Source organism: Leptinotarsa decemlineata, unplaced genomic scaffold (assembly GCF_025532065.1).
Source record: "Leptinotarsa decemlineata unplaced genomic scaffold, Ldec_3_MD MMD2_tig00078422_RagTag_RagTag, whole genome shotgun sequence".
NCBI lineage: Eukaryota > Metazoa > Arthropoda > Insecta > Coleoptera > Chrysomelidae > Leptinotarsa > Leptinotarsa decemlineata.
In genome coordinates this window covers 12,883,414-13,027,592 of record NW_027412747.1, presented here as the reverse complement: position 1 = coordinate 13,027,592, position 144,179 = coordinate 12,883,414, and the positions used below count along the sequence as shown (strand labels likewise).

General features: G+C 35.0%; 4 protein-coding genes and 2 long non-coding RNA genes across 6 annotated transcripts; 3 read left to right on the top strand and 3 right to left on the bottom strand.

Annotated features, from left to right (window-relative positions):
- Positions 1-27,483: 27,483 nt before the first annotated feature.
- Positions 27,484-79,583, top strand: Swim (Secreted Wg-interacting molecule). The gene is made up of 9 exons (XM_074186444.1): positions 27,484-27,656; positions 61,271-61,427; positions 65,337-65,547; positions 68,451-68,624; positions 71,042-71,230; positions 74,661-74,795; positions 74,919-75,118; positions 76,917-77,068; positions 78,912-79,583. The coding sequence occupies exons 1-9, from the start codon at positions 27,651-27,653 to the stop codon at positions 79,071-79,073; spliced, it is 1,386 nt and encodes a 461-aa protein (XP_074042545.1). The 5' UTR covers positions 27,484-27,650; the 3' UTR covers positions 79,074-79,583.
- LOC141487407 (uncharacterized) lies at positions 39,514-41,088 on the bottom strand. The gene is made up of 3 exons (XR_012468365.1): positions 40,972-41,088; positions 40,819-40,882; positions 39,514-39,861 (listed from the first exon to the last, which is right to left on the bottom strand). It is a non-coding gene; the product is annotated as an uncharacterized lncRNA (long non-coding RNA).
- A 3,183-nt stretch (positions 79,584-82,766) lies between the features above and the next one.
- LOC111512819 (BBSome complex member BBS2) lies at positions 82,767-123,298 on the bottom strand. Its single transcript, XM_074186443.1, has 11 exons — positions 123,132-123,298; positions 121,360-121,522; positions 118,588-118,835; positions 115,223-115,405; positions 113,514-113,736; positions 109,128-109,369; positions 103,194-103,376; positions 91,428-91,799; positions 91,129-91,292; positions 85,609-85,757; positions 82,767-82,955 (listed from the first exon to the last, which is right to left on the bottom strand). The coding sequence occupies exons 1-11, from the start codon at positions 123,255-123,257 to the stop codon at positions 82,855-82,857; spliced, it is 2,154 nt and encodes a 717-aa protein (XP_074042544.1). The 5' UTR covers positions 123,258-123,298; the 3' UTR covers positions 82,767-82,854.
- LOC141487406 (uncharacterized) lies at positions 91,799-93,393 on the top strand. The gene is made up of 3 exons (XR_012468364.1): positions 91,799-92,654; positions 92,749-92,937; positions 93,056-93,393. It is a non-coding gene; the product is annotated as an uncharacterized lncRNA (long non-coding RNA).
- LOC141487405 (uncharacterized) lies at positions 98,230-100,816 on the top strand. The gene is made up of 3 exons (XM_074186445.1): positions 98,230-99,812; positions 99,872-100,093; positions 100,151-100,816. Exons 1-3 carry the CDS (start codon positions 99,642-99,644, stop codon positions 100,628-100,630), a joined length of 873 nt encoding a protein of 290 aa, XP_074042546.1. The 5' UTR covers positions 98,230-99,641; the 3' UTR covers positions 100,631-100,816.
- Positions 123,299-138,139: 14,841 nt separating the features above from the next.
- Positions 138,140-138,883, bottom strand: LOC141487380 (uncharacterized). Its single transcript, XM_074186334.1, has one exon. It carries the CDS (start codon positions 138,881-138,883, stop codon positions 138,140-138,142), a length of 744 nt encoding a protein of 247 aa, XP_074042435.1.
- Positions 138,884-144,179: the final 5,296 nt, after the last annotated feature.

The window sequence follows — 144,179 nt, the reverse complement described above, 5'->3', positions numbered from 1 at the left end:
GAATAGAAGTTTATTCATCACTAAAGTTCACATGTACAACATAAAAAAAGTGTAAATACATGAAACTTATTGGACTAGTCACAAAGAGAGCTTAAAAGTAATTAAAATTTACAAGATTATACATATACATTTTTGATAAGTAAAATATTAAAATATACAATGAACATCAACAATTTAAAAATTCTTGAAGAGAGTAGAACACCTTGTTTTTTAAAAATTCATTCAAACAACATTTTAGTTCATTCCTACTCATTAAACTTAACTCAGGATGAATAGCCATGAGTTTGTTATAACATTTAATACCTTGATATACATGGGAGTCTTGACCAACTCCTAATCGTGAGTATGGCTGGTATAATCTTTCACTGTTTCTTGTACAGTAATTATGATATCTTTTTTTTTTCCTCAAATAATTTTCATCTTTTTTAACGTATAATATGATCTGCAGCACATAAAGTGAGGGGACTGTGAGAATTCCTAGTTGATTGAACCATTTTCTACATGATGTTTTGGAGTGCACTCCTGCCATACATCTGATAATTCTTTTTTGCATAACAAAAACTCTATTCATATGTACAGAGTTACCCCAAAACATTATTCCATAACTTATTGTCAATTGCACTATTCCAAAATAAGCCAGTTTAAGGGTTTCCAGAGATATTGTACCTTTCAATTGCCTGATAATGAAGCAACTTGTGCTTAATTTATTTGTTAGATCATTATTATGAGGATCCCATGTCATTTTTTGATCTACTTTGATACCTAGAAATTTGATGTAATTCACCTGTTCTATTGTTTGATGATTAACTCTTATTAGAGGACTGAAATCATAATTTATATTTTTTGTTGTAAACACCATAAAAAATGTCTTGGACAAATTCACTAGCAATCCGTTGAATACACACCACTCATGAAAATCATTAGCACAAATATTTGCCTTGATTACAGAATCCTGTAATTTATTCTCAGAAATCAGAATATTAGTATCATCAGCATACATAATGATTTTTTTTGGCCCAGAGCATGAATAAACCATACCATTTATAAAAATTGTGAAGAGAACTGGCCCCAATATAGACCCCTGAGGGACACCAATGTTCACAATATTTTCTTTAGATTTTTTACCGTTTATCACCACTATTTGTTGTCTGTCATGGAGATATGAAGCAATCCAATCACTTGTAACTCCTCGTATGCCAATTCGGTGTAATTTTTCCAAGAGTAGTTGGTGATCAACTGTATCAAAGGCTCTACTTAGGTCAAAATAAAGAGCAATGGGATTTTGTTTATTATTAAGGCAGCTATAGACGGTAGTATTGAGATCAGATATGGCGGTATTTGTTGATTTGTTCCTTCTAAATCCATTCTGAAAATCAAATAATAAGTTATGTTGATTCAAAAATTTATTGAGACGTTCATTATATGCCATATCAAAAATTTTGGCTAGTTGGCTCTGTAAGCAGACATTTCGGTAATTATCTACTATCTCTCTAGATCCTTTGTTTTTGAAAATTGGTATAGATTTAGAGACCTTTAGAATCAATGGGTACTGTCCTGACAAAAAAGATTCATTGATTATGTGAGCTAAAGGCAAACCTATCGTTTCCTTGACAAACCTTACAGCTTTTCCACATATATCATCTATCCCAGAAGCATGTTTACTTGTTGTTTTAGTTATATATTCTTCAACTCCTGAGGAGTGGTTGGACAAAGGAAAAAGCTATGTTCATTGAAAGGACCTAATTTCAATTTATCAGGCTCCGGCCTTGTACATTTTACATTCATAAAATGTTTACTGAAAATATTACTTATTTCTTCGTGATCTGCTATTTTTTTATCATTAACAGTAAGTTGATTCACTGAATTGAAATTTGGTTTATTTTTTGACTCGTTAATTATTTTCCAACTTCCTCTCATCAGGTTTGGTGCCCTTGAAGACTGGCTATAAATCAAATCATCTAAAGGAACAATTCGTTCAGGCCAGTCTCAACTCCCTACACTTAGGTTAATGGAAGTTTTCTTTCCTTATACGAGGATTGGGTAAATTTCGGCGGTTGGTTACCTCGTTCATAGGCAGATGTGGTGATAGCAAACCAATTGTTTGTTGTCCACTTCAGCCTAGTTCGAGGAATGATACTCTGAAGGAATTCGATTTTCAATTATTGGAAATCATCGACTTCATGTTGATGATAGACACTACCTTGCACTGACGAGGGGAGTAGTTGTTTTCTGATAGGTGTCAGTCCATTAATCTATGGTATTGGGAGTTGAGACTGGCCTAAACGAATTGTTCCTTTAGATGATTAGAGTATTTCCTAACTAGAGTATGAAACTTTAGAAGGTAATTTGTTTGGTCGTTTCGAACATATAATAATATTGATAGTTTGTATTCACCATTGGCGATACATAGCTTACATAAGGTCACAGATGAGTGAAGTAGTACATTTACATATAAATATAAAAAAATGAGATTATACAGTATGCCAGCTAATTAGATGAGAGAAAATTGAAATTATACTATTTGCATACACACTTTCGTAAGTTTACACATGCACATATAAAAAATAATAATTGAAAATGTGGCAATTTTGCGTGCCATAGTCATTGACTATTAAATAAAATAAAATTATTGTTCAGAACCCTGAAACTGAAGTAGAACACGACAAGTAAAACATGACATTGATCAAAAATGTAATTATTCTTCTGAAAAGTATCCTCTAAATATTTGTTATGGCTGTAGTAAAATTTAAGCAAATCATATAAAAGAACGAATTGTTCTTTTAGATGATTTGATTTAAGAAGAAGTAAGTTTTCAGCTATCTTACTGAACATAGTTTCAGAATTTGACCCCTTTATAGAAAGTGTCAGTCTGTTATAAAAACGGTATTTCGCAATGCAGATGCATTCTTTAACCAGAACTGCAACACTCTTCTCAACGCTCGTTTCACCAACCAAGTTGGCGTCTTCAGGAGATAAGGTTCACTAGTGAACACTTTCAGACACACATCAGTGATTTAGGGTAGAAAAATAGAGAAAGAAAGGTCAAATGATCAAATGTATCTAAAAACAGAAAGGCAAAAAGTTTCATAAACTACACCTTATGAAATTACTATGGATCTTCAAGTAACGGCCAAACCAATAAGAAAAAAAAAGGCAATAAGATTGTGATATCGAAAAAGTCAGATAACTATTAAAGATTTGATAATTTAATTGAAAACGGTTCCTATAATAAATTACCAAGGAGCCCATCGCCTAAGATGGTTTCAGAAGTGAAAAACAATTGAGAAGTATCAACATTTGATTGTACCGATTTTGAATAGAGTCTACAGGTTTTCAATACTACAGTTTCTAAAATATATGGTTTACCGTACTGAAAATTCACAAATCTGGCAAGTCGGCGCGACCAATTGCCTCCGCCGCGAGTTCTCCTTCCTATAAAATGGCTGAATTTGAAAGTATCTCATCCTCACTAGTTTTGCTAATTCACATGCATGAATAAATATAATAGTGAAAAAAAAAATAAAGTTGATGTATTCTTGTTGTTTCCAAGTGCCCCTAAACCAAAAACAATTGAATATTTGAGGGATTTTCTGAGGATTTAGATTACTTTCCATGGACTTGAATCGGATATGGCGATATATTTGCGTGTGTTGACACAAAAAATTTGAGATAGAGGACTTTGTTTCAACTCTTAACAGATCTTTGAATAGGTTCACATATGAAATTGAAAACAACGAGAAGTAACAGTGAACAGAAGTAACCAGAGTCTAGAATTCGATATCGATAGGAAAAAAACGTACCAATACTTTTAGATATATTCCAATTGGCTCATGCCATTGTCCTCAACACAAAATGGCGGGATTAAACTTTCTTGTCCCTGGGCTTGTTACGTTCTCCTTAAGTGAAGAATGATATGATGGTATCAAGAAAAGTGTTATCAGGGACATAACTGAAAGCGACGGGCATCTTTCAAATATAGAAGATAAGTTAAAATTATGAAACGTAAATTTAAGGAGAGTCTTCATAAATCTTCAACTTTTCGGAAAGACATAAATTCAAAGTTCATTTTTTCTCCGTATACCAAGATACACTAATGGATTAGATCAGTTTTCATATATGAATATTACTGGTGTTTTTTTCCAACACATAACCGTTATTTTAACAACTCAACACGTGTTTCGATCACCAAGTGATTATCTTCAAAAGGAAGATCAAGAGGTGTTAAAATAACGGTTTGGTGTTGGGAAAAAACTCCAGTAATATTTATTACTACACCAAAGGTTCCAAACTGCACCACAAATTTTCATATAGTTGTACGTAAAAGTAGCCTCCATAACCTTTTGCTCACTCCAACAAATTTTAGGTAACTATAAAGACCAGTAGTTTGAAAGTTGAAAGTCGGGGAATTATGAAATAAGCTTTGAGAGCTTATCAAAAATACATGGGCTAGACAAAGTGAGCAATCAAAACTTGTTTTGAAAAACAAGTAGCAAATATCCGATTTTGGAGATACTACATAGATTTTTGGATGCTTTCGAAATTTTGGAAATAGCAAAGTGTGGCACGAGAGCTATTAACAGTGACAAAGGGGCCATTTCAAACAGTCCCATTATTTATGGCTCTGTTGAAATTAGCGGGAAGTTTCACGATATAATTTTCCGAAAATTTTTACGCGAAATCATTGAAGTGAGACCAGTTCTAAAGTTAGGAATTAGTGTATTTAAATTTCCTAAAGACGCCAATTTGGTTGGTGTTTGGGAACAGTGCAGATTTTTGTCTCCGTTTTTATACAGTGGTATAACTTTGCCAGTTTTAAGAATGGTTAGACGGTATTGCAGAGACACATTATAATGATGTAGGTACATAAGAGGCGAAGCGTTTTAGTAGAATATTTGATATTTTGTCATAACCAGCACAGTTTGAGTTTTTTGAAGAAAGATTTAATTCGGTAACACCGCTTCTAGTAACTAGCAAGAGAAATATAGATTGGCAGTTATTCTCAACGGACTTTGTGACGAATTCATCAATAACACACATGTATGTGTATGGGTAATAGCATTTGTAGCTCAATGAAAAAGTTGCTGAAGCTTTCCACACGTCTTTGTGGTTCCAGTATACGGTTTTGAACATTGTTATTTATATAGAAATTTATTTTTTTTCTACCTAACGTGTTGTTTATTAATATCCACATTACTTTATTTTTATTGTTTGATTTGAGAAGCTCTGATAAATGGTTTTATACTTACTGAGCGTCACTATTTTCCGGGTTTGAAAGCCGTGGTTTTTTGTAACTTCTTCCCGACGTTCCTCTGGCGCGAGTGGCTAGCTTTAAACATTCTGAGTTAATATCTCCGACGACTCCGATGAGATATTAACTCAGGATGTATAAACCTCTAAGGAAGCTAGCCACTCGCGGCAGCTAAACGTTTCCAACCTGATAAAGATGACTATCGGCGGCAGCTAAACGTCAGGAAAAAATTCCAAAAATCGTCGGCCGTCAAACCCGGAAAATAGTGACACTGACAACCCCGGCCGCGAAAGCCTTAACCATTTTGTCAGCAATTTCATAACTTTTTTAAATTCTGGATAGGTTTTCTTAAGATTTGCCAAAAGAGATACATGATCCATTGTTTTTTCAACTTCAACCCTATGTATGGGATGAAAATACTTTATTTATTTTGGCCTAATTTCATTTATTGGGAAACAGTTGCAGTTGGTAGTAGCATAAATATTATCTCAATTCATTTCCTCTGAAATTTCAATGAAACCTCTAATATTATTTTAACTGAAAATGCTTTCTTCATTAGGGACTGAATTCGGTTTCAATTATTGTCATTTGTGCATAACGATCTGAATGTTTGCTATCGTTTTCAGCAATATGATGGAATTGGCCGATATTTGATGAAAATCTATAACTAACGTATTCAAAAAACACTTTATTGTGAGATTTTCACCAAACGATTTTACAAAAACGCAACACGTGTTTCGCCATAGGTTTCTTCGGGCATCTTCACTCATCCATAAACCTACGAGTGTCATAGAGACACTCGTAGGTTTATGGATGAGACCACTTATATTATATATTGATAGTGATAGACCACTTCTTAGACGGCAATCATCATTGAAATCAATGCAAAATAGCCTCCTATGATTAGCAATGAACATTATACTTAGGACTTCGCTCCAAAGTTATCACAATTATCAGTGAGCATACTTGAAGACTGGCTATAAATCAAATCACCTAAAAGAACAATTCGTTCAGGCTAGTCTCAACTCCTTACACTGTAAGTCAATGGACTGACACATATCAGAAAACAACTACTCACTTGGCTAATACCACGAAGGGCGTTGGATTATATCCGACAGGTGTCATTGCGGGATTCTTCACTGAAGTTATTCCTGCATATGCTGTTGGCGATACAACTGCTGCATATGCTGTTGGCGATTTTCAATATTGAAACACACCGGTTTCGGGATATTTGGCTACTCGTCAGTGCAAGGTAGTGTCTATCATCAACATAAAGTCAATGATTTCCGATAATTGAAAATCGAATTCCTTCAGAGTATCATTCCTCGAACTAGGCTGAAGCAGACAGGTTTGTCATCGCCCCATCTGCCTGTGAACGAGGTACCCAACCGCATATCCGAAATTTTCCCAATTCCTCGTATAAGGAAAAGAAATCAATTTTCAATGATCGGAAATCATCGACTTTACACACTGACGAGTGGCCTACCTTGCACTGACGAGTGGCCAAACATCCAGAAATCAGCCTGCAAGTGTGTTTCAATAATTGAAAATCGATTGCGGCAGTTGTATCGCCAAAAGCATATGCAGGAATAACTTCAGTGAAGAATCCTGCACTGACACCTGTCGGATTTAATCCAACGCCCTTCGTGGTATTAGGGAAGTAGTTGTTTTCTGATATGTGTCGGTTCATTAACCTACCAGTGTAGGGAGTTGAGACTGATCTGAACGAATTGTTCTTTTAGATGATTTGTATCACGATTATTGTTCAGACCCGTTTCACTATTTAGTATTTCTATGCCGCAACATTCAAAATTACTTATAGTAGGTACTGAGAGCCGCTTACAACATTTCGCACGGTTATATTTAAAAAATACTTATGATAAATTGATACACCTCCGTGCCTACGTTTTTCTCGACAAAAAGTTGAGATCAACGAGAAGTCATTAAAGTTTATCAATATCTTTTTCTACCTGTCAGTGTTCACTTAAGATAATAATATTTGTAGAAGTTTCCTCCAGAACAGTTATAAATTACACACTCACTTCTAAATACATATACCTAGTCCTGTATTTGTTCATTTTATTTATGTATTGCACATTCCGCTGTTTTTACAATGCAATATTTCGTCAGCAATAGATTTCGTTTGTATTAACTTTTTTAGATAGTTTTTCTGTTAATGAGGTCACTAATATCTCCATATTTGCTACAATAACATAATTGAATGTACTCTTATAGAGTTATTTAGACTTAGTGGGCTGATTAAAAATTTATCTATGGCTTTACTTGAGCAAAATTTTCTAGTGGAGTTGAAAGTGACTCCATCTTTATAGTAATTATATCTAATGAACACGTCATTGCCATCCAATATTTACCTCGATTCCCTTTCAGAAAAAAAAGGGGATGACACGTTACCTCAAGAGTTTGAGATTTGGTAACGATTTTTGGGTCGAACTTGTCCTGCTCACAAAAAACTTGATGTTTTTTTTGTTTTTGTGAAAATATACTATCCTGGAAGGAACGTTTCGATTGTCCACCGTGATTTTTAGTGTCAAGAGTTTACACTCCCTCCGAAAATGATATTGTTGTAAATTACGCCCTGAAAAAAATAACGCCGACCGCCACTGGTAGCTATAATCCAATTGTGGTCAAGAGTGCGCCAAGCCGGCCGACGTCAAAGACTACAGAATCGGTAAACTTTGCCGACGTTTCGCGGCTGCTCGATGTTCGCACCGTTTCGATGGAATCCCGGCGAATATTCCACCGGCTTCGATGAATTTCTGAGGAATTTTCCACCGATTTCGGATAGTTCGTTTGCCGCATATGAATATAAACGCTACCTACCAGCATAGAGATATATAGTCAAGTTTCGCGGACAGTGCGGTGACAAGCGAGCATATAAGGCGATAGACATTTGAATAATAGTTGAAGTTTTAGTTCAACTATTGAAGTTTTAGTTCCACTATTATTTAGTGTAGTCAATTATTGGTAAACCCACGGGGAAAAACGTAACATTATCTACATTCGAGTGTCCATTTTGGTAGCTATTTTAAATACATTATCTAAAAAGTAATTATACAGATATGATTTTTGGGAAAGACAGTTTTTGGCCTTCTACTTCTCCATTTTGATATAAAAAATGTGGCAATCTTAAAAAAAACTTTATTTCCTGAAAATTAATGTCTTCTAAAAATATACACTTCCAATTTAAACAGATATGATCTATAGTATACCGTGAAAAAGGGATAATATTTTGTTTTTGAATTGACTTGGATGGTTTTTTTATGTCGATTTGTATTTTGAGAAATGAGAACCAAAACTTTCTATGTTTTTTACCACTTTCATTTGTAATCAACGTCAGTGCAATTTTGTCCTATATGGACATTTTCAAACTAATACAATACATTTTATTGTATTGTATTGTTTATTTGTTTGAAAATGTCCATGTAGGACCAAACTGCAGTACCTCATGTTAGTTATAAATAAAAGTGGTAAAAAATATAAAAAGTTTCATTTATTATTTCTCATGACGATCTCCTACCAAGTAGTAACGGCTACATCCATCAACTTATTATTTGTATTCACAAGGAAAGTTGAAATCTCGAGAAAAAGTTGACACAAGGAAAGTTGAAATCTCGAGAAAAAATTGACACAAAGTTAAAATGAAATTTGGTTCTATTACGGCTTTGTAGATCCTCAATTTGAAAATACAGGTATAGTTCAAGTAAACGATATAGAGCAACCTACCTTCCAACAGCTCCCCTTCAATAATATTGTTATTCCATATTCTCTGTTTCTCTTTCATTGTTGTCATTTACATCAATAATGAATTTATTTCCACCATTAATATGGAAATGTCCAATCTTCATATATAGTCTTTTTCAACTAAAATTACTTTTTAAATCATTTTCTGCTAGTCTTCTTTGGTAATATTAGATACTTCTTCTTTAAATAGCTCTATTAACGTCTTATCATCAAATTTTGGAAAATTATTTTTACCCTGATGCTTTGTTTCAATTTTCCCCAAATCAACTCGATGGGATTGGAAACACAAAAATAGGGAAGTCTCAGTATGGTCTGTCCATACTTTTCAGCAATACTCTCAAGGACATACACCTTTTCAAATGTTTTTATCTGTAAAACTTCAAGTGGTTGGTTTTTGATATAGTTATCTTCAAAATACACATTGTGATCCATTGAAAAACTTTGTATTTCATCTTCCCTCGAATTTTTATTCAGTACTTTGATGAGCTGTCGCGAATGATAGGAAGCGTTGTCAAGAACTATTACACTATTCGTATCCAAATTTCGAATTAATTTGTTTTCAAACCATTTCTCGGAAATATAAGCTTCCATGTTCTTATGATAGTCAAGATTTCAGTCCTCAAGATTTTTTCCACCTAATTTCAGAGAATTCGGAACCCATCCCTCACTTCCTTCGCAATGCACAATGATTAGTCGCGATCCTTTGTTTGCAGGCATGTTGAGCGTAAACATTCTCAGTCCACCCTTTCGTATTTGTGTCGTTTCGTCCAAATAGAAAATTTGTCGTCGCTCTTGTCTATATCTAAGTATTTGTTACGCAATTCCACTATTCTTCTGCTTTCCATAACTGCTTGACGTTTGTTTATTATTTTAAATGTAAATCCTAGTTTCTTTATCCAATTCTGAAGAGTTTTGTCACAGCAGCTCACGTTATGGCCGAAAGTATTCAATTTCACTTGTAACTAGGTATCTCATTGCTTTTGTAAAAATCGAATATTGTTTTTTTCAATGATTTTATTCGAATAGTTTGTTTCCCTCAAAGCCAAACTTGAGATGTCGATTTTCATATACATTGAAACATACCGTCTGTGTTTCAATATTCAAATGCATCCGAATCTTATTCACTGGTACCTCTTCTTCGCATTGTTCACCATCGCTATTGGAATCACTACACTGGAAAAAGTCTGCATTGTTATCACACTCGTTATTACTATAAGTACTTGTCCAAGGACGCCACATTTCAAACAGATAACAAAAATTTCAAGTAATTATAACTGCACCAATATCGAATTTCAACACTCAAATCGCGATCAATTCCTGAAGTGAACATTGATATCACGACGGCGATAACCATCCCCGTATTCCCCGATTGCTATTCGTTACCGTAACATGACTCTTCAGCCAATCATAGAACTCGGTTAGTAAAAATTATCCAATACGAACCGCCAATTCTACAGTCCACGTGGACTAGTTCGCAGCTGGTTCATTTCTATGTATTGGTTTTTGTGGCCTTCGAGAGTGCCCTTAACTTTAAGTGTACACAATATCGTTTACTTCGACTATACATTCGTTACAATCTATATATCAGATTTCTCAATCGGATCAGAAAAGAATGAGAATAAATACCACCAGCACGCGCCATCATGCTGAACCAAAGTTGTAGATCCATATCTTCACTCAATACGATCAATTAATGAAGCCATCTCTGCAATATTTTTGCAGCGTTATAAGCATTCTGCCGACAATCCACATTAATTTTTCCTTGGCGTACTTGGCCATTGGCCAACTACCTCTATTGCAGTGTTGCCAACAAAATGAATGTGTTTTGCCAGAGGTTCATGCCAAAAATAGAAAGAAAATACTTTCCTGGCCAGAAAAAGGCCACCCAAGAAGAATATTCTTAGTCCAAATATAACGCTCATAGAGAAAAACTCACATGAATAGTTCATATTGATGCATATTTTCATCTGTGTTTTTATGCCAAGCGGAAATTTGAGTGATACCCTTTCGAAGGGTGTTTACTGGGAAATAAACTTTTTGGCTTTCTACTACTCCATCTTGATAAAAAAAAAGGATGAGGGAATCTTATTTTATATTTTACTTATTTTCAAATTGATTACTTCCCTCCTTTCTTTGGAAGATTCCCTCATCTTTTTTTTTATCAAGATGGAGTAGTAGAAAGCCAAAAACTTTCTTTCCCAAAAATTAATCACTCCTAAAAATATAACCCCTTCAATTCAGGTAGTTTTCTCTTGTGATTTTGCATATTTTTTTGACTGAGGCCTTCCAACCGAAATTTTTTGATCAATCTCCATAATTTTATCTCTCTTGATATGCTATCATTGCCACAGATGAAAAAAGTTGAATTTATCTTATCCGGGGGTAATGTTAGGTTGATTTTTCATTTTGTCAAAAATTGACATACCACCACAATCCGTGAAAAAATTTTAGAAAAAATGCTTTGAGAAAAAAATATAAGCAATAATAACAAAATATTAAACTCCTAAAAGGAGATAGTTTTCACTTTTCTCATTGGTGAGAGGTGGAATTATGAAATTAAATCAAATATTTCCTTATTCTAGGAGAATTATATGAAACATTACAAGAGAAATATATACCTAAAGGGGTGATTTCAACTTATTTCATTGGCGACAATACAAACATATCAAGAGAGATCATTTATTTTCATCGGTAGCAAAATATTTTGAAGAATTACAACAGCAAACTACCCACATATTGCAAATTCCATTTTTATGTATGGTAGTGTCGTATCATGGGAAATTCATGTGCATTTTTGAATATGAACGTATTATTTGGATCAGTATGTCATATTCAGGCGACCTTTTTCAGGTAAGCAAGTATTAACACTCTTAAAAATCAGAATCAGATCTGGAAGCAAAAAATGCAAATTCATGGAAAATGGACGCATACTTGAACCTTAACCGTAAAAAACCCTCTGTACTGTGATTTTATAAAATGTACTTCAATAAGACAAGTAATACCTACCTGAAAGATCTGTAAAATGGTTCAATTTTCAGTAAACCCTCAGTACCGGTCAATTAGGGTGACATTGCCCAATTTTTAAATTTAAGTTGATAATTTTCACATAACCCATTTATTGATATCGTAGATAAAATTTGTACCTTTGGAAGGTGGTTTGTAGATGTGATTTATGTAGTTATTTCACTTTTATACCATTCCCTCTCTTGAATAAAAAATAAAATATGGGTGGACAAAGTAACCTCATGAAGTAGGGCCACTTTGCCCAACCTATGTTTTCTTTGTATAACAAATCATGCTCAAAATATCGAATTTTATTATCAATATATAAAAAACAACGAAAATCTTGGACAAATAATGTTTAAAAGTTTTGCGAAATGGGAACAAAAAGGGTGAATTATGAAAATAAAGAACAGTTCATTAAGAATAATTGCCAAAAAGCAGTCTATCGAGAACTATGTGCAAAAATTTTCTCCAAGTCGTCTTGCCCACCAGCCGGATTAGTAGTATGCCTACCCGTTATTTTGTTTCCCAGGGTCTTTATTGGGATGTTGTGCTTCTCTGCAGCAGATCATATGGACATTTTGTTGATATTCACATCCTCTATTGCCTTTTCCAGGATTTCTGGTGAATAATTAATATAGGCATGATGACCAAGTTTCGGTTTGTAAACTCTGGTCATCACTCTGAAACAGAAAATAACTAGTATAGTTGCCAGGACTGTTGACAGAAGTGTTATGAACGACAGAAAAGTTTTTAATATTTTGTGGACAAAATAAGTCGTATTTTTTGATGATTTCAATGCTTTCTCAATCTGAAGGATGGGAAAGTAAAACAACTAAAATTACAATTTAAAAGTTTAAATAAAAGGTGGGCAAAGTGACCCCAATTTTCGTGTAAAACGTGGGGTTACATTGCCCAGTTGAATAACAATCAAAAGGTTGGATGCAGGAGCAAAATTGCAAATGATTGAATTCTTCATTACATTTATCAATAATAGTAATAAGTGATGAAACTCACCTTGTTTTCGTAGAAGATGTATATAGGTAATTTTGAAGAGCTCAAATTTTCATGGATAACACACGTTACACATAAAACAGTTAATTGGTGGTAGCACTTATCTGGAACAACCTACAAAGTATAGAATTTCTCGTTTACATTGAGAAGGCATTTTTCATTGACTGCGGCGCCTCAAACGACCTTTCAGCTATTTACTATGGAGGCGCGAAACTGTTTTTTCAAAACTGAATGTCTAGAAAATTTTACATAGTTTATGGTTTATTTACAATATAATAGAAACATTTATGAATGCATTGAGTGCTTCATCTTATAATGTTATTCATATTGATGCTGATGAGGCAATAAGGCATATGTCTTATTCGGAAACATCAGATGTCATCAAGTGAGGATGACAATGCTCCATGTAAGTGAAATTTTACCTCTTTCATTTACTATATCGTGTAGCAATCCTGTGAATGATATCAGATTCAATTCCATTACGAATATTTGGAATATAAACTGAACAGAGAAAAGTGTTTTTTGTGTATTTCGTGTTCATATAAAAGTAGTTGTCGAAAGTATTTTTTTTTCGTGTGATTCAAAGTTTATATGAAATTAGTTGTTTCGAGGGGGTTTTTTCTTCTAGTTTGTGTCTGAATGTCACTTCTTCGCATGCATGATCTACACATCTTTGTATAGAGGCGATTTTTTGAAATTGATTGCTTTCTTGCTTTTTTTGAAAGATTCCCACATTTTTTTGTATAAAGATGGAGAAGCAGAAAGCCAAACTCTTTTCCAAACATTGATCTCTCCTAAAATATACCCCTTTCAATTTATAACAAAAACACTTCATTTCATATTGTGATGTAATATGACCCTGTATATTCCAGGAAGTAAAACGAGTTTTCCTTTCTTTGCTGGAATCGGCAACTCAGTAAAATAAAATCGCCACATTCACAAAGTTTATCTCTTTTATGTCAGTTCACGTCATTCGACATTTCGGGCCTTCAAAAAGAAAACGTCTCTTCCTTATTTTTTCAGTTTTGGACCAGACAAGAGAAGAACACGGCGATTTGGCGGATTTGAGAGATTGTTTCAAAATATTCTTGAATCAAAAATTGATTTATCCCAATGATCTACTCTTGTAGGATTTATGTTAGAATCTACTGTAAACTTTCTAAATGAAATTCTACCGGTGTTAGGTGTCCAACAGATTATTTGCTATTTTCAGTTTGATTAGCGAGGTCTGCAAGATTTTGGGCCTATCGTTTCATGTGCAACTGCGGCAAACATTAAAGGTGGTGCCGCAGTTTCACTAGAAACGTCAGGCCCAAAAATCTACAGACTACGGCTAATGAACTCGAAAACAGCAAATAACCTGCTTTACTGTTTTTTAACTGTCACTTTTTACGAAGGCGTAAAAAGGCTATGTTTTTCGATGGAAATACATAGTATAGATCTATCGGTAATTGGTAAACAGACAATAAAATATTAAAAGAGGTGGTTTGTCTGATTGTTTGGACCGTTCATTTTACAAAATACCAAAAATACGCAGATTTTGCTTAAGTTGCGCCTTGTTGGCAACACTGCTCTATTGATTCTTTACCAACCGCCCATTTCAAAGGAGATGCAGCATCGCTGTAACATAACATTATTATGCATGAAATATGTACTTCACCGAGCTAGCGGCTAGATTTGTTGAAGTTCCATTCCATTTCCTTGTGCGTTTGTGTTAGGCAGAAGTAATTTTGTGATTACTAGAAAAATTACCAAGGTGTGGTGGTCTTAACGCAAAACCTTTGGCTGCCAAACCCGCGGAAATGTTTGACCTAAATCGTTCGATAAATGCAACAAAAATACAGCTATATTTTTCATAAAGACTAATTGCTCTCTATCCTCTCCTGCTTTAGAAAGTGGACTGTTTTCAAATAACCTCATTTGGAAAGAATACTTTGTATGATAATGATATTCGATAATTGCATATGAGCAGGGTGATGGACCAACACTCGAGGCTTTTGTTGGGTAGTGCCAGACGTCTTTCGAAAGGTGAACAAGGCAGGTTTTCCTAAAGTTAAAAAATAACGTGCCATCCATAACCGTCATATTTTGAGTACACCTCTGAATTGCTTGCGAATTGTTTATGAATGTGAAAGTCTGTATAACTCGGTTGTGAAATGTCAAATATGAGAGAAACATTGATGAAGGGTAATGACATAATTTTCAGAATTTTCAATACATCTTGTTTATGATGAATGCTATATGTATATAATTCAACATTTGTTGACTGTTATAGTTCATTTAGGGTCAAAACAATCAATGTTGGTCCAATTACTATTTATATGACTTTTTCAATGACACTCAAAAGGGTATAACTATTTTGCAGGTCTGCAGGTCAGCAAAGTGTTCTCAGTACACATTGCTCTCGTAATCCTGTAGGAAGACAGAAATTCTTGCAAGTCGTTTCTGCCAGTTATGGGGATCTCGACTGGATTATTCATTATCGACAGGAAAAAATTCTAACCCCCCCTTAATATTTCACAATTCTCAAAAAATTGGAAATACATTTTGCAGGTCGGCGAAAATTCTTGCAAGAATATCTGCCGACCTGCAAAGTGTATTTTCAATTTAACGAGGAATGTTGAATGTCTGGGAGAACCGACCTGCAAGAAATTCTGTCCTCCTACAAGATTACGAGAGCAATGTCTACTGAGAACAATTTACTGACCTGTAGACCTGCAAAATATTTTTACCCCACTCAGAGGGTGTATTATAGTTTACAGGTGATAGATTGGCACTGATTGCTTTTATAGAATCACAAGGTAGCTGTTGCCCATAACTTCGTTTCCGTGAACTTTTGTTTTCCCAGATTTTCTAACAGCAGTATCGTTGAATTCTGCCAGGAACTCTACGTTTTCAAAGAGCAAACTCCACTTTTATTTAGTGATATAGAAAAGACCAACGGTTTCTATCTCTTGCAACAGGTCTATTCGCATGATATGTAGGATGCTTTTCCTAATATTTGTATTGCCCTGCGAATTTACTCTACGCTTTCTAATACATTCGCAAACTGTGAGCGAAGTTTTAGAAAACTAAAACTAATTACAAATTATCTTCTATGAGCTAGGAACGTTTATACAGGGTATAACTGAATAAGTGTAAAACATTTAAGGAGGTGATTCGTCATCGAAAAAAGGATGGGATCTTTCATATAAAGAAACTTCATTGGAGCATCCTTTGTTAAGATACAGCCCCTTAAAGGGGGTACATAAAATTTGTATAACAATTTTTTTCACAAGCACTGAAGAAGTTACAATATTGAAATCAACCTGACGTTTTGTACTACCAAAAAGACACTTAGCCAGTAATTTTTACCCCATGGTTGTAAGGGGTGGAAAACGTAACCCCTAAAATTCATTTCCAATGTAACTTTTTGTCTTATTATCATTTAAAAATTAATTTCCAATAGCCTGTTTCATTATAAACAAAAAATGTCTCTTGGGTTTTTTGCCCAAAATAAACCAGTTCGCAGCAAAAAATTATTTTACGAACAACTACAGAGATACATCGTCATAAATGCGAACTGGATTTATTGTAATTTTGTAGTTAGTACCTGCATTAAACGATTAAAGGGTAATACACAAAACTAATTTATTAATAACAAAACATACAGCATGTAGAAATTATAGTAAATGTTCGATATGTCTACTTTCAAACACTACGCATGCGTCTAGATGACGGCGCATTGAGCCACGTATTCGCTAAAATATTCCTGGAGTCTCTATGATTACCCTGCACGCATCGATGATGCGGTTTCTTAAGTCGTCTACATCGCGAACAGGAGTATGATAAACCTAATTCTGTAAATGGCCCCAAATAGAGAAATCGAGAGGATTGAGATCTGGGGAACGAGCTGGCCAGTTCTGTGGTCCTCCTCGACCTATCCACTGATTTGCATATGTTTCAGTTGAATGCTGACGTGCTACTTGACTAAAATGGGCGGGAGTCCCATCTTGCATAAAAACCATATCCCTTCTGACGCCCAAAGAAACTTCCTCCAGCAGTACTGGATGCACTTCTCTTAAAAATTGAACGTATGCCTCACCATTTGATCGAGGAGGTAGAAAATGAGGCCCAATTAAATCATCCCCAATAACTACGAGCCACACGCTGAGAGAAAAATGTTCTTGATGGTTAGTTTCGACAATAGCGTGAGGGTTTTCATCAGCCCATATGTGGTAATTATGAAAATTAATAATCTTGTCCCATGAAAAACTACATTCGTCTGTGAATTCTATCGTCTTCAGAAAGTCACAATTTCTTCTAATCATTTCCAGCATCCAATTGCAAAATTCAAGACGGTTCGGAAAGTCTCGCGGTAACAGTGCCTGTACTCGTTGCAGATGGTAAAGGTATAAGAGTTGTTCCTTTAAAATTCGAAATACCGTCATATGATCAACATTTAGCTGGAAAGCATTCTTTCTAGTACTGGTAGTAGGTTGTTCTTCAATCAAATTAAGTACTGCTTCCTCAAGCTGTGGTTTTTGTACTTCTCGATGGCGACCAATCCTGCGTTCTTTTGTCGAATGAACCATATTCTCGTAATCATTGATGAAGTCGAGCAAATATTCTATGTGAAGGATGCTGCCGTTGAGGATACATTTCAGTATATCTTCTAAAAGCTTCTAACCCATTCCCCTGCGACAGACCGTAAACGTAATGCATATCAGCCATTTCCTCATTTGTGTATGTCATTTTAATAACAAGTGAATTATTAAAGTAACAAATCAAGAATAGAACAACAACACACAATTAGTATTAATTCAATTTCGAAAATTCACAAAATTCATACCAATTTAATTGTCACTATCGCTAATAGCGACCTACTAGATAGATTAGTTTCGTATTTTCGCATTTATGACAATGTATCTCTGTAGTTGTTCCTAAAATAATATTTTGCTGCGAACTGGTTTATTTTGGCAAAAACCCAAGAGACATTTTTTGTTTAGAATGAAACAGGCTATCGGAAATAAATGGTAAACAAATAATAAGACAAAAAGTTACAATGGAAATAAATTTTAGGGGTTGCGTTTTCCACCCCTTACTACCATGGGACAAACCAAATAAATTTCTGGCTAAGTGTCTTTTTGGTAGTACAAAACGTCAGGTTAATTTCAATATTGTAACTTATTCAGTGCTTGTGAAAAAATTTGTTATACAAATTTTATGTACCCCCTTTAAGGGGCTGTATCTCAACAAGGGATGCTCTAATGAAATTTATTTATATGAAAGATCCTATCTTTTTTTCGATGAGGAATTACATCCTCAAATGTTTTACACTTATTTAGCTACACCCTGTTTAGTATTGTAATCTTAGCGATAGAAAATCGAATTGCGAACAAGTTAAATTATGACAAGGCCATAGATTTATTTGCTGAACAAAAAGCTCGAAGAGTACAATTGTTATTTCAATTCACAATAGTACATTTGATTTTTATTTTTATTATAATGTTTATTTTGAATCCTATTCTGTCATATGTGTAAACTATATACATATATCGTACACGTTCATGTCTATTTATCTGTAGGCTTAACACAAAGAGAACAGCGATGGATGTAGGTAGTATTTTCGGAAGGCCTATGTCCAAATTAATGGACATCGGATAGCTGAAATTATAAAGCATGTTGACTTTGACCCCGAAAAGTTAAATCACTGATCTAATTAAGCAGTAACTATCGTTACAGTCGATTGTTGAAAATAGGAGTTTCTTGCTCTGATTGGTTGTCCCTAAGAAAAATTCCGCAAAAGATGAAACATAACCGTACAGATACGTTATTGTGTACTTTGTCTTCACAGAACGGCTTGCATTTGTGTTATTGATTATGCTCATTACTTAGTCTTTGAATCCAGTTTCAGATAGTCGTATCCAAGAGTTTTGTCTATAATTCAATAATCTTTGGAAAAACTACAATTTATTAACTAACGTCATACCTGATACTCTCGGTTTGTTTGAAACATTGAGACAAATCGTTGACAACTTTTAGAATTACGGATACATTGAGATCTCTTCTCACACGAACCAAACTCGAGAATACGGATGAAATAACGAAATAGTGTATTTTATAAAGTAACTTGTTTCTGTGGAAAACTGAATTCCCGGAAAACGTCTGTATGTGTATTCATGGAGTATCGCGAATGTGGCGTTTGGATATTTTATTCTTTTGACATTTGTCAGGAGAAATATACCTATTTTTGCCTGGTCGTTTTTTGGGGTTTTGAAAACGAAACGTTAACCATCAAAAGAAGGCTACGAGTTGAATAACTAGTATTGTCAATGATTTTTTCAGCTTCAAATCAAAATGAATAAAGAAAGAATTATACTTAGTTATAATGTGAAAGTCACTTACTCAACACTTACATATTAAAATGACCTTTTCGTCACTGTTTTTCGGTGCCGCTATACTTTGGGAAGCTGAAATTTTGTATGTAGGTTTGTTTTATGTTGAAGATGTGTTATAAGAAAATATTTTTGAATGTTCTATCCTGAGGATAAAAGGGATGCCTTTACATATAAAAAATTACCTTTTCATCATTATTTCTTCGTACCGCTCTGTTTTTGGGTGCCTCTATATTTTTGGAGGCTGAAATTTTGTATGTAGGTTCATTTTATGTTGAAGATGTGCAATAAGAAAGGATTTTTAGATATTCCAACTGGTGCGCCCCTGGGGATAAAAGGGACGCGTTTACATATGAAAATTACCTTTTCATCACCGTTTTTCCGCACCGGTATATTTTCGGAGTCTGAAATTTTGTATGTAGGTTCGTTTTATATTTTAGATATGCAAGAGAGATGGATTTTTGAATATTCCAACTGGGGCTCCCCCTGGAGATATAAGGTCCGCGTTTACATATGAAAATAACCTTTTCATCACTATTTCTCTGTACCAGTATATTTTTGGAAGCTGAAATTTTGTATATAGGTTCCTTTTATATTGTAGATGAGTAACAAGAAATAATTTTCACACATATCAACTTAGGGCTCCCGCCACGGGGGAAAAAGGCGTGTTATTAAAATAAGCTTACTTTTTCATCATTGTTTCTCCATACCGGTATAGCTTCGGAGGCCGAAATTTTGTATGTAGGGTCCTTTTATGTTCAAGATGTGCAGTAAAAAAAGCCGCGAGGGCAAAAGTCGCGTTTATAAAATTATCTTTAATATATCATTTATCTTAACTGTCCATAATATGATCAATGTGAATATTTTCGAAGATATTACAGATTTAAAATGCAGGTTGCATCAGTACCGGGCCAGTTAAGTATATGTCACTCTTTCAAGAGGAACCTGCTGACAAAAAAGCTGTGAACATTGTATATAAAGACATTCTGTAGTATATTTAGTATGAGCATTGCACCCTTGCGAAACTGGGGTGGCTCGCTAGTTCAACATACCTCTGAAATTATTTCAAGAATATCAGACGGCTCTTATTTCGGAAATAACTGCACGAATGCATTTACTTGCGTTATCTATTTTTCGAACATATCGCTGTTTGAAAATTATAATTCTCGACGCTTCTGTTGGATACCATGTATATTTCACGTTATTTTACTAAAACCTAATGTATTGATATCTGAAACAATTTCACAAACCATTTTTTATAATTTCACTAACTTCTAATGGATGCTCGACACACGCACTGTATATGTTTTAACGTCGAAACAGGATTTGAAGTGAATATTTTAACTTATAATTGATTCATCAAAATCAGTGACAAAATAGGTGGCAAATTGAATATAATACAATTATAATTTGATGTGTATAATCACTTAGTTTCTGCTTCAGAATTCAATAACTGATGCTTAATCTACCACCAAAAAATTATCTCATGTACTAGATTGAATATCCTGTCGTAAAAAAAGGAACTCATTCATTGATGCGTCTATGTTTATCGCAAACAAATTGGTGTTTGCATTTCGACATAAAACCTTCTTTCAAAAAATTCAAAATGATAATGATAACCTCTGCCAACAGGCAAAAAAGTGTTCCCTATGATTAAACTAATACACATACCAGTGCAAATATTAACTTCGCTCTTCAAAATGAACATTGAGAGTAAATAGAAAATGACTGATATAAGTTTTTTGAGATCTGTACTAATCGACAGGATTTTTATTGTTATCTGCAGGATGTTAAAATTCACCAATTCAACTTATGTGTCAAAACTACAACGATATGTGCCGGTATATATTTTTTTCGTTGATTGAAAAAATTCACTAGTCAGTATGTGACGGTCTTGAACAAATTGGGTTCTGTTAATGTTAATTTGTTTGCCTTTGCATATTGTATCCATATTCTTTGGGTTTTCTTTTTTGTAGTTTTGTGAATTTTTTCATTAAATGGTTACTAGTTTACTCGCTTCGCACGGGTGCAATTGCTGAAACTAAATATAAATTCACCCACAGGAAATTTAGAGCACGGAGAAACAGTGATGAAAAGGTAACTTTATTTTATGAACACACCTTTTTCCTCCGTGGCTGGCTTCCTACTTGGAATATTTGAAAATCCTTCCTTATTGCACATCTACAACATAAAACGAACCTACATAGAAGCCTCCGAAAAAGTAGCGATACGGTTGGAGTATTTGAGAATTTTTCTCTGTGCGCATCGAAGACCTAAGAAACATCTATATACCAAATTTTAGTTTTCTAGGACTCACCAGTACGGAGAAACAGAGATTAATGAGTGAGTGCTAGGTGAGTGACTTTTGCATGTACAGTGCGTTTCTTTAATGTGGGCCCCCTTTATTTTTTGAACGGGTCAACTCAAAAAATTGAAATTTGGGATAATGAATACTTTATTTTGAAGTGAAATTGACATATGGAACTTTCAAGATGGCGACTAGGCGCCTTCTGGGGATAAAAATTAAATGGAAAGGGGGCTCTTGTGACACATCATTTTGAAGCTCCTGACGAATACTTCACAACTCTAGAATATTAGGTCCATATCTTCACCTACTACAAAATGACGGAACATATAATAATTTTCTGTAGACAAACACATTAATATCGATATTTCTAAAAATATTCCTTTTCAATCTGGCATATGGCAATTCCAACAACCTGATAAGGTTTGTTGTGTTATCATTTGTTGATGAAAATGACAAAAAATGTCAGTACGACAATGAACATCACTGTTAGAATATTCTCATTTAGTTTTCGGTTTCACTAGTAGAAAGGTAGCACGTCAACAATGGTCAAGGTCAATTCTCGTCCATTGGAAAAATTCCATACGGAAATTCCAACAACCCTATAATAAAAACGTCAAAAAATATCAGTACGACAATGAACATTACGTTTTCCGGGAAACACATACCAATATCCAGAAAAAAATAAGGTTTAGGCAGGATTATTGGGAAACCATATTGTAGGACCCCTATTTATTGATCAAAATTTAACAGTAAAACTGTATTTGAATATGCTGGAAACTACTGTTGACCCTCTCATCACTGAAATCGCCGAAACGAATCCTAATGAATTCGATATGGATATTGTATTCCAACAAGATGGAGTACCACCATATTACTCCAGACAAGTAGGAAACTATTTGGATACTACTTTTCCCGGTCGTTGGATTGGCCGTCAAGGTCCTACAGAATGGCCAGCCCGCTCGCCAGATTTGATACCTTTGGACCTTTTTTTATGGGGCTATTTGAAGTGAAATGTGTACGAAACTGAACCAGCTTCAATATTGGATATACGGCAGAGAATAATAAATATTTCTGGAGATATTGACGTTACGAAAATGTTCGGCGTGAAATATCAACCATTTCGAGCATCTTCTGAACTGACCTCTAGCTTATTACCTCATATTATGTAGTTAAATGTCAATGTATTCAGGCAATTATTAAAAGTTCCGCCATTTTGTAGTAGTTGAAGATGTTGACATTATATTTTATGGTTGTGAAGCATTTGTCTGGAGCTGCAAAAAGACGTGTCACAAGACCCCCCTTTCCATTTATTTTTTTTTCACATATGGCGCCCAGTCGCCATCTTGGAAGTTTCACCTGTCAATTCCACTTCAAAATAAATTATTCGTGCATTAATTTCATTATCCCAAATTTCAATTTTTTGAGTTGACCCGTTCAAAAAATGCACTGTATAAGTATAGATTAATATCTTATTTCACAACTGTAATTGCTGAAAGTACAATGTATACGTTTCCGGTAATTGGATGTTTCTACTTCTGTTGGAAATATTTATTTATCTTTTTCCTTTTTTTTTTGGAGGAGAAGGGGAAATCTTCATAGACTCTGTTGCTCAGCAATACGTATCAGAAATCACTTTCGCGCTACTTCCGTACACATGCCTTTGGCATGTCTGAAACCTATATTAGACTCACACTTATTGAATATAGGACGCTTGTCTCACCATATTTGAAAAATCACAGTTATCATCACAGTTGCTTATTGACTCTTGCTCTGACTGGTTTCGAGTTTTCTTAAGCTCATTGCAAGTTTCTCAACGCTTGCTCTCTCCTTACTCAGTTTCGATGATTGCTCCTATCGTTCTGTAGGTTTTGTTCCAAGTTTTGGCCACGTATGAAACCGTCCAGAATATATTCCACAATGAATAAAGTACTTGTTTCGCGTTCAAATAAAAACTTTTCCACTACGGGAGCAGCCTGGGTAAGGTAACAGTCTACTTTCTCGTAGCTTCGATCTACCGTATTCACCGTTGTCCCATTTTCTTTGCCAGTTGTTAATCAAATTTTCCCTGGCCATTCTCTTGGAAGTTCTATTGGTGGAGTTCCAGCAATAACACATGCTGCTTCTGCAGATACAGTTCAATGTGCGCTGCACATTCTGATTGTTAATTTCTTTTGTAAGCCTGCGGGTTTTGGGACTAGTTTTTTGTTTTGAATTACTGTATACCATGACAGTGAACCACACAACATCTCGTAAGCTTCGTGTTTTGCCATATTCCAAGATATTTTACAGCTAGACTCAGTACTATCTTCGTGCCTTCCAGATCAAAGATCATCAATCTTGTTTTTTTACTTTTGGTTAACAGTACTGATTCGGTTTTTTTGGAGCTAAAGTAAGACGTCTACTTTCCATACCAGTAACATTGCTCTGTTTGATGTGTTTGATATAAGCTCTTTTCCTTTTCCTGCTATCACCATTGACACATCATCAGCAAAGCTGACCAATGTGACTCCTTCGGGCATTTCAGTCGAAAAGAGCTTGTCGTATAGAATATTCCACGTTTTTTGAAAAAGCAGCAAAACGGAGTTGTATTCTCATAACACACGGTATTCCAATAATTTGATAAGTTTTATTATTATCATCAGGGGAAGTTACGATTATTATATATGATAAAAACAAGGTTTCTATAATGAAATAGGCATAACGTACTGTTAGTGAGGTGAACCTTGTTCAAATTAAACAGTATATGTCAGAGAAGATACACTTACTTCATATAACAAAGTTAAAATATTTGAAGTTACAGAAGATATGGAAAGCTGTTTGAAGGTGATTGACAATGTTTCGTGATGAATTTCACTAGTTCGGACTTCCATTGTCTATTATATAAAATGATTTGAAATCCCTGAAACAAGTAAAAAAGATTAATTAAAAAAGAATAGTTGAAAATAACAATTATATTAAGCAACAATAAACCTGAAATGAAATGATAGTAAAATAACCTACAAGTAAAAATTTAATTTTTATTTATTCAATTATTATATTTTTACTTGTAGGTTATTTTACTATCATTTCATTTCAGGTTTATTGTTGCTTAATATAATTGTTATTTTCAACTATTCTTTTTTAATTAATCTTTTTTACTTGTTTCAGGGATTTCAAATCATTTTATATAATAGACAATGGAAGTCCGAACTAGTGAAATTCATATGGAAAGCTGTCTATTTCATAATACAAAAATTTAAAACGTTGAAAAATCAACAAGTGAAACAAAGCACGTGGATGGCCAATGTATTATTTTAATGAAAAGTGAACTTTGACAGACTATCTCTCATAGAATTCAAAAATATAAATTAAGAAATTTGAATATACAAAATGGAACACCTAATTTAAAGTTTGATTAGAGATAACTGTCAGACAAAACAGTAACTAGAGTGAGGTTACACTGTTACCAAGGGAGAAAATTTCAAATTGTAAAAACAAAACTGACTAGAAAAGCTAATTCCAGAAACAACCTATTATATTGAATATCCAATTATGGAAGAAGTTCAGAAACATTATGAAATTGTTGAAAGTTCTCATCTGTGTTAAGAAGAAAAGTATATAAACTACTCAAAATGAATCTAGAGACATGTCCTTAAAATGCAATAAGTAAAAAAATATGTATTATTTTGTCAAACATTTATATTTATAAAATAATTTATAGGTGCCTTTATTGAATTTAACTTACATTGTTTTTAAAATGCTGTTTGGTAATACGATTAAAAAGAAATAAAAATGAGTGTCAAAAACAAATAAAATTTATAAAAAAAAAAAATAAGAAAAATGTACATTGATAGTCAATACGTCCACCCCTGGCTCTAAGAAGTTCGGCACAATGACGAGGCAAGCTTTCCACCAAATTTCTAATTATTTGTTGTGGTAACTGCTCGTAAATCGTCAAAAGAGCATCTGCAACTTGGTTCAGATTTTGGAAGGGTTGATGATCCTTCAAACGTCTTTCCAGTTTATCCCAGAGCAACTCAATAGGATTTAAATCCGGACTATTAGCTGGTTATCTCATGAAATTAATATTGTGCTCCTGTAGGAAATTTCTCACGACCCTGGCTACGTGTTGCCTGGCATTATCTTGTTGTAAAATAAACCCAGCGCTCATATTTTGGGCTAATGGTACGACATGAGGTTCCAATATTTCCTCTATGTAACGGACATCCGTTAAAGTCCCTTCCCGAAATACCACAAGGTCCGTGTGTCCTGTCTAAGTTATACCAGCCCATACCATTATCGATTAACCTCCAAAGGGAACAATTTCTTGCACAGTCATCCAAATAGCGTTCACCAGGACGTCTCCATACCCGAACACGTCCGTCATTTTTGAATATCATGAATTTTTTTTCATCTGTAAACATTACATTGGCTCACTGCTCTAAATTACAATTACGATGCTCTTGACAAAAGTTTCTACGATTTCCTCGATGAGCTGGAGTTAATCTAGAGGCTTTAGCAGGTCGTCTTGCATGGAGTTGTACTTCGTGAAGTCGGTTTCGTATCGTTTGGTTCGAAATTCGCGTTCCTGTAGTTTCTATAAGCCGATTTTGCAGTGTTCTAGCAGAACCGGTGCGACCCCTAATAGCCCAAAGTCGTAACAAACGATCTTCTCTACGGGTTATTGCCCTTCATCGATTGGGATAAGGGGCTATGCTTTCCAAGCTCTGGAAAGCGCAGAATGACTCATTTTAAGCATTTGGGCTACACGACGCCTTGAATACCCTACTTCGATCAATGTCACTGCTTTAGCAACTTGGAATTAGTTGAGGTACACCCTACGTATCCTCCTTCTACCCAATACATCAACATTCATTGTTTAAATTTTAAAATTTAATACCTATTACGAATTAAAGTGAAATGAAACTCAATACAGAATTTTTCATATTAATGAGTTTGTAGCTAAAAGTACAAAAAGAAGTAAAAAAAGTAATAGAAGTAAACAAAACCGAATGGAACATGATAAGAATTAGTATGGAGTACACACCAGAGGTCTTTATCATGAAATAATACATATTTTTTACTTATTGGATTTTAAGGATGTGTCTCTATATTCATTTTGAGTAGTTTATTTCACTGAGTCGTTTAATGTCAGTTTTTTTGTTATGGCAATTGGTCGATTGAGAGACGAAAGCAATTTCCAGAAACGATCTTTTTGACTCATTCCGTTCAGTTGTGAAAATTTTCGTTGAATTGTTATTCATTAAGTGTCATTCCCTGAAGATATGGTTGCTGAGAGCCCATCTCTCAGGATATAACCTAGTATCACTTTTATATAACAAATTGCCGCATTTCAGTAATCTCGAAATCTGACCAATATATTCACAATCACAGTTATGGCAAGGTATTAAATTAACTAATTAAGATAGCACATTGATAAGAATTCTACCTTTGAGTTTCGAAAATAATTTATGTGTGGTGTTTTATAAGCGTTTTTTACCTCTTCCTTGAAATTTTTTGCAAGAAAGACTGTTAACTAGTAACAGTTCTATCTCTCCCCCCAAGCGGGGAAGAAACATCCCTCTCCAACCATCTTTTTATTGTATATCAACGTCCACGATATAGGTCCACGATGACCGGTCTAATTCTTGAATTCCCCGCATCTATCTTTCGTCTTTCATCATAATCACATACGAAACATTTATTCGTGTTCCGAATTTTTTATTTGTCTTCAGATAACTCGGTAAATATTTATCGAAGGTGTCCTATTATATATCTCAAAGGTATAGACTGTATCCATGGTCGCGTGTGTCTTATTTTTATCGAATGAGCGAAGTTTGAATACATTAAGATCACTTCGAGAAGTAGAAGTACTTTAGATCTCGCTTGTCTTTGCTTCACACCACTAGCGGATAGTCTGTGACGAGTTATTGGTGTTTCAGTTGCAAGACCGCCAAATATGACGGTGAGTTGATCTTCATATATATTATTCTTCAGCTCGCGGTTTGCAAGCGTTTTTGGCAAACGCGTTTTTAGCATTCAGTTTTTTGAATATAGTTTATTCTTCGAATATGAAAACGGTGTAATATTTTTAGATATACCTAAAAATGGGCTCGAATCGGTTAACCACAAAATTTTATCAGATATTTTATACAACTCAGGAGTGACACGCCAATCTTATAATTCATTTCAGAAATATTTTCGAAATCGAAATCAATATGTAGCGATGAATAATTGTGAAAGTTTTGAAACAGTTTCAACTTTTGGTATCCCACGAGGTTCGGTTTTGGCCTCAATTTTTCATTTGCTTTATGTTGATAATATTAAAAATATACGTTTTATAGGTGATCACTTCGTATTTGTAGATGATTTCAGAAACAAATTAGAATTCATTGAAAATAAATATAAATAAGGACATGAACAAGATTGAGAAACAGTTAAGTGATATCAATCTGACAATCAATATAGAGAAGACGGTTTCCATAATTTTCAAGGAAAAAAAGGAGAACAATATAAAACTGAATCTCAAAATTGAGTCTAATGAATGATAAAGATTTAAATTTTGGAAGTCATATAAATAAAATCAAGAATCGATTGGTTTTTTTTTAGATATTCATATACAAATTTAGATTTATTATGTTCATATTCTCTCTCGAATCAGATATTTCATTACAATATTTAATATACTCTGGGATAGGTAGGTATTCCATCTTTGGTACTATAGAAAAAATGAAGAAAATTTTCAAACAATTCATGTATATTCTAAGAAAAATTTTCAGTTCAGTATTGATAATAAAAATAATAAGGTTAATGTTCTTATTTTCTTATTATCAAGAGTTGTTATTACTTTTTACCTAAACATATCCATTACCTTCATCAAAGCAGCATAATTTCTGCTTGGAAGTTTTGTAGCAAATAAATAAATAAATAAATATGTTTACATGGATACATTATACCTAATATATGTAATGGAGTGTAGACACGCCTGAAGAAGCTATATATTATATACCGAAACACGTATTGTATTTTTTGTAAAAGTGTTTCTTGAATATATGATAATGTAGTGGAACCTCTTAGCTCAAATCATATCTATTATTTGTTCTTGTTCTGCATCCCGTATGATGCTATTAGCTTGTATAGGAGCTCCTGAAATAATCCATCCATTTATCCATCATTTCAGAGACGTCTTTATTATTTCATTAAAAAAAATCTTTAGAAGTATGCTTCTTATCAACTACAATACAGCATGTTTTCATGGACGGACTGAATTATTTCTGCATTTTAGCCGTTAATTGTGGTAATCGTTTTTGTGAAACCAATTCTGCATGAACGATGAACAGTTTTGGAGCTTCTACTGATGAATTCTACGATTTTATTCAGTGTGTTGAAATGAACGTTTTATTCATCTCCTGAAGACGACAACTTGGTTAGGGAAACGCACGTCGAGAAGAGTATCGCATTTCTGGTGATTGGGAAAAGTGCTTGTTTTAGAAACTCGTACTCGTACTTGTGCCACTTTTGTCACTGAAACATACCAAAATGTCATTAATTTATTTTTCTCCGATTTTATTTTCAATTGAATTCAAAACCTTCCAAAATCTGTAAAAAATTATTCCTGATCAGGAAAGAATTATTATAAAGCATAATAAAGGATATTTCAAGTAATATATCGATTAATTATTGAATTTGCCAGGTAAACTCGGTCGGTAGCCAGGTGATTCGACGTTTGTGCTTTGTTCACCCAGTCAATCGGCCGATGTGTGAGTCGATGGTTCAAGCCCCAGGCTGAATGCTCGATTTTCATTTGCTATCGTCCATCTCTTGTCAGGAATCACACGTTAAAAGATAAGACCTCGTTAGTCCTTAGCTCGCACAAGTTTCGACCTCTGAGGGTTGTTGTTCGTAGGGGTGCGATAGCTGGTTAATGGAAAAAATATATTTTAAACATATTTTTTTTAGACATATTCCTTGAAAATAATTTTTTTGTGGAAAGAACTAATCGGTTTCCGTTTTTGAAACTTTCATTCCCCTGTCAATTTATATATCTTTACCAAAAGATATCTATCAAGATAGAGTTTTCAAAGTAGCAGTCATTTTCAACAAATTTGAGAAAAAACATATTAATTTTATAGTTTCTTCATTTTGGTCAAGATTTTGTTCGAAATCCCACACCTGACACCAGATTTATGATGGGGTAATGCCATATAGGAACCCCAAATGTTAATCAATTCAAAAGAGTAGTAGTTTTCCCAGTTAAGTACTTTATTTCAATACTAAAACCAGCTAAGTCGGAGTTACAGAAGTTGGTTGTGGTTGTTACCAGATTGGTGAATGACTGCCACGCCACGCAGGGCGTGATTAGTTTTTATGTACGATACCTCACGTGACTCTAAGAGAAATGCAAAACGGTGCATAGTTCATAGTTATTGTTCCAATTATTTTGAAAATGCAAATAAAATAAATTATATTAATACGTTTTATTAAATGATATAACTCTAGAAACGCGCTTCACAACACAAGTGACCAATGTTCAATAAAAGTTAGAAATAAATAATAATAAACCTGCATTTATATCCATCAAAAGTAGAGAATATTCAGCAAAATCGTTATGTTTCATGAATTGAAAACGAATTTACCTATAAATTTTTTTTATGTGATTACTCTAGTCGAAGGGATTATTTTCTGGGAAAGAAAGTTTTGGTCCTTCTATTTTTCCATCTTGATACAAAAGTACGCCCTTTCAATTCAAACAATGATTGTTTTTTATTCTGCAACTTACAGGAATTGTTAGTTATAACTCAAAAAGTAGTTTCAAAATCATCAAATTGAATATTATTTCATACTTTCTCTCTAACCAATTATTTTCTCAAAAACATATTAGTAACAAATAATAAAATGACGAAGTTTTGAAACACTGTTTTTGTCATGAATTTTCTCGAAATAAAATGTTTGTATACAGTACTTGTTGTATACAAGACATTTGTTTAGTTTGATATAGATATATGATGGAATTGGCCGATATTTCATGAAAATCCATAACTAACGTATTCAAAAACACTTTATTGTGGGATTTTCACTAGACGTTTTTACAAAAACGCAACACGTGTTTCGCCATACAATGGCTTCTTCGGGAGTGTCTTTGGGCGTGTAAAGACACGCCCGAAGAAGTCATTGTATGGCGAAACACGTGTTGCATTTTTGTAAAATCGTTTAGTGAAAATCTCACAATAAAGTGTTTTTGAATACGTTTGATATAGATAATTCGGATTTGAATAGGTGCAATTAATATTCAAAATACTTGGAGAATGCTATATTTTATGTATTTATTTATGTATTTAAAACATAGTATGAATATGTGAGATTTTCACTGACGAAGCCGTTGTATAGTGAAACACGTGTTGCGTTTTTTTAAACTGTTCAATGCAAGTCTCACAATGAAGTGTTTCATGAATTCATTTAATAAAAGGCAAAATTTATTGAAGAACGTTGATTTTTACATTTTGAATAGACAATATCTCCTAAGATTATAGTATTTTTTATTTAGATGCAAATTTAGATAAATGATTAATTCCAATTTGGAAAAAAATGATAATTGAGAATTTAGTCAAATTATTTTATTCAGTGAAAAACATGGAAGTAGTTTTTCTCAACAAGGTGTAATTGGTGATAATTTATGCCACACGAGTTTGGAAAAAAGGTATGAATAATTTTTATTATGAATTTTAAGAACTAAAAGGTTTTTTTCAAATTTGATGAACTCTATATGAAAAAATATACAATTTCTATTTGTGGAATTTCCACAAATATCGGTGTGATAACTTTTTGAAATGTTATGAAGGCCACTTTGACCTAGGAAAATTTTTTATAGTAGAGAATGGAGAAGTTTATCACATTATATTTGATGTGATGTGATAAATTTCTCCATTCTCTACCATAAAAAAAAATGTCAGTATTATTAATATGTCATTGTGACCATTCCCTTCATTAACAACACGTGACAATTCATTTTTTTTAATTATAAAATATAAGATATTTTCTTCTCCAGGTAAGTTCTTTATAGTGCATTGTATCAACTATTATTACATTGTTTTTCCTTTTATTGTAGAAGTTCAAATATTAGCTGATGATGAACCTATATAGGTTCGAAACATGTTCTAATTGATGGTTTTACCGCACTAACATTCGATGGTGACATCAAATTGTGGAGACGACGAGTTTTATTCCTCGCAAATCTACTGCACTCTATTTTGAGATACCAGATGTTCATTTTTAAAATTTACACATTACACTCTTCAAAGGATTCTTGGTGATTGTAATAGAGTTGAACAAGTTAGTAATCAATCAGAATAAATATTTGTCGGCTAAACAATGCGTAAATGGATGACTCAATTTATCAACCAAGGAAATTACACCATCATCATGGTATTTGATAACTTTTCCCCAGTGACTAATAACGAAAAAATTTTATCAAACTCGTAAAATGTACTTCATCTGAAAATATTAATAAGTCAATCAAATTATTTTACTCTGCTCAAAATATCAGATGTTGGAATTAGAGGTGGATTTGAGTGGAACTTCACTTCAGATTCAGATTAATTTAAAAAATGAAGTTTGTGTTAATGAGAAACAGTTATTAGTGTCCTGGCAACCAATGAGTTTGGAGAATCCAGGATGCAGCTCTGTACAATGTCCTTAAGTATGGTCTCTAGTGGGGCGAGCAAGAAGAATTGCGAAAAATACAATTTATTGGGAAACTTTCTCGATCATTCCAAAAGTGGAATCCTTCTTGAAGAATATTCATGAGCATCAGCAACCAGTTAACCTAGATACCTACTCCAGCAGAGGACAGTTGGAACTTTCTGTAGAGAGCCTAGAAAGCCCGAACAAAATAAACTGCCCGAACCGATAAATACGAAAGGAATTCGGGAAGGTCTTTAGAATTATAAGAACTTGGCCAGAATTAATTAATCTTGGCTGGATGGGGAACTACAGATTCCGGCTTAGTTTGTCGACGAGCAGTACAAACTCTGAGAGATTTGGTCATCGGAATTGTCGGGAAAGAAAGTTGTTGCTACAGATATGCTTGCCTACTGTACACTTTTGGAGTAGTTGTGAAGTGAATTCGGGAGGAGCAGTACCAACTCGACGTGAAGACCTGAGAAATAATGTACCTTCAGGTGTTGGGATCCTAAGTCGCTCTTTGCTCTATAAAAATGACCAGAACTCTGTCACCGACATATAACCCGCAGAGATCAATTTGCTTCTGCGGCTTCATGAAAGTAAACCAATGAACGGCGTTTTGTTCAAGAATATTCAACACCTTGGCTTATCAAAATCCTCATCTCATCCTTATCTCAGGTCAAGTGGGCTGGAGTCGGAAAGAGAAGGATTCATCATGATTTGCCACGATGGTGTCTTTACCACATGGTCTACCGAGTCATGGGTATAGATGTTCCTGATGACGTCCAAGATCGTCATGCTTTTGTTAAATTACAGTGCTACATTATCATATACTCTTATGGTATGGACAAGACACCTTACGCTTCGGGGGTTACTGAATTCTTTGTGGAGAATGAAAGGTGGAACTACCTTTTCCTCCCTCAAGCATATGAAAGCTAATAAACCTGAGGTAATCATTTGCGAACATCAAAGGAAAACGTTTTTCGTCTTGGCATTGCCCTTCCCCAAACTCCGCCTACTTTATCCAGACCTCTCTGTCGAAATGGTTTGATTATAGTAGTCCCTGGTGAAGTGATGCCCTCTCCACGGACATATTGGCTGAACAAATGCAAAAGACAGTAAATCTTGGTTCGTTGCGCCTACTCAGAGCAAACGATTCTCGGACTCAATGATCACCTACCTCACGATGTGGAGCGTGGTCATCGGTTGATTGCCCGAATGTATTAGGGCTTCGGGAACACAGCAGGACCAGCTCAACCTACGGATAATAATAATAACCATAATGATTTTATTGATAGGTGGAGAAAATTGAAAAATAATATAGGTACTCATCAAATGAAGAGAGTCTTTATGTTATATTTCATTTTCAGCTGATATTAAAAAGAAAAATCCAACTCCATCCCACATTAATCAGTGCTCTTCAATACCATGCACATGCCTTCAATTGATTACAAATGGAATTCGATGCATCTGGGGCATAAACTGAAATAATTAATAGACTCATTGCGGGGCAGCGCACATTGCTTGAAACAAACACAATGATCTTTTAATCAGTCTCGGCCGACATTCAATTTTATAGAGGTTACGATAACAAAATTGCACTGGATGTTTTGTTCTTCTTATCGTAGTCCACTTGCAAGAATCAATGAATTCATTGATTTGTATAGGATGCAAAGTTTTGCAACGTAGCGGCAGATATTATCAGGACAGTTTCTAGACCGATAGCGGGGAAAAACACACAGTTGGCTTCTGGATATTTCACATGGTAGGGAAGAATATGTAATAAAAATTTGAAATCAATATCAAGATGATTTCTTTAATGATACCACACTGTATTGATGAAGTTTAACATATTTTCAACTAGTCCTTCAGACAGGGTACTTTTCCAGATGTTTGGAAGGTTGCTAATATAATTACAATTCCGAAAAATAATGCACCTACCACGTTCAGTGACCTACGCCCCATCAGCATTCTGCCCTATTCTCTAAAATATTCGAGAAAAATGTTTCCCCGTCAAGTAAGAGCTTTTCTTGAAGAAAATCGAATACTCCCGTACGAGCAGTCTGGGTTCCGCAAAAAACATGGAACACAGACTGCCCTCTTGAAAGTAATCGACGATCTTGCGAGATTCAGAGATCAATCAAAAGTCACTATTTTACTACTGCTTGATCAAATTAAATATTTCGATTTAGATAATTATTTCGATTTACTCATTAGCAAGCTCTAGTTCATAGAATTCCATGACATTTTTCTTAAATGGATGACCAGCTATCTCACAGGCCGATTACAGAGGATCAAACTGGATGATTACTCATCCATAATCAATCTCAGGTCTACCGCAGGGAAGTATTTTAGAACCCTTGACGTTTATTTTTGATTACCTCACTTTCTCATCACATTGTCAAGTACGTCTATACGCAGATGATATACAGTTATATTTGTCTTCTCATAATACCAATACAGAAAGTTGCCTGGGCAATATAAACACAGATTTGCACAAAACATTTCTATACTCGGAGAATCATGGACTGAAAATCAATCCAAATAAAATTCAGGTTAGTTAAAACTCTTATTTACCCCCATATCGAGTATTGTTGTTCGGTGTATTACAATTTTTTGCCGCAATATAACAAGCAGAAGTTACAACGTATACAAAATGCTTGTATGCGTATCGTATGCTGGTTACCATATGGTGAACATGTCACCCCATTTTTGTTAAAAATGAAGGAGCTGAATGTGAGGTACAGACTTCAATATTTGATAAAAATTTTTTTGTTTAAGTTGCTTCAAAATAAAACACCTAGTTATTTAAGTATATAGTTTATTATACATATGGTCAATTTGAGAATTAACTCATTCAACATAACTAGGCACCATACGTTTTTCTTATACAGCCATTTCTTATCTGAATCAAATTTTAACCCTTTTAAATCATAATAGTCATTAATTTGAAAGAGAAATGAAATCACAGATGCTTACTGCTCACTGCTAATTGAAAAAAAATTAAAATTCAATGTATGATAGTGCAATGAAATTGTTGAATTGACCAAAATAATGTTAGGAATATTAAGAGTTATTTAGCTATTATGATCTATTATTTTTTTCTCTTCTCTATCATTGTTATGATAGAAAATAAGTATTTTTATAATTATTTTCTTACACTCACTGTATAGTTTTTGGGAGGGGTGGAAGATAGTCTTTGGCTAACCCTTTTCCTATTATGTATAAATGTATTTTTTATGCATAATAAACGATATTATTATTAAATATTTGCCCTCTTTTTGCGAGTCACAAAGACATGCGTCCTCGAAGTGAAGTACATTCATTATAAGCTAAATAAACCACTGATACAAAATCCCAAAACAAATCCATTTTCTTTTTTGAAATACTAATTGAACAAACAGGGTGATATACCTTCGAGTAATAGGACGTCCCATTTTTACCAATTTCCAGAGTTTGCTGAGCTGATTACAAAAATATAACACACAATACCAAAATTACAAGTTATTCACGAAATAATGAGTCGAAATTTAACTTGATTAAAAAATTTACTGAAATTACGTATTATTATTACAATACGAAAGACACAGCAGCTGAAAAGTTCATAGGCTAACATAGGAGAAAAATTGATTCTATAGATACCATTTTTATAGTACCATTTGCTTTAGTCTCAAAATAGCCCCAGTTTCGATGATTACTTCTTCATTGGCGCTACATTTCTTTCCAGTGAGCATTCTCTTGAGGACTGAGAACAGGAAAAAGTCGCTGGGGGTCATATCTGGAGCATATGGTGGATGCGGAAGCAATTCATATGATGTTGCCATTGTTTTCATTGATTTGTGACACAGTGCATTATATTGATGAAACAGCACTTTGTTTTTTTTTCAAATGGGGCCGTTGAAGGTGTTTTCCTTTTAAATTTGGTCGATGAATATTATACCATGCGGTTTGATTCTGGTATGAACTGATGGGGTCATGTTTCATCCATTGTCACATATCGACGCATAAATTTGGGTTTTTCATAGTGGAACAGCTATAAACACTGCTCAAAATCATCAATTCATTGTTGTTTTTGGTCGATTGTGAGCTCGCACAGCACCTACTTTGAACAGAGCTTTTGTATACCCAAATATTCATGAACGATATGTTCAACTCGTTCTTTTGATATCTTTAGAGCCCCAGCTATCACAATCAACTTCACTTTGCGGTTATCCAAAATTATTTTGTGGACTTAACTTCATTTTGCGGTTATCCAAAATTATTTGGTGGACTTTTTTCGTCGGTAACAGCCTCTTTGGGGCTTCTATTGTGTGCATCGTCCTCGGTGATCATTTCACCTCGTTTGAACCTCTTATAAACGGTTGATTTTCCTGGTGCAAAGTCCGAATAATTTTTAATAATTGAAGCCTTGGCTTCAACAGTATTTTTTTCGCCAAAAAATTCTTTTTTATCCATTTACTTCAAAATAAGTTGCTTCACTCAAAATGTTCTATTCCAAAAACTAATAGTCCTACAGCTGTGAAATTCGTACACGTGTCTTTTGAAGGTTAGGGTTAACTGAAAATCATACGGATTTGATATCTAATATTTCTAACCATTTTATTTGTGATATTTGCCCTCGACTATACCGCATACGAAGTAAATCTAGTTTCTGAAAATATTCAACAGAAGGTTATTTTTTGGCAGTTGAAAATTTACGCTGTACAGTACATCATTATAGTACAGAAAATATTGATCGAAAATACGAAAAATCACATTTGACGTTCAAAGGGTTAGAAATATCTGAAATTATTTTGAAACCAAAAATGTTTATATATAAAGTATTTTTCGTAAAATGAATACCTAGTTAAGAAATTGTATGAAAACGCCTCAAAATTAGTAATGGACCATTACAGTTTTTCGGTAATTGCTGAAGTTCCGAAATTATTTTAGAATGTGCCAAAAATTTCAATAGATTTCAAAAAAATCGTCCTAGGGAGGGGACAAGCAGGAGTATGAATTGACAATATTGAAAAAATTTTTTTCAAGGACAAAACATAAGCACTACAGGAAAAACCTTAAGGCCTGTGTGAAAGTAGCGATTCAATCGCTTTGAATTTGAATCGCTTCAGATTGAATCCATTTGGAAAAACATTCTCTGGAAGTTTATTTCACATAAACGCAGTTCTTCAAATGAAAGAGTTCTTATATAGTGAAGTTCGAGGTGTACTGAGTTGAACCTCAAAATGATGAGCAGCAACACTCCGTCGCGTATTTCTAATATGTACCGCTCTTGGTGCCAAGTCAATTGAACATTTCCCGTAAAAATATCTATAGAAGAGAGATAAATCCCAAACCTAACCTTTCTTCGATGTTCCAGACTATAAAGGTTGCAAGTGATGTTCGCGTCTCCAATCAGGCGGATGGATCTTTTCTGGAAGGAATCCAGCAGCATTAGGGTATGTTTGGGGGCGGAGCTCCATACATGAGAACAATACTCTAAAGAAGGTCTGATGTGAGCTATGTAAAGCATCAAAAGCTGCTGAGGTGTGGTTCGGAACAGTGTTCCAAGCTTTTGAGAAGCAGCCTTTGCATTTCCAGCGACATGATTGTGCCAAGACATATTGGTGTCCATTTCAACCCCCAACAATTTTATCGAAGCAGAAAGCGGAATTGTCTGTCCTGACAATATGGTATTGAATTGAACCTGGTTACTTTCATCCCAATTTGAAATCATTTCTAGATCCTCATTAAGATATGCAACCACCTACTGCCGGTGAAGATGTGTATCGGCAGCTGAAATCCTGGAATCCAAATGGAAATACGAGACAAGTGTGCTGTCGTCAGCAAAGCAATATATTCGATATTTGGTTTCTCCAATAGGTCATTGATATACAATAAAAAAAGGTTGGAGACAATATAGATCCCTAGGGAACACCAGCGTTGATGGTAAGAGTATTCGAAAGACATCCATCGACTTACAGAACCTTTTCCACTGTTCCTGAGAAAATAAACTGAATACTCAAATTCAGTGTTGCTGTAATTTTATAGTCCAGGAAATATGGGTTAAAATGGTAAAAATAAGATTTTTTTGTTCAGATGGTTGAACATATTCAAAATTGTGTTAGAAACAGTTACAGCTTGTCGAAGATTGGAAAAGCTTCGTGATTTTTGGTATGGTATTGTACATGAGATGCTTATTAGAAGACGCTGAGGATGTACTGTATCCATCAGCTAGTTTCCAATTATCTTTTGTCCTAATGCTGCCAAAGAAAGCGCAGGTTGTGATAATTCTCAAGTATCTCTGAAGATTTGACAAGCTGTATGTTACGAGTCCGATGAAAAGGGCCATATAAGTTTTCCTAGTAAAATGTACAGTTGGAAAATATCAATCATATCTGAAAATTTTATTGACTTCTGACGTCCTTTCAGGACTTTTTTGTAAAATTCTAGAAATTCGAATAAGTGACTTCAAATATTTCCTAAACAGAGAAGCTTGGTTGTAATATTTACATTATTGTTATCCAATTATTTAATGCATTTGGATAAATTAACGAAAATGGAATAAATTCTTACTCATATTCAGATTGTTTTCAACCGTTATCAACAGAGATAATGACGCTAAGATTTGAAATAAAGAACGGTGGTTTTACCCAGATACTGTAAATATTTGCCAAACTTTATTCAAGCAAATCCTATTAAACCAATGAATATTAAGAGAGGAAATTATTTACATATTTAATATTTCTCAGAGTTCACTTTGATAGTCCACAAAAGTTATTTGTGTACGAAAAATATTATTTATGATTTGTGATTTGATTGTGAATCTATTATAGAATACTGAGTCACCACAAAATAAGTTTTAGTGCCATTTCACCTTATTTCAGCCTTCATCCGTTATCATGATTAAGGTGCCATCTGATTCCAGCAAAGTTGTGCTAACAAATAGTTCAGAAGTTAAACAATTTAGTTGAACAGCATTAATTTTTGACAATATCTCAAAAACTTGCAGATATGAAAAATTTGAAAAATGATCCTTAACAAGCAGATAATAAGTTCTCATTTCACGAACCTGTAGAACGAAAAAAAATTGTTGATCATTTTTTATGTTAAACGGTTTTATTTAAAAAAAAGATAATAATGATGTGAATAATGTACTGAAAACTGAAAAATAATATATTTTTCAGGATACAGAAAAGTAGTGAGAATGATGATTTAAAAAAATTGTATTTCAATAATGACATTAAGACGCAAAATTACATATTCAATAAGTGAAAACGTCTTTTTCCAAAATTAATATCTAAATATCATATTCCAAGAGCAATCAACCATCTAGTAGGTGATGCATTTCTTTATCATAAAAAACATGACTGAAGTAAAACTCTTTTAGCTCCATCTCCTGCTAAAGGAAATTACATTTCCTCCTACACATGAGAGGTTCATGAAAGAAAAACGAACAAAACAGGAAATTGAAGTTAGTAACGGTTTCTCGATGGGTACTGTAGACGATCCTATAAGAAAGAAAACTATGAATGAAATCTCGATATTTAGAAAAGACGAAAGACAAAAAACATTTAATTATAACTGCCCAATGTTTTTTATTAATCCATGGAGCTGACAGTTCACAAAGATCACGTACTCTGCTGTGGGAGTCATGGAACATGATGGGTTGTTTGACAGAACTATTAGTTTAGTGTTTACAATGTGAAATTATGGAATTGTTCGATGAATTGTTATTAATCACATCCTATCTACAAACAGAATAGTTTAAATTTACTCAAACATATTCTTCATGAAAATTCCTACCCTCTTAAATTAATTAACAATATTCTTTTTAATTTCCAAGGCATTAATAATTCGAGAGGTAGAAATTCCGTGACACCCATAAATCAGAGTATACAACCTTCAAAATAATACAAATCCAATTTATAGATCTCTTCACTACATTGAAGAACTTACTAATAAACTCATTAACATTTTGAAATTTTCAAACATAAAAATTGCAAAAAAGAAGATGCTTACTGTGTCTAAACATTTTTAAAAAACAAAAACTTCATTAAAACATTTAGAGAAATCAAGCGTAGTATACAAAATAAATTGCGATGACTGTGACCAAACATACATTGGACAAACTGGCCGTAGTCTAATGGGAAGATTTACGTCTCATAAGAGTGACATCGGATGTAACAATTTGTCTTGTGCGTTGACTGAACATGCCATAAAACAAAGCCATTCAGTAAATTTTGATAATACTAGAATCATTGACGTCGAGAAGAACGCATTCAAACGTTCTTTTCTGGAAATGATCCATATTTGGAGGGAAAATAATGCAATGAATAAAAAAATCTGATAATTTGATAATATTAGTTCCATCTACACGTATATACTTAAACTGCACTTTGGAAAATTTAATAACAATTCACCGAACAATTCAATAGAATCCACTCAACATTAATTGTTATACTAACTATAGTCCATCATGTCAGTGCTTTTTGGGAAATCCAAAGGACAAAGTCGAGTATTCGGAAAAGTCTGGAAATTACGTAATTGAATGCTTTGCAAATTATTATGGACATACCAAAAGATCTATTGAAACAAGATATAAGGAACACCAAGCACACCTAAAATATGGAAGATCGGAAAAATCAGCAGTCGCCCATCATATTTTGCAACAAAACCATTCCATACACTTTACTTCATCTATATTAGTCAGACAAGTTAGTAACAACAGGCATCTAGATGCCTATGAGAGTGAAGAAATAAGTAAACATAATAAGATATAGCTTGCTGAAATAATATTTTATTATCAGATCTGCCTGACTGTTAGATAAGGTAATATTGTAAAATTAATTTAAGACTAGTGGATAAGGCCACATGTAAAATTAATTTCAGACAATTAAGACGCAGGTACCTAGCAAAGGTATAAATAATAGGGTATAAATAATTTAGTTTAATCTTCCTCTTGAAGATGATCAGTTGGTGATTGAAACATATGTCGAGGTGTTAAATATAACGGTTTGCTTCATTAGGATTGTCTGGACTGGTTTCGAAATTCGTTGCATCTTTAATTAGTTTGGATTAACGCATCCGTAACAGGGGAAATTTTGAAAATTGTTATAAGAAAGGCAGTATTGATTACTTTTTGTTTCTTCTATTACTATTATCAATACTGTCATTTGAAAAACCGCAGTCACGAATATTTATCATTCATTGTAAGAGCAACAATGCCTTATTTGAAGAAAAATATCGACTTCTTTGGTATACAATTGACATCGCCTTTAAAACATTCTTGCGGTGAAGATAGTATGACTGGTATCCAATATCTCTATTTACGGCTGACTTTATAAATCATCTCAGAAACATTTTTTCCATCTTTGAATTTCTTGTCATGGAAATATTGTTCAGAAGATGGCTCGCTCATTTCAAAGCTATTGTTGCTATTGGATACGCAATAGGTACTCTCTACTTTTACTCAACGCGACGATTGATTTTATGGTACATGCCTCTGTGAAGAATAATGTTCCTGATGGTACATATTTAGTTTTACGTGCGTATAAATATGTATAACAGTCATTCGTCCTATTATATAATTTCTTTTAGAAGTTTATGGTCAAACTGTAGTTTTCGAAGATGAATAGTACGAATTATGTTGGGAACTTCAAAAAGTCAAACTAGAATGAAAATAGCACAACACAAATTTGAACTAGTTGCGTTCGGCATTTGGGAGTCTCTTCATCGTTGAAATTCATTGATTGAGTTTGGTGTCCTTGTGATTGAAAATGTTATCGTCTTCACTTATTCAGGATTATATATTTAGGATGGTTGAATCCAGCAGTTCGTGGCTCGGTCTAGCAACACTGATGAGACCTATTTTGGGTCCAAACAGTGCCGTCTGGTTTTGGATAACGAATGCTTTGTTTTTGGGCTCTGACTTAATCTCAAATTTGTTTGAAAATATGGAAGAATTGACAGCTCCTAATATTCAGTACAACACAGTCATTTGATTTCATTTTGTTTTGCCTTGTGATATTGAAAAAAAATACAGGCCACATAGTTTTTCGTAATTAATTAATGGCAATTGATAGCTAATTAATTTTTTATTAAAAATAAAGTTCAATAACCTGATTATCAGAAAATAAGGCAAAGTTTAGACATATATTTTTATAAACTTCATGTATAAAATTACAGACTGTTTGAATACTTCGGCTGAACAAAAAAACCAAGATTCTAAATGACAATTCAATTTGGACAACTAGTGATAACAACTACCTACTACCAGCTCCAAAGGGTGTTTAAGCTTCTACTACTAGCTCAAAAGGGTTTTCAAGCTTCTTGCTGATTTTTCAGATGACAACACATCAAAAATGATTTACTATAGAGTAAAAGTTACTGGAGTAACAGTTACCAGCTCTAGAGTAACAGTTGAAACTCAATCATTCCTAGGCGTCAAGTGATACACCGGTTATATACCGTGATCTTGAGGTGTTTTAGAATCGGAAACTACTGTCTGAAATGAATATACAAATATCGAATCAGGAAGATCCAGGTCAAACCTTTCATTTGAAAACAGAGGTAATTTGAGAAAGGGCTGACTACTTCGGTGGATACTTCAGAACATAAACGAGTTGTTGAAGACTTCTTGAGTCAAATTGAAGATGAGGCTGAAAGAATTTTTCATTTGGACTAGAAATTTAGTGAATCACTTGCTACTTGCTAGACTGATGAAGGAAAAGATGTGGGAATTTATAGAAAAAAATATATATATATATCAAAAAAGTGAATATATGCTGAGAGGTTTATCCAATAAAATAAGTAAAAAAAAACGGTTTTATTGAAAACAAAATTATTATAATGATGTAGATAATGTACTAAAAGCTAAACATAATTACGAGGGTCCTAGGTAGCAGTCATCACACCACTCTCCTCGGCAATTTACGGTATTGATCAGATAAAAAAATAATCGTTGGGCGTAGCGTAACCTGAATTAAAAATGTTAATATTTTACAAATACTACGCCGAATGATTTCATTATTATTTTTATCTTATCAATACCGTATATTGCTGGGGAAAGTGATGTGATGACTCTACCTAGGATCTTCTGAATTATTTTGTAGCTTGTAGTACATTATCTACATCAGCATTATCTTTTTTTTCAATAAAACCGTTTGACATTTACTTTTTTTGGGTGGAAGATCCATGCTTGTATCCAAATTTCGAGTTGACAAAGTTCTTTGTATAGATTTTACTGGATTTGCATCTCTTTCATAGTTTACTATTACAGTACTAATCAGGCCCTATACTTTGATACCCATATTGAGATAGTTGTGAAATAATATGTAATCCGAAATTTTGTAGCAGTAGCTATCTTCAATTTGCATCTTTTTCGAAGTGTACTACTATTCTACTAGTCTAGCCCTGTCATTTGATACTCATATTCAGGTAGTTGTAATCCGCCATTTTGTAGCTGCCGCCATCTTGAATTTTCAATGATACAGAATTCATTAAATTGTATTGACATCAAAACTAAATGTGTGTACCAAATATGATATCAATCTGTCAACAGAAAAAGGGTCAAATAAAACAGATTAAAAACGATTCCACTGGAGATGTGTGTCGTTGCAGACAGTTCAACTGTCAAATGAAGGTTTTTACGAGAACAAAACTAGACTCCTAATTATCATTTTCTATATAATTTGCCTATTTATAATTGATAATTTTTATTTTATTCGACTTGTGAAATATGTGTTTCCAAAAATTTGAGTGTATGAAAAATACTCAAAACCTATAAAATAGACTTCCAATATAATTTTTTATATTATTTTGCTTGACTGAATTTGGTACTATCATTTCAAACTGCCAAATATAATTTGTCATCGATTTTATTGATAAAATATCATAAAGACAGAAAGAAATAAATATTATATAATAGGTGTTATTAGAGAATCTGCACTGATAGCAGACAAGCCCTATTTGCCTTGAACAGACAACGTGTTACCTCAGGGCTAGTACTAGAGTGCCACCAAGATTTAGCCAAAGCCTCGGTAGATAATAACATTATCCTGAGGTGGGTTGAAGGGCATGACAGGAGTAAAGGTAATCGCATTGCCGACTCTTTAGCCAAGGAAGAGGCTTAACTAAGAATTTTAGGACCCAGTGGCACCTACGGACAATTGCGGAACTAGCGAAACGTTACACCCATGCTCAATCCCTGAAGAGATGGGATGAAATCAAAGGATGAAATCTTGTCGGGATCACCCTGGGCGACCCTGGAAAGCTGGACCGAAGAAATATCCGGCGATGACCAGGAAAAATCTATGCTTAACAGTAGGATTTCTGACTGGCCACTAAGGAAACACCTCCATAAAATGGGGCTAGTGGACACACCTCTATGCAGGATGTGTGAACAGGAAGATGAAACTGTCAGGCATGTCCTATGCTAGTGTCCGGAGTTATCGTCAATAAGAGAGTGTGTGTTCGTCTAGTCTTGGCCTACACCTGCCGATATAAAGGATATGTCTCCTAGTGACCTGACCATCTTCCTTGAAAGGACAGGATGGACAATGACCCAGGAGGACAACTCCTCGGGAGGATGTACAATGGGTCACATGTGGCCTAAGTGCTGTGGGCCTACACTCACCCTCCCTACTCTACAGATACAGATAGGTATAATTAGAGTACTCGTTCATATTCCTGACTCGACTTGTATGTCTCCTCGTTCCATTTTTTTATAACACCTACTCCAACAATCTTGTCTCCGGTATTATCCTGTGCGTGTCATTTGTTGATTCATAACCATATTCTCCTAAACATTGTTTCGGTTATCCTTAAATTGCCTGCATTTTTTGCAGTCACAGTTTCGTTATGGATACCGGCACTTCATAATACAAAAGTTCTTCCAATAACTGAGGAAGGATTTCAAATAGGTTCAAGAGCAGTCGGTTATTCGACAACTAGTCGTGTTATAATTACAAACGCACTAGGACCATTTACAGTTTGCTCATCGTAGCAGGTAGATCACTTCGCCTTTAATAATCTGCTGCCGTAGCAGATTAAACGTCCGTTTTAAGAACCTGCGGACTACGGTGTATGAACCTGTTAGATACCGGCCGTGCAGGCCTATACAACACGATAGCTCTATTTTGTTCAGGTGTCTTCCTCACAGGCAACAAGTACCAATGAACATACAAAACTTTTAGGAATTCTTCTAGATCCCTCTCTGAATTGGAAGTTTCACTCTAAACTTTCATGCTCCATTTTCATTCTGAGTCAACTGAAAAATATAATAAGGTCTGACACACTAATGAATATCTACTATGCTTTCTTTTACTCTCATATTTCCTATGGGGTAATTTCATGGAGTAATGCTTCCGACTCTGTCAAAGTATTTAGGCTTCAAAAAAAGCCATCCGAATTATTGCTAATGTTGCCTTCAGAGACCATTGTCAACCTTTATTCCAGAAATTCAAAGTCATAACACTACCTGCTCTTTATATTTTCCACCAAGTACTAGAAATCCATAGTAGAAAAAATGAACTAAGTATAAATTCAAACGTTCATGAATATAACACCCGCGGTGCTGGGCATCTCAGACCACAGAGATTTAATTAAATAAATCTGCTAATAATTCTCTAGATGTTGCTCTCTTCAATAAATTACCATCCAGTTGGAAGATTCTAGATATGATTTGCTTGAAAAAAAAATTAAAAAGATTTCTTTCAGAAAATGGGTTCTATTCAATTCGTGAGTATATGGACACATCTGTCAGCGATACGCGTAGTTGAAGTAATACCTGAAATAGTAGAAGTACTAGTTATGTGTATATGTATATATTCTTTTTGGACCTGCTACAAAATATACATTGTATTTACGTAGTTAATAAATTTATCTATCTATCTATCTATCTATAATGGATAACGTCTGTTGGGTGGTCCTGTAATTATTCTGAGCTGATGTCCAAACCATCTTTAAAGGTTTTTTTGGTTGTGTTCCAGGTGTATGTTCCTAGTATTCTTTGTATTTATTATTATTACTCTTTGTCCTATACTTTACTATATACTCAGTATCTAGACTCACTGGTTTTATGGCGCCATATACACCCATAGAGGTTACATCTGATTAAGTTATGATAGGTCTGGTTAGATTGGGTAAGGTTAAGTTTGGTTAAGTAAGGTCAGGTTATCGCGAATGAGTAGGAAGCACAAATAATGATGTGATCGCTCTCAATCAGATATACCTACCTACACATCAGAACGGGTATTTACTGATACATAAGGTATTTTCTGGTTTTCAGTTTGTATAGTTTCGTATCGTTCAAAATCAGTGAGTTAGTTGTAAACTGAAATGATTTACGCTACACGATGTTCAGTATTCAGTTACACTTTTTCATCAGTTTATTAACACCCTCATTGCCAAACGCCTGGTAATTTTTTGGGCTGTTTCGGCAGCGCTTTGGTTCAATTTGAATTCGTAGAGCTTTTTTTAAGGGCAAAATTCATATTCTATTTGCATCGCTGAAGATTAAATCCATTTGGAAAAACATTCTCTGGAAGTTTATTCCACACAAACGCAGTTCTCCAGATGAAGGAGTTTTCAAACAGTGGAGTCCGAGGTGTACTGAGTTGAACCTCAAAACGATGAGCAGCCACAGTCGGTCGAGTATTTCTGATACGTACCGCTCTTAGTGGAATCAAATGTACCAAGTCATTTGAACACCTCCCGTGAAAGTATCTATAGAAGAGAGACAAATCTCCAATTTTTCTTCGATGTTCCAGGCTATCAAGGTTGCACGTGATGTTCGCGTCTCCAATTAGGCGGATGGCTCTTTTCTGGATGGAATCTAGCAACTTCAGGGTATGTTTGGGGGCAGAGCTCCATACATGAGAACAATGCTCCAAAGAAGATCTGATCTGAGCTTTATAAAGCATCAAAAGTTGCTGAGGTGTATACAGTTTTCTGGTACGGAACAGTGTTCCAAGCTTTTGAGACGCAGTGTTTGCAATTCCAGCGACATGATTGTACCTGGACATATTGGTGCCCATTTTAACCCCTAACAAACTTATCGAAGCAGAAAGCGGAATTGTCTGACCTGACATTATTATATCCGGTTCGGAGACATTTACCTTCTTGGAGAAAACCGATGCCTGGGTTTTCGTGACACTGAATTGAATCTGGTTAATTTCACTCAAATTCGAAATTACTTCTAGATCCGCATTAAGATATGCAACCTCCTGCTGCCGGTGAAGATGTGCCTCAGTAGCCGATGTCCTGGAATCCAAATGGAATCACGAGACAAGTGTGCTGTCTTCAGCAGAGCAATATTTTGGATTTATTAGTTTTTTCCAATAAGTCGTTGATATATAATAAAAGGACGGTTGGAGACGATATGGATTCCTGGGGAACACCACCGTTGATGGTGAAAGTATTCGAGAGATATCCATCGACGGCCAATTGCAGGGAACATTCTTTCAGGAAGATGAAGAGCCATACCCAAAAATTATCCGATAAGCCATAGCATCGAAGTTTGGCCTGCAAACCTTCATGCCACACACGGTCAAAGACCTTAGAAATACCAAGGGCAACAGCTCTTGATTCTCCATGTTTTTCTATTGCGTTATTCCAAATATGGGTGACATACGATTGAAGGTCGCCTGTTGATCTTTATTTTCGAAATCATTATTGATGATCGCTTAAGATGTTGAAGCCTTCCGAATATTTGAGGATATGGTGGTTTACGACTTTCTCCATGATTTTGATATCACTGATAGCAAAGCAAATGGTCTATAGTTATTTTGAAGATTTTTCTTGCCCTTGCCAATCTTCCAACAAGAAGGAAACCCCCCATTTTTGTAAGACAGGTTGAAAAGTCTGCAAAATACTGGTGCGAGTTCATTTGCGCACTTTTTAAGTACGATGGCAGGCAGACGCCTTGTTGATATTGAGCTGTTTCCAAATTGGCCGTAAATCGCTCAACGACGTCATATAGTTATGAGCTGAAAAGACACACGGAATGAAAATTTTGGGAAATTGAACAGCATCAACTCTCTATCGATAAGTATATATCACGACACAGTAGAATTAATATTTATTGAGATATGGAACTACAAAAACTCATGACATTAAAACGTAGAAAACTTTTGAAACAACCTAATAGTATAAGTCAGAAAGAGTCGCCCAGATCATCCAAAATTCAAACACCAACTTGATCATCTCTTGGGAGAATGCATTTTCGACATATAAATCCAACAGGAAGGCGAGTTTAATTCGTTGTTCCTGAAGATCCTTCGGGGGTCCTCAAACCGAATATGTTTTTCCGTTAACCAGCTGTAGCACCCCTACAAAGATAACCCTCAGAAGTCGAAACTTGTGCGAGCTAAGGACTAACGAGGTCTTACCTTTTAACGTGTGATTCCTAACACGTTTTGGACGAAAGCAAGTGAAAACCGATCGTTCAGCCTGCGGCTTGAACCACCGACTGAAATGGCGGTCGACTGATTGACTGAATAAAGCACCCTCGTCGAACTGACCGGCTACCGACCGACCTAATGCATTCATTGATGATATTCCTCAGCCTGCAACCAATATAACTCGATGAGAACAAAAAGTCAAGAAACCGACGTGATCAGGTGTATAGTATTTTTGCTATTTTTCAAATGATTCATTGATAAGGGGTATGTTATTTACTAATAGTTATATGTTGTAACATGCTGTATAAGAAACAATGTTTAATGCAATAGCAGGTAAATGTCACTCCTACTAAATAGAATTTTTTTATTGACTTTTTTGAAATTACAGATTACCAAAAAACGATAATAACCACCATAATATCATCCACATACTAATTTTGTATTATCTGTTTCTACGCATCAATGATTTTCCTAAAGACTTTCCTGCGAGTGGTGAGCTAATATTAAGCAATCATCTCTCGAAGAATACAAAATGGTCACAAGGACAGATAATGAATTTGTTCCAAGTTCGACGAATGGTAATCTAAGAGTAAAAATTATGCGAATGTTTACGTGATGTGATAAAATCGGAATGTAACTAATGGTAATGCCGCTTATGTATGCCAGTAAGAATAAATAATGTGAGAATACACAATCAATCATCGATTGGAACTGTTATTGAAATAGGATATCTGAGAATATTTTCATGGCCCAGAAATCGAGAACTTGTTGTAATTTGTATACAGTGTGTAACAGTCAAATGGAATAAATTCATTATTCCGATTACGGTACATATTTGAACAAAAACCCGAAACACGTCAAATTTAAATTATAATTTGACATACTTCAACGAAAAAATGCTACCCCTACCTTCAACCCCCGTCGAATGACAGGTACAACCCCCAATTTTTTAAATGAGAAGTATAGGCTTGTGATATATCGTTTGAAAGGTCTCTTCATCATCTATTCAAAAATGTTATGGCTTTTAAGTTTATATTCCATAAAATACACTCAAAACTTATTGTGATGTACTCAGAACTTATTTCATGTTGAGGTATCGATAATAAGAAGCAATGTTCTTTTTAGATGGTATCCTTTAAAACGCTGTGAATAATTTCAGTGGTAACGTTAGTTTAAAACGTCTTGTCAACTTGTTTTGTATGTCACAACATTAGTTGTCAGTATTTTAATTTAAGTTTAAAGTTCGTTAACTTCAAGTCTGACAAATGGTTAGATTAACGGAAATGCATAAAATAACAGTTTTACAAATAATTGGTTATGGAGATGAAATCCGATCGCAACAGGAAGTAGCTCGAAAAGAGAATTTCTATGTTTTTTACCACTTTTATTTGTAACTAACGTTACTGCAGTTTCGTCCTATATGGACATTCTCAAACTTATACAATAAACAATTAACTAGTTTAGTGATCCAATAATTTTTTTGAAAAAGGGGTTGGTTGGGTAACAGGATACATTTCTTCTTAAAAAAACAATTGTATTCTTGTCGACGTTTCGAATTTAATTAAATTTTCCTTCAGGGCTCGAAAAGTAGATTTTTTGTGTTGATGATATTACTATTTTAAAAAAATAAAAATAAAGAACACATTGCAAACAACAAATTTTCAAGACAACACCAACACAGAACGACGTGTCTGATGATTTTTAAAATAGTATTATCAACATGAAAAAACTACTTATCGAGCCCTGAAGAATAATTTAATTAAATTCGAAACGTCGGCAAGAATACAATTGTTTTTTTAAGAAAAAATTGATTCTGTTACCCAACCAACCCCCTTTTTCACAATAAACAATGTTTATCCACTAAACAATGTTTATTGTATAAGTTTGAGAATGTCCATATAGGACGCTACTGCAGTAACGTTTAGTTACAAATAAAAGTGGTAAAAAACATAGAAATTTTCATTTCTCTTTTCATTATGATCTTCTACCACGTAATAACGGCTACATCCATCAATTTATTGAAAGTAGCTCGCCTGTTCAATGAGAAATTTCCTAATTTACCGCCGATATCTCAAGGAACAATAAGCAAAATAGAGAAGTAGTTTCCCGATCCTGGTAATGTGGGACAGATAAAAAAAGCAGCTGCCAATGCAATGGGTGATGAACTCAAATTAGATGTGATGCTCAAGATTGAGTTTGAGGAAAACCCACATACATCTAGTAGACAGGCATCAACTACATTTAATGTTAGCCATACATCGATAGTAAACATATTGAAAGAAAATAAAATGATACCTACTCAGGAGCTCATGGAAGACGATTTTGATAGAAGAACTTATTTTTGTGAGCAAATGGTGGACATGTTGGATAACAATATTATCCAATTAGAAGAGGTTTTGTTTTCTGATGAGTGTACTTTGTTTCTTAACGGTCATGGAAATCGGCAAAATTGCCGCTACTGTAGAACGGAAAATCCTCACTGGATGAGAGAAGAACACACGCAATACCCTCAAAAGGTTCATGTTTCGACATGTAGGAAACTATATCATCGGTCCCTTTTTCATTAAGGGAAACTTCAATGGCGATAATTATTTGGCACTACTTCAAAATGATCTAATTCCAAGTTTAGCAAATTCATATCCTGATCCAGGAAACCCTCAATTTCCAATGAATACGATATGGTTTCAGCAGCATGGAGCACCACCACATTACCAAGTTAATGTTCGGCAATACCTCGATACATTTCTTAATCGGTGGATAGGGAGGCGAGGATCGATTGAATGGCCAGCGCGATCACCTGATCTTTCATCATTAGATTTCATTTCATGGGGATAGCTCCTGTCAATTCTGATAGGAGGAGGATGGACAAATGCGCCCGAGAGTGTAGCAACGTCCAATAAACCTAGAGAGAGAGATATACCTGTTGCAGTATGCACACAGGAACCCCTTTGAGACAGCACATGGCTATGCAAGACATTGCTAAAGAACGTATGGCATCAATTTGTCAGGCCGTACGATTCGTAGGCGTTTTCATAGTGGTTGTTTATCATGTAGGCGCGTTTTGAGGGTACCAAGAATACATGCCGCACACAGACGAAGACAAATATCAGTGGCAAAATACCATGTTTTCCGATGAGAGCTGTTTTGGGCCTATGAATGATGACTACCGTATTCGTGTTTGGAAACCAAGAGGATGTCAGCATCGACTAAATTTGGCAATGAATATCAATCTAAATCAACGTGATGGGGTGGTACCATCTATGGAACACGAACACCATTGACAATTGTACCTAGGACATTGACGGGGCAATTTTACCTTCAAAATGTCATTCCGGATGTGGTTCGACTGCTCTGAGACGTCATAGGTGATGATTTTGTATTTATGAATGATAATGCTCCATCACATCGAACACTGGATGTGCAAAAACACTCTGGAACTACAAGGATGGATTGACCACCGAACTCACCTGACATGGATTCCATAGAGCACGTTTGTTGTTACATTTCGAGGGGGTTGTATACCAGAAATGATCCACCTGACAGCTCAGAACAGTTCCGAAATGCTATTTTGGAAGAGTGGAACAATGTTCCTCAGCACGTTATCAACAACTCTATCGACAGGATGAGTAGAAAAGTGTAAGCCTGCAGAAGGGCTAGGGGAGGCAATACATCCTATTGAAGAAAGTAGAACAACTATTATGTACACTTTTCATTCATTTAAAACATTTATCATTTATCGACTTCTATTCATCACTTATAGATAATTAGAAAAATAAACTAAAATTTCAGAAATACGTACTAATGGACGTATTGTGCCTGTTAGTATAGTTTGGTTCACAAGTTTAAAATGGTGAAAAATAGGGGTAATGGTCGGAAAATACGTGCGATGACTGATTCGATCCGGAATGATATTTAGAAAAATTTGTTGAATCTGTTTTTTAGCAAATAAAAAATTGCAAAAGTTACAAATTAAGATGTAAAAAAGGTATTTGGGTTTTTGCAAATATTTCAAAAACTATAAGGAATCAAGATCGTCAAAGATCCTCAAAGAGGAGGAAATTATCAAAAGAAGTCCCACCTTTCATTTATAATTTGAATTCAACGCCGAAAATAAATATTGATTTAAAAATATATAAAAATTAGGGTGTATTCTGAATACTATTGAAAATTGATTCTTGTTTTTTTGTAAGTTAATTAATGACTTTCTTACCAGGAGAGGTATTTTCTCTATAACGAACCAAAATGGTAGTATGGAATTAAGGATTTGTAACATTATTTTAATTTCCATCTTGGGTGATAAAGTTACTCAGAGTACCTGATTGCTATCAACATGCTGAAATAGTTATAAAAATATCAAAAGCTGTATATTATGAATATCTATAATGCATTTTTTATTCAGGTAAGCATAATCTACAATATGAATTCAAAATTAAAACTAGATAACTTGAGAAACAAGAGAAAAAAGAAAGAAAAGAACTAACTGAAACTGGAAATTGTGAGTCCAGGCTGAGCTACTATAGTAATGCTTGTGTTGTAGTCATTAATCTGGATTTACACACTGAATGGTGACTAGAAAGAAGAAAAAAAACAAAGTGAAATCCATTGTGTATGAGAGAGAGAGAATATGGTTATTTATTGTATTTTGTATTTCTTATTATTATTCGAGTTCGAGTTTTGAGTTTTTCCATAAAAAAATTGCGAGAAGTAAAATCAGGAAATCTGGAAGGCCATCATATAGAGTTATGTATCACTACCACCTTGCAAGATGAAGTTAAAGAGAATTTATAAGCTGTCAATGCGGTGATAGAACCAAAAAAGTACTCTCACGGTTCGAAACAAATCACAATATGTATTGAAAAAAATATTGACTATGATTTTGACAAAAAAAAATGATTTGAATCAATTTGTATATGCATTTTTGTGTCTATTGATTTTGATTCGTTTCTGAACAGAAAATTGAGTTGAGTGGATGACAATCAGTAGAATAAATATCAGATTTACAAATAGATGATCTAATCTTGGACAATATTCATCAAAATTCTTTAAAAATTTTTTCTATTTAATATATACGTCACATACGCTAAGCAATTTGGTAAACGATAACAAATATCCGGTTTCATTCAGCACACCAATAAAATTACAAATAATGAATGAATTAGTGAATGAAGAAGAAAAACTATGTAATTTGTGATTTGATAACAGGAGAGATAAATAATGAAATGAATACTAAACATTTTCGAGGTTCATCGAAAATATTAGTATTATATATTAGTGTTAGTGTGTACAGGAATATCATAGAAAATTACATAGTTTAACATATAATTAATTGAAATTCATCAACGAAAATCACAACAAACGACCACTGATTCTTTATGAATCGGTTGTAGAAAACTACCTTATAAAGCTTTAGCTGCCTCATAAATTCAGCAACAACTAAAAAAAAATTCGTTGAAAATATTCGTCCGAGGTTACTGGCTACAAGTGATTTGCCACAAGAATGCCATTTGTTTCTGGTTATTGACCTGCAAATGGGGTCATCAATCACAAAGCAATAAATATGTAAAAATTCTGAGAGCTTTATTTATTCATGGCTCTTGGGAAGTCAATTATGACTTCTGAATCAGGGCAGAGGTTTTCTTGGTAGAAGAATATTATGAACGAAGTTAAGTACTTATATAGTGATAACAATTAAATGTAGAATGAATGACGCATTTGTAAAAAGACGTCGGTCATGCTGAAATTTTAGGTATGTCTCCCTTCTCACCCAAAACCTAAAGAATTATTTTCGAAGATAAAAAATTAGCTAGTAAAAGAACGGATTTCGTTACTCGACCATTCCAACTTTTCGCTTTATTAACTGATAAGATATTGTCCAATATTCTGCATTAGTTGCTTTACCAAGGTTTGCAACCATCAATTTTATTTGTAATGGTCCACCGAGTTTTCAACTTTTAGTAAAGGTTTTACAAGGTGTGGATCTTGTGGAGCATTGGATCTTCAATGGAGGGTTCTCTGAGATGTATATCAGAAGCACATGATTTCAGCAAAAATCACTGGTCTGTGCCTGGTACACAATTAGCGCCTACTTTCCAAGAAGCGTAGGAAAGTAAAAAGCTGTTTGATAGTTCAATTATTTGTTATATGCACGGTATGACCAACTGAAATATTTGAGGCTTCTCTTCCTTGCGAGGCTTTTGCTGTCTTTTAGCTTAAATCTATTCCACCATCACTTTGGAGTAACCATTCCATTGAAAATAATTTTTAATGATGCCTTCCTTCTTGAGGCCTTCCTTCGTATTACAGAGCCCGAAAGCACGGTCCACTAGAGTTTTGATGATTCCTTGATTCAGTATACAGATGTTTTCCACTTAGTATTGGTCCTCGTCACCAATACGTCTAATTTTGATGTGCTTCAGCAAGGAGTCTTGTTCTATATTTCCATGGTTCCATATTATTCCATATTATGTCATCAACGTATCTTAACCAGACCTGGGACTTCTTGAGGGCTTCTTCAATTGTCTTAGTTTCAAACCACTCCATATATATGTAGGCGATCCCATTGGCAGTCGCTCATCTTGCGTAAACAATTCGTTCTTTAGCAATTTTGTGCAGCATCCTAGTGATTCCATGATTACTTCTATAGGTAAGTTCGTTCTATTTTCTAGGTCCTCGTATTCGGATAGCTTCCTCTGTATGATTTGGAGTGCTTCTTCGACAGGAACGTTGTTGTAAAGGTTTTCTTTGTCGAAACTGATTAGTTGATCTTGCTCTGTGACGTCGATTGCTCCTAGTATTTCGACAAAATGCCTTGAAATATTCACAAAAGTTGAAGTTTCAAGTTGTAATGGTTGCATTGACAGTACAAATCTGGACAAGTTTGGACTAGCTGAATCTCTGGAGCTGATGATCGGTCCTACCGGAACACCCTTCTCCGACCGTATTGCTTCGATTACTCGACTCAACAGACTCATGTCGCGCCAACGCACTTCTAGTCTAGAAAATTTCTAGTCTAGACTAGTAAGATATTTCCGCTTGTTGCTAAGAGATGGCCTTACTGGCTATGATTGAGTTGTTTACTAGAACTAAATAGGTACCCAACTAACACTCTCTCGCTTGTCTAGGCACGCGATTCTTTCTGTGACATATTGCGATCTCGAGCCGTAGTGATACGGCCTAGGAGCGGATGCCGTCCGCGGGCCGTATCTTTGATACGACTGAACTAGAACTCTGCGACTCTTCCCTTTTGAATTTGTGAGTTTTGACAATTAGTTTAAAAATAATCCACAAGTAGTATTTTTGGATCAATAGTCAGTCATTTTGATTTGTTAGAGAAGTTAAATAGTTATTATTTTGGTATCTCGGCATTGGTAGTATTTTTGTTATTTCAGCTACATATTGCAGATACCTATAGAACATTGACTCTATTGTATATTAAAGGATTTGTTTATTAAAATGCCCCAGTTCACTCGAAATCTTATGAGAAATTAGACAAAAGTTATTTTATTCATCCTATATTTATTCTTTGAAACGAAACTAAATTCATTTTTATCATTATTACACTGTGCACATCGCGAGGTTTCTTAGAGTTACCAAGTCCGAATCAACATTTGAAATCAATATCAAAATTCTAACCTCTAGATTAACCATTCATCCAATACATGTGTTTACATTTCTTTATCTACCTCAGATGATACATTGTTGTGGCATCCGTATGTAATCGTAATTGGCATTTGAGAAAGCAGTTAGCCTCATCTGCATTTTCTTAACGTAATCAATAGACGATTCAAAAATAAAAACAGCAGACAACCTCCAATAAATGAATTGAATATTTAAATTATTGAAATTTTCCACGTGCACTACCTGTTGACAACAAAAATTACATCATAAGTTTATCCCTGTATGTGAATCGAATGTGTTATCGGTAATTATGCTAATCTGTTTGCACATTGAGTTCTAACTAAATCAGTAATGAAAATTTGAATGTTAAATTGTTAGAGTTGGAATGAATAAAAGAATATTAACACTTTGGAACGAACGATCGAGATATACAGTAGTGTGTGTTTTTTTATTAACAATTTTCAAGAAAAATCTTGAAATAGGTACATAAAATCTTATAGAATTACGGTGGCCATGTTTGGCAAGTGTCTTACTCCGAAACATTGAAATAAGACATTTGCCTTATTGCCTCTTCAGCACGAATCTAAATAACATTAAGAAATGAAGTCCTGAATTCGTTCATGAAATTACGACTTTTAATCACGGAATAAGTTGAATCCACTCATGTCATTCATGACAGTGAGTAACATTCATTCGCTTATTTGATTAATTCCCAGTCACAGAAATCTTTTTTTTATTTACATTTATTTGATGCCGCATCAACCTCGAGGGTTATTAGCGATAATTCAAATTTTATAGCAGCATTGATTTCTTACAATAAATTTTCATATACGGTGCAGTAGTTTTGATAATAGGTAGAGGTATATATGCACAACATAAATGAAATTTTGTTGAAGTATTGCCACCTGAATTAATAATGGTGGTCGGAAGATCACTTTTCTTGAACAAAACGACTAATTTATTGACAGCAGTTGTAGTTACTGCATATCACTTCACTATATCCAGCAGGACAATATTATTGAGCCGCGTTTCCGTAAAAAATATTATATCGTGATCACAAGAAAGGTTACTGAAGTATAAATTTGATAGCTTCTATTTCAAGAACGAGGTTTAAATGATAAACGAGAACGAGAATATTTCCTATTTATTCACCAAACTCAAACACCTGTTCATGCAGCTGCAGTTTTGTAAGAATATATCATCTTTCCCCTGGAGTCTTTGAAGTCCACTAGATACTCGTTAGGACAACAGGAGGATTGTTCCGAATTCTTGGGGTTCTTGTTGAATACTCTTCGTGAGCAAAACAATAGCAGAATCAATACTTCTGACCGCTCTGGATTGAATGATTCCGTACAGTCCATCTCGTCCTGTATTTGTGAATCTTTTGCTGGAAAAATCTTCACTTGTTTACTTTGTAGTAAATGTACAAGCGGTAGCAAAAACGTATGTGAATTTCTGAAACTTCAACTAGCGTTTCCTAATATGACTAATAACCAGTCCGTGCAAAGCTTATTGTTGAATCATGTGAAAATGTAACTTTCAACAGGTGATAATCGACTGTATGCGCCAAACATGCGCAAAACTGACTGTTATAAGAAAACAAGTATAGCTGAGGCACCAGTTAATCTAATAATAACACTGACGATCTTCAAACAAGACTCAACCTCTGACGAAAGCAAGAAACTCTTAAGAAGGTTCGAAATAGATGAACATTTCAATCTAGCAGACCACTATTATGATCTTCATGCAGTTATTGTTCACTGTGATTCTGGCGTTGAATCTGGTCATTATTACGCCTTGGTAAAAGACGAAACGGACTGGCTTAAATTCGACGATAGTCGTGTCACTAAGTGTTCTGGCGATGTATTGAATTCACTGGAGCCTCTGGAGACATCCCAGATTTTGTTTTATAAGAGAGGGGATATTGGAAGATCAATATCTTCAGATGATGTGCTGCAGGTTTTTCCGGGTTTTCCTGCAGATGAAAAAGCAAATGCGCCACTGGAATCGATTAAGTCGCCCTGGAGCGCAAATTAATTTTTCTTGTTGTTTTATATATGTAATATATTAAAAGAAATCAAAATCACTGTAGTTTGGAGAGTTTAATATCATTTCGAATGCTAATCGCCTTCAAGGTATCGTTTTTTCTCCCGAATATGTTACCATTCCTCACCCAAACATATTTGAAATGTTTATCCTTCGCTACTTCTTTGATGCGTTTTAACAAAGTTTTCAGATACGTTTTCGATAGCGAGCCCAGCAGTATTGCATGTATTGCTGTCAGAATTCAATCTTTCTTATGTTTTGTTAACATTCTAACTACAATGAACTCAGATTTATCTGAGGGGGGAAGGGGTGAAACTCGATAAAAAGTATTTACATCCGAATCAACAATCGGACATTGGATATGATCTCCAATCTTATTCAAGACTACTAATAAATTTTCGTTATCCTTATATAGAACACCCTGAATTTCTATATTATTTTCCTGAGCTTGCTTCTCCAAGAAATCAACTTCACCTGATTGTGAGAATATTCTCATCTCAGAATGACAGTTTCCGTTCTCGAAAGATGTTACTTTTCCGTTCATTTTATTCAGAGTGGCGTCAAAAGTAGTATGCAATTTGATTGCAACAGAAATTGCAATACGTTCTCGTATTTTCTATTCAGGCCTCTTCGGTCCTCTTGAATATCTTTTAATATTGAAGTTATCGAGTTTTTCATAGTTGCAATTTTGTCCTAACGCTACTTCAATTGAAGAGGAGATGTCGTACTCGACTCTCTCGTTGTAGTAATAAGATGCGCACCCAGAAAAAATGTGTTTGACACTTATGGCATAGTCACAAACTTCACATGTTGGAGGGTTATTACCGTTGAGGATTTATTCATGAGTGTGGCGAGTGTACCCTAGTCGTGACAGGTGAACTTGCAATTTTCTCGTTTTTGAAAGTGATTTCCAGGGTAAGACCAATGGTTTAATTGCTGATAACTTAGAAGTGGAGCCATTCCATTGCTGTTGCCTTACGTTGGTAAGGATTTGTTTGTAAAACGGTTTCAGGTCAGGGTGGAATATTCTTTTTTCAATATATGTGAGTGGGTTAGTAATAGCCTTTGCCAACTGGTCGGCCCTTTCGTTGCCGTCTATACATGTGATGGAACCCACATAAGGAAATATGTTTACGTTTCTCAATGAGTGAGTGGAGGTCATGTTTGATGTGAAGCATGATGGAGTGTTCTGGGTTTAGCTTCGTTATTGCCTGGAGTGTACTCAATGAGTCGGTTAATACCCAGAATTTTGAATGGTCGCTTTTCTCTGCATATTCAAGTGCTTTCCATATGGCATAAAGTTCTCCTGAAAACACAGTGCTTTCTGCTGGTACTTTGAAAGAGTGATTGGAGGTAGTATTGGTAAATGCTGCCCCTACTCCTTTTTCTGATTTGGATGCGTTGGTGTATATTTGGATACAGTCTTTGAATTGCTGCAATAGTTGTTGAAAAGTGAATTAGACTATGATTGGTGTTATTTTTCTCCAACTTAACGAGCCCTTTTTGAATTTTATTGGTTGGAAAGGTCCATTGAGAGGGATTAGGAATGATTGAGTGGTAAATTGGGAATGAATCGATTGAGTCTCTCGTAGAATGGAATTGCCATTCTATTCATTTTTGCAAATCTATATCTGAACCTTTGGGCTATAACGATATGTAAAACAGGGTTATCTGGGTTGGATTTGATTGCAGCAGCATATGTGAGGCGGAACTGTTTTCTTCTGATGTTCAATGGAGATTCTCCTGACTCACAGTCACAGTGAGAAAGAAAATCAATTTCAAAAAGGTTCCTGTATATGAATATGTGTAGTATAACACAGTCAATACCCAGGCTAGTCAGTAGAGAACGGTGTGAGTTCTTTGGACAACTTTGCTGGTTTCTGATTCTTAATGTACCAAGCAAATAAACATTTGAATATTAAATATTTGTATGGCTGAGCCCCAGTTTTTTTTTATTTTGCTGATGAAAGAAAATACAAAATACCATTGTGAATGCAAAGAAATGAAAACTTCCTTCTGCGGAGAGCAAGAAACCCATAAATCTATAACAATGTATACATACATTTACAAAAAATACAAAGATTGACCCTGTTAGTTGTGATACCGTTAACCTGTTTATTGCTTCGTGTCTCCTACCAGAGATGGAGTTGTCAAAGATTGCTGTTCCCAAGTTGAGTTGAGTTGATCGGTGTGGGACTAAACACTTCCTTGAGAGCCAGAGTTGCTCATATGGGATGGGTCATGAAACACGATTTTTGGAATATAAGTGTTTTGCACTTCACTGAATATTAATCATTATAATAAAGTTCTTACAGGTGATTTGAAATATATAAAGGTTTTACATAAGTGTTCACTCAAAGATACACAGAATAACATACAAAAATTACTCTTAATTATACAACACTCTTGTTTTGATGCTTCAATTGTTTAAAAAAATTAACCTTGAAATCAGGACTGAATATGTTTAAGCAACAAAATCATCTTATACAAAAAAATTACCACTAAAAATTCATTGAATCATTTAACTATAATCTTTGCATCCGATGAAACCCCAATTCATCAACGAATCAAATATCGATCTCACTTTGACTTAAATCCACACTGATGACCATGAAATATTCAGATTCACCAGAATCACCGCGATTACTTTCACATCAAAAAGCAACAACCTCTAAATCTCGATGTTGAGCTCTTCCACCTTCTAACCTCCACCAGAAAGAACTATCTTATTCCCCATCTTCACGTTGCTTGTCAACTTCATTATCCTTAGCTTTTTTCTTAATTGATTTTACAATTTTACTTTCTCCATTAGACTGAATTTGATCAACTAATTATGCGAAATTAACGTTTTCAGATGAACTGGTGCCTACTTGCAGGCGTTATAACATTGTTTCTGAGCGTTTCTTCTCTGCCTTACTACGAAGATGACTTTTCTGACATCCAGGGACCGTACTGCGAAAATATAGGATGCTGCAATGACCGACAAGATTCCTGTTCTGTTCCTATATTGGGTAAGTAAAACTCGTGCCTCATGTCTTCGAGAATTTGGTTCTTAACTGAAAATTCTTCTGTGAAAAAATTGCTTTCTGATGATTGATGAAAGTTCTGATTTCCATCAGTTGAAAGCTGTTTCGAAACTTCCATGGGAAAAATGATTTCTATGAATAAAATAAGTAAATTGAATAGAACTCATTAATAGAGTTTTTCTACACCCGTACTCTAACAATACACTTATATGACCATAATCCGTTTCATAATGATATCCATTATGATACAGATTTTTCATAACGATACAGATTATCAACCAATAGAAACCCATAATTTTTCAATCAAGAATCCTGTTCCTTTGTTTGTCCTAGATTCTAACCTAAGTAACTAATTGTTTTATTTGTCAAAATCAGTTTTCATATTACCTACCTATATTATCAAAATGTCTGAAAACAGCGATATAGAAGGAATACCATCGACTCCAATATTTTTAAAAGATCAGATTAATTACAGTTGTTATATTCAATATAAATATAATTAGAATCTTCAAAGTTTTCATATATCCATGATAATACCATTAAGTTTGTGTTTTTTAAAAAAAATATGAGTTAATTACTGTAAATGTGTTCAATACAAATATAATATTTATAGTTTTTCATTATTTATCGGGTTTAGAAAAAATAGCGTATGCAACTCTCATGTAATGGTTATTAATACACTCGCATATACCATACAAAACTCGCTTTCGGCTCGTTTCGTATCCCGGTTAATGCTCGTGTCTTAATAACCATCATTACATGATCGTTGCATAATATACTATTATTGTATGATTTTCACTATGAATGGTTTTACAAACATTACGACACGTGTTTCGCTATACAATAGCTTTCTTTTCATAGTGAAAATCATATAATAAACTGTATTAATGAGTTGAGTAAACACAATTTTTTATGTTGAACGATTTTAGAACTTTCCGACAAATGATGTGAATAAAGTCTGGAAAGTACTAGGTATATAAATAACCTACTGATATTCCACGGGAACTCAAGAAGCTTGATGAATTCAATAACTTTTACGTGAATTCAAATTCCAATTTGGTAATGAATCCTGAAATTCTGGAATTTTATAAAAATAATAGAAAGCAGAATAGTCTTGAGTTTTCCTTCCAACAAATGAGCGAAATTGATATACAAAAAATCGTATACACTATAAAAAGCAATGCTCAAGGCTCCGATGCCATACATATTAGATTATTGACTGTGTTGCTCTTTCATAGTACTTTACATCACACACATAATAAATGTCTGCATTCAAAGAGGTGATTTTCCAAATTGTTGGAAGAAAGCCCTGGTCATTCCCCTTCCAAAAAAAAATCCAGAAAGCTTCAAAGATTTGCGGACATTAGCATTCTGCCAGCTGTTTCTAAGTTATTTGAAAGAGTGATTTACAATCAACTTTCTGAATTTATTTCAACTAAAAACCTTTCACCAGAAACACAATCGGGCTTCCGCCCATATCATAACTGTGAAACGACAATCTTGAACATTACAGATGATGTTATCAGCGCACTTGACCATAAGAAAGCTACAGCACTTGTTATGCTTGGGTTTTCGAATGCTTTGGATACGATAAATTATGTTATTTTCCTCACTATCCTGGAATCCATTGGTTTGTCACATATCGCGGTTGAACTTTTTGAAAACTCTTTGAGCGAACGAGTGCAAAGAATCAAATTAGACGATATAATATCCAGCCTTTTGAAGATGAATCGCGGTGTTCCACAAGGCTCGATTTTAGGTCCTTTCCTATTCATATTATATATCTTAAACTTTGTGAACATAGTTAAAAACTCCAAAATTAACCCATATGCAGATAATACACAAATACATCTTTCATTCCACCCATCGGACATGAATACAGCAATGCAGATACTAAACGAAGACATATCCTCATTGATTTCAACCTCTGCGCAGCATTGTCTTTTAATCAATACTAGTAAAAGTTCAGTTTTGGTCTTTGGGGCTAAGAGAGAACTGAATGGCTTTCAATCAACTGTAGACAAGGATGTCGTTGCAGCGACTGAACATGCCAAAAAATTTAAGTATAATTCTGAATTCAAACTTGAAATTCAAACGTCACATCAATACATGCACACAAGAAATTGTAATACCGTTCAGATGTTCACAATATCAACATTCGTTACAGGGGAAGAATAACACCCCCTATACACCGTACAGAATTATAAAAAAAAAATTTCATACCAGATCGCACGAGTGTACAACTCAATCTCTGATGAATTTAAACTGATGTCTTTGAAAAAATTCAATTTTTTCTGCCATTTATATGTATGTTAATTATATATTTGGTACATTCATTCGCCAACTTAGTACACCTCGAACTCCACTGTTTAGGAGAACTGCGTTTATGTGAAATAAACTTCCTGAAAACGTTTTTCCACATGGATTTAATTTCCAGCGATTCAAATCCAAGGTGATTCGCTACTTTCGCACAGGCAACGCTCTGAGAGCGCCACAAGGATTTTCCTGTAGTGTTTTGTTCTTAAAAAATAGAAATTTCCGAGCCATGTGGACACTTTGAGTCTGACGCTCATGCAGGTTCAAATATATATAAAATTATTCACCCTTGGTAACACACCGACGCATACACCTCTTCTGACGTCACAAATGTTTCTGGTGCGGATTTTGTCTGTTTCAATTTCTACCATTTTTATCACTTTCCACAATCATCGTATCTGAAAAATATTTACCACATGCGATAATCAGGTATAGAGGTTTATTTTTTGCCAATGAAAAAATACATGCAAGTGGCATATTGAATTACAGGAACAAACTTTTTCGACTTTCGAGTGTTCTAGCTTCGACTGGTTATATAGAATTGAACGAAAGCGATAAATTCACTGTAGAGAAAGTGAAGTGTCACAGTAAAGTTATTGTACTATTTGAGTCTGACGTGTTAATGAAGTATATCAATTAAACAGGTTGTATTGTTGTGGCATCAAATAAAGTGGTTAATACATAAAAGTATGCCTCCCATTTTGAAAACCCATAGGCGCACATTTTCCACCTTACCCTTCGACCGAAAGATATTGAAATTTCAGCAAATCTTCTTAAGGAAAAACTCGATCAGGCCAGTCTTCCGTTACCTACAACTTCTCTCCTGGTTAATACCACGAAGAGCGTTGGATTATATCCGACAGGTGTCAGTGTAGAATTCTTCACAGAGGTAATTCCTGCATATGTTTTTGGCGATAAAGGATTTGGGTCATTCGAATATGCGGTTGTACCTCGTCTACAGGCAGAGGAGTGAAGTCAGATATGTTGTTTGACAATCGCTTCAGCTCCGTTCGAAGTATGACACTCTGAAAGAGTTTGAATTTTAATTATGGAAAATCATCTTTGTGTTGATTGTAGGACACAACCTATCACTGACGAGAGTTCAAAAGCCCAAAATCGGTGTCAGGTGTGCCGTTTCCAATAATTGAAAATCGATTTCAGCAGATGTATCGCCAAAAGCATATGCAGGAAATTATTCTGCGAAGAATCCTGCACTGACACCTGTCGGATACAATCCAACGCTTTTCGTGGTATTAGCCAGGAGAGTATTTGTTTTCTGATAGGTGTCAGACCATGAACCTACTCTGTAGGTAAGGAAAGACTGGCCTGTACGAGATGATTTGATTTATAACCAATCTTCAAGTATGCCCACTTACTATAGGAGAAATTTTAGCTCTCCCGCGAATGGTGTTGCAGGGCCGTTAATTATTTTAGACAGTACTCGCCCTCTTCCTATCCTTCTTCTCGTTATTTTTTCGTCTTATTACAAGTTCGGAAGGGTAACTGAAACCAGGAAAATGACAGATCACTCATTGATTGAAGTTCGAGGCAATAGTTTAAGCTATTTTCATCTTATAGGTACCTTGTGCTACTGTGATGAATTCTGCAACCATACGAGAGTAGATGACTGTTGTCCAGATTTTTGGTACCATTGTAAGGGCATCCCCCCTCCCACTACTACGACCACAACCACTAGAGGACCCCCACAGCCCATAGTTGGATGCGAAGTAGAAGGGTCGAATCGTACCATTTTCTGGAAAGAAAAAGTTATCGTCAACTGCAATGAATGGTAAGAAAAACGTTGTGATAATTATTATTGTGGAATTGGCCGCGGTGGTAGTGCGCCCGACTCACGATCGGAAGACGGTGTGTACGATTCAGGCCTCGACCAGGTATTTTTCTCGAGAGAATTTATCTGGTTGAAGCTGGAATGATTCTGCAACCGTGTTAGGAATCACACGTTAAAAGGTAAGACCTCGTTATGCTCTCACAAGTTTCTCAACTTCTAAGAGTTGTCGTTCGTATGGGGGCGACAGCTGATTAACGGAAAAACAGATTTCAAACAGATTATCACAAATAAGAATTTGAATGTAAAAATCTACGCATAAGTATATATCATGAACTGAAAGTCTATCATTCAGAAATATTTTTATCCCAAATTGTTTGTTTCGCGGTTGTACTTTCCCTGACAATAGGGAGGCCGTGGACTTTTGAGTTTGGAGTGTCTACAGAATGGTAATGGATGGAGTATGTAAAGTCATCAGGAGTTCGGATCCCCTTCTCTGCATGGTCTGCCACCATGAGAGAGCAGGAATTGGAGCATTTCTTTTTAGAGTAGCTGCCCTAGCAGCAGGTGAACTCGGTTTAGTTTTCGACACTGAACGAGGTGATCACAACTCTGTCGCCAAGTTGGAACCCGTTCAGGAAAAGGCCCATATAAAAGACGCGGAGATCACCTAATTTCTGAGGAAACACAAGGATAAGCCAATGAATGGTGTCTTCTTCAATAATATTGGAGACCTTGGCTTATCAAAGCGCCTGACTATCGCTTTCCTCAGCTCGAGTGGGCTGAAGTCGGAAACTGAGGGGTTCATTATGGCTTGCCAGGATGGTGTCTTGAACACCTTAGTTTACTGTAGTCGCGTGATGGGTATAGAGGTTCCTAACACAAGGTGCAGTGCCCGCCGCGAGGCGCCCGTGAACATATTGCACTCGCTTTCAGCATGTCCCGCACATCCTCGTCCCGCACATGCTCCTGTCTCGGCCTATATCCATAGACATAACGTGGCCCTAGGAGTGCTATATTACCATCTACGGCACTCTTACGGTATTGACGAGGCACTGGTGTTGCGCTACGCTTTGGTGGATATTGAATCAGTTGTGGGGAACGAGAAGTGCCGAATTTATTGGAACTATTCGTTCCCCACCCTCAGGCTTATACAACCTAATAATCCTGATGTAGTCCTTCTCAACCACCAGAGCAAGACGATATTTGTCATGGAGTTTTCAGCTCCTGGCGAGACGAATATCATCCGAAAAGAGGAAGAAAAACGGATAAAATATCGATATTTTCTCTTCTCACTCCAGACCACTCTGTCATTATAGTTGTTCTGATTATTGGAGTCATTGGTGGAATGATGCTCTCACTACTCTTAAATCTCAAAATCATACCAGCCTGTCGCACTAAGACAGAAATCTTAGCCGGACAGATGCAGACGGCTGTCATTTTTGGCTCACTGGGCTTGCTCAGGGCACACGATTCTTGGACTCACCCCTCGGTGTGGGAAGTGGTCGTTGGTTGATAATGCTGGCGCGCCCTCCCGAATGTTTCGTGGCTTCGGGGGATAGGGCCAGACCAGCGCATACTAAGGTAAAAATTAATAAAATATAATAATAAATCGGCTTTATTGATAATTCATAATGAATGCAAACATACAGAAATTTATAAAAATAATTAACTGACTGTTATAAAGAAACAAGTAAAGCTGAGGCACCAGTCAATCTAATAATAACACTGATGATTTTCAAACAAGACTTTACCTCTGACGGAAGCACTGAACTCTTTCGAAGGTTCGAAATAGATGGACACTTCAATCTATCTGTCTAGCATACCACTATTATAATTTTCATGCAGTCATTGTTCACTGTGGTTCTGGTGTTGAATTTGGTCATTATTACGCCTTGGTCAAAGACGAAACGGACTGGTTTAAGTTTGACGATAGTCGTGTCACGAAGTGTTCTGGCGATGTATTGAATTTATTGGAGCCTCTGGAGACACCTCACATTTGTTTTATGGGAGAGAGGACCTTGGCAGATCAAGATCTTCAGATGATGTGGTGCTGCAGGTTTTTACGGGTTCTCCTGGTTCAGCTACAGGCATGCGCAGGCTACAGCAAATGCTCTACTGGAATCAATGAGCGCAAATTAATTTTTATTGTTGTTTCATAATTTCACGAATAAAGGTTTTTCATTAACCGTGATGGTACCATGGGAAGAGAAAAATAAATAAACATAATAATTGGTGATTATTCCCTAAAGAGTTGATGAATCAAATTGATCTGTTGCTTATTTATTATTGATATTTGTAGTTGAACTTTCTGATATTGAATCTCTTCAATTGCTTAGGGAATGATTTGTAGAGTTTCACATCACAACAAAAAATATCTTTGAAACTGTGCAGTGCGATGTCGTGACATAGTTGGTTTGTCTTAATTTCTAATATTCATCTACTATCTACACGCAGAATTAGTTTTTATATTGAAAGGGGAGAGTGGAAAAGAGTAATCAGTTCTTGAACAAAACAATCCAAATGATAAATCATATGGTGTTTGTTTCCTACTAAGCCAGCAGGAGTTTTTAAAGGCTTCAGAAATGGAATCATACATACGAATTCCATAAATTAGACAGCAGCAAGAATTTCGAACTTTTTGTATTACTTTTTATCTGAATCATATAAGTATGGCCCATATATAAAGTCACAGTAGTTGAAGTAGCTTAGCACCAAATTAACACAAAGCATTTTTTTAGTGATTGGCTCAAAATAAATCGATTGCAGTAAAACAGTTTCACTGACTTATAGCCTTTTTTATTAAATTTTTAATATGATCAGGTTCATTTGATATGTATTTGTAGAATAATTGTTCAATTTCTTCTCAAAGGAATTTGTAAATTATTTGTAAATTTTTTTTTCAGTATTTGTGAAAGCGCAGGACGAGACAAAGTGGAGTTGTTATGTGAAACTAACGTTTGTTTGATGGATCCCATGATTACGGAGACGATCAATAGGAACCCAGAAAAATTCGGCTGGACGGCAGCTAACTATTCTGAATTTTGGGGAAGGACTCTAGATGAAGGCATCAAACTTAGGTAAATATATGGTGATATCTATATGAGACCCTTACAAAGAGCGCCATGTGTTACTTTGTCCAAAAAGTCAACGGTTTCTACTACCAACAAATTTTTATTATGTAAACACGAAGAAAAATTTCTTATTTCTGTATTCTAAATCGATTCTTTCAAAATTGCTCTGGAAAATTACGCGATTCTATCTTAATGGTAATACAGTGTTACCTAAATGTGAAACAAAGTTGAATACCCTTACCCAATGTGAAATTTTCAAAAATATGTTATTTGAGATATTTTCTCACGAAAACAAAAAATCTCTATTGAAAAAAATTGCATAAATCATCTCAGTGACGGGAAACTCGACTTTCAGAAAACTTTTCAACTCATTCAGTGAGTTTATCAGTTTCAAGTTTTCATTTCAAGTCGTCATTCAAATCGACATGTTATTTGGTTTGAGACAAATCTTGAAACTGACTTGACCTATCAGGTTTAAAATTTACATATACATTTGGTTCCCGTGACAATTAAATGCCGACATTTCAAGTCCAAAATGTCAATTCATCATTTCCCTTTGATATGGGTACCAATAAAAGGGTAGGGTTAGCAAAGTTTCGCCATTTTAAAACCAATATAGCGAACACCTTCTGATTGAGGAGTTAGATAACTCAAATCTCACAATGAACAGACCTCGATTCATTATTGTTCTCAACTTCATTTACATTTTCGTTATAAGTTTGTCAAACAAATCGCTTAGCAAAATAAATAATTAATCTAATCAATCAGTAACTATTTCCATAAATATACGATACTTACTATTAATGAATAAACGGAAAAAACTATTTAGTCACGTGTTTCGGGCTTTGGAAGCATCATCAGTATGGTGCAGTCAAGTGCAAGGATGGACAACACTTGGTTGCCAAAAGAAGTACGAATGCGTGAAGCCATCAGCAGAAGCCAGGCGCTCATTTGTGGTCTCGCTAAGTAAATCTTGTGTTCACAATATTACTACTAAATTTACCAAGGAGAGAGCTATAGCTCCTTTCATGACATGCGGGTCTGGGGAATTATACGGATATGAAGAATATCGAGTTTCTTGATATGAATGCAAGGAATAATTTTATCGGACATAGCTCCCGAAGAAAGGCAAACCATTGACACTTTCTATTGGCGGGCGCCCCAGTTTGAATATTTAAAAATCATTTCTTATCGCACATCTCGAACGTGAGACGAACCCATATACAAAATTTCAGCCTCCGAGAATATAGCGGTACGGAGAAACAAGGATGAACATGTAATTCTCAAATGTTTCGTACTCTCTGGGACACCCTCAACCTCATTTTTTTCAATGGGCCTGCATATTTTATGACACCTTTCGAAATAACTTTTCACGCTAAATTCAATGATATATCATACAATGTCATTCAAAGTTGATTTTCATCTTCATCCAAATTTCGGTGCTTCGGATCTTTATTAAATTTAATAAATAATTATTATAATAAAAACCTGTTTCGTTTTTTAGAAATATCCACAGGAAAGTCCCATGTAGGACTTTCCTGTAGAAATGAAACCGGTTTTCATTTTTCTGATGATTTGTTAATAACTTTGCGCGGAACTTTTCAAAAAGTTTGAATATACAATTTCGAATCGAAGTTGTCGGTTATTAACTGGGAATTAACAGGTTGTCGAATTTCATCAGTTCGGACTTTCATTGTCTAATATAATATAAATTGATTTGAAATCCCTGAAAAAAATTAAAAAGATTAACCGAAAAAATAACAATTTTATTAAACAAAAAACTGAAATTACAAAGAATTAACATACAAGCAACAACCAAAAAAATAAAAAAATTGAAATATGAATACAAGCTGAAAATAAAAAAATTAAAAATATTTGTAACAAAAAATTTAATTTAAAAATTAAAAGATTCCAAACCAAGTTACGTCACGACGTTTCGATTTTTAGTATCCACAATCGTCTTTGAAATCGAAACGTCGTGACGTAACTTGGTTTGGAATCTTTTAATTTTTATTTTTATTTTTGTTAATAATATTTTTTAATTTCCAGCTTTTATTATTATTTCAATTTTTTTTGTTGTTGCTTGTATGTTATTTCATTGTAATTTCAGTTTTTTGTTCAATGAAATTGTTATTTTCGGTTAATCTTTTTAATTTTTTTCAGGGATTTCAAATCAATTTATATTATATTAAACAATGGAAGTCAGAACAGATGAAATACATCACGAAACATTGTCAACCACCTTCAAACAAAGGTTGTTGAAGTTGTACAAAACTTGCCGTTTCAACAGATCTTAGAGGAATATAAAACGCAGTAATGATGATTTGTTTGAGAAATTGTGGAGTTCAACTACATAAAACGTAGAGGTTCCTCATCATGAATATTTTTATTCTTCATTTTCAAATAATTCTACCTGTTTTCAGATTAGGAACTCTTCCTCCTCAGCAATTCGTGATGAGGATGAACTCAGTAAGGAGGATGTACGACCCCAACGCACTCCCCAGAGAATTCGACTCCGAGGAAATTTGGCCTGGTTACATTTCCGGTATTAGAGATCAAGGATGGTGCGGGTCTTCTTGGGCTCTTTCAACCGCAGCGGTAGCTTCAGATAGGTAAGATGACCTTCCATATAAATTTATTCAGCAACGTTTATATGGGTCCTTCAAGGACTACAAGTTATGTAAAAAGTTTCCTCATAATGCTATGCCTCAAGAGCTATATTATACCACCTCGAAACGCAATGTTTGCGCTTTGCGAATCGATTCTTCCATACGGTATTTAATACAGGGGTGAGAGCACCCGAAACCTCATTATTTATGTTTTTATTTTCCAGAAAAAGGCTTTGAAATGTGTTTGCCTAGCAAAAGTTCATGACTTCTGTAGACCACTTCTCTTGTCTCATCGTATGTTACCATTAGCTTGCCCCTTCATCTTAGAGACAGTATGTCTTGCATCAAAATCACAGAAGGCCAGGCTAGTCCACTCGACTCACTAATAACATAACACTTCATATTCCCTCTTCAACATAAATCAAGCAATCAATTTTTTACAGTGGAGAGAAGCTTTTCAATCATATTCTTTCATTGATCAGAAAACTGAATAGCAAATGAATGTTTCGCAAGAGAGTGAGGAAAGTTGTATTTGAAAAAGTATACCTACTATAGCACGAATGAATTCCGTGAGGATGATCTTCAACATATTGTATTTTGAATCTGCTATAATTAAATTTTTTGATAAGTAAATTCTGCGAATTCTTTTCGTTAATTGGAGAATCTTACGTTGCCATAGTATTGATGTGACCTCACAATGTAGAAGTCAAATCACGCTCAGTGGCGGTTCGTTAGAAGGGGGCAGCGGTTTAACACTTCATTTCATTGATATTTGCAATGGAACTTTTATTAGGCCTTTTATATTTTTGTTTGAGATTAAGACTAAGAATCTGGTATTGCTCCCAAACGAATTGCATCATCGTTTTCTGAATAAATTAAAATTAGTAATTTTTGAACCGAAAACACAAAAATATTTTCAAACTACTAAACAACACTGCAATGAAACTGAATTGAATTGAATCTATCGTAAACATTTTCAATACACGACAGAAGTAGCGTCATTTTTCCCAATGCGTAATTTGTTTATCAAGTTAGCATCATTAGCAAAATGATACAATTGTAGAAAAAATGATTTTTCTCTTCAAATCTAGTACCTGGTTGAACTATTTGATAAAATGTTCTCATTATTCCCAATACGTAATTTGTTAATCAAGTTAGCATCATCAGCAAAATGGTAAAATTGTAGAAAGGAATGATTTTCCTCTTCAAATCTAGTACCTGGTTGAACTATTTAATATAATGTACTTATTTTTCCTGATGCATGATTTGTCAATCAAGTTAGCATCATCAGCAAAATAATGAAATTGTAGAAAACAATGATTTTTGTCTTCAAATCTAGTACCTGGTTGAACTATTTAATATAATGTACTTATTTTTCCCGATTCATGATTTGTCAATCAAGTCAGCATTATCAGTAAAATGGTGAAATTGTAGAAATCAATGATTTTTGTCTTGAAATCTTGTACCTAGTTGAATTATTTAAAACAATATACTTATTTTTCTTGATGCATGATTTGTCAATCAAGTTGGCATTGTCAGTAAAATGATAAAATCGTAGAAAAAAATGATTTTTTTCTTCAAATCTAGTGTACCTGGTTGAACTATTACATGTCGGGATACATTTTTTGAAAATAAAATTTGTGAAGATCAAATAGTTGAGTGTAGTTTGTGAAATTACTATGGATTTTCATCGACTAACGTCCGAATCAATGAGAAAGTTTGTAGTGAATTGAATGTTAGATGAAAACTATGAAAGTTGTAATGGAGAACTTTATACAGTTGTAGAAAGAGCAAACTTTTCAGTTACTGTGAAAATTTACAGTATTTTTCACAAAGACAGATGTGAAAGGAGTTTTGTAATGTGAAATATGTCAGTGTTGTTGACTGACTTTATTTTTTCAAGATGGGTGAACTATAAAGTTTGCTTTTTCCGGTATAAAGTTTTCCATTAAAATTCACAAATCTAAATGGAATGATTTTCAATAGTCATCATACATACATAAATAAATGAAGTATTCATTCAATAAATTGATGAATGTAGCCGTTACTACGTGGTAGGAAATCATAATGAAAAGAGAAATGAAACTTTCTATGTTTTTTACCACTTTTATTTGTAACTAACGTTACTGCTGTTTCGTCTTATACGGACATTTTCAAACTTATACAATAAACTAACAATGATTCATTACATTAGCCATTATATACCACCCCTGTAGGTACTTGGCTTGACTGAATACCTGAATTAACAGTTAACAATGCGGATCTGCCAATTCGATCTGCTAAATTGATTTGATCATTTAACAGGTTGCACCCGCAATAATATTTGTGCTTGTGAATTTCCAAGGATTCTAAATAATGGAGTTTGTAACCCTTCCTTGCATAGTGCTAAATTTCCGTATCGTTTAGATTCGGAAACTTGTGGTTGCATGCCAAGGAATGGTTTGAAAACATCGAATCATTTTTTCCTAGTCTGAAGGACCTTTCATGTTCAGTTTTTGGATATTTCGGCTACATTGTCCCACATAAACACTATTACACTCCGGACACTTTCCAACTTTTCCACCTTATCTTTGGCATTGAAAAGGAAATGAGATAACCTGGCATGTTGTCTGAATGCCACTTCCAAATTGTTTTTTCTGAAGAAACCCGCAATTATCTCTGTTATTTTTCCAAAATATGTTAGCGTTACCCATTTCTTGATTTCTGGTTGTTTGACCTGAGGGTATATTAATCTGTAAGTTAATTTCCGGCTTTGTTTCCAGACTAACTTCTGGATAGTATCTGCGTTGAAACCATCATTATGATATATCTGTGTAATTATATCAATTTTCCTAGCTAGATTGTTAGCAGACAAAGGCAGTGAGAATACTCTGTGTAACATTGAATTGTAGGCTGCTAATTCATGACAGAACCAATTTATGACATTCATGAATGATCTCAATAGCAACATTCAGTTCACACTCGAAACAGAGATAGAGAAACAGATAAATTTCTTACACCCGACATTACACACAATCAGAATAAATTTGAGTTCAATGTTTTCAGAAAACCCACCTATACAGACATCCTCATCCCAAGCGATTCTTTCCATCCAAACAGTCACAAGCATAAACATTGCGGGTGCAACCTGTTAAATGATGAAATCGATTTAGTTTACTCGCCGGTTTTTAAATTGGCAGATCCACATTGTGAACTGTAAATTCAGGTACTCAATCAAGCCAACTACCTCTATTAGTACCTACAGGGGTGGTAAAAACAGGAAGATTTTATTGACTTACTTTTTCAAAATTGAATTTCGTCAGTGAATACTTGTCTATTTTGTCTACAATTTGAACTATTTAAATACCAGCGAGCCTGCATGAAGTCCCTATAACAGCAATTTTCGTATCACGTATATCTTGTTTCATTTTAAAATTTATCATTTGCAATGTAGGTATGCCATAGTTTCGAAAGGAAAGGAAGCAGTGGAGTTGAGTGCACAGAATTTGATATCTTGTGACACGAAAGGTCAACAAAGCTGCAGCGGGGGTCATTTGGATAGAGCTTGGTCATTCACTAAATACTACGGGTAAGTTTGCGTTCTCACAATTCAATGAATTGAATAGTCACAAAGTTAATCAGATAGTCAATTTCTCTAATGGAGCCATTGAAAACTCGATGAACTTCTATATCGAAATTTGATATTTTCCAGCCTTGTGGACGAAGAGTGTTTTCCATACGTAGGCAGAAACGAACCCTGTACTATCAAAAGACAAGGCTCGCTGGCGAGAGCTGGATGTAGACCACCAAAATATGGAGACAGGAAATCAAGATACACTGTTGGTCCAGCTTACAGACTTGGAAATGAAACCGATATCATGTATGAAATAACAAAATCAGGACCTGTTCAAGGTACATACATGCCAGTCATACATTTTTTCAATTTACGGACATAATAATTTCAAATGAATATTTATATGGCTTATTAACCTTCATCACAGCAATAAACACATACTGAGTCACCAACAGGAGCCAAACGCATATCTGTGGTTTCAGTCAAGTAACCTAGCCTTCTTAGGCCTAGCGCACACGGTCGATTATTTCAAGGCAACTATTTCTTCGACCAATCTGTACAACATAGATGGGAATGGAAGTGTGCACACAGGCGATCGAGAATCGCGCCGATTTTAAAATCTGTGGCATGTTACAGATTTATAGGTGAAGCAAAAGTCGGCTTACCATCTGTAACATACGGGTTGTAACTTGTCCGTGCATAAAGTCGATTGAATACATGGCCAATAATTAGTTAATCTCCTCTGTCATCAGTTGCCTTGTTTTGTGATTTGTTGTGTTTTGATTTGTTTTTTGGTTTGCATCAAAATAACGGCTGATTTCAACCCAGAATTCTAGTCGGGCGTTTGCTTTTTCAGCTGCAGAAAAACCCTTAAAAACCTGCAGCACCACATCGTCTGAATATCTTCATCTGCCAATGTCCTCTCTTTCATAAAACAAAATGTAGAGTGTCTCCAGAGGCTCCAATTAATTCAGGACATCGTCAGAACACTTAGTGACACGACTATCGCCAAACTTAAACCAGTCCGTTTCGTCTTTGACCAATGCGTAATAGTGACCAGATTCAGCTATACTTGTTTTCTTATAATGGTCAGTTAGTTTGGCGTATCTTTGCACTATAGTCGATCATCACCCGTTAAAAGTTCCATTTCCAGATGATTCAACAATAAGCTTTGCAAGGACTGGTTATTAGTCATATCAGGAACCTTGTTGAAGTTCCAGCTACCTCTTGAACATTTGCTACAAAGTAAATAAGTGAGGATTTTTCCAGTAAAACTTAACAAACACAAGACGAGATAGACTGTACGGAATCATTTAATCCAGAGTGGTCAGGAGTATTGATTCTGCTATTTTTATGCTCACGAAGAGTATTCAACAAGAACCCCAAGAATTCGGAACAATCCTCTTGTTGTCCCAACGAGTATCTAGTGGGCTTCAAAGACTCCAGGAAATTGGTTGGTGGGAAATATGATACATTCTTACAAAACTCCAACTGCATGAACAATTGTTTGAGTTTGGTGAATAAGTAGGAAATATTCTTGTCCATCGTTAAAACCTCGTTTTTGAAATTCTTCGTCATGAACAACACTTATAAAATGCTATTCATGTAGCAAGTGTTTCCTAAATTATCTAATCCAATTTTCTTCGCAAGATTTTCAGGACAACTGTCTACTGATTCGTAAGGAAGAACATGTTTCAGAATCTGCATCAGAACCAATTCTCAAGCTGTAATCGATCATTCTAAGAGCTTCATGAAGCTCTTCCACTGATGATATATATATATATATATATTTATATATATATATATATATATATTATTCAAAAATATCAATAGTTACACGAAAATGAAAAAAATTAAATATTCAACAAGCTCGATGGTCATGTTGTATTCTCAATTTTAATCTGAGGACGCATTTCCCTTCATTTTGATAAGTTTTTTACTTCTTTCTGGATACAGTTAACCTCAATTTTTCCCCCAAAGATGATAATAAACATTATCGAAATATTGAAGTAACTTTTGTAGGTACATTTGAATTCAGCTACACACCAAAACAATCTTTCATACAATATTTTAAGGTTCCATTCTAGTTTTCATTTTATCACCAGATACTTGTGTGAATCACTCATTTTTTTGCAGCTACCATGAAAGTACATCACGACTTTTTCACATACAATGGAGGCATATATAAACACAGCGACTTGAATCTGAACGACAGACATGGATATCATTCTGTTAGAATAATTGGGTGGGGAGAAGAAATGACTTACAATGGCCTGCAGAAATATTGGGTGAGTTTTACTTACATGATGATGGTTATCTATTAACAAGATTATTTCCCAGATATTACAATTAGTACCTATACGAGTAGTATTTGATTATGGATCAATGGTCAATGATCTAAGAACATTCAAGGGATAATATCTATATTCTATAGCGTATCTTTGGAATTACATAATGAGATCATTTTGAGAATAGTTCTTGAATGTTTTTACTGTTAGCTTTTTTATAGGCCAGATTCAAAAACGATGAATTCATAATAGAAATCAAACAGCGTTGTCATTGGTCTCATCAGTGCTGTTAGACTGAACCAAAAATATATTGTTCGATTCAAATTCAAATGCCCTCAAAGGCCAAGCATCTTTTCTCACGAATACGCCATCTATTGAATTGACAGCGAACTCAAACCAATAATATCAATGATAAACGAAGCTTCCAAAGATGACCCGTTGCGAAACTATGCTTTGACATCGATGACCCAACGAGATTTTTTCTTTACCCTTCTCTGGAGCTTTCAATTCAAGGTAACCAGTTGAAACTTGAGCCCAAAAACAAAACATTCGTAATTTATTTGGGTTTAGTCCCGCTCGTTACTTTGCTGTGAAAACTGAAGAGAAAGGACGAATTTCATTCGGCAGTTGCAAGGAACTCTTTTGGAAGTCATTTGTATCATGGATAATCGGTGTTTTATACTGTGAATGACGGTTCGTAAGAAAAGATATTCATATTTACTCATAATCAGGCTAGGAAGATCCAAGTGAACTCCAACAAAATAACCATGAGAATATACTGTTCCTGGTTATGTGAGTAGGGATATATGAAGGAATATAGTTTATAACTTCAGGTGAAGTATTTGGGCCTTGTGATAGACCGGAGACTTACCTTTAATGAAAATGGCGTACAAGAAACTGAAACTAATATTTCAAGAGAGCTTGATTTAATAACGTTATGGTTTCAATGACATGAAATATTATTAAATTTGTAAAAAAAATTATCCAAATGATCGAATTGAAATCCATAATCGAAATAATAAATACTCCCTTAGTATGAAATTTCTTAGTCAACTTCAATATGGAAATTTATCATATATACGTTTTTCAAGGTCAAAACACAAGCACTACAGAAAAATCCTCAATATTACATAAATTCAAATTGCATACCTACATTCATTTGATAAAAAATAAGCTCAAACATTCAAATTTGACTTTCGTAGTAAATAGTGACCAACACAATCATTCAACAGATATTCAGGTGATCTAAAAGTACTGAAGATGAAAACAAATACTTGACAGAATTGAATTCATTTCGAAGGTATTGAGTTTTACAATGAGCTACCAAATGCTTTTGAAAATTTTATCATACAAAGATTCCGAATTATTATGAAAAAATATTCACTGTTTTGAAACCATCCTCGATGGAATTCCGGCAAATTTTCTACCGCCTTCGATTGCCATATATAAACGCTACCCACAAGCATACCGATATAGTGAAGTTTAGCAGACAGTGTGGTTCAGAGCGATCTAACCAGGCGATAGACATTTGAAATTTAGTTGAGGTGTTTGGTTGTATTAACAGTCGAGTGAAGTTAATTTTGATTATTGTACAGTTTACTCAATTATTGGTAAACCCACGGGGAAACACGGAACAATAGTGTCCCTGATATGCGCGTTTATGTGTACGATATTAATGATCTTCTCATTTGTGTTGACCAATCACAGAATTGGCATTTGTTGGTTTCCCGTCAGCTTTGTTTGGGAAAGACTGTACTGATATCTACCTAGGAACACGAACTATATTCTTCCTTTGAAGTATTTGAAAAGCGTGTCTCACTGATATTGTTTATTGATTTTTCAGAAAGTTGCCAACAGTTGGGGACCAAATTGGGGAGAAAATGGCTACTTCAGGATAGCTCGAGGAACGGATGAAAGCGAAATTGAGTCCTTTGTAATTGCCTCTTGGCCAGGAGTTGATCGAAAAATTCTGTTGATGGCTGAAGAACTCCCAAATCCAGCTTAAGGTTTCATCGCGCATTCAATGACGGAACCATTCACTTTTAATCTAACTGAACTTAAAGTTCCATTAAAGTGGATGTTTGGTACTGGCAGGCAGCCAGCATTGATCTTTCGAAATTTCAAAGTGTATTTAGGATTGATTCAAAAAGTGTTATCTACCTTTAGGACATTTCAGGTGTACTTAATACCGGTATAAAATAGACATATTTTTTATTGTTAAGAAAGTATACTTATACTGCCTTTTTACAAATAATTTGTAAGTCTTGTTGAAAGTTACAGAATCATCACTTATTGATGTAGCTATTTTGGCAACATCAATCAGGAATGGCTTAGTCATGAATCTTTTTTGAAACACCAAAGTTGTTCAACATGTGAAGGCAAGGCAAACATTCAATTCGATGTAGCATTAGTTTTAAGTTTATTAGATGTTAGAATACAAACATTATTAGTAGGATTGAAAATTCACTATTTTTTACTGTATTGATATTTAATACATTTTATACTCAACCTTGAATTTGAATTTTTTTATGAGTGGCTCATAAAACTATGGGGAAACAAAATTGATTTGGAAAGTTAAGATTTGAGAGTATTATGTTTTCTTTCTTCAACTCCAACATTTCAATTGAATAACTGAAACATCAGAAATAAAATGAATAGTCGATATGAAAAGTAGTGCCCAGGGCATAATTGAAACCTTAAGATCATAATAATAGAGTGAAGTAAACTGAGATGAGGTTATCGAAATTAATCTAGGACGCAACAATCTAGGACGCAACGAAAGTACGAAAACACATTCGTATCAAAACTAGATCAGAAATACATAAAAATAGAACATGATATTAACTCAAAGGTAAAAACGAACAAGTCATAAAAACACCTTTCAATGAGGTACGATTTCAAGCGAATTATGAATCTAGAACCCATCACACTTGGTGACTTCGAACACCTTTATTCTGCTATGTGGAACATCAAAGTTGTTTTCTAAGATTGGTATTGAGATGAGGAATATGATATCTCACTATAAATTTGTATATGTTTTTGAAAACAAGTTTCAAATATAAATACAAACGGCATCGTTAGGATTTCTATATTTTTAAAACTGTAGCAGCAGTTTTCTCTCTATTTCGGACCAATCATACTTCTCTTATAATTCTTTTTCGAGCAATAAAGACATAATTTGCTAAGGGTAATAAACTCCAGAAACAGATTCCATCACGATTTCGATTATCGACTTATCATATGTCTTGGGTCTTTCTTTAGTGATTTGACGTTACTGAGCACAAGTGTGTTTTGAGGTTACTATGCACATGTGCTTCCACCTCTTGAAGTTTATGAAATCTTTTCAATATGTTTTATTATTATTCCACCAACCTTGTAGCTATTTCTTGAGGATCCCATACAGCACCAGATATTCATGAAATATTCATATTCAAATAATTCGATACTATTGGAAACAAAAATATTTGAAGATTTTAATGGAATGCATAACCTAATGTATATAACCTTTATAGTGTTAACCATTTTTTGAACTCATCGCGAAGATTCTGATGCATTGCTCCAACTATTGGAAACGACAAAACAATTCAAATGGTCCAATGAATGAATCAATTGCATTAATAAATTGGTTCATTCTCATCCTATTTTTTTTGTATTTGAAATTATTCAATTACAAAGCGACAAATCCTGGCAACAGAGAAATGGGAAGTGATGTATTGGAGTAAACGTTTCTCATTGGTCAATTGAAGTGTAGCACGCGACAGTTGAAGCTCTGTGAAAGCGGCTGCCCCTTAACGCTTGACAGCTTTGCTTTGAAATCGACAATTGTTTCAACATGGCGGTTGGCATTGGTGTTATAATCAAGGTATTATTTTCTCATGTTTAGTGTACCTTTTATAGTTTGAGGCTGTCCAATTTGCAGTACGGCAAATAGTTTGCTTTTGCATCTTCAAACGGTGAGTTACATATTCAGTCTTTGAGAAAAGTGAGTAAAAGACAATAGTATCGATAATAAAGTCATGGTGCTTAACCCACAATACCTCATTTTAGGCCCGAGGAGAGTTGGTGTGTGGGATTTGTTGGTATGACTAAGTACATGTTTAAACTAGAGTGATTTCAGTTGTGTATCTTCAGTAGAGAAAAGTAAGTGAATGACACTTTTTTTGTATCATTTGTTTTCATAATTTTTATTATTATTTTTTAAGATAGAGATAGTACCAATATGCCCAAAAGGAAAAGAAAGGTACCTGCAACGGGAATGCAAGTTGCTCTCCAGTTCATAAAAAGTTGTAAATGTTCATGAGGAACCTATGAGAAAAATATCTACTTGATTTTTATTCCAATTTTGTTTTGCCACTTTCAAATAGTGATAATGCGTTCCAGGTATCAATAATGAAAGACTGGCTGATGCATTGTTGGACAAATCAGGAAAACTCTTCTAGTGAGCAAAGTTTGGATAACTTAAAGTAAGTGAAATTTATTGAAGAACCCATCATATCACTCATTTAAAATACTTCATTGTGGGTTTAGTTTTTGAATTGAAGTTTCTTCATGTAATTCATATTTTCTTTTTCAATGAAATGGTGTATTTACTATTTTCCAATTAGTGCTGATGAATTCACAGAATTGTTATTTCAATATAATTTTTTCTGAAAGTAGGAACATCAAAATTTAAATATATTTGTGATATTTGTAACACGAAAATATTCAGGAATATTTTATTCAGTGAATAAGTATCTCGAATTAGATTTTTTATTTAAATTATTGGTAGTGTTTCTAGTTGAATATTTCAGTGTGTATTGTTTCTGGAATATATTTATTTATGAATATCATGTGTTTTATTACTGGTGTGGATCTCACATCAAAATACAACTATTTCAAGACATCATATATATATATATATATATATATATATATATATATATATATATATATATATATATATATAATCTAGAAAGGTTAATGCAGTCAAGCTGCTGGAAAATAATTCCATGAAAATCAAAAAATAAATAGATAAGTACTTTTTGATCATTCCCATATTGATTTCAATTCAAGAGCCACCGGTAAACAGCTGTTTCAGCCTATTGGACATCCTCCGTACCGGGCAGGCGGTCTTCGATTGAAAACAAAATGAGAAGAAACCAAGAAAGTACTTGATAAAAATAGCTGCGTAAACGCAAGCGAAACATAAGTGAAACCACCTATTGGCGTGACACCCAAGTCAACTTGCCAAGTATCAATCGACAACTGCGGTAGCTAACCTGAAATGCCATCGGAAAACGAATCCATATGTTTCTAGAAATGATATGAAATCTAGAAAGGTTAATGCAGTCAAGCTGCTGGAAAATAATTCCATGAAAATCAAACACTGACATAAAAAACTTGGCAAGTTGACTTGAGTGTCACGCCAATAAGTGGTTCCACTTATGTTTCGCTTGCGTTTACACAGCTATTTTTATCAAGTACTTTCTTGGTTTCTTCTCATTTTGTCTTCAATCGAGGACCGCCTGCCCGGTACTGACGATGCCCAATAGGCTGAAACAGCTGTCTACCGGTGGCTCTCAAATTGAAATCAATATGGGAATGATCAAAAATTACTTATCTATCTATTTTTTGATTTGACTATTTTTTGTGGTGTTACACCTCGAAGCGAGGTGTAACACCACACATAACTTTTAAATAGGATGAGAACAATGGTAAATAGGTTTGTGGAGTTTATTATTCAAAATAGTTCATTACATTAAAAATATTAAATCAATAATATTGTTAATATCATTAAATTCCTCATATTATTGTTCCCCAGTTCTGATAACTTTTATCAATCCTTCAGCATTATTATTATTCATGTAGTTCCTGCAGTAGTTTATCACATTTGATGATTTCTGGCCAACTGAAAAAAAAAATTGAAATTCTTCGTGAAATTTAGTGGATATTTTCAATGTCAGGGTTTTTGAAAAATTGCCATAACAGAAAAACATCGCATCCAATAACCTAATTTTTGAATTATAAACCCACCGCTTGCAATTAAAAAAAAAGTTTTTGGCTTTCTACTACTACATCTTGATACAAAAATGTGGTAATTTTCCAAAAAAAGGAAGGAAGCAATCACCCACCGTACCTACACTTACCTAGCGAATAGGCTTTATAATTTTTTACATTTAAGAAAAAAACGTAATGGTACCTTTTTAGTCTGGATAGATTTGCTATTCACAGATTAGTTGATCCTATATTTAGATAATTTCTGTATCTTTGTTTGAAGGTGTTTGACAATGTTTCGTATATAAATATAAATTGAAAGTAATTTTTGGTACATTATTTACGACATGCGCAAATAATTAAGAAAATCTAATGGCTATTTCCTTGAGTCTTTTAATAAATTTATGTGGGATGTTCAAACGTATCAGTGTTTTTTTTACATAATTTTTTTATTTAACATTTTTGACCCTCGGGTCGAATGGTAATCTCAAAGTGGTTATTGTTCATTTGTTGTTATTTTGAAAGTGTAAACTTTCACGATATTGGTATTCATTCACATTGTGTATATCTGCAATTTAACCTTCAATAAAAGGCCTATCTATACTTCTATTGTTAACTTTCTCAAGACCGCCTACTTTATTTCTTCATGGCTATATTAGTTGGGTTCAAATACCGAAATTTCTAAAGATAACGTGACATATTTCTGCTTTCCCATCTATTTGAAATTATGGCAGCTATTATCTATAATCTTTACTAATTTCTCTGTTTGCCGAATTTCGACCCTTTTCAAAGATGTTCGGGAATTACCTACGCGACTTGACAATAATTCCAGCCTATCCTTATAAATTACCCTCTCTCAAAAAGATTATTTTAGGAGATAGGACTAAGTGAAAATTAGATTCAGTCTGCTTCCGAAAGTACTAGTAACAAGACATACCGTCTTACCGCGTATCACAAAATACAGTTCATCATTTGCAAGTACCGTAGAAACATCTTGTTGCAAGACATACCGTCTTACCAGAAACCGTTAATAATACCAATCTCACCAGACATTTTTTTTTGTTTTGATACATTAATGTTTATACTATAAACTCATAGTGTTTAGATATTAATTTATCTGGTCAAAAATTATTGGTGAATTCTGATTACTTTTTTAAATAGTAAAATTTGGATTAAATCAATAATTAAAAGACATGAGAAGATGTCTAACATTGCAAAAAGTAAACCGAGCGATGCCATATCGTCATCCCCGTTTGAATCCATGGAAAAAAACTGAAGGAATGAACAATTGAACTGCACCTCTGTGTACATCTCAGTTGAACTGTACAGTTAAACTGTACAGTTAAACACAGTTTATCTGTTCGGTTAAAACTGACAGTTAAAACTGTACGTGAGTGGCCGGCCTGACGGTAAATGACCACAGCCAACGTCGTGTGTTCGTTGAATGGGTTCTGGAGCAGTTGGAAACTGACCCAAATTTCCATCGAAAAATCATCGTCAGCGATGAGGCCCATTTCTGGATGAATGGGTACGAGAACAAACAAAATTGTCGAACTTGGGAATATACCAATCCACATGGGATCCAAAAGCGTCCAATGCATTCCGAAAAAGTCACTATTTGGTGTGAATTTTGGACTGGCGGCGTCATCGGTCCATATTTCTTGAAGAACGACGCGATGTTGGCCAGGTCACCACTGGCAACGGCGAGCACTATAGGTTGATGATTACAATTTTTTTGGCAATAACCAGAATGTTTTCCCGGCGAAGTACAAAACATTTTCAGACATATCTTCGTAGACTGTCCGCTTTTCGAACACGAAAGAGTGAATAGGGATATCTCAGCGTCCTCTGTGAAATTCAGAAAAATGATCATCGACACTCTGATATTTTACGTTGGATTTAATCAAAAGTGAAAACCATCGAGGAGAGATACATACGTATAAGGAAATAAATATTTCGAAATACATTTCGAAATGTTAATCTCTCCCAACTACCTACACAGTAAGGTCTGGTTAACGTCTACCTGAAAACAACTACTTACCCTGCTAATACCACGCTGGATATTGAATTATATCCGACAGACATGTATGCAAGATTCCTCACAGAAGATGACAGATGTGTCCCGTTCATCCAGCAGCAGGACCTTGCTGAAATTATTCAAGTAGATCACCTGCAGACCGTGGTTTCGAGGTGTTACCTCTCGTCAGTACAGGAAAGATCCTATTCAGACAGCAAAGTGTTTGGGACTCGATTAATTTCAACAAGGATCCGCTATAAATATGAAACCTTCGTCTGATATAATTCAATATCCAGCGTGGTTTTAACCGGGAAAGTAGTTTTTCGACAGACGTTTACCACACCCTACTGTGTAGGTAATTGGCAGAGATTACTATTTCGAAATATTTATTTCCTTATAGAATTTAATACTTGACAACTGCTGTTTCAACAACTGTAATCATGTATTAATTCTAATAGCCAGCTGACTGAGCCGGTTATTTACTTGAAAAAAATACATTTAAATTCTTAGCCCAGTCTTCACTCTACAAGATCGCCTCTGCAAAACTCACCTCTCAACTTTGACGCTTTTTGTATGATGGCGTTGATCCCTTTCGTCGTTTCAACAACTTCATTGTAGTTTTGTAATCTTATGTTGTGCCCTCCGATCATTTCTTTATTGATTGCCATAAGTTCGTTATAATAAAATGAAAGTTGGTCCCTATGCCAAAAAAAAAAAGATCAAATTAGATTATGAAAATTATTAAAAATCAATACAAAATGAAGAACATATAAAATGTATTGAGGTGTATTCTGGGGTTTATTCGTAGTGATTCGTAGTGACGTTAATAATAAGATTCGCCAGAAAGGAATGATTCAATTTGTGTCGGATGTCAAATTCAATAATAAAAACAAACTTTTCAATATTCTCTAACAAAAATTGAAATCGTATTTGTGCAAGTAATAATTTCTCAGCTTCATTTTGTACATCCTTACAACATATTTGATAAGAAGTTTTCAGCACTTTGTGAACTATAACGATCAAAATAAAGCAGAAACTGACAACTGACTTAAGGCGATTTCTGGCGCTCATGTATTCAAAACGTATTCGTCTGTAATTCAAATACATTCATTCTGGCGATGAAACGATGACGTCCATGAATTATGATTTGAAACATATTCATGATGATTCAAAACTAACGTGAGGTTGGTTCTGAAACTGAATTTGATGTTACGTTACGTCAGTTGTCACTTTCTGCTTTATTTTGATTGTTTTTGAAAAATTATTTATCAAACACTTCGTAAGGATGGCAAAGCTGGCAAATTATTGCTTGAATGTCGATTTCAACACTTTCCAGAGTTTACAAGGTGTGCAATGAAAATTGTAATAACTGCCATTGCGGTAGTAACATAAAATATTATTTCATTCATTGAGGTCGATCACCCGTTTCTTCGGTGTCGATATTTTTCCAGTGAAAAAGCGCTGAATTACTTTATGACTGTCGGACCTTCGAGCGTCGTTGTGGTCATGTTAAAATTGAGTTAGACTAAACAAATGAATATATTGCCTCCTACCGATGATCATACGGTTGGGAAGGTTGAAAAAACGCTGATATGAGATTTTTGTGGATAGCGTTGTTGACGCGAAGGATTGGCAGTTTCTTCAGGGAGACACAAAAAGTAGGTCACCGGAAGTCGTCGAGACTAGATCGGGGGTCTCATCCCTCAGCCTTCGAGGCTGGGCTGAGGGTGGTGGCCTAAATAGGGGAGTTAATTTGTTTGTAAGGGCGTGGTGCGAAATTTAGATAAAATCAGTAGGTAAATCATAAACCGATAATGGGTACAGGGGAGTTCGAAATTAAAGTGTTGGTATTGAAAACACATTGGGTCAACGGAACCGATGGTTGACCATGAACCACCCAAAGAGGCGTTATGTGAGTGTTAGTTATTTTTTTTACTAACCAGTTGATGTTTAGAGAGAGAGTTCACATATTAATTTGTCTGAATCCACTTTTTATTTGTAAAGAGGTTGCATATTGTTGGGTTCCTAGTGCTGATAGTTAAGCTAGAGTACAATTACAAAGAAAGGGGTGAAAATTTAAAGTTATACATCACTCTCCCTAAAGTAAAAGTAAAACCGAGTTGGTGCGTTATTCAACAGGTTAAATCATTAGTAAATAGCATGGTGAAATTGGCGGCATTTCCTTCTTTCTATTTTCTCTTATTTTATAGAATTTATTTATTTATTCAGAAAATACATCCAACAGGTCATGAGACCCAATTACAGGAGTACATAATACAAAATAAAAAGCTTATATTAGTCCTGAAAAACAAAAATTAAACATAAAACGTAATCTATATTAGCATTACATACCACGTAACATATCAGTTCTGTAATGCATTATATATTGCTTTCCTAAACTGAGATAATGGTAAGAAGAATATATCTATGTTTTGTAGATTATTGTAGCTTCTACACATAGATGTCAAAGGGCAGTGAAAGTGGTGTTGTGAGTTAGGTACGTCGATGTAAAAAGTTATATGTGACCTGGAAGTTATAGGAGGAACGTTAAAATTGAATGATGAAAGTAAAGTAGAAGAGTCGATTTGATTATGTATGATTTTGTATATAAAAATCAAGTCGTTAATTTGGCGGCGTTTTTTAAGGGATGCGTAGTTGAACTCTTCCAAGAGTGAATCATAGCTATACTCTCTTATGGGGTAAGAACCATGTTTTTTTAAAGAAAGACATTTCAGAAACTTTTTCTGTACAGCTTCAATACAATATATATATATATATATATATATATATATATATATATATATATATATATATATATATATATATATATATATATATATATATATATATATATATTTTTTTTTTCCTGACAAGGATTCCATATGGAGCTACAATATTCCAGTTTGCTTCTGACCAATGAATAATATATAGAGCTAATTGCCTCTAATGATGAGAATTCTTTGCTATTACGCATAACAAATCCTAACATTTTCATTGCACGGGATGTTATTTCTTCGATATGTGACGAGAACGTTAGTTTTTCATCAAAGATAATACCCAGATCTCTCGATTCGGTAATTCTTGCCAATGTTATATTATCCAATTTGTATTTATATATTTGTACTGAGGATTTTCTTGCAAAAGTCATTATTTTACATTTGCCTATGTTTAATGATAGTTCATTTTTCTGACACCAATCATGTAACTCAGTGATATCGTTTTGTAATGATATACAGTCAGAGTAGTCTTCAATCTCCCTGAAAATCTTCATATCATCAGCAAAAAAAAATTTTTTAAAGTTGATATTATCAGAAATGTCATTAACAAACAGAAGAAATAATAGTGGACCCAAGTTTGAACCTTGAGGAACCCCAGAAGTTGCATTAAATATAAACGATTTAATTCCTTCGTATTCCACAAATAATTGTCTTTCACTAAGATATGATTTCAGCAGATATTGAAGGCTACTCGAAATGCCAAAGCTTGATAATTTCATGAGCAACTGATGATGTGAAACCCGATCAAATGCTTTGCTGAAGTCCGTATACACCACATCAACTTGTTTACGTTGGTCCAGTTTGTCAGAAACATATTGTGTGAAAATACAAAGATTTGATGCAGTGCCACGACACTTCACAAAACCACGTTGAAATTCGGAAATTGTGTTTTTTACATGCTTATAAATGATGTCTGATAAAATAATTTCAACTAATTTCGAGTACACTGATATTATTGTAATCGGTCTATAATTTACTATTTCCGTATTCTTGCCGGTTTTAAAGATAGGGCATACTCTCGACAGCTTCCATATATTCGGAAAGTAACAATTTTTCAGCATGAGGTTGTAAATGATACAAAGAGGCTTCGCAAAAAGAGCAATATGATTCTTAACAAGTTTGACTGGAATGCCATCTGGTCCAACTGTCAATTTATTTTTCAACTTATTGGAAGCCGAAATGATGTCATTTTCCGAGATTTCACTAAGATGTAAGTAATCGCTGGTGTTGAGACATTCTCCATTACTCCAGTTTGAATTTTTTAGATTATTATTAGAAATATACACGCTTTGAAAGTTCGTTGCAAATGCATTAACTATAGCGTTAGGTGATGACAATATTTGATTATTAAAATACATATGTCCGGGAATTCGAGATTTATCATTCTTCGAGTTCACATAGCTCCAATTTAACGTTTTCCTTTTACATAAGATTGTACATGTTGTTTTTTCATTATTTTGTCCATAGAGTTATTTTCTGCTCATTATACTTTTTATTTGAAACCTTGGACTTTCATTTTCACTTGGACTGAGAAAAACACCATCCTCGTAGAGTAAGATGAAGTTAAGAAAACAAAAACAAATGAGAGACTTTTTTTTTCAATTCATCGAGAAGAGCATAGTGAATGAAAATCATTTCAATTCAGATTAAAATTCAGTTCTGGAACCACATAATGAGATAGAATATAAGTAGGTTTACCAAATGACCAGATTTCAAAAAGACCGGCCTTCGTGTGTTCGGCACGAACCCTACAGCCTTTGTCGGAATTGCCTAATTTTTGTACGTTGTTACACAGTCCAAAAAAAGGATAAAACCAGAATTTATGAACCAACAATTTATTTCAAAATTATTCTTTTTTTAGAGATTTTGCATTTAAATGTTTTCAGATCCTGAACGTGCCGCAAATTATTTAAAACAAATTCAAAAACCCTTTGGAAAGCATAATTTGGAAAATGAACCCTCGAAGGAACCCTCAGACTCATCAATGTTATCAAAATCATAAAAAATTATATGGACCTCCGCAAAAAAACCTACTGATGAAGGTGTTCAAGCTTGTTATGCTTTTATATCTTTAAGGAAATTACTAAATGATAAGGTCAATGATAAAAAAGCTTGTAAAAATATCTTATGGCTAGATATATATATATATATATATATATATATATATATATATATATATATATATATAACAGAATAATTAGTGACTGGATTAACTATAAATCGGTTAAATTCGTGAGGTTGCCGTCAATAGCTGGGCTGTTACAAAGAAAACTCTTTGTTATATGTCAAGCTTTCGGTATATTTCACACCTTCTGAATGATACTCGAATTACTGGATCCCTGTTTTTTATTTTTGTATTTTTTTTATTTTTATATGATTTTGAACTGATATTGATAGTCTTAGCAAAATTTACACGTACCTACTGAAATATGATAAAGAAAATAAAAAATCTAGTAATTCGAGTATCATTCAGAATTTTCCCACTTGACATTGTCAGCCAAAAATTTTTATCAACTGTCATTTATTAATGTTTTTCTATCTGTTTTTGAACCATTTTATATTTTATTCTCACGTTAGTAAGTTCTCCATATTTATATATTTTTTACAAGATATATAATTTTATTATTGTAGTTGTCCTGACGAAGGTGTGAAATATACCGAAAGCTTGACATATAACAAAGAGTTTCTCACGAATTTAACCGATTTATATATATATATATATATATATATATATATATAGGCTGTTGTTTAAAGAATACTTTTTGTCATATGGTCAAGCTTTCGAGAATGTTTATTTGTTTATTTCCTTTATCAAGACATCTACAAGAAATTTTAAACATTGCAACAAAATTGTAAAACAGATAGGTAAAAAATATACTTACTCACTCGAGGTTATAGTAAAAAGTCAGACGTGGCAATGAAAAAAACTAAGTTAATACTTTTCATTATGTAGAAAAGTGTCACACATTCAATTTAAAATTACAGAAGAAAAGTACAAAAACTTATTTTATTCAAACATTTAAAATTATTTCACTATCCCATGCTTGGCACTTACTCGTTGGCGTGGTAGCAACCAAAGAGAGAGAGGAAAGAGGAATTATTGGAATATTATATAATTTGAATCAGGAATGATCATTCACTCCTAGAACTTGAAATCAATCTTCATTAAGACGGTCGAAAAATGAAACAATAACAGGAATATGAACAAATTGGAAAACAATTATCAATTCTCAATTACATGTGATATTATAATTGAAATATTTTTACGGGAAAATGAGATCTTTTGAACTTACAGATCATTTAGTCTACTATCTTCTGCTTGAATAATCAGAGTTCTGATTTGTGTCAATCGGTCTGCGACGTCTGTATTCAGTCTTGCACTTGCATCCTGAATTTCAATTAATTTCTCGAGTAAAATTTTTAGGTTGTTTTCTTCTTCTGGAAATGAAGCTTTAGACTGAAAATAGACACAAAAAGTAGTAGAGAACTAATGACAAATCAAATCATTCGATATTTTAATGATAATTTTCTGTAACATCCACTGTGGGATACACGTTACTAAAGTGATTTATAACTTCCAATAATCACTTACTTCCAAAGTATTCACATTCAAGTAGGAACATAGAGACTGTATCAAATCCCCAGCCAGAGACATATTCATCGTGTGGATAGTTATTCTCCCGGATATTTCGGAGACTATAACTAGATCAGAATTGTCTCTGAGACACTTTACATTAAGAGTCAAGTTTGGCCCAGACTCGAATTCTATGTCGGAGGAAAATAAAAAATTTTGGTTAATCCACATGCAGATTCTTTGCACCCTTTCGTTAATTTTGAACTGTACGAAGCTCTCAGGCTTTATTATATCGTTTGGATTCTTCAGGGAATACATCGAGAATCTTGGTAGCTGTCTTGTGATTTCGTAAACGTGGAATTGTACACTGTGAGGAAATCCGACCAACGCCTTCAACAAAAAAATAAATGGAAATTAGTTTGAGAAATTGCATTTTGCATTACTCAAGTATCTGTTATATTTGAGATGGAAGGGTGGCCATACCTATCCCCCTAATCATATTTTAATGACCTGCTTGTTTTATTGATGTGTATGAGATATGTTTGAGAACTTCGTTTGCTTGACCTCAAAAATAGTGTTTGATATGAATATTCATAATTCACAAGAGGGTGAAATTGATGAATTTTCTCGACTGACAATTACTGAAATTGATAATAAACAAGATTTTGTAATTTTCCACAAACCGTCTTATAAGGACATTATTATACATAATTCCTCGACACATCCATATTAACAATAACAGCATCCAAACTATTGAATATTCCATTGTCATAAAGTAATTTTCAGAAAGAACTGAACAGTAAAAACATTTCATTTCATTTTCATTTGGGATCTCAGCAAAACTCAGTATCTTCATAAATTTCCATTGTTTCTCCTTTTCAAAATTGAAAGTTTTTCTTTTCTATTGATATTGATATTGATATATTGAAGTACAGTTTATATATTTACATGTAATATATCGTGTTTTTCGAAAGTCTCAGATCCAGTAACTTGGCCTAGATATGTTTATCTGTTCTGCCATGTACTAGATCTATAGACTTTCTAAAAAAGTGTACATTTTATGATAATAACTAAGCAGTGAGTAGAGAAAAAATTCAGTAGAAAAATTAACATGATAGATTCAATGAATTTTTTTTCTTTTTTTTAAAAATAACAAATAAATATATAATATAAGTTGCAAATGGTGAGGATTCCAAACCGTTTCAAGCAGGGTCAGTTACAGAGGAGAACAGATAGTTTTTAAAGGTAAGGTTCATATTAAATTATTATTCATTATATTATAAAATTTGTTTGAAAATTGTAGAACATATTTCTTTGTTTCTTTTTTGAATTGTTCTAGTTTTCGAATACATTTCAATTCAATCGGAATGCAGTTGAAGAATTTAGGGCCGAAGAAAAAGAAAGATCTTTGCGTTAAAGATTTTCTGAAAAGTTGTATACTGAGATTCAAATTACTAGTGGATCTGGTTATTCCAGTTTTTCTCTGGTTAGATGTTTCGTGTCTGATGTACATTCTTTTTAAACACTGGTGAGTAAATAACAGTTTTATATTCAAGACCTGTGATTCTTGGTATAGCATGTCAGTGGAATAGCGTTTATTTTTTTTTCAGAATAATTCTTAGAAGAATATTTTGTGTTTTTTGCAGAGAATCAAGTGTAGTATTGAAGGCCCCACCCCATGCTGTAATACAGTAGGTCATTACAGATTCAGCTAGGGAATTGTAAAGTAAAAGGAGATTTCTTCTGGTAAGTACGTCTCTCAGGATATAGAAACTGTGCATCAAGACTCTTAAACGGTTATTAACATTTGTGATGTGATCTGACCAGCGCGTGCATTGATCTAAGACTACTCCTAAATATTTGATTTTTTCCACTTTTTTTACTATGGAACATGTGCAATCGATCTTATGACAGTTTGTGATGTGTAATTGTATCAGAATATTTTTTGGTTGGGTAGTGACTGTTGGCGTAAATGTGAGAAATTTTTTTTTTTCAATATTTAGGGTGAGTTTGTTTAAGTTTAGCCAGTCGTGTATTTTTTGCAAGTCAGTCTCAGTAGTTTCTTTTACTTCCTCCCAAGTTTCTCCTGTGAAGATCAGAGCTGTATCATCTGCATAACAAAAATAGTGTCCTTTAAACCCATTAATTCTTGTAATATCATTCATGTACACAAGGAACAGTATCGGTCCCAATACTGTCCCCTGTGGTACACCGATTTTTACTTTTGAAACGTTACTTATTTCTTGGCCAACTTTTACCTGTTGTACTCTACTTGTTAGGTAATCAGTCATAAGGTCAGCCGACAGACCACGTATACCGTAATGGTGCAGCTTATTGAGTAAAATTTCGTGAGAAACTGTGTCGAAGGCCTTGGCAAGGTCGAGGAATACTGCAACGCATTTCATCGATTTGTCCAAGGCCCCGACTGTCTCCTCCAGGAAATCCACTACAGCATTTTCAGTGTTTGAGTTCTGTACAAAACCATATTGCCTATCAGTGATGACATTATGTTTGTGAAAAAAATCCAACAGTCTTTTTTTTACCACCTGTTCAAATATTTTTGCTAAGTTGTTTATAACAGATATTGGTCTATAATAACTTGGTTCACGACGGTCACCTGATTTGAAAATTGGAGTGATGAGAGACTCTTTCCATTTCTGTGGAATTTTTCCACTTGATAAGCATAGATTAATTATGTGTACTAGTGGGGATAGGATAAATTCATGAATGTATTTTATGGTTTCAACTGAGAGTTTGTCTGGACCTGAAGAACAATTATTTATCAGTTTAGATATCTGCATAAGGATTTCATTTTTTGTTGCAGGTTCTAAATATATGATTGAATCATTTCTTGCTAAGGAGTGTCTGGCTGAATTCATTTTGGGAATTTTTTCTGACATATTGATACCGAGATTGGTGTAAAAATTATTAAATATGTTGGCTTTTTCTTTGTTGCTTGTTATCAAATTTCCAGTTTTATTTTTCAATGGTGTGTCTTCTATTTGTATATTGTTCTTTTTCTTATTGCGACCAGTTATATCATTTATGACATTCCATATTTTTTTATTGTCTTTTCCAGCTTCCTCTATTTTGTGCTGATGAAATTCATTTCTTGTTTTTTTAATTAAAGCATTGAGTTTATTTCGAAATTCTTTATAGTTTCTCTCGTTTTCGACAGTGTGGTTTTTAATTAGTTTTTTTTCATAAGATCCCTGCGTTTAATAGATGTGATGAGACCTAAGGTAATCCACGGTTTGATTTTTTTATACTTTTTATTATTTATGATTCTTACTTTACTTGAATTTGTTATGTAATAATTTAACTTGTTGATGAACAGTTGATACGCTGTTTGGGATTCATTTGATATGAGAACGTCATCCTATGTTTCATTTATAAAAAAACTTTTCGATTTTTCACAATTTACGTTGCTAATTCTGACATCATTTTCTGTATTTTCAGATTTGTTATTGTTCAATGGAATATATATGAAAGGTGTGAAGTGGTCTGTCATGTCAGTTCTCAAAGAATGGAAAAAAATAGGATTAGTTCTTGGAATGTTGAGGCCAATTCCACATTATCAAATCATTTTCTGTCAGAGATGCATAAGTTCAACCACGATTATGACGTGTAACATTTGAGAGAGATAGATTTGAAAATCAATCTTTCGGAATGCTTAGGATCCTAAATATTTAGGAATTCTGAAAAGTACCTGAATAACCAAATACATTTGTATATAGTTTATTGTATGATTTTCACTATAAAGGGTTTTACAAAAACCGCGACACGTGTTTCGCTATAAAGTAGCTTTCTCAAGCATTAATAATAAGTTACTTTCAAATTACAACTATTATAAACTCTAGCCTATTACCTTCTTATTTACCTAATGAATGAAAAGAATATATATAAATTCATTAACTATATGAATAAATTGAATTTCAGAACATACCGTAATTATACTTAACTTTTGTTACCTGTAAATAAGATATTGAGAGTTTTCAAATTTGTTTATTTCCATTCTTTCCAACAGGTTAAGTTCTAAACCTTTCTTCTGGAAATGGAGGGGCTTGAATTCATGAGTGAACTCATGTCCCTCTGTGATTAAACAAGTGGCATATGTGGAGTTTATGTTTCCATTCTGGAAACTATTTCTGTGTACTTTGATGAGGGCTGTGAACGTTCTTCCAGTTTGATGCATACAAAACATCGGGCATGCAGAATATTTGAAATATTCGTAGTGAGTTGGCCTAAGTAGGTTAAGGTTCTATAATTTTTATTCTTATCTCTTCGAATCGGCTAAACTTTCTTCAAAGCTCGGTTGTATAAGTTTTTTGATAATAGAGGATGTAACGTAATCATTGTTGACGGCTATTTGTTTTATTATGTTCAATTATTTATTGAAATTTTCAACTGAATGCTGCTACTTTGTGCTGATATGGGCGGGTGGACGAATTATGAATGATAATTATGACGAATTATGTGTGATGGTTTATGATGAATTGAAAAATCATGTATATTGTTAACATTCGTTATTGTCCAAAAAATTTATATAGTCGTTCTTTTACATCTCCACGGTGAATGTGATGGAAGGGTGGAGAGAATTGATGAAATTCAAGAACTTAGTCAATTGTCTGTTCATTCCTGTGAAATATACTAGGATATCATCTTCATATCTATACCAATACATGAAACTTCTTACCAGTGAGTTACTGTGTATTTTCTGCTCCAAATCTTCCATGAAAATTTCATTTCCCATTATGAGACCTTTGCAGGATGAGTAAAAAATTTAATTGAATTGGAAGTAATTCTGTGACAAACAAACCGTATGCAACTCTCATATTTCATGTTTAAAAATCTGTTTAAAATCTGTTTTTCCGTTAATCAGCTGCCGCCCCCATACGAACGACAACTCTCAGAAGTTGAGAAACTTGTGCGAGCTAAGGACTAACGAGGTCTTACCTTTTAACGTGTGATTCCTAACACGGTTTCACTACAGGATTGATATAATTTTCGTCCATTAGATTATCTACAAGAGTAATCGTTTCATTCGGAATACTGGGAAACAGATTCTTTACATTGAATGAAATCAATTTGTCAGTTTAGGAATTCATACCATTTGATCAATGAAATTCAAGATATTATTACACTCCTAAATAACCTGAACCTGATTTCGTTTCAGAATTTTGTGTTGAATGAACATGAGTGACACCAGAATATCCAAACAAAATCAAATCAAATTTATTTTCAATATAATATACAATTTGTTGTATAACATAGTAATTAGATCTCAATAATCTTGAAAGAGTAACTTTCACCTAGGCATAGGAATGCCTGTATTGTGTTATATTACTCATTTAGCTAAGAATTATATACTCGTATATTCATTTTATAGAAACAATATGACGAAACAATGAACTATAGTAATATAATCACAAAAAGTAACAAAAAGAAGTAGATATAAGTAGAGTATATGCTTGTGCAAGGAAAGATACAGATGGTATAGGAACTGAGTTTTCGATTATAAATCGCTTGAGAAGCATACTTGAATTCATTTTTTTTCCATTGTTTTCAATTCTACTGGAAGCAGGTTGTACAGTTTTGGACCATAATAGAACACGAATCTTTGTATATAGCTACTTATCTTGTATAGTGTCATATTAATACTTCAATTCTCGACTGATCAAGTTCTAAAATCATCAAAAGGAGCAATTTGTTCAGGCCAGTCTCAACTTCCTACACTGTAGGTTAACGTACTGACACCTATCAGAAAACAACTGCTCCCCTAGCTAATACCACGAAGGGCGTTGGATTATATCCGACAGGTGTCAGTGCAGGATTCTTCACTGAAGTTAGTCCTGCAGTGAAGAATCCTGCACTACTGCAACACCTGCAACACCTTCAAAACAAAATATATAATCTTGTCAACTGGTTATAAGCTATCACTCATCAACAATTTCAACATAAGATTACAAATTGCAGGTGATGTAATAGAGTTCGTAAGTGAATTCAAATATTAGGTTTTATGGTGGATAATCGTTTATCTCTTCATGTTCATTTTGGTTATGTATATAGAAAAATTACTAAAAAAATTTATTTTTTTCTCAAGAATTTCATCTCAGCTTTCGATGTACTCAAAAATTACATCATATAATTGTATAATCCAACCCCATTTTGATTATTGTGCTAGTATTTTATACTCATTTGAACAAAATGAGGTATCGGCTTTACAAAAGTTACAGAATCGTAGAATGAGGATCATTTTACAAGTGAATAGGTATATCAGTATATCAAACATGTTAAGTACATTGCAGTATTTATCTGTTTCCCAGAGACTGTACGAGTTAGCAATTATATTCATTATCAAACTAACATATAACTTGCTTCCAACTTATTTTGAAGAATTCTGTATATATATATAAATCTCAAATCCATAACCACTTAACAAGAGCGAGTGGCTCCCAAAAATTCCACCTTTCTCGAACTAATTTGATTACAACGATGAAGTCTTTATTTCATAAAGGTTTGAATGAGTATAACAAGCTCCCACTTTCGTTGAAAGATTCAATAAATGTTTTTCAATAAAAAAAAACTCATGAACTATATAAAATATCATCTTTGATTTTCTTTTTTCTGTTTGGTAATATATTTATTATGTATCTCCTCATGTTGAAACCATTCTGGAATAATTGAAAAATGGTTTTTATTATTGTCATTTTTGTTATTTATGTCATTTATTCATATTATTTTAAAATAATGTATGTATATTAGGATGTCCTAAAGAAATCAAATAAAATATATTATTATAAAAAAAACTGACTCCTGCCGGATATAATCCAACGCCGATCGTGGTATTAGCCAGGGGAGTAGTTGTTTTCTGATAGGTTTCAGTCCATTAACCTACAGTATAAGGAGTTGAGACTTGCCTGAACAAATCGTTCCTTTAGATGATTTGATTCATAGCCAGTCTTCAAGTATGCCCCCTGACTATATGCGAAAAGTTTTCTTTCCTTATACGAGGAATTGGGCAAATTTCCGATATGCGGTTGGTTACCTCGTTCACAGGCAGATAAGCCGATGACAAACTTGTTGTTTGTTGTCCGCTTCAGCTTAGTTCGAGGAATGATACTCTGAAGAAAGTCGATTTTCAATTATCGGAAATCATAGACTTCATGTTGATGATAGACACTAGCTTGTACTGACGAGTGGCCAAACAGCCCGAAACCGGTCTGCAAGTGTGTTCCAATAATTGAAAATCGATTGCGACAGTTGTATCGCCAAAAGCATATGCAGGAATAACTTCAGTGACGAATCCTGCACTGACACCTGTCGGATATAATCAAACGCCTTTCGTGGTATTAGCCAGGGGAGTAGTTGTTTTCTGATAGATGTCAGTCCATTAACCCGTGTAGGGAGATGAGAATGGGCCGAACAAATTGTTCCTTTAGATAATTTGATTCATAGCCAGTCTTCAAGTATGCCCACTGACTATATGTGAAAGATGATCTAGTTTTTACTAGCCACTGGTAACTATATATTGATATTACGTTAAGTAAATTATGTTCTTGATATAGATGCTCCTTTGAAAAACGTCTATTTTTTCAAATATTATTTTCAAAATTGGGGTCTGTGCTACTTGTAAGATAATAATTCTTGAACAAATTAACATCAATGTACCACGGCCAGCTTCACGACCTCAATCCATTTTTAAACCTCTCAGAGCAAGAACTAACATTATGCTCAATTCCCGAATATATGTTATATGGACAAATTTCAATAGCATTTGTGCCCATTATTAGAATTGCTAACGTGTACTTGAAGTAGGTAATTAGAATGAGTTTTTCATTTTTGTTCATTTCATATTTTGTTTATGATTAAGTATTGTGAATAATAGTTATTTATGTATCAAGGGAATTAGGAGGGCCTTAATTACCGATGGCAAAGTTTGCGTCCCGAGGGCCTCTGGCCCGAGGGACAGCAATTGCCTGAGGTTATTAAGGCTCATTAATTCCCGTGGTACATAGATAATTTTATTTCTGACCGATTTCAATAAAATTTTGTTCATTTTTGAAACGGAAAAATGTACCAATTCATTACCTTCCCGGTATATTTGAATCAGGTACCGTTGATTATAGTAGTTTTCTTGTTGCTAGGTTGTTGCTATGTTACTTGTTTATAAACAGAACTTTGTTATCAAGCTGTGTTTGCGGTGAAAACGTGTTTTCTACCCCAAATATAATGGAGGATATTTTGAAAAAAGCTGAACAAGCAAGAGAATCATTAATTCCATCGAAAAGTGAAGCCGTATACCAAAAAGAATACAAGATATATCTGGACTGGCTGACACGGAAAAATGTTATGCCAAAAGATGTCACTGAAACTGTATTTCTGGCATATTTTCAAGAACTGGTAAGGAAATTTCTATGTTTTTCGGTAGATTTGGTAGTAATTGTGTTTATTCGTTTCAGTCAGAAACGTATAGTCCGAATTCTTTATGGACTAAATGGTCAATGCTAAAATCGATGGTGACTATACATGAGAAACGAGATATCACCAAGTTCAATGAACTACAGGCTTTTTTGAAACGGAAGAGTAAGAGTTATAAGCCGAAAAAGTCTGCTGTTTTATCCCCTAAAGATGTTATCAGATTCCTAAAGGACGCTCCTAATGATATTCATTTATTGCATAAGGTAATTTTTTTCTTATTTTCCTTTTTGTGTGTATTTATTTCCTTTTTTTTGTTATAGGTTGTTTTGATTATGGGTTATTTTGGAGGATGCAGAAGTCAGGAACTTTTGAATATGAAGATATCGGATATAGAGGACCGGGATTTCGTTATGGTAGTGAACGTACCGGAAAGTAAAACTGGTGTATCGAAGAAATTTACAGTTGTGGATGAAAAAGAGTTCTCCGCTTTGCCTTTATTAAGACTTTATATGTCTTTGCGTCCTAAAGGTATTGAACGATTTTTTTTGAGCTTCCGACAAAATAAATGTACATCTCAGCCAATTGGAAAAAACATGTTTGGGAAAATCCCCAGCAAAATCGCAATGTATTTAGGATTGCCAAAGTCATCTTCCTATACGGGACATTGCCTTCGTCGCACTTCTGCTACTGCTCTAGCCAATGCAGGAGCAACTATGACTAACTCAAAAAGACACGGAGGTTGGAAAAATTCCACGGTGGCGGAGGGGTATTTGGAGGATAGCATCGAATTGAGAAATTAAACGGCGCGTATGTTGTCTACTTTGTCATCAGAAGAGGCAGGTACCTCGACTGTAGTGAACAGAAGCTCCAGCCATACAAAAGAAGAAATTGTTTCCAGTGGCGGAAGTAATTTTCAGGGAACATTTCAAAATTGTACATTTATTATTTGTAATGACGTGAATAAATAAAATATGGTTCAGTTTTCATTTCTATTTATTTTTACTTGTGAAAGGTAGAGGGAATTATAAAATCTATAATGTCCCAAGGGAGTTATGACCCTCTTTATTGATAGCGTAACTATGACGATATAAGCTTATAATATCCCGGTCAGAAATAAAATTTTATATTGTCCTGTAAATGAGTAACTGTTGGACAATAAAGCTATTATTATTTTTTTTTCACCGTAGTGTGCGCTGGTCAGCCCCTATCCCCCGAAGCCCCGATACATTCGGAAGGGCGCGCCAGCATTATCAACCAATGACCACTCCCCATATCATGGGGTAAGTGACCATTGGGTCCGAGAATCATGTGAACTGAGCAAGCGCAGTGAGCCCAGAATGACAGCCTTCTGCATCTGTTCGGCTAAGATTTCTGCCTTAGTGCGGCAAGCCGGTATGATTTTAAGATTCGAGAGTAGAGAGGACATCATTCCACCAATAATCAGAACAACCATCTTGACAGAGTGATCTGGATAGAGTCTGCGGAGTTCTAAGAGTAAGTCTCGATATTTAATCCGTTTTTCCTCCTCTTTTCTGACGATATTCATCTCGCCAGGAGCTGAAAACTATACGACAAATATCGTTTTGCTTTGGTGGTCGAGAAGGACCACATCAGGCTTATTAGCTTGTATGAGCCTGAGGGTGGGGAACGAATAGTTCCAATAAATTCGGCACTTCTCGTTCCCTACAACGGATTGAATATCCCCCGGAGCGTAGGACAACACCGATATCTCGTCAATACCGAAAGAGTGCCGTAGATGGTAATATAGCACTTTTAGGGCCGCGTTATGTCGATGGATATAGGCCGAGACCGCATATGCTGGACATGCTGATAGTAAGTGCATTAGGGTCTCGAGCGCCTCGCGGCAGGCCCTTATTATTATTATTATTATTAATGTGGTTGTTGAAAGTACCACCCCTAGCTGTTATACAATATCTCATTATGAATTCTGCCAGAGACTGATGTATTGAAAATGAGTTTTTTTGAAAGAATTTCTCTGAGAAAAGTCTCACCCTCACTTGTTTGTCCCACCTCATATGTTTGTCAATAAAAATACCAAAATATTCAATGGTTACTGGTGTTTTTTATATAGCCGGGAATTTACAATAAAAACTTTTTGTGAAGATCATGTTGTGCAATTTAAGTTCATTAATATGCGGATGATCATTGAATTGAGCGAAAAAGTGATAAAGCTGGTTTTTTTTCACATTCAAACTGATTAAATTATTATTCAGCCAGGGAAGAATTTTTCTCAGATTAATTTCACAGACTTCATCCAACTTTCACCGCTGATGATCATAGCCATATCATCAGCTTGACACACTATATGACTGTCAAATTCATTAACCTGTTTTATTGCGTTTATGTAAGCAAGAAAATTAATCGGGCCAAGTACTGTTCCCTGAGGTATACTCACAATAATGTATAATGTTGCATTGAGCCTACTACCAATTTCAATAGTTTGTGGTCGTTCTGTCAAATAATCCTGACTCAGTTCCAAAGCATCACCACTGATATTAAATTACATAATGTTTAGAGTAGGATTTCATCCAACACAGTTTCTAAAGTCTTCGTCAAGTCCATAAATACCGCAAGACATTTCAAATACTTATCTAAGGCCTCTACTGTTTGTTCCACGAAGCCGAGCAAGGCATTTTCAGTATTTGATTTGTCCATGAACCTGAATTGTTGTTGTGTTTACTAAAAAAACTATTATTCGATTGACAGATTGTTCGAATAGTTTAGTAAAATTATTGAAAACAGAAATTGGTCAGTAATTGAACATATCATTTTGACTTCCAGATTTGAAGACTGAACTGGACCACCTGGTATATTTACCCTACATTTTTGAAAAAACCTTTTCCAAAGAAATTATTCGAGTTAAAATATAAAGAGCATTCTATGTAAGAAACACAACTTTGATATTTTCCATGATAATAATTAAAGCACTTTCACAATAAATTTTATTCAAAACGGGTGCATCTGCATAGTAGATTCATTAGTAACTATGAAAATATTTTGCATACGCCATATTCTAGTTTAATGGGTTTATTTTCGTTCATAAAAAAATGTCTGCATGTGGCATGTGGCCTATTCAATATTATGAACTAGATACTGAACTTGTGATGCACTTTTTGGAACCTTTAATGTAGTAGTGAATATTACTGTAGTTTTCTCCAACACCAAACCGTTTATTCTTCCTCTTGAAAATGATCACTTAGTGATCGAAACACGTGTCGAAGTGTTGAAACAACGGTTTGATGTTGGGAAAAATCTTCAGTAATATTCAGTAGATACTGAGATTGAATGAAAATTAAATGCGATATGAATCCAAATTCATTTGAGTTTCAATGTTTTACCTACCTTAACATGAATATCCACTGGGTTATCCTTCGGAAGAAAGAGGGGAACAGTTAGGTCAGAACGCAATTTCGAGATTGGAGGATGGGTAACATGTGTTTCTCCTTTGAAGATTCCTTCTCCGAATATAATAATGGATTTCAAAATCGTTGAATTGTTTGTTGACAGAAACAGTTCGACATGAGGCTGAAAAAGGGAATAATATACAAAATAACAATTTTAGCGTTAGCTTGGAAATCATATGAATGACTAATTAGAAAAAATATAAGTGATGAATAGTGACCACGATATATTCATGTCGAAGAAAAGATTTAAAAAGAGACAATTTTTCAATTTGGAGTGAAACCTGAATAGGAAAAAGTTTTTTTTTGGATAATTCAATGTTCATATGGAAGTGTTAGGAAAATATTTTTTCTTTCGTGTGAATCAATGTTTATATAAAAGTAGTTGTTTCGAGAGGGATTGTTTTGCAGTTTTTGTCTGAAAGTCAGTTTTTGCATGAACTACATATCTTGGTATAGAGATTATTTTGAAATTTTTTGCGCTCCTACTCTTTTTGAAAGATTTACAACTTTTTTTTGTATAAAAAGCCAAAACTTTTCTTTCCCAAAAATTAAACTCTCCTAAAAATACTCCTATCGATTCAATTAGATTCCTGTGGCTTGGATTGAATCAAATAAGCAAAAGAATATTTTTTAAAAGACAAAATACAAGCACTACAGGAAAATTCTCAAGGCGCTCTGAGAGCGGTACCTGTACGAAACTAGCGATTCACGTTGAATGTGAATCGGTGGAGGTTAAATTCATTTGGAAATTAGGGGTGTACTGAGTTGAACCTCAAAACGATGAGCAGTCACAGTCCGTTGCATATTTTTAATATATACCGCTTTTGGAGGATTCAAATGTGCCAAGTCACTTGAACACCTCCAGTTAAAGTATCTATTAAAGAGTGACAAATCTTAGGGACATAGTTGCATCAGATAATAGAACAACTTCCCCTAACTTCGATAAAATTCAAGTTAACATTCCAACAGAACAGTTTGTTATCAAATCAGCAACATCTTCAAAATATTTGGGAGTTCACATAGATACGCATCTCAAGTGGAACATTCATATCCAATCTATATGCCAAAAGCTGAGATTCATTCTCCACAAGTTTAAAGTCGTGGCATCCTCACTACCACTAAAGCAAGTAAAAATACTGTATTATGCCCTAGTAGACAGCCATCTTCGATACGGCTTATTAGTATGGGGTGGTGTCCTAAAAACCCATTTATATCCTATAGAAGTCCTCCAAAGATGGTTTTTAAAAATTATTTAAAAAAATAACCCACTTTTCCATCTGATGCTCTCTATGCGGAAAGTCATGTATTTGACGTCTACCAACTCTTTTTTCTGAAAATAAATATGTGTGACCACCAAAAACAAAAATTTGAATTACATACACATGCATATCATACATGTCAACGAAATCAATATATCACACCACAAATGCAAAAACTAATATCCCAACGTTCATATAAATATTTTGCTCCAAAACTATACAACACACTTCCACATGAAATCAAATTGATTATGAATCCACATCGCTTCAAGAAAGAACTGAAATCTATCATACAAAAAGAACCCCGGAAAAAATTTCGTGAAGCCATTGTTGGCCGACTCGAATGATGAATACTTTTTATACTCTTTCATCTCTCCTCTCATTCACTACTCGCTAGTATGTAACCTTATGTATTACAATATCAAACTATAGGTAATAGTTATAAGTTTATATTTCTCCAATGTAATTTTATCGATATTGTCTTTTGTCCTTTATTATATATATGTATATATGTTTTTTTTTCAGAATTATTTTATCACTCTCAAGCCCGTTTAGAGCTTCTGTGATTTCTAGTTTATCATGAGGATGAATACACTTTTTTTTCACCGAAGTGTGCGCTGGTCAGGCCCTATCTCCCGAAGTCCCGATACATTCGGGAGGGCGCGCCAGCATTATCAACCAATGACCACTCCCCACACCATGGGGTAAGTGATCATTGGGTCCGAGAATCAACCAACTTGACAGAGTGATCTGTCAGTTCTAAGAGTAAGTCTCGATATTTAATCCGTTTTTCCTCCTCTTTTCTGACGATATTCGTCTCGCCAGGAGCTGAAAACTCCCCGACAAATATCGTTTTGCTCTGGTGGTCGAGAAGGACCACATCAGGCTTATTAGCTTGTATGAGCCTGAGGGTGGGGAACGAATAGTTCCAATAAATTCGCCACTTCTCGTTCCCCACAACGGATTCAATATCTCCCGGATTGTAAGGCAACACCGGTGTCTCGTCAATACCGCAAGAGTGCCGTAGATGGTAGTATAGCACTCTTAGGGCCGCGTTATGTCGATGGATATAGGCCGAGACCGCATATGCTGGACATGCTGATAGCAAGTGCATTAGGGTCTCGGGCGCCTCGCGGCAGGCCCTGCACCTTGTGTCAGGAACCTCTATACCCATCACGCGACTGCGGTAGACTAAGGTGTTAAAGACACCATCCTGGCAAGCCATGATGAACCCGTCAGTTTCCGACTTCAGCCCACTCGACCTGAGAAAAGCGAAGGTCAGGCGCTTTGATAAGCCATGGTCTCCAATGTTATTGAAGAAGACCCCATGCATTGGCTTATCCTTGTGCTTCCGCAGAAGTAAGGTGATCTCTGCGGCTTTCATCTGAGCCTTTTGCTGAACAGGTTCCAACTCGGTGACAGAGTTGTGGTCACCTCGTTCAGTGTCGAAAACTATACCGAGTTCATCAGTTGCTCGGGCAGCTACCCTGAAGAGAAATGCTCCAATTCCTGCTCTCTCATGGTCACGGACCATGCAGAGAAGGGGATCCGAACTCCTGACGACTTTACAGGCTGTCTCCAGCACCATTCTGTCATGTAGACACTTCAAACTCAAAAGTCCACGGCCTCCCTGTTGTCGGGGGAAGTACAACCGTGGAACGGACGATTTGGGATGCAAACTCCTATAGAGATGCATCATTTTTCGGGTTTTCACGTCGAGTTGATACAGCTCCTCCCGAGTCCACTTCACTACTCCAAATGAGTAGAGTAAGATTGGAACGGCAAGCATATTTGTTGCAGCAAATTTGTTCTTCCCCGACAGTTCCGATGACCAGATCTGTCGAAGTTCGTGCTGATACTTGCCGCGGAGAGAGTTTCTCACTGCTGTTACCTCTTGTGAGTGGCGTTGTTCCACCCCGAGGTAAGTATACGTCTCTCCGGCATCCAGATGGTGTAAGATGCTTCCATCTACGAGCTGCACATTCTCTCCCTAGTTCCCGCATCGTCCTCTTTTGAGATGGACCATTGCACATTTGTCTATCACGGATTTCATCCCGATAGCATGCGTGTACTCTTCCACCACCCTCAAGGACTGATGAAGATCCTTCTCTCCAGAGGCATAAAGTTTAAGATCATCCATATAAAACAAATGGGTGACCTTGTGCCTCCGGTTTCCGGGGGTGCCACAGTTATACCCTCGAGTGTTTCTGAGCGCAACGGATAATGGCAATAGTGAGATGCAGAAGAGAAGGGGACTGAGGAAATCACCCTGAAATACACCCCTTCTGAAAGTGACCCACCCTGTTTGGACTCTTGCTTGACCAGATGTAATGGTAAAGCGAGTTCGCCAAAGTGGTATCAGTTGTACAATGCATCTCACTCTTTTGTCGGGTACCGCAAGGCATCTGAGCAAATGCAAGATGAGCTCATGCGAAATTGTATCAAATGCCTTACGGTAATCGATCCAGGCAATAAAGAGGTTCCGCTTATATTGTATCGAGTCCTGCGTTACACATCTATCGATGAGCAGGTTCTCTTCACATCCAGCGACTCCTCTCTTCGACCCTCTCTGCTCATATATCCGTTCGAACACTCGGTTAACTGCGGTGAGTATTCGTGTGTAAAAGATGCTTGTGAACAACTTATAACACGAATTCAAGCATGTTATCGGTCTGTAATTCTTAGGATTCGACAAATCTCCGCTTTTGGGGATAAGAACGGTCCACCCCTCGACAAATTAATCCGGAATCGGCTGCTCTCCGTCCAGCCATGAGTTGAAAACTCTGGCCAGATGGCGGTGGGTGCTTGGTAGTTTTTTCCACCAATAAGTTTCCAGCCCATCTGGGCCTGGAGCAGCAAAGTTCTTGGAACCCACAAGGGCTCTTCGAACGTCATCTGGGGTTATCGAGTTGCGCAGTTCATTGAGCTCAGGCTGTCGAAGCTCTCTGTTGAAAGCTTCAAACTGCCCTAGGGCTGGAGTGTCTAAGTTAAGTGGTTGTGGGTGACTTCTTAGCAGCCACCAGCATTCGTATCCTATCAAGGCAGTGATGTTTAGTGGTCAGCAGCACGCCTTGACTTAAAGTGTGATGGATACGTCGTAGTTTGGCGGCTATTCGCCGCACTGCGGGCGTGAAAGGCCTGTTGGCCGCCCTGTAATCCATCACACATTGGATACGAGACGCGTGTTGTCTCGCCGCCGTGATCTTAGCCTCATCTTGTGTACACGCCGTTCAATCTCCCGAACCGCAAGGCCGGGATTTCCTCCTTCCGATTCGTAAACCGATTGGATGCCGCTATACACGGCGGTGTTGATTTGCCAGATGTCAGCCTCTTCTGTTAGAACACTATGAACCTCCGCATCCAAACAAGCCAGTTCTTGTGGCTTCAGGGGCCCAATTCTGTGGAGCGCCCTGCATGTTCTGATTGTCGTCTTCATTGGTGGTATGGTGTGAGTCTCTTCTCCAGCCGTGCCAACGGGTGGTAGAACTGTCACTTCTACCACTTCGTTAGCAGGCTGTGAAGGAGCTAAATAGCCCTGGCGCCGAAGATAAGATACGTAATCCCTAAGGTTTTGGGCGGAAAAGGCGACATGCTCCGGATGTGTTTCACACCACAGAGCATGCAATATCGCCATGTACCCTCTTCGCGCAGGCTCACTACTCTCGTAGCAATGCATAAGGCTATCTCTTAGCTCATGCGTCCACTCAAAACGTCCGATTTCATTGCCAGGGTTGTCATCAGTAGGCAAATCATCGTTATGGGCCCCACTACCTTGCCTCTGACCCCTCCGAGTGGGTCGATTGTGGGGGCCCTTCCTTGATTATTGGAAACCAAGTGTTGGGTCCACCGGGTGGTTAGCCCTGTCCACCGGGTGGTTAGCCCTGTGGACCCACGGTCGGCACCGGAGGGAGAATAGAGTTCTTCTTCCCGGGTGCGCCTGGGCTGCCGGTCCGGTTTTGCACCAGTTGCTCGGGTAAGTGGTGTCTCAACTCACCAAAGGCCAAGGGTGTTAGTGACCATACCTGCTTATTATTATTATTTGTTTCAAAAGTATTCTTCTTTAGTGTTATTCAATGTTTATATGAAAGTAGCTGGTTAGAGAAGGCTTCTTTTGCCAGTTAGTGTCTGAAAGTTATTTCTTTTCATGATTTTGTATATAGTTTTTTTTTTAAATTGATTGCTTTCTTCCTTTCTTTGAAAGATTCACACACTTTTTTGTATCAACATGGAGAATTAAAAAGCCAAAACTTTCTTTCCCATCCAAGTTGATATTGTTGAATTAGGTTTGTGTGATAAGCTGAACATTTAGTAAGAAGACAAGAAAATTCGTTGATTGAACATCATTTCTTGTCCTCACTACTATTCTCTTCAATAAAAAATGACTAATGCACGATTCATAACCCATACGTTGCGATTCATAACCTTCTTAAAATTAGCTTTCAATAAATCTATAGAGTTCTGCATGTTATCTATTCTTGCATATAATATTAAGACATCAATGGGGTATAAAGATTCACTATCGTGACTTTTACGTAAATAATATGTATAATAAGCTAGACCCGACGTTTGAGCACTGGAGAATACCAAATGTGCTAAAAAAGACGATAAAATACCTTTTTGGCCTTATCATTGGTGCTGATTACCATCTGAAGTCTCGTATCAGCTGGTATAATCCCACTATTTTCATAACTATCCTCCAAGTTACCGATATTTTCATTAATTCTAGCATTTGTCTCATAATGTTTCAGTTCCATTAGTAGTGCCTGTTTTTGAGTGAGAAGTTCTGAGTAAGTTTCTTCTCCTTTACCAAACCCGGATCCGTTTGTTAATGTTTTCGTTGTGGTGTATCCTCGAACTGAAACGATGTTCCAGAGTGAGCCATCAACAAGTACTCTTCCGAATTTGTTTCAAAATGCCTCATTGAGAAGACACCAAGACGGGTCACTTTTACTTTCGGAATGGTCACCATACTCGATAAAATTATGAAACCAAAATGCATATAACCTGTTAGTAAGGTTACTGCCCCCTCAAAATAAAATAATCTGGTAGTTTGTAGCGATTTCAAAAACATTTCGACAAATGGATCAATCAAATGACATTCCCAAAGAAAGAGTTGAGTTTGGAAAAGATTTTGTTTTAACATATCGAAATGCTCTATTTTTTCAATTTGTTCCTTAAATTACGGACTGAAGATCTACTCAATATTCAAAGTCTGTATTATTTTATCTGAAATTTTAAAATATCAATGAACGCCATCACTTACCTAACAACTGCTGCTTGTTGACACTTCAGCAATAGATGACGGCAGAGAAAAGTAGACCATTTTTTTATAAAAGTATTGATGGAGACATTACCAGAGCTCTTCAAATTATACAATCATACATAGAAGAATATTTCTGATAAATATCGTGAAAAATACTTCGAATATTTGAAACTTGTAAATTGATGTGTGAGGAGGAACAATTATTTTGCCATTTAATGATATCTTTGAAATAATTGTAGAGATTGTAGCTTTAGATCACTCTCCTAGAACACTTCGAATGATATTAAAATCTTATACATTCAATTTTTGTTAAAATAGCACTAGTGTTTGAAGTCAAAACAGTGGGTTGACCAAATATCTCAAAAGTTTCATTCTGGAGTATTGATTTTCAACAGTTCATCGAATGACATAAGCTAATTCCCAAAAGTTGATGTTTTGAAGAGAACCTCTAAAGTGATCATCTACAGCGCCAGATCTGATATTTGCTTATTTTTTCCTATTTCGTCAATTAACAGAATTGAATTCACCCTACGCCAGCCAATAGTTTCATTGGAGTATTTTCACTTGAAATCATTACCAATAATATATTAAGTTGATCCACAATTTGTAAAAATGTGGAGGACAACAGAAAAATAAACCAATGTATTTATCAATTAATATCATTGTAACTTTTGAAATATATCTATTGTTGCTATTTTTATTCAAACATTAAATTTTGAATTTTTCACCATACATATCGGAAAAGTATTGCAATTGGTAGAAAAGGTCGAGATATGGGTTGAAAACAAATGTTTGCGGCTGGTTGACGTGTTCAAAAGAATTTGTTTATACAGATTCGTATTCACAGTCATTGATTCAGAAATATCATTGGGGGTTACACCTCAACCTCAACTTAGTTTTGTCTCTCAGATTGTGAACAATTTAGACTGTTATCTAACTTAACTACCTACTTGACTTTCAACCCATTTAGCATAAATGTATGTGTTTACCAGCCTGTTAAATGGCCAATGAATCGTAAAAAAAACAGAACTGAAATATCGTGAACCACTTTTGTTTATCTCAACTTTCTAATTTGAAATGAATTAACCACAAGGCAATATTTTCACCATCAGTTTGTAATTGTCGATAAAATTCTTTTTGGTATCTGTCTCATAACTTGCGATCTATAGATCAAGTATTCTCTGGAAAATATCACTTGGACTCATTCCCCATGTGAAAGAACTCCCCACCTACATTACACTTTATAAAGAATAATTAATCAGATTTAATGAATTTCAGCATTTTATTCACGAAGGTGCTAAAGAACAACTTTTGAGTGACACAGCTTGACAATGTCAAGTTGGCACTCGATCTTTCGAAATTGTTTTCATTTAGGAATTAACCCATATCAGGTGGAAAAATATTTTTATAGGTTAAAATACAAGAAATCGTATTAGCAATTTTTAAGGAATAATTCAAAATCACCATTGGACTGGGCACCCTCTCAGAAAAATATTTTGTAAAGCGATATAGATTAGTGATTTATCATGGGAGAACTAAGTGTGTGAGATAAAATTGAACTTGTGCGCATCTTCGGAGATAATGCTCTTTCGGCAAGAGAAACTGCAAGAGAATTTCATAACACACATCTTGATAAACTTCCAGTGAGCAGCAGTACGGTGAACCGTATAAATTTTGTTTTTAACGAAACAAGTTGTGTATTGAGGCATATGCTCAAAAACGGAAAGAATCGACATCGTGAGAATATAAATGTTGTGTGAATATTGTAATATTTTCGTAATAATCCTCATTCAAGCTTGCGAACGGCTAGTTTGAACTCAAATACCCCAGAGAAAATATCAGGAGATACTTTGTGAAAAATAAGCCAAAAATTTTACACACTCTGGATAGGGAGATGAAGAAAGAATGTTAGAATTCTGTTTGTGGGCTCAAAAAGAATATTTGAATGACTGTATTATAATAATAATAATTTATTCTTCTCTTGTTTTACAATATTGTACATAAATATGAAACAGTGCATAAGAAAAGCGAGAAAAGGGACTAAATGGGCACCCCTACAGAGATCAAGTCTGTGCATAGAGAATAAGATGGATAGCTGCAATAAATATAAAGTTAATAATGATAACATAACACAACACAGCAGATACAAAAAATATAAAAATGTCTGAATAAACAATACATCTATAGTGGATGTATATGATAAAACATTAATTACTTTTATGGAATACAAAAATACAATTGTCTTCAGTAACAAAGCTAGGTTCACTACAAATGGAGTAGTCTCATCCCAAAATTCAAGGTACTGGTCTGCGAATGATCCTAATTGGGTTATGAACGCAAAAAGAGAATATTCTCATAAAATAAATGTGTGGAATAATCCATGATAAGATTATTGATCCGTTTTTCTTAGAAAGTAATATGAATGGAATTATATTTTTAGACTTTTTGAGAAATGAGTTTTCGGACGCAATACATAACTGACCAGTGCAGTATCGCCTGAATTGGAAGTTTCAATTAAATGGGTATTCTGTATATAGTGCAGCGAATGGCTGAATAATAATTATGGAAATCGATGGATGGGTTGAAATAGTCCTTACCTTTAGTGGCCGCCAAGATCACTGGACTTGACACCGCTAGATATTTTCATTGGGGTACTGAGAAGCAAAAGCAAAAAAGTCCAGACCGCAGTCAGTAGAAGAATTACGCATCATAATATATGCAGCTTGGGCAGAAATTAAAACAGAACATCTGAGAAAAGATATATTGAATATTAGAATAAGGTATGATAAGTGCATTGCAATGAATGGCAGATTAGTTAAAAAACAAACATTTGATGAACGATAAATCCTGTTTCTGTCTACAATAATTTGTTGAATATTGTTTCTCAATTGTTCAATTTGTCCAATGATTATTTGACCAGAATGAATATGTTCATTCGTTTATTTAATTTGCCACATAATTATCAACGAAAACTCGATGTTTATTTTATTTTTCATGCCCTCAGATACTTGAATTAATTCATAATAAGAATTTCATTGATTCGACAACAGAATTATTAATATTGAATATTTTGTAATGAAATTTGGTATACAATCATTTGGGAAGGTGCCCAGTCCAATGAAGATTTTAATTTTTTTTTTAAATCGCTGATACGATTTGTTGTACTTTAACCTATAAAAATGTTCGCAGTAGGTTTTGGTTTTCGCAGAAAAAACTCTACGATTCAAAATAAAGTTCTTTGAAATCAGAGAAAAGATGCAAATTTTAGGAAGGTGTCCCGCTTTCAAGTGGGTCACACTGTATAAGATATGAGTAATTCGATTAAATAGATAACCAGAATGCTGTATAGTCCAGTCATTATAGTAAGTTCACCTCGGAATTCGAGATATCCAGCTGTAAGTCTGTAAATACTTGTATATTGACACCCTAAATAGAATTTTGTATTCTACAATATTGATAATGAATACAAATAGCAAAAAACCCATAGGAAATGAGGTATTTACAAAAAAGCGTAAAAAACGATTTTTGTGACTTTTGACCTTGAAATTGATTAGTTGCGTACACCCTACCATACGTAGGTTTCAAGACAACTTCTAGGGTGTCAACATATAAGTATTTACAGACTTACAGCTGGGTATCTCGAATTCCGAGAGTCTTACCTAATTTAAGCTTAAATGACTGGAGTAGTAATGATCGATGAGCCAGTCTGCAATGAGACGTCTTTTAGTGTAAGTACCTTCTCCTCCAGAAGAAACGCAAATGAGATCTGTTTTTCCGATGGACCGATAATCTCCTTCAACGATTCCAGACACACCGGAATTCAACGTATCTTTGAAAAATACTTCACCAGTTTTGATAGAACGGCAGTCCATCTTCCCATTGGACCAGCCGGTGATGAGTTGGGGAAAAGATTGTCCCAGAAGGTCATAGAAATGGATGGAAATTGCAAAATGTTTGGACTGAAAGGAAAATGAACCAGGTAAGTTTCTATGGTTGATGGTCTGGAGAGTAACAAATCATACGAACCGTTTCTTCAGCTGATTCCACTAATGTTACCTCGGAAATGGTAAGACCTACAAGATTAATGAAATAAGATGAAAGTTGCTTTTCAAAATAATATGAAAATGAGGCAGATGGACTTTGTGTGTTCTTTCTTGTTCGTTATGAACCAATTTTCGATGCGACTTTTTTCAGTGAAATCCATCATCAACTTATTTTCAATGAGGATATCTACTTTTTCCATCAGTTTTGATAGGTAGTCACTATGATAACAAATTTAACAATGTATTAGAACATACAATTCTCGGTAGAGATGTCTTAAAAATTGAGATCAAGATTCTTCTTCTCTAAAACTCGAGACATACCAACAAAATTTGTCTATTCCAACTAACGCTGTGAGTCTTGTCATTTCTGAGAGAGCAATAGGATCAGCTGAAAAGCGATCTGTATAAACTTGTTATGAGCTAAAACAGCAATATAATTAAAACGTATGAACCAAAAATATAGAAATTGTGGTCGTTTTATGCAGCTCAGAATGGAAAATCAGTATATAAGGAGGTCCAAACAAAAAAAAACAATGTCGTTATCATTCTATTTAATTCCATTCCATTAAGAATATTTCAGGAAACCGTATGATCTTTTTATTGCAGATGAATACTTGATATCCATATTGGGACTGCCATTTGCACTTGTAAACGAAGATAAGATAGATATATTTTATTTATTTAACTACTTTACAATATGTTTGTTTGTAGCACGTCAAAAAAGAAAGTCCAATAAAAATTTTTTTACATAAAATTTGACAGCAAATACAGTAAAAACAGAAATTTAGGAATTGAGTTACAATATGTTATTAAACTATCACAGCAGAGATGCGGCAATGCGTTTGACTCGGCAATGCGAAATGTAATCCTCAACAGTGTAAAAACAATATTTCAGGAGATACTTTTTTAAGTATTTTTTAAAGGCATTAATACTCAATTTTTTTACATTTGATGGCAATGTGTTAAAAAGCTCATAGTTCGGTGAGTTCCACTCAGAAATATTTAGTCAAAAATGGCTGATTCGGATAAGATGAGCATTGCGAGTGTTGTAGCTGTGTACATCCGTATTTCTCGGCAACACCGACTGACTTCTATGAATTTCAATTGGAGTGTGAAATAAAAACAAACATGGTAAAGGCATAATTTTCAATTTTTTTAAAAACTCTTTGACAGCATTTGTTAACAATTTTTCATACAGATCTTTCAAAGAATCGGATTATGTTCTTTGGATTTCACTTCTTAAATATCCCCAGAAAATACAAAATCAATGGGCAGCAAATCTGCCATGGAAAGTATTGGATTATATCAGCGTACGTTCCAAATAGTTTGAATCCTTGATTGTTCGTCAGTCTAGATGTTTGATTACCATGTGAAATAAACAATATGAATTATAAAGGTTTACCTTGACCCTCCACAATCGAACATCTTGTTCATAAACTCCAATCGTGCCATTGGAAACTGAGTAGGCTAATCTATTTTCCGGCAAGGCTACCAAGTTGGTGACAACTTCGGTTTCTACAAGTTCTGCTATCATCTGGTTTCTGTCGAAAATACGTATGTTGAAATCTTCGGAACTTACTACCAACTGAAATCAAATTGAAAGTAATTATATAGTTTTGTTATATTCACCGTTCCCGCTCTACACAAAACTCATAAACCATCATTGTCTCTTCAATTGTTTCTCCGAACAGCTCAATTGGAAAATTCCTGACTGACCTTGTCAACCAATTTAATTTTTTGAATACACTGGACAATTACTTGGTGAAAATCAATAAGACTATTCATGATAATAATTACATATCTTCATCATATAGCTGGAGAAGTAGAAAACTAAAACCTTTCTTTCCCAAAAATTTACCTCTCCTAAAATTATACCTCTTTCAATGCAAACTATATAGCAGTTTCCTCAGATGGAGTGGCGATTAATTTGATTTTATTCCACCAGTCCAACTGGGGGAACTATTGAGAATGAAACCTATATTGTGAATAACCAACTTTATATTGAAGAATAATTTCAATCCAGTTGGACCAACAACAATTTTCTGTTACCCAATCAATATATGATCGTCAATTTTGATGTGATTCTGAATCAAACGTATTAGAAAATGGACACCAATATGTCTTGGCACAATCATGTCGCTGTAATTGCGAAGGCTGCTTCTCAAAAGCTTGAAACACTGTTCCGAACCAGAAAACTGTACACACCTCAGCTACTTTTGATGATTTATAAAGCTAGATCAGACTTTTTTTGGAGTATTTTTCTCATGTAAGGAGCATACTGTGAAACTGCTAGATTCTATCCAGAAAAGAGCCATCCGCCTGATTGGAGACGCGAACATCACTTGGAACATCGAAGAAAGGTTGGAGATTTGTCACTCTTCTGTAGATACTTTCACGGGAGGTGTTAAAGTGACTCAGCACATTTGATTCCACCAAGAGCGGTACATATCAGAAATACGCTTCGAACTGTGGCTGCCCTTAGTTTTGAGGTTTAACTCAGTACGCTTCGAACTTCACTGTTTAGCAACTCTTTCATTTGGAGAACTGCGCTCGAGTGGAATAAACTTCCTGAGAACATTTTTCCAAACGGATTCAACCTCCAGCGATTCAATTGCAATGTGAATCACTACTTCCGCACAGGCACCGCTCTTAGAGCACCTTAAGGATTTTCCTATAGTGATTGTGTTCTGTCTTAAAAAAAACAATAATCAATATTTCAAATAGATTTGTGGTATTTCCATGGATTCGATTTTATATCCAACTTTATGCAGTTTTCTATTAGATGACCTATTAATTGACATTTCTAATTATTCAGAATATTATATTTCTTTCATTAAGGACTGTGTAGATGACATGATCTTATCTTTTCCAGAAGACTAATCGAAAACACCCTTATCTTTAACGCCTATAATATACACCTACAATTCACATGTGAAGAAGAAGTAGAAAAATTCCTGCCTTTCCTTGACATGAAATTTTTCAGTTATGAAGATAACATTCTTTAGACAGAGTGGCACAGGAAATCCATGCGTAACAATAGGTTCATCAGTTAGTTTTCTCATCATCCTTCGAACATGAAAACTAACTTAATTTTAGCTCTCTAGGAAAGAGTGATTATTTATCTCATAGAAATTTCATGGAAAATGATCCTAAATTCTCTAGAAATATTCCAATAGAAAATTCTTGCCATGCAAAACTTTTGAATGACTATTTATTCAACTAATCATAGTTCAATCACTATTCAAATAATCCAAATACATCTAATTTAACGTTACCGATATGAGAAGTGTGATTTCTAAACCCAATAATTTCCCTCTTTTGAACAGTACTAATATTTATATATAATTAAATTCAACAGTCGTCGCTTGAGAGTAAATAGATTGAGACCCTTGGATGCGGAGATCACTGACGAGGCTAGGAGAGTAGCCAGGGTGAGAATCCGGCGTCAAGTCACAAAACCCTTGAAGCGTGTCACACACCAAGGAGTAGGCAGATTGAGACCTCAGTGTAGCCATAATCCTTGGAAAACATTACAATAAATTGTTACTGAAATATATGAATATTACTGGTGTTTCTTCCCAACACCGAACCGTTATTTTAACACCTCGACATGTGTTTCGATCAAAAAGTGATCATCTTCAAGAGGAAAATCATACTAATCATACTTACAAAGCTATCCTTATTTATACCATATATAACTGTTCTAGGTACCTGCGTCTTTAGTGTCTTAAATCAATTTCACAAAGTTTGCCCCATCTACAAGTCTTAAATTAATTTTACAATGTTCCTTATGTTATAGTCAGGTAAATCCAATAATTGAAATATTATAGGCTATATAAAATTAATTTCACAATATTGTCTTATTTACTAGTCTTGAATTAATTTTACTACATGTCCTTATGTGATAGTTGGGTGAATCTAATAATTAAAATATCATAAGCTATATGAAATTAATTTCTACTAGTCTTAAATTGATTTTACAATGTGTCCTTATGTAATAGTCAGTTAAATCTGATGAAATATCATTTTAACAAGCTATATAGCATACTATTAGGTACATGTTCACCATCGTTATTCAAAATATTATTATTTTTACTTATTTCTACACTCTCATAGGCATCTAGATGCTTGTTGTTGTTAACTTGTGTAACTAATCTCAATGAACTGAAGTCTATGGTATAGTTTTGTTGCAAAATATGATGAGCGACTGCTGATTTTTCAGGCCTTCCAAATTTTAAGTGTGTTAAGTGTTCCTTACATCTTATTTCAATAGATCTTTTTGTCTGTCCATAATATTTTGCATCGCAGTCGTTATATGCAATACAAAATATTATGGACTTTTCTCAAGTTGCAGGTGTATGCGAATAAACCATAAATCACATCAGTCCTTAAAGCCATGCAACATAACCCATGCGATCGGTAAAATTCAGCCTGATTCATACGCCAGAGTCGTGGAAAATTGAATGTTTCAGATGCGCTACACCCAGAGAAGCCGTGGCAGACATTCGAACTATGTTTTATTCCACACATAATGACATCAATAGAACTTTCAAATGAATGAAAGTTTTTCATGATGTCTCACACATACTTTGTTTTATTTTTTATTTAAATTTAAAGACAGGAATCGCTTAATGAAATACCCTTTATTAATAATGTAATGATTGAAAGACAACAGAACAGAACATCTTAGGTTACCAAAAAGTCAGTTATGACTGAGTGAATTCTTTCGATATAATGAATGAGCATTCGATCAAAAGGTATATTTACCTCGTTTGAGCTATCCTTATTGTAATCCATCAATGTCAATGATGTAACAATATCTCCGATTGCGGTCCAGAACATTTCATTTCCTAAATGATCGTATCCGTGAACTGATGAATTTCCTCCCACCATGATAATAGATTTACTGTCTTTGAATGTACCAAAGACGATGGATTTTACACCATCAGGGCACTCTTTGTAGAACACATCCTTGTTATCGTGGACATGGTAAACAAGTATATTCAAGCTAGTTCCTGAAATGTTGAACTATAATTTGATTGTGAACAAAAACTAGGCTAAAAAAATCAGTTGTATAGTTGATAGGTAAACACAAAAATACCCATTCACTGCTTTACCTAATAGTATATTACACTACAAGGGCAGAAAGTTTGAAATTCAGACACTACGCGTTATGTTCGTTTAGGGCTTCCAAGCTTACTGCCCCTGTGGTGTATACTTTTTTCTGCATGGCCATTGAAACTACAACAGTACATTTATGACTATCAACATTGTTTCGTTTTTCCTAACATTGACTAAATACTCCATAAAGTTGGAGGTTTCAATTTTTAAGCCAAATCTTTAAAATGCCTATCTGAATTATTTTCCTCTGAATTTGACAGGGAATTTTTGTATTCTTTCTGACATTTTTTAACTTTTCGTAGGCTAGTTTGAACCACAGACATTTTTGGTAACGGTTCATTCTATATTATTAATTCCGCCTCTGCATCAAAATCTATTATCACAACATCTTCGTCTATCGATTCGTCACTTGAAACCATTTCGTTTATACTTCCTTTGATTATTTATCGGTGATCACAAGTTTTTCATGTATATTCACTAAGAGTAATTCTAATATCGACTTTGTTTATATCTGGATACCAAAGTAACAGCTCTTAATGACAAGTGACCACAGAAGTGACTAACGGCAGTAGCGACAAAATAACAGCTAGCGATTATAAATCTGCTAATACATAAATTTTCGACTTTCGACATTGACCGGGTAAGTATAAAAAAAATCAATTATGTAGGTGTTGCAGATTCAAAAGTTTTTTCGATCTATGCAAATTGACTATGGGTTTGAGGATATGTTATTTGGAAATATAGTCCATTGTTGCATTTTTCAGTATTTTCAAAGGTCTTGAAATAAATTTCACATCTGTTTTTCACACCGTTATGAAATGCTACACATAGATGGCGCTAGTCTTATTGCATTCACCGCTTTTTCAGTTCATACTAACATTCGAAAGAAACCTGTTGAAATTTCATGATATTCTACTCATTATTTTGTGAGTTATGGTGTTAAGTGTGACACTACTTTTGTTATTTTCGAAACAATGGATCAAAAACAATTTCGTGTTTTAATTTTACACTGCTTCTTGATGGAAAAAAAAACGTTCAAGCGAAGCAATAACTTGAAAAGTGTTATAAGGACTCCGCTCCATCAAAAACAACAATTGAACGTTGGATTGCTGACTTCAAACATGGTCGTAGACACACCGATGATGCAGAACGCAGTGGACGTCCAAATGAGGCAGCAACACTAGAAAACATAAAAAATCCACAAAATCGTTTTGAATGATCGAAAAGTGAAGTTGCGTGAGTTAGCTGACATCGTGAAGATACCATAAAAACATATCGCATGAGAAATTGACTATGAGAAAGCTCTGTTAAAGTGGGTGCAGCACAAGCTCACTGTTGACCAAAAACAAGACCTTCTTGATGATTCTGATCAATGTTTGGCCATAACAAACCTGAATTTTTTTGCATCCATATGTGACAATGGATGAAACATGGATCCACCACTTCACTCCGGAATCAAAACAATCGTCATCTGAGTGGAGAGAAACTGGTGAACCTCGCCCAAAGTACAACAATCGGCTGGAAAGATTATGGCCTTACTCCATTCTGGAATGTGCGTGGTGTAATATTTATCGACTATCTTGGGAAGGGAAATATCATCAACAGTGAATATTATATAGCGTTATTGGAGCGTTTGGAGGCCGGAATTGCAAAAAACGATCGCATATGGCAAAGAAAAAAATTTTGTTCCACCAAGAAAACGCAGCATGTAAAAACAGTGGCAAAACTACGTGAGTTGAACTTCGAATTGCTACCACATCCACCGTATTCGCCAGATTTGGCTCCCAGCGACTACTGGCTGTTCGCAAACCTCGGCTCTGCCGAACTCTTAACTCTTGTGTTTTTTCAAAATCCTTCTAACGTTAGTTCTGTATTTAAAAGATGATTCTAGCGAAACATCAATGTGCTTGGAAAGCTAATTTCAAGCTCTACTGAAATGTGCAGGAATATACAGGGTGTCTCATAAAAACATTTTTTCCATCAATAACTATTGATATCTCATTTGAGAAAATATATTTTTCACCCCATCGAATTTAACGTAAAAAAGTGCTTTGCAACTTCTTTTATAGAAACAAGACATTTTTGACAGGAAAAAACTCATAGCAACTTCTCGAATATGTACATTTTCGAAATCACCCTGTAACTCAAGAAACGATGATGGATATCGATATGTGGTTTTCACCATCAAGTGCCATCCGTTTTTATTTATCCAGTTTGAAAACAGGAGTTTCCCTTCAAAAGTATTCAATTTGGCCCATTCTGTACCAGCTCAACTGATGAACTACCCTGTAGTGAAACGCATCTTGAATAAAATTCATAGTGTGAAAATTCCATAATTATTATCATTCAGAGTGAATGAAGTTAATTGAGACTGCTCAGAATGATGAACTGAATTTGAAAAAGGAGATACTCAATTACCAATTATCAAAACGTCTTTTTCTTCATCTGGTAACAACATTCCAACGGTGAGACACGTTATCGTTTGATTGATATTCAGGGTTGCAATCTCCCTATTGGATTCCGACCATAGGATCCTTCCTGTTACAGAAGCATTTCTTCTGTGTGGACTGTGTATCAAAACCTGAAAAGAGTAAACTATATCCAAACGTGTTTTAGTATACAGCGTGTTTTGAATTCGATCCTCACCATTGGGATCTCGGAAACTATGAAAGATATGGAGATGGTTGAATTGGGGCAAAGTTGTGCATTCACCTGACTAACAATATATCGTTGAGAAAGTTCTGAAATTCCGAGTATATCCGGAGATATCCGGATACAAGTTTAAATACATTTCCGATGTCCTAAAATTGTTTCTATCGTATTTGTAATAAATTTGTATCATATCTCTTTTTTCTTCATTCGTGAAAGCTATTTTTAGCCAAAAATTCAATGACTTGTACAATAAGAAAATGTCATTGAGTGTAACAAATTGAAAGTCAAATTTAGAAACATCAAAGTCAAAGCCTATTATGATAAGAATTCATTTTATTCAATATCTCCAATTTTTTGAGAAAGAATGATAACTTATGATACATCATTGAATAGATAAAATCTGGTTCTATTCAAAACAAAAAAAATCCAATGTAGCTCATGATGGCGGCCGGAAACGAAACGTCGGATAGATATGAAACACCATTATATAGCAGGGGAAAAGTGGCAATGTGCAAGTGAAATTTATTTCCGAATCCTTCTGAAAATCAAGCCAGAAAAAACTAAAAATTATTTTCCGAAATTTCTGTTTTTTCTGGATATCTCCGGATGTACTCGGAATTTCAGAACTTTCTCAACGGCATATTGTTAGTCAGGTGAATGCGCAACTTTGCCCCACTTCAACCATCATCGTTTCTCTGATAGTTTAAGAGATCCCAATGGTGAGGATCGAATTTGAAGCACCCTGTATAGTATATGCATATCACTACGCATTTTGGCTTCCAAACGAGCATTGATTGTGAGACATAAATAAAGAAACTGAGCAAAAGTCAGATTTCCATTGATCAAAAAGTTTGGAGTATGAACATTTCAAATGAATATTATTAGATGCAAATATTTACCATTAAAAGACAAATCAGTAACAGATGATAAATCAAATACCTACATTGGACAAACTCTGATTGCAAAACTTTGTTCGTATTTGCCGGTTTTTCTCTCGTGGCAAAAAAGTTTGGAGAAGTTCATCAAAAAAAGTATCACTTGCAATATATTGGCGATTATTTCCCTCAATGCATAAAAACGATGAAACAGTTGAATGCTACGCAGATATTATTGATAATAATTATAATAATAAAAATAAAACGTGCATTCAATAAGACATATTACAAAATAATTTGCTCTGCATTATACAAAGATAAAAATTTTAGATAGTTGAAAAGGTTTACATTTACCTAATGAAATCCTATCAATCCTTGAGTCCACCGGATTACTTGTGATAATGCACAGTATCGCATTTTCCTTTCCTGAGAAATACATTGTTTGAAATGCAAGAAAACAGGAAAAGATATTTTCGCCTATTTTGCATTGGAAAACATATCATTGTTTACGCTTAAGGAAGCCATTGTATAGCGAAACACGTGTTGCGGTTTTAGTAAAACCGTGTGTAGTGAAAATCACACAATTAACTGTATTAATTCGTCATAAAATTAAATGTCGAAAAAGTAGAATTTATATAATTCTAACGAAAATAGTTTGTTCACCTTGTCCGTTGTAGTAGCAGCTGTTAAACATGGATGTGCTCCGTCGTATCTTCCTAAAGTAACTAGTCCAGGAACTATTTTATAATTGAGTTCTAGATTGAAAACAGGACCTATTAATTTATCCATACTTTTGAGATATTTTTTCACAACTGGGTTTCTATCTATATTCGGAATACAAACATGTGTATCCAGGTAAATATTGATCGATGTCAAACTACACCTGTGTTCACCCCTGTTTCATTTATATACAGATTATTGACACAAAAATAAGCGATTCTTAGAAATATGACAAATCTTTTATCATTATCATTTCGTAATGATTGAAAGGTGCATGAACCCCAATGCTATTAAAATATTTTGGGGTATTTCGTAACCTCGCATGGAGGTGAAAGCGGCGGAGTCACAAACACCGAAAAAGCCTGTCTCCCTTTCATGTACTACCGCTCTGTTTCGTTTCCAGTTGATATTTTTTGATTGCTAGGTTTTTTATAAACTGAAGATGGCTGAAGCGGCCTCCGTGGAGACATGAGCAGATATTCCATTTTTGTAAATAATCTCATATCAGTGGTATACTTTTTTTTTCAAAATTGATTTTATTTTTCATAAACCTAAATGGTTTTTTTCATTAGTAGTAACGAGTAACGCCAACATAAATCTTTTATTCAGCTATTGAGATCAACTTCTTATAGATTACACCGAGAAAGGCATTGAGTCGTTCCGAAAGCTTGGTAAAAACTGATAATTTTCTGTAACCTGTCCTTACCATTGATTTCGATTCACGACGTTTCACTAAGATTACATTTGCCATATTCATATGCTCTGCTGGTTGTTGAACTTGAAACTGAAGTAGTCCTTGTCGAGGCGTGTCTATTCATACATAGATGTACGCCGTAGCACAGTAAATGCTAAACTTCCGATGTTTGTGTTCCACAGTTTCATTTTTTAAGGACTGTGTATCTCTATCTATAGATTAGGGAGGGAGAGTGTTGGCCCACAGAACTCAGGCCACATATGACTCATTGTACATCGTCCCGAGGAGTTGTTCTCCTAGGTCATCGTCCATTTTGTCCTTTCCAGGAAGGTGGACAGGTCTCTAGAAGACATCTTCTTTATATTGGCGGGTGTAGGCCAAGACTCGCCGAACACACATTCTCTTATTGACGATAACTCCGGACACTCGTATAGGACATGCCTGACAGTTTCATTTTTCTGTTCACACAACCTGCATAGAGCTGTGTCCACTAGCCCCATATTATGGAAGTGTTTCCTCAGTTGATATTGGGCAGGCAGATATCCTACTGTTGAGCGTAGATTTTTCCTGGTCATCGCCAGATATTTCCTCGGCGCCAGCTTCCCAGGGTCGCCCAGGGTAATCCTGGCAAGATTGCATCCTTTGATTCCATCCTCTCTTTAGGGATTGAGCATGGGTGTAAAATTCAGCTGGTTCCGCAATTGTCGAACTCATCAGGCCGTAGAGGCCACTGGGTCCTGAAATTCATAGTCCAGCCGCTTCCTTGGCTAAAGAGTCGGCAATGCGATTACCTTTTCTCCTGTCGTGCCCTATAACCCACCTCAGGATATTGTTATTATCTACCGAGGCTTTGGCTAAATCTTGGTGGCACTCTAGTACTAGTCCTGAGGTAACACGTTGTCTGTTCAAGGCTAATAAGGCTTGTCTACTATCAGTGCAGATTGTTATGTTTTTGCCAGAAATCCCTTTCTTGGTTATTTCTTTTGTGGCGATTGAGATATCAGCTAGTTCTGTTCGAATCACGCTGGTTCAAACAGAACTAGCTGGTATCCCACTTAATCCTTAGGTTTAGTGATCTGGACTAAACTCCACATCCTGAGCCTTATTTGGTATTTGAGCCGTCTGTATTTATGCGTATTGCATTTGTAGCATCTGTGTTCTGTTTCATTTGAATTTTGTAGGGTTTATCGAACACAAACCTGGGTTTAATTGTATTAAGCGTTAAGCATTTAGCGCTCTTCGCCATAGGCTCAGCCTCAATTGACCCATTGCTACTTCGAGGTTTACACAAGCCGTGCGCAATCGTAACATGGCCATGAATGCAACCTCCTTAACATACAGGACCAGAGAGGTCAGACCAGTAATTAATTCCATTGCCGCGGTTGGTGTTGTTCTCATGGCTTCTGTAATGTTTAAACAAACCAATCACTGTATTTGATATAATTTTTGGATGGCCGTTGCTTGTAGAACTTTCGGTTCCCATACAATGGCTCCGTACGTTAACATAGGTCTTACTATTGCAGTGTAGATCCAGGTGACCACTTGGGGTGAAAGACCCCATGTGCGTCCCACTGTCTTTCGATATTGCTCATATGCTATTTTTGCTCTACTCAGTAGGTAAGAGTTCCATGTTAACTTCCTGTCGAGGGTAGTACCAAAGTATTTCACCTCTTCAGAGAAGTTCAGTTTGCTTTTGAAGATTCCGAGAGGTTTTAAGCCCAATAAACTTCTTTTCCTAGTGAAAAGGACAGTGAGTGTTCCCTATACCATGTTTCTATTAATTTAAGCCCATCCTGCGCTCTATCGCACAGTGTGTTCACAAATTTGCCGGTCTGCAAGATAACTATGTCATCTGCATATGCATATGCACGATTAACGGAAAAACAGATTAGAATATATTTTTTTAAACAGATTTATGTAGAATACATTATTGTTGAGGTGATTAATCAGAATTTTAATGAGTACTGGGCATCCATAAATTACCTGCCACGAGTGGATTTGTCAGCGAATGAGAAATTAAAAAGGTGTTTTGTGGCAATGTAGAATATCATGAAACACTTTGAATTTTTTATTCAAATTGTTCCACGTTTTTACTCTTTGACTGTTTGGTTCAAATTTTGGAATCGATTTGATATTAAGTTACTGATAAGCTAAAGGACTAGCAACTTCAAACGTAGCTCAGAACTGGATAAAACACGCTTTCCGAACAAAGTTCGGAAAACGTGTCAAAGAGTTTCAAACGAATGAAGAGATTTGATATGCTTGCCAATATGTACGCAGGTGGTAGTGTCAACTAAATAAAGAATAATACTTATTGCTTTCTTACAAGTACCACAGAAGTGTCCTTCTGGAGGAACATTGCACAAATACTCGTAGATGCCAGATGTAATTCATTGTCCTTAAGATATACTAGTTGTTTCCTGACCGATATTTGCTTGCAAGTGGTTACCCTGTCCGTATCGAAACAAAATTCTGCTTGTTGGTTTTAGTTGGGATGCCCTTCTAACTTGATTCCTGTTCTCTGAAGAACATTACACAAGGATTTTTTGATATAATTCAATAAACGTCATGGCATTAGAAAAGGGAGTAGTTGATCTGGTGAAGTATCGGTCGGCAACGACTATCGTTTCTGAACGATTTCCCAAAAGATATCTGCCATTGTATGAATATAATAATAATTAAAATTTTGATAATTTCAATATACCATATCATTAATCAATAAAATACTTTTAGAAAATTGGGATGAGTGTAAAAGAGTTAGGAATCTCCTGTAACTATTTTGTTGCACTACATCTGTGCCGATTTAAGACTGTATATGACACTAGTATTTGATGCAAGAATATTCAATATTATGGTATTTTAATGAATCTTTGATCGATTCAATGACTTCATATAAAAAAAGCTTATCAAATCTTCTGATAATCAGACTTTTGTTGGAAAGGAGTGTTGGCACATTTTTTGTTTGGTTAATGATATCAAGAAAATGTGCTACAAATAAAAAAAACAAATTGAATTTGTCGTTTATTTATTCATTGAGCCCTGGATGAAAATATATAATTTGTATCTGCTAAAAATACACCTCTTGCATACATTGGGAAATATAAGTCGAAATATCACCTTTCCATATACAATAAATGTACCTAGTTGTTGCAAAACTTGTATGTGGCATAAGATTGCATGCAGAAAATTACATGGTAGAGAATAATCAACCAATGAATTGATGCCCATTTCACAAATTATAATACTGAAACTATAAATATTGAGGAAATATAGACGATAGAAGATAATTATATTTATAAATGTGCAAATTCAGTAGTTTTTGATTTTTATCTTTTTTATTTATTTTCCAGCATTTCAACTATCGGTTTATAAACTTTATGGAAACAGATATCCGAACTCTCACAAACAATGATAACACTTTCAAAATACAAATCATGAAATTTCAAAACAACAACAAAAATTAATTGGCGCTTCGGGGTAACATCATTGATTCCAGTGTCACATTTGCTTTTTCAGCTGCAGGAAAACCCGAAAAAACCTGCAGCACCACATCATCTGAAGGTCTCGATCTGCCAATGTCCTCTCTCTTATAAAACAAAATGTAGGGTATCTCCAGAGGCTCCAATAAATTCAATACATCGCCAGAACACTTCGTGACACGCCTATCGTCAAACTTAAACCAGTCCGTTTTGTCTTTGACCAAGGCGTAATAATGACCAAATTCAACGCCAGAACTACAGTGAACAATGACTGCATGAATATTATAATAGTGATCTGCTAGACTGAAGTGTTCATTTATTTCTAATCAATTGAAAACTTTTTGAAAATGCAATCTGAACCTTTAATGAAACTGGAACAGGAGTCTACAGGTTTCTAACTCAATTGTTCCTGAAATATACGGTCTATTTGAAATACACAAACCTGGCAAGTGTCGATCATAACTTTCCACTTATAAAACTGCTAAATGTCTAACCAAACAATTGAGAACTATCTTAATATCACAATCGAGTTGTTAACTCACATGATTTTATAGATGAAATTGAGTATGTAAATGATCAGTTGTCCATATACCAACTAATGAATATTTGAGAGATGTTCTCTGGCTCAATAGTCTCAGTAAAGAAGTAATCGAAAACTACAAACAACTGACTAGAATCTGCATGGAACAGAATAACATACATTCCACAGTGTTGTGGAATTGGCCGCGGTGGTAGTGCGCCCGACTCACGATCGGAAGGCCGTGGGTTCGATTCCGCCTCGACCAGATATTTTTCTCAAGAGAATTTATCTGGTTGAAGCTGGAATGATTCTGCAATCGTGTTAGGAATCACACGTTAAAAGGTAAGACCTCGTTAGTCCTTAGTTCGTGGTCGTTCGTATGGGGGCGACAGCTGATTAACGGAAAAACAGATTTTTCAAAACAGACAGATTTCAACAACTGTTTCCACAGACAGCACGCATCCAAAACAATGGAAAATCTACTGTCCTGATTCATAGCTGATCTTTTCATTAGCAAATTTGAATTGGATGTCAGGAACTTGGATTTGATTTGCAGATGCTGTTCATGGGATTATTGACATGAAGGAATCTTAGGTAGAGGACTTTGTTTCAACTCTAAACAACAGATCCCCGAATGATAACTCCACATAAAAAATTGAGAATAACGAAGAGTTATCATCCTTGGTTATCTTAGTGATTGAAAGGAAGATAAGATATTGAGAAGATTGTTATCAGGGAAAATCTTAGTAATTCTTCGACTTTTCGAAAAGACATTGATTCAAAGTAATCTAACTCTTTTTTTTGCTTCTAATTCGAATCTGCTCATGAATAGATTAGCTATAAATGGGGATAGTGGGTGTTTCACTGCCTTTTCTTCGTTATGTCTGTATAAATAGTTGTTGAAATAGATGCAATTCTGTTTCATGCAGATTTTTGTTGGTTGTTTGCAATATTCTGCACTCTCAGAAGATCCCTCAAATATTCAATGATGTTTTATATAGGAACACTTGGAAACAACAAGGATACATCAAATCATACTAAAATCTCTTTAATCTCGCAACTCTACATCTTCAATTTTATCCATAAATTCATGTGAATTAACACAACTTCAACTCAATTGTGAGATTGACAGATTATCAACATATTTGGATAGCCATTCAGCAAATTTATAAGTAGAAGAAGTTATGGAGCAGACAATTAATCGCACTGAGTTGCCGGGTTTGTGAATTTTAAGTAGACCGTACATTTCAGGAACCATAAGGTTAGAAATCTGTAGATTCCTGTCTACAGATAGGCAAGGTATTAGAAAGTGAAAAGTAGGGGATATATGAAATGAGCAGTGGGGGCTGTGACAAAAAAATATCGGTAAAATATCGGTAAATCATTAAAAGACATTACTGAATATCACAAAAATTCTCAACAAACAAAAAGATTTGTCGATGTTATTACGAATCAAATTCATATTCAAAATACGCCCAAGTTACTTCAACACCCTTTGATAAAAACTTTGGTTTCAGGCTAGAACATATCTGGTACAGATCTACTAAGTACTTCCAGTTTTCGTGACGGTGTCTGTAAAAAAAAAAGAGTAAAAATGACTTTTCTCTGCTATTCTATGAACTAGGGTTTAATAAGAATGCTTTTTTAATTCAATATCTCAATCATCATCACACTTAAGTCATGAAACAATATTAAACATATCACACCAGTTATTTTTGACTTTATCAGAAATGGTGGTTTCAAAGAAAATTTTTCCGTTGTAAAATAAGTTTGAAATTTTGTTTTCCATTAATCAGCTGTCGTCCCCATTCGAAATACATTATGATGTCGAACTAAGGATCAAGGGTATTACCTCCCTCAATATGGATATATACACTGACCTGTTGATGAAAATATTAAAACTATCCATGATAGTAACTATACAATTTCCACAATGAATTTCAGTGTTTGTGTTTATTGATTTCTAGAGATTCTTGCTCCATTCTTTTGTCCATTATTTTATATATGTAATATGTCGTAGTCCATGTTGAAATCGTAGTTGTTCTCTGAACGGTGGCAAACATAAAAGGAATGGTTTGAATCAGTTCGTAGATTCTCGTCTCGAAATTCCTTAAAGTCCTTCCTATATAAACTTCCTGATACGTTTCACGTGTTCCACGTGTTAGTTTGTAGTGTGGTGTATTTTGACTTGCTTTTCTTTATATGTCTGAAATTCCTTATTGAATATGCCATTGGCTTCAATATTATGAAACAGATTAATGAAGAAAATACTTAGTAGTTAAAGAAGTGATTTTAAGTTGCAGATACTGACTTCAGCTAGAGAGATTCTACATGCAATGACCTCAAAGGAGTTCTCCAGCTCAAGAGAAGGTATAAAGTTTCTCGCTTTTTTGGCAAGACACTTCATTATTCTACTAATTTTGTAGGCCTGGTAGACGACGTTATTCGAAATACATAGAATTTGTAGATCTGCCAACACAGGATGTTTTCCATGTCAGTGTATCATTGTAGCCGACTATAGGTGCAGCCACTTTTGTAGCTTTTTAGCAGAAAAACCCCGCAGGTACATTTTTCCAGAACTTTTCATCTTTCCCGATCTGGATCTAGCTTCATACCAAAGTTTTTAGTAACCTAGTTCAGGGCCTAAATGTAGAGTTGATGGTTCAAGACTCATTTTTTGCTTCCTATAATTTGTGAGTTACTTTACTTCTGGATAGATAATATATTCATGTTTTGCCTTGCTCATATGGTTTTCCCTTTGTCTCACTTTTGTGTATGTTTTGCTATATATTTTACCTTATTCAAGCTACATAGATTTTTAATATTTACTTTGAAATTTATAGCCTTTGCTTTTTCTTGGTTTTACAAAGATTTATGAACTACTCACTTATCAATGTATACTAGGTAATTATTTTTATGTTTTTATATAATACATGCTATCCCTTAGGTTGAGTTGTGAAACAGCCTCGGCTTAACTTCGCCCTTTCATTGATTTCTGTATATACTTATTTTTTATAAACAATGTGTCAAAGAATGTAGCCCATTCATTGTTTTTTTTTCACCGTAGTGTACGCTGGTCAGTGATCATTGGGTCCGAGAATCATGTGCCCTGAGTAAGCGCAGTGAGCCAAGAATGAAAGCCTTCTGCATCTGTACGGCTAAGATTTCTGCCTCAGTGCGGCAAGCCGGTATGATTTTTAGATTCGAGAGTAGGGAGGACATCATTCCACCAAAGACTCCAATACTCAGAACAACCATCTTGACAAAGTGATCTGGATAAAGTCTGCGGAGATCGAAGAGAAAATCTCCATATTTTATCCGTTTTTCCTCCTCTTTTCTGACGATATTCGTCTCGCAAGGAGCTGAAAACTACACGACAAATATCGTTTTGCTCTGGTGGTCGAGAAGGACCACATCAGGCTTATTAGCTTGTATAAGCCTGAGGGTGGGGAACGAATAGTTCCAATAAATTCAGCACTTCTCGTTCCCCACAACGGATTCAATATCCCCCGAAGCGTAGGGCAACACCGGTGTCTCCTCAATACCGTAAGAGTGCCGTAGATGGTAATATAGCACTCTTAGGGCCGCGTTATGTCGATGGATATAGGCCGAGACCGCATATGCTAGACATGCTGATAGCAAGTGCATTAGGGTCTCGGGCGCCTCGCGGCAGGCCCTGCACCTTGTGTCAGGAACCTCTATACCCATCACGCGACTGCGGTAGACTAAAGTGTTGAAGACACCATCCTGGCAAGCCATGATGAACCCCTAAGTTTCCGACTTCAGCCCACTCGACCTGAGAAAAGCGAACGTCAGGCGCTTTGATAAGCCAAGGTCTCCAATGTTATTGAAGAAGACTCCATGCATTGTCTTATCCTTGAGTTGCCGCAGAAGTAAGGTGATCTCTGCGGCTTTTATCTGAGTTTTTTGCTGAACGGGTTCCCACTCGGTGACAGAGTTGTAGTCACCTCGTTCAGAGTCGAAAACTATACCGAGTTCATCAGCTGCTCGGGTAGCTGCCCTAAGGAGAAATGTTCCAATTCCTGCTCTCTCATGGTTTCGGACCATGCAGAGAAGGGAATCCGTATCCAGTACCATTCTGTCATGTAGACACTCCAAACTCAAAAGTCCACGGCCTCCCTGTTGTCGTGGAAAGTACAACCGTGGAACTGACGATTTGGGATGCAAACTCCTATAGAGATGCATCATTTTTCAGGTCTTCACGTCGAGTTCATACAGCTCCTCCAGAGTCCACTTCACTACTCCAAACGAGTAGAGTAAGATTGGAACGGCAAGCATATTTGTTGCAGCAACTTTGTTCTTCCCCGACATTTCCGATGACCAGATATGTCGAAGTTTGTGCTGATACTTGCCGCGGAGAGAGTTTTTCACTGCAGTTACCTCTTGTGAGTGGCGTTGTTCCACCCCAAGGTAAGTATACGTCTCTCCGGCATCCAGATGGTGTAGGATGCTTCCATCTACGAGCCGCACATCCTCTCCGTGGTCCCCGCATCGTCCTCTTTCGAGATGGACCATTGCACATTTGTCTATCCCGAATTTCATACCGATAGCAAACGTGTACTCTTCCACCACCCTCAAGGACTGATGGAGATCCTTCTCTCCAGAGGCATAAAGTTTAAGATCATCCATATAAAACAGATGGGTGACCTTGTGCCTCCGGTTTTCGGGGGTGCCACAGTTATACCCTCGAGTATTTCTGAGCGCAACGGATAATGGCAATAGTGAGATGCAGAATAGAAGGGGACTGAGGGAATCACCCTGAAATACACCCCTTCTGAAAGTGACCCACCCTGTTTGGACTCTTGCTTGAACAGATGTTATGGTGAAGCGAGTTCGCCAAAGTAGCCCATTTATTGTTATTATTATTATTTACATTTTCAGACCAGCCACACTATAAGTTTTGAATACATCAATGAGCAATGTTTTGGTTTGTAACCTGTCTGAACAACAAGTGTCGTTAAATGACTTGGTACATTGCATTCAATTTAATTTTAGGATAAAAGAGGCCTTCAGCAAGCCGCTCATGTTGACTGGTTCCGTACAATGGTTCTGTCAGAGTGAAATTGATGAGTTTTTCGGGAGAACTTTGGGAAAGATCATCGCGATTCTACGTGATACTTTGTATCATCTGTTTCGATATTATTATATCAGGCGCATCTTCAATCAACCAATCAAATTTATTAATCTGAAGACCACTGGTAGTTGTTTTCTGATAGGCGTCAGTTCATTCAACCTACTATGTAGGTATATCCGAGACGGGCTTGAACATTTGAAGTTCATTTATTTAAATCTGTTTACTGCCTGTCTTCAAGCATGGCTCACTGACTAATGAGAAAGTGTTTCTTCCTTATTCAGAGGAATCGGGCAAATTTCGGATTACAGTTGGTTAGTACCTCGTCCACTAGATAGAGTGACATTTTTAATGTTCGCTCCAACTTAAGACGAGGAATGAAATACTCCGAAAGAATTCCGATTTTCAATTATGGAATATCATTGACTTTAGGTCGATGATGATCACTATCTTACACTGACGATTGGCTAAAGAGCCTGAAACCGGTCTGCAAGAGTGCCCATTCCAAAATTGAAGGTCGACTCTTTCAGTTGTATTGCCAATTGCATATGCAGGAAATTTTCTGTGAAGATTTCTGCACTGACGCCTGTCGAATATAATCCAATGACCATGCATGGTATTAGCCAGTGGAGTAGTTGTTTTCTGATAGGCGTCAGTCCATTCAACCTACTGTGTAGGTATATCCGAGACGGACTTGAACATATAAAGTTCTTTTCTTTAGATTTGTTTACTGCCTTTCTTCAAGCATAGCCCACTGACTCATAAAAAGTTAAATGTTAAAATAATAAGTACAAGTACAGACAGAGTACACTACAATTTAAATATCAGGGTAAAATATTCAATTACACACAGAATACGACAGAATATAATATCAGTGATTTATATACTAAAAATTCTTCCAAAGTATAGAAAGCACCCTCAGTAAGTACTTTTTCAGTGACTTCTTGAATCTGAAATAGGTAGGTTCATCTGTGATGTTTTGGGGAATTTTATTAAACATTCGATGCTTAGAGGACCGTTTTGCGCTAGGTTCAATCTGTTTTCAGGAGTATTCAGCAAATGCCGATTCCTGGTGGAACGACCGTGAATGTCATTATGACAGAGCAAAGTATTTCTATGTTTGTAAATGTAACAAGTAGTTTCCAATATGTAAAGAAAAATAAGGGGTGATACTTGTAGCTCGTTAAAGAGAGGTCTACTAGGTCTTACAGGTAGCAGAGCGAAAGTAGTGATTCAGGAATTGAAAATAACCATGATCGTATGTAGGAAGATCTTTTTTTTGTGTAAAATAAATTATTCAGTTAATAAGTAGGTTATTTTTACGCTGACCTCGTTGAATTGTTGGTAATCATATATTTAAAATGGAAGTTTCAAATCCAAAACAAGCACTTTTCCCAAACACCAGAACTGAAATACTGTTTTCGATACGCGTTTCACGAACCAAATTGGTGTCTTCAGAAGATGAAGACGCCATCTTTCTAAAATTTTCCGAAAGTTAACAGAGTGATTTATGGAAACGTGAACAATGGGCTGTCTGGAATAGTAGATAACTTGATTAGGAAACGTATATTCAGGGAAGATTATTGTAAATTTTCAATTTTTTAAAAAGAAATTGGTTCAAAGTTTTTTGCTGACTTCAACTAAAACCTTATAGACATGATGTTGGAAAATAAAAGTCGGGTGGTATAAATTAAATGAAGTGTCCAATAATATTTCGATTAGACGCAGTGCATATATGATTTTTGGGTGCTTTCGAAAGTCTGGAAATAGTTATGACATCAGAACTGTGAACAGTGATGGTCCTACACGGTCCTACACCAAATAGCCGATCGTTTATTTTTTATTATTCAGTCTGTTAAAAACCAGAAATCAATGTTAGTTATAAATAGAGGCAAGCTCAGAGTTGGGAAATAGTTTTTTTATCGTCTGAAGACGTCAGCTTGGATGATAAAACGCGTGTCGAGAAGAGTATTGTAGTTCTGGACTGACTATTACTGGAGTTTTGTCCCAACACCAAACCGTTACTTCAACACCTCGACACGTATTTCGATCACCAAGAGGAATATTAAACTGTTTTCTCTTGAAGGTGATCACTTGGTGATCTTTTTATTTATTTTATTTATTTATTTATTCTAAATTCGGGACACATACAGGTAAAAGAACCCAAACAAGTATTCACTAAAATACAGATTGTGCTAACAAAACTGGCGTTCAACAGGTAAATGATCTAAATGCTTAATCAAAAACATAAATGATTAAAAATTGAATATTTTCCTTATGTTACTTTTATACATTTGTAAGGACATGAAAAAAACGTCCAAATTGAAACAGTATCTGTTGAATGAGTCTGTAATTCTATTTATTGGAGAGTTTTTCCCCACATTGGTGTTATATGTGGAAGTAGCTAATAAATATGTATTCCTTGTGTTTCTCTGGGGTACATGAAAGAACATCATTGCTATCAACTCAGGCAAGTCAATAAGATTCGTTAAAATTTTATAGCCAAACACTAGATCCGAAGTGATTCTCCGTTGTTCTAGAGGCTGAATGTTATAATAGTTACGGATTTGATTAATCCCGTGAGTTACATAGACATTAGTGATTCGGTAATGAAGATGTCTAACAAACCTATTTTGCAGTCGTTCTAAACGCAATTTGAATGTATTATAGCAAGGATTCCATATAATGCTAGCGAAATTCAACTTGCTATAAACAAATGCATAATAGATAGTTTTAATAGCGGCTTCGTTGTTGAAGTCTCTGCACATTCTATTGAAGAAACCCAGTGTTCTGTAGCTTCTATTTATGACATATTCAACATGGCGATTGAAATTCAATTTTGTGTCAAAGTATACTCCAAGGTCCTTGATATATTCTACTCTATTTAATGCAATACTATTCAACAAATACTGAAACAATATGGGTGAATGATTTCTATAAAACGAAATACATGTACATTTTTCCACGTTGAGTTTCAGCTTATTCATATCACAATATATTACAAATCTAGCAAGGTCTTCCTGAATTTTTAAACAGTCTCTTATGGAGGTAATTTTTTTAAATATTTTCAAGTCGTCCGCATATAACAAAATATTAGAATAAAGGAAACAAGACTGCATGTCATTTATGAATACTAAAAACAACAGTGAACCCAGGTGTGAGCCCTGAGGTACCCCTGAGGTAACCACGAAGGGCGTCGACTTGAATCCATTGATGCCAACAAGTTGACTACGATTAAATACATAAGAGGACAGCCACCTAAGAAGATCGCCCTGTACACCAATTCCAGCAAGTTTCGACATGAGTATGTTATGATCAACCTTGTCAAAAGCCTTGCTGAAATCAGTATTCAGTGAATCAACTTGTTCACGGCTGTCCAGTGCACTCGAGATATATTCGGTGTAAATGACTAAATTTGTTTCGATGGAACGTTTAGCGAAGAAACCATGTTGAATGTCACAGAGTGAGGTCTTTAAACTATAAAATAGTGAATCATAAACTATGCTTTCAAATACCTTACTGAAAATAGAGAGTTTACTTATACCCCGATAGTTATTGACTAGATTTCTACTGCCTGAGTTTTTATATATCGGGACGAGAAGAGCCGTTTTCCAAATCTTTGGGAAGATACCAGACTGAATAGATGTATTGAAAAGTTTACAGAGTGGGAGGCATAAACTGACTGCACAGTTTTTAACAAAATACAATGGATAGCCGTCGATTCCTGCACCTTTATTGACGTCTAATGTGTTCATTTTTCCAAGCACTAATTCAGGGGTGAAATGGATAGAATGAATCAAATTGTTGTTGCTAAGATGCTCGGAGAAATTATAAGATTGTTGATATGGACTATAAACAGAACGAAAGTATTTGGCAAAAAGTATACAAATATCTTTGGCGTTATCTGCAATAGTATCATTAAAATTCAATTTATTAGGAATACCTACACCATTTCGACAACTTGACGCGTATTTCCAAAATTTCTTCGGGTAGACTTTGATATCTGTTTGAATATATCAACGTATGCTTTGTAATTTTTGAAGATTAGATTCTTGCTCCTACGCCTGAGTATTTTAAATTCCTCATAATAATACTGATAGCCATACTTCTTCCATTTTTTGTGCATCAGGTTTTTGCGTTTTATACAGTTAACAGTATCGATAGAGAAATATAGAGGGAACCTCTTATTCCTAATAGTAACCTCGGGAACATACAATCTAGTACCTTCCTCAAGAGCTTCATAGAACTTTGTTACCGCTTCGTCAATCGAGAGGTTGGTAAAGAGCTGTTCCCAGTCGCGATTATGAAAGTAATTATTCAACTCATCATAATTTGCTTTCTTATAATTAAAAAATTTTTCAATTTTGGTATTAAGTGGGTACATTTCTTGGTAATATATATAAAACTCAATAGGTGGATGATAAGAATCAGCCCTCACCAAAAAAATATCACTCATTTTCAAATCCGGTAATTCAACATTTACAGAAAAAACTAAATCTAATGTTCTATCATCGATATTTCGCACATAATTATATTGGGAGAATCCACCAAAAGAAAGAAAGTCAATCAGAGGAGCATTAGTATTATCAGTATTTGTTGGGATGAAAAAGGTGTTACATGGACTGTGCATCCAGTTAATATACCGAAAATTAAAATCACCAAATATAATTATTGAGTCTCCTGAAAGTTCATCAAGGTTCTCTTGGAGTTTCGAAGTGAAGGATATTCTTGCATAATCATCTCTAGGTGGGAGATAAACACAGCACACATGAATTTTTGTAGCGTTAGCGCATTCGTGTATAGTAATCCATATATCCTCTGCTTCACTTTGTAACTGAATTTGATGAGTAACCTCGAGATTTTTCTTAGTACCGATTAGAACACCACCACCAGATTTCTTATGATCTGCACTAGCAGCACTCTCACGGTCACGGCGTGACCGTGAGAGTGTATTGTGATTGGTCAAGAACTTCGGAGTCATAAATTCCATTGAACAGTTTTGTTTCTGTTATCAAGTATAAATCAGCATCTATATTAAGGGTATTCAGTTTAAATTCAGCAGTTCTAGATCGCAATCCATTTACATTTTGGCCATACACTAACAGTTTATCCATGAGGATCAGATATAATAATTAATGAGACTTATGTGAAAACAGGAAAGTAAAACTACATTTTTTCGAGGAGTTCTTGACTTTTGATAGCAATTATCCTGGATGAATCATCTTTCCTGCAAAAAATAACACCGTTCTTGACCCAGACATACTTGTATTGCTTGTCCCTGGCAGCTGCCCTGACGTCCTTATACAACAGTTTATTAGCCAACGTTAAGTGCTCATTAATGTAGATAGATGCATCCGAAATTCCATCCAGAGACATTTTTGCTGAATTATTGTTTCTAATGCGTTTGGTCTTTACCGCCATCAGAAATAGATCCCTCTCTTTCTTAAACGTGAATTTAACAATTATATTCTTTGATGTCGTGTCTGAAGAATTGTGATTTGATTGGACCCTAAGTGCATAATCGACTGTGTGAGGAGTCACATTGTAGTTAATATATGCTCCTATTTTCTCCACAATATTTAGTAAATCTTCATTCCGTTTTTCAGGAATACCCTGTATTTCTAGGTTATTCGAACGTGAAGCCTGATCTAGGTCATTCACTTTTGTCTGTAGAGCTACTAAATCAGATTTCAGTTTTTTATTTTCATTCAGGATTTGGTCTGTTTTCTTTAAATGTTCTTTGAGTTTGGATAGCTCGTTCTCAAAGTCTGAGATTTTATTGCTGCAAAAGTTCACTGACTGGAGAAGCATAGCTTGCTGTTCCCGGATCTGTCTAAGCTCTTCCCGAATCTCTTCCAGAGGGTTCGTCGCTGAGCAATTGGACAGGCAATCGTTCATCAACAGCGGCATCGGAGCTCCAACAGATGATCGAGGACGGCTGCGACAATCTAGGCAGGTCCATGAAACACCTTCGGTTCGGAGGGTATCGAGCTGAGTTCCGACGGACGGCTGCCGAGGACGGCTGCGACAATCTAGGCAGGTCCATGAAACACCTTCGGTTCGGAGGCTATCGAGCTGAGTTCCGACGATGTTGATACACTGCCCGTGATAAAACCGAGTACAAAAACTTCCACATTGCAGACCGGGGTTTTTACGATTTACCGGTTTACTACACACTTTACAAAGTTTATCAGTCATTTTTCCCACTGCAGTAAAGTTTTTTCAAATGAATTTGTTGTATTCGTATCACAAAAACTGTATCTACCCGTTGATATGAAATTAAACTAGAAGCTACGAATTGTTACCACATAAATATCAATAAATAGCAGAGCTCAACAATAAAACGTCTGCTCCTTGAACAAACACACACTCCTGACACGTGTCGAAGTGTTAAAATAACGGTTTGTTGTTAGAATAAAACTCCAGTAAAATTCATTACTACATCAAACAGTGCATCACAAGTTCAAAGAAATGCTTGTTTTGGATGAATTATACGCCAGAGGTTTCAGTGTTACCATTTAATAAATATTTCAGTTTCCAGAAAAATTGGAACTGAAAGAAAAAAAATTGAAAGTCCCGAAGGGAAATTCATTCAAATGCACTAATGGTAATCATAGTAGCTTCAAAAACAACTGTGTGAATCAGCTGAGCTCAATATTGTTGTTATACTGGATTATAGGACGTTGTTATATAATATTGAAAAAGTCAAACCACTGAGAAGCAGACCCTATCTATCATCCCCTGCATTAAACAAATTCATGTACTTTGTATACTTACACTGACAATTGTGTTGGTAGAAGAATTACACTCTTAAGCCTGTTGCCTTCTAGTAAATCTTCTAACAAAGCTTCAAACTCTTCAAGACAACTCTCAGTCAATCTGCGTATACATATTTTTGCTTCGATTACCATCTTTGCAAGTGCTCCTCTCAAAAATATAGCTCGTTCCAAGTTTTCATAGTCGATGGGAAAGGTCACATTACGCCAATATCTGAAAATGATTAACAACGCCTTTAACTGCTGACAGATAAGTTATAGTGGAGGAATCCAGGACCAGTCTATGAATCTTTATATAAACTTTCAAAATGTGTTTTCAACAATATATGAAAGAAAATGGAAAAGTCTTTGTCATTTGTTTTCTGATTATTTAAAAAATACCTTTTTTCAATGTTTTCTTTGAATTTTAGTAATTTAAAGTTATGTTTTGGAAAGGAGAACTATTACAAACTTGTCCTTGGGTCTCAAGGGACTGCGGGTAAAAGGGTAAGAGGTGAGGGTGATTATAGAAGGGACAACAGCAGCTGTTGATGCGGTCCCTAATATATTACTACTTTCGCACAGACACCGCTCTTAGCGCCCCTTAAGCATATTCCTGTAGTGCCTGTGCTTTGTCCTTGAAAAAACCAAGCAAATAGCTAGACTAAATACGTAGCTATTTTTTGCGCTTTAAAAACATTGTTATTTCAATTTATTTGTTATTTATGAATATTTATTATTTGACAGTTAGTGCGACAAAAGTTGATTTATTGAACATTTCCATTATTATAATACAATTGTGTTTTTCAAACATTCAGAATCGATGCTAAAAGTAGTATGCTAAAAAATTCAATAATATTAACTATTAATTATGATATAAAAATAAGTTAGTGATATTACCATTACTTGTTGTGGCAGCCCCGTATCAAAACGAGTGAACCATCGAATAGTGATGAAAATTAATATTATGATTGCTTCATTTGTGACAAAATCAGATCTAGTTCTTAAATAAGCTCCAAACTAGGAGAAATTGTAAAAGTAACAAAAGGAATGTGTACGCTGAAATCTGCTTCTGCAGACCTCTCAACCCCAAGGGTGGGGCAAAACTATCGCGCAAAAAAATACATGCAAGTAGCCAGACGAACCGATGTGACACGCGTGATGAAAAAAGGTTGCAATTGCATTTTCTTTTCAGTCAATCATTTTATAGGTCAACATTGCATTTTTGTTTCGTGTTGTCTTTACGCAGATAGGTTAGGTTAGGTCTAAAGTGAGTGGGTCTATTCGACCCTCCACCGCAACCCGCAAAGGTTTACTGTTGCTCACACCTATTCTTGACGAAATAAACCCAGCTTCTCGACGAAGCTGATTAGTTTGTATGATGAGTGGTCTTTCAGGTCATATGGTGAGAGTACGGATCTGCCGAACTCGAAGAACCTGATTCGGTCCCCAGCGGGATTGGTCAAGGTATATGCTCTGCTGTTTCATCATTTTCCAAATAGAGGCGACACACACTGTCTTTCGACAGTCCGAGTCTCTGTATATAATGATTCAAATGACAGTGACCTGTAAGAAGGCCTGCTAGACATCGTAGTTTATCCCTACTGTAGTCCAACAACTGATTGAATCAAGGTCCGAAGGATGAATAAACGCCTTGGAGTGAGGAAAATCCTGGAAGATTCTATCAGAAGTCCATAAATCTTCTTGCCATCCAGGTATTCAATATATGTTTGGCAAAACCTAAGGTGATGGCAATGACAGGTTCTGGTCCGATGAAGCTGCTTGCTGCACCTTTCTTTGCAAGGGAGTCAACAGCCCCATTGCTTCCAGGCCAGTATGGCCAGGAATCCAGACCAGAGACAATATGTTAAGTCTTCCTATCGAGGAGAATCGTTTTTGGCAATTTGCTACCAGTTTAGACGTTGCTCGGTAGGAGCCAAGAGCTTCCAATGCCGCTTGACTGTCCGGGAATATTTTTATTGACTTATCGCACAATTCAATAGCATACATTTCCGCTTGAAATACAGTTGCATAGGTTCCTAGGCAGATAGATATATCTGTCCTGGGTATGCGACTAAAAACACCTGCACCAGAACCGGAAGGTGTTTTTGATCCATCTGTGAACCAACAACTATCTGCTCTTGATATTTCCTTCTCCCGGAGGATCCAGTCCTCTTTTCTCGGAAACAGTACTTTATAAGGTAGTTCGTAGTTGACAGTTGGAGGCATAAAGTCAGAGATCATTTCCAGAATGCCGTGATTTCCAGTATCAACCGCCTGTGCCGTTTTCCGCAGAGCCTTCGGCCACCAGACAATTGCACCATCAGTGATCATTGGTCTGACAGTCATCATATAAATCCAATGGATTTGTTTGGGACATAAACCCCAAATTTTACCACAAATCCTTCGACATATCCATAGGGATAGTCTGACAGATAAGTACTCATCGTGTTAGGAATCACACGTTGAAAGGTAAGACCTCGTTAGTCCTTATCTCGCACAAGTTTCTCAACTTCTGAGAGTTGTCGTTCGTATAGGGGCGACAGCTGATTAACGGAAAAACAGATTTTGAACAGATTTCCAAATTGAGTTGCATATATACCTAGCAGAGCATGTGAAGCTAAGTTGGGTCGTTAATAATACATATTTCTCACCTGGGATGAAAATACTGTTCTCTCCAATTTTTGCAAACCATAGATGCATTTTTCCTATCTTCATATCGCAGATAACTGAAAATATCGGTAAGAACGACTACCGGCAGCAACTGAGACCACAATGATAGGGCTTCAGTTTGTGATTCTTCAGGTTCATTAGGTTGCATATCGCTTTTCAAAGTTTTTTCGCCTGTGGAAACCATTTCTGAAATGAGGATAATGATAAATAACTCAGCTTCACCTAGCACTTGTTGAACGCCTGGTTCCCTTTAACAAGTATTAGACAACCTCAAAGATGAAATGATGTAAGGAGACGTCTGGAATTTATAAAATAGGGTATTAGGATTGCAACAAAATGCATGTTGGCTGATCTTAACTATATCAATTACTAAAATTCGTTTCAAAAAGTGTTGATTACATACGATTTCATATATCAACAAAGTCTGGTATCGCCCAACATCATTTTTCTGACCATGCTTCCAATTTTTATTTCCAAACCCAGAGTCTAGTTCACAAGTTGAAAATTGTAAAAAATAGAGATAATGATCGGAAAAATATGTGTGATGACTCATTCGATCTAGAAAGATATCACAAACCGTTTTTCGGCACATAGCAGGAGTTATAAACAAATCAAGATGTGAAAAGGGGTATTTAGGTTTGAGAAAATACTTCAGAAACTGTAAAGAATTGAGAGATTGAAAAAATCCTTAAAGAAGAGGAAATTCTCAAAACAAAAGTCCCACTTCACAAAATTTTGATTTAACGCCGAAAATAGGCTTTCGCGGGTCAATTTGGGGATGCGGACACGGCATCTGGAGCAAGTAATTTTTTTCAACTAGTAAATATTAATTCAAAAATTTATGAAAATTAAGGTATATTCTGAATACTATAAAATGTTGATTCTTGTTGGAAAAAATCTCAAGTGAATCATTGAAAAAGCTAGTTAATTACTATTTAACAATATTTTACTTGAATTGCGTATTCACTGAAGATCAGAAAAATTGTTCAAAAGAATTTCCAAAAAAATATTCCGCCTCGTGGAGTTTTTTTATCAATGTATTCAATGAGATCAACTTATAAAAGTTAAAAAAAAATCTATATTTAAACAACTACAAAAAATGAATAATTGACGTATTGTATTTTTTTTTCATATTTATTATCCTATTTCCGTTTTTATATTGAATTTAGATATTCGGTGAGTTGAACAAAACATTTTAGCCCCAATTTATTCATAAACTGTTTATATACAAAACGATCATCTGAGTATTTTTGAATTTTTTCAATAATTTTGTTGTCTTTATAATACGAAAAAAAAATTTCAACAAAATCTTTTTTCGTTTTTATTTTTCAACTGTTTGTATAATCAGTTAAGAAATGTTTTCTATTTTAAAAATCATAAATTTATTGTTTATCAACTAAACAATTTGTTATAAACAAATTCTCAACCGTAATACATATTTTTTTCTCAAAGTGCTGAAAATTATAAAAACAATCATACATTTCAAACTTTCGAAGGTTTTTTTTATTCATTGTACTTTTATAAATTATGTGCTCCAAAAGTTGCATGAACCACTCTATTTGTGAACTCAAAAATGAATATAACTTTAAAATGATTGAAGATATGAAAAATGAACATCGAATACATTTTATAAAGAATAGATAGAACTTTCAAATGAGCTCTTGAACAAATTTTCAACTATAATTACTCAATTGTTATCTGTATTTGTTAAATAAGAGGCACTTTTGACGTTTTTCGCTTTTTGTTTACTTCTAGCATAATACCTGCAACCGATACAA

Excerpts from the sequence above, each read along its gene's own strand:
- LOC141487405 (XM_074186445.1), top strand. The coding sequence starts at position 99,642 with ATGGAGGATATTTTGAAAAAAGCTGAACAAGCAAGAGAATCATTAATT. Across the intron at positions 99,813-99,871 it reads TGGCATATTTTCAAGAACTG|TCAGAAACGTATAGTCCGAA; the intron begins GTAAGGAAATTT and ends TATTCGTTTCAG. Across the intron at positions 100,094-100,150 it reads ATATTCATTTATTGCATAAG|GTTGTTTTGATTATGGGTTA; the intron begins GTAATTTTTTTC and ends TTTTTGTTATAG.
- LOC141487380 (XM_074186334.1), bottom strand. The coding sequence starts at position 138,883 with ATGCCGCTGTTGATGAACGATTGCCTGTCCAATTGCTCAGCGACGAAC.
- LOC111512819 (XM_074186443.1), bottom strand. The coding sequence starts at position 123,257 with ATGGATAAATTAATAGGTCCTGTTTTCAATCTAGAACTCAATTATAAA. Across the intron at positions 103,377-109,127 it reads CCAATGATAAGGCCAAAAAG|CCTCATGTCGAACTGTTTCT; the intron begins GTATTTTATCGT and ends TCCCTTTTTCAG. Across the intron at positions 82,956-85,608 it reads AAAAGCGTCAAAGTTGAGAG|TTGGCCAGAAATCATCAAAT; the intron begins GTGAGTTTTGCA and ends TTTTTTTTTCAG.
- Swim (XM_074186444.1), top strand. Across the intron at positions 71,231-74,660 it reads GCAGCGGTAGCTTCAGATAG|GTATGCCATAGTTTCGAAAG; the intron begins GTAAGATGACCT and ends TTTGCAATGTAG. Across the intron at positions 75,119-76,916 it reads AAAATCAGGACCTGTTCAAG|CTACCATGAAAGTACATCAC; the intron begins GTACATACATGC and ends ATTTTTTTGCAG.